Raw genomic sequence first — 121,896 nt, forward strand, 5'->3', positions numbered from 1 at the left:
GAGAGCGAGATCCCCACACAAGCCTTGTTGTTTAACGCACAGCACTCGAATGTTGGAGGTGCTTTACTGAGCAAATCAAGGCACGACGTGGTCCCTGCTCCCGTGAGCTGACCCCTGATTGCAGATGTGATGCAGTGGGGAGGCGGGTGAGCAAAGACAAAGGTTACAGTGAGCAGCTGGCAGAGAGTGACAGGAGAATGACTTTGTGCCCCATTGGGCGGCTGTGCCAGCCGTGGTGTCTCATAGGTGGGAGTGGGATGGGCCAGCATATGCCCCAGGCTGTCATCCAGGGTAGTAATGAGCTGCCTTCTCCATTGCTGCAGGTGCACTCGTTACGGGCCCAGCTGCCAGCGATCATGGACATGTTCTGTGACACGGATAGAGGGCGTGTCATGGGAGCCATGCATCAAGCTGCAGACATCATCTACCTCCTGGATGGGGAGGGCTTGGCTCCATCTCCCAGGACATTGCAGTCAGCCTTCGCCCCTTCATTGATGACGTAAGGCTGGGAAACACAGGAGAACCCCATTCCTCCCCGCCTGTCTCTGGTGCCCTTGTCTCTCTCTTCCCATCCCCTTCCCTCCCACCCTCAGCCCTGCCATGAAGCCTCCAAGGGGTGCCCCTGCCATGGGTGGGAATCTCCTGCTCAGCCACCTCCCTGTCAGAGCTCTTCTCCGCAAACCTCAGCATCAGCGCCATGCTCCCAGCCCCTGCTGCCGCCTGGCCTCGGGAGAGGGGTCCTGGCACTGGGCAGATGACCAGCTGTCTGGAGAACACCGGCCCCAAAAGAGGTGTAGATTCCCAGCAGGAAAGAGGTGGGTCGGGAATCTCCAGGCTCTCAGGGGCACCAAGGAGCAAAAGAACTGCTGTGTTTTGTAGCAGCACCTCCCTGTAAGGCTCCAGCAGCTGCTCCTCCCTTCCCCAGACCAGTCTCCAGCAGCCTTCCCTCCCTCTCCCCTAAGCTTCTAGGGGTCTAGGATTCTGTGCTCTCCAGACAGAAATTGTGTCTAGGACACCATGGGGCTGCACTGCCCTGCACAGTGTCTCAGGCCTTGTTCTACACAAGATGTCTATGGCGCTGGCCTGGTGGCCTCACTGCTCCCGCGACCCAAGTCAGTTAACACGGGGGAACCGGAGCAGCGTGCGGATTATGACTCTGTCACGTTATGCTCTGATCCTGCCTGGCTTTAACCGGGCTTCCCACTCCCTGTGTGTCATTGCCAGGAGAGGGACAGCGTGCGCTCCGCTGCCATTTTACTGCTTGGCAACGTGGTGAGCAGCGTGAAGGACCCGGACAAACCCATCGTGCAGCAGAAGATGATCCACTGCTTGCTCCCGCTCCTGCTGCACCTTGAAGACCGATGAGAGTGTGACACTGGTAAGTGCCACGGTCATTATTTCCTTAAGAGTAAAGAGCCAGAATCTCCTGGGGCCCCCACTCCATTAATGGCCAGAGCCCCTTGCCCAAGCAGAGTCTTCTCCTCCCTGCTTCACTCCATGCTGGAGCCCAGTGCCTCATCCATTCTCACAGCACACAGCACAATTGGGAAGAAAAGCCTTCTTCTGGGAAAGAGCCCTGACCCTCTCCTGCAAAGACGGGCCTCAGGCCTTTGGGCTGCTGCATCCAAAGGTTCATAACAAGAGGCAGCAAAAGAAAAGGGAGCACAGATCTGTAAGAGCCCCTTCAGTTCAGGGAGCTGATATCTGCCCACAGCCTTCTGGAAAGTGGGTGCAGCTGCCCTGACTTCTTCCCTGGAGCTCCTGAGAGAACTTCTCCAGGTCCCAGCTTCCCAGAATTCACCGGACGTTGCCCTCTGTTGTTGGGCCAACTGGGATGTGGAGGGAAGCCTGATCTGGGGCCCTTTGGTCCGACTCTTTGGGATCCCAAAGCTGACTCACGCTCTCATGCAGTCTCTTTGCACCTAAGGACTGAGCTGTGGAGATCTCTTATGAATCTTTCCAGGGCTGTCCATAGAGGGGCACAGGGCCTGGAACAACACCCCCTACTCTGCCCTAAGCCCCAGCCCCACTCCATCCCTTCCCCCAAGTGCCACCCCACCTCTTCCCACCCCTGCTCCGCCCCTGCCCCATCCCTATTCCTCCTCCCAAAGCCCCACCCCCTCATTTCCCAAACGACGCTGGGCGCTGGCGAGGTGGGGCATAGCATAGTGGGACCGGGAGTACTGCGCCTGGCCCCAGCATGGCCCACGTCCTGCGTCCCCCTGAAGTGCGGGGCCCCCCAAAGCGCAGGGCCCTGGTCAACCGCTCCAAACCATCCAAAGACAGGACGGCTCTGGCTCGCTCCAGCCAATTCCTCTCCTGAGCACACTCCTGTGTACAACAAATGACAGGAATCTCTCCACTAGCAGGAAAAGCAGGAGAACAAGTGACGGGAAGGCTCCATGTCCCCCAGACTGTCCCTCTCTCAGTGAGAACCCTCTTGGTCTCACCTTCTCTTGCAGAGATGCAAACTGACGCTCTTCCGCTGCGCAGTGTTTCTCAGGTGGGCTCATTTGAAGACGCTGTTCCGCAGCATGGCCTGGGATGGCTCCACACAGCTCCGGAAGTGTGCCTGGAAGTGCTTGGTAGGTGAATTCCTTGTGCCTTCAGAGTGGTGAATGGGGACTTGAGGGAGACCTAATAAACCCCACACCCTGAGTACCCATCCGCTTCCATCGGGTGGCAGGACTCTATTCCAGGCTCTCTGCTGGTTCATTTCTGCAGGAGTTACAATCCCTTCACATTTTTGAAATTTTTCTCCTGAACTGTTAGACCTGCAAACTTTCTGAAAACAAAAGCTGAGGTTCTGGAGAACACAACAGTAACTCCAGAGAGGTGCTGCTATGGCGTATGGGCTCATACTGGCTGTTGCCATGCCCTGGCTCTATGCTTTGGCTTCCCTGGACTAGTCCCTGTGGGAAGAACATGTCATTTGTATATTGTGCGTTTCTTCCTTCTTTCTTCCTAGATGCAGAACAACAAGAGCCACATCCCCAAATTCCTGTTCCACGCCTTAGAATACCTGGAAAGCTCACAGACAACAATCAGACATTCTGCAGCCCTGTTCATTGGTAAGCAGAGCGACTTCACTTGAGCTTTTTTGACCTGCTTCCTTCAAAGCCCTTTTCTAGACTGCTGCTCTGTTCCCTCTCACAGCACCAGAATCTTAAAACTGTGTGTGTGTGTGTGTGTGTGTGTGACAGAGAGAGAGAGAGAGAGAGAGAGATTAACATGACTTCCAAGATGAGTGGAGCAACTTAGCTGTATCGATCGCACCAACTTCCCCTGCCCACAACTCCTCTTTGGCTGCGCCTTGGGGAAACCAGCATGATGTGAATTCAATCTCCTTTGGAAATCAGTCTCTCAGTGACTTCTAGGCTTCTGATGCTTTATCTAATGTGCTTTGTGAACAGATGTAAGGAATGTATTTAATTTCCCAAGGGCTGTCTTGGGAGAATGGCTGCATCTTTCGCAGTTTTAAGCAAAGGATTTGAAAAGTCATGAGATTCATTGTCTGTCTAGGAAATACTATCCACCATTACTGTGACTTGTTGTCTGAAACAGTGACTGAAGATGGCATCTCCCGTCTGTATGAAGGTAAGGAAATACCTCTGTGTGTTTGTGCCTCTGTGGGAAGTACAGGGGTGCAGCACAGGGCCTGAAAACAGTTTGAATGTGTCCCTCTCTGTCTAAGGACAGTGTTTAAGGAAGAAGGATGATCACGTGAGCTTTGATCGAGGTGCCACAATATGTGTACGGGAGCAGGGAAATTCCATCCCTAGCTCCTAGAATAGACGTAGCCTTAGAACTGTGTGGGGAGACTGTCTTCATAGAGGTCAGAACATCTCTGAAGGAAGGCCTGACAGAATTGAAAAGGGCTGTTGTTATTATTAAGGGTGGTGGTGGTGATGATGACAATTACCCTCTGTAGGGAAAGATTCATCACTTGCCCTCCCTGTAATGGAGAGATTTCAGGCCAGGGAACCACTCATATCTTGGTTATCAGCTCATAGGAAATTCCCTGAGTGCACATTGGGAACATCTTTCCCTGTGACCTCTTAAGGAACGAAGGCCCAGGGCCACATAGGATTTCAGTAGATGTTGTTAGGAGTCTAAATTCCTATGCGGATCTGTGCGTAAATGTTGGATGATTTAACACCTCTGCTTTTCTGTTCCATCCCAAGCAGAGTTGCTCCCACCTGCCTGTGTTTTAGCGTGTGGACGTGCGTATGCTGGGGAGGAAGGTACGCACGGAATGGGGTCTCCTCTCTGTCCAGGGCTATTTTGGGAGTAGCTGAGTTGCTGTTTCTTGCCTGCAGACTCTTGGGTAGCTAATAGCATGTGGCAATGGCCATCTGAAGGGGAGGTTTCCTAGGCACCAGTCACATCAGCACCATGGGGCTTCCAACCAGTTTCCTCTTTGTTTCAGCTTTTCAGGAAGTGCCTTTGACATGTGACAGGACCACAGGGCACATCCTCAATAGACATTACAAATGGCTGCAGAAGCTTGGAAATCTCGTGTTGGGTTCCGCATTCGACTAGGGAACCGGGACTGACACAGAAGACCTCTTTGTCCTGCTATGGTACGCATAACAGCGTCTTTGGAACAGGGACTGAACAACGAGGTGGATATTGGCAGATGACAGACAATTGTGTAGGTCAGTGAGGCGTAGAGAAGACTTTGAAGAAGTTGAAAGGATCTAATAAAGCCATGTGACGGGGCAGCACAATGGCAGATGAAAACCAGAGCTGACAAAGTCAGGGCCATACGCATGGAAAGCCCGGAGGTGAACGACTTACATATCGCTGGTGTCTGACACCAGAGCATGGACGGTTGGGCCCAGTGGCTGGAGCCGGGGTGGTGGGGCCTAGTGGAGGTCGAGCCGAGGGCTGGAGCTGGAGTGAGGAGCAGCTAGGGCAGGGCCAGGTGGGATTAATGATTCGCAGCCAACAGGAGCTGTAGGGGGCGGAGCCTACAGGCAAGAGCAGCTCATAGAGTATCACTAGCAGGGTTGGAAGGGACCTCAGGAGGTCATCTAGTCCAACCCCCTCCTCAACGCAGGACCGATCCCCAACTAAATCCCCAAATGGCCGGGGGGGGGGGGGGGGGGGGAACGGCCGCGCGCGGAGCCCCCACCCCCCACCCCACCCCGGCAGAGCCGGCCCGGCTGGAACGCAGCACACAGGGGCTTTAGCGGCTGTACCACGGGGCCCCCCTTAGCCCTACTCCTTTCATGAGTGCATCACTGCCCCACTTCTGCCCCAGCCCCACACACGGTTACAGGGCAGAACCCTGTAGCTGAACTCTGAAATCTCTCTCACTGTAATGAAGTTACTGCAGAGTCAGGACAACCCCACCTTTGGGCTCCATGTCTGACATCTCTCCCCACTGCACAGAGCCCTACATTCACAGAGCTTCTCGCATGTGATTCCCTCAGTCATCAGAGCCAGGCGGAGAGAGGAGAAAGTCTCCCAGACTCCCTCTATCCATTGCCAGCCCACAGGGTAGCGGAGGTTGTGGGGGGTTGGGTGCTCTCTTTACGCAATGCCAGCTCTCAAGGAAGTTACAAAGGAGCATTAGCAAAGTGTGGTGGTTTTGTGCTGTGGAAAACTACCCTGCTGGAAGGTTTTGTTCTTCTGATTTGTGTTCCTGCCCTTTCTCCCTCTTACAGACATCTAGAGGCTAACAGGAGCCAACCGAGCCCACCACTGATCACATCTCTTGGGAGACGGCAAAGCAGCTGCTGCATGGGAAGGAGGAGAGAAAAGAGGCAGAGCAGGATGTGCCGGGGTGCACCAGTCACACATAACCTCACAGTCTAGGCGGCGGAAGCCAAGCCCCTCCCCAGCCCTGCCGGACATGCTACAACTGGAGCACCAGTGTGAAAGGGAGCAGCTCAGCTCGGTCTAGGCAGATGCCGAAAATGGAGGATGCACATTGTAGGCTCCAGTCCAGAAGCAGCTGACGCCCCTGACTGCAGAGCCCCGAGGTGCCGAGACCCAACCCCATCCCCGGGTGCCTGCAGACGTGCAAGGGAGCTCGGAGTCTCTGGGAGATTCCCACGCCGGGAGCCCAGAGACCCCCAGCCCATGGCCTAGAGACATCTCGTAGGAAGTAACCTGGGAGAACTAGCCATCGCCATGGTGACTGACGTCAGATGTTCTGGCTGGATCCCCACTGACTCAGTGCCGAACACATTGGCCATGGACAAGGCCCTGGGGTAGGACCCGGGGGGGGAGTAACAAGGGCCTGGGTCCCCCTACCCCGGCCACCATCCATCCTTGGGTGGCAGCCCACCTCCCCAATGTGCCACTAGACTGCACAGCCCCAAGAGGAGGGGCGGCCATCTTGTCTCTGAACTCTCAGCCAGACAGCCCTGTGCTGAAGGGCAGCGATATTGACTCTGCCCGTTGGGCCACACAGCACTGAGGGAGAGAGCAGCCATATTGTCTGGAGCCATCGGGCCACACAGGCGTGAGAGACAGGATAGCGGCACGGACACTGGTCTCTGGGCCACACAGCCCTGCCGGAGAGGGAGGGCGGCCGCACGGACTCTGGTCGTTGGGCCACACAGCCCCGACAGAGAGGGAGGGCGGCCGCACGGACTCTGGTCTCTGGCCCCACAGCCCCGACGGAGCGGGCGGCCGCACGGACTCTGGTCATTGGGCCACGCAGCCCCGACGGAGAGGGCGGCCGCACGGACTCTGGTCGTTGGGCCACGCAGCCCCGACGGAGAGGGCGGCCACACGGACTCTGGTCGTTGGGCCCCACAGCCCCGACGGAGAGGGCGGCCACACGGACTCTGGTCGTTGGGCCACACAGCCCCGACGGAGAGGGCGGCCGCACGGACTCTGGTCGTTGGGCCACACAGCCCCGACGGAGAGGGCGGCCCGACGGAGAGCGGCCACGGACTCTGGTCGCTGGGCCCACAGCCCCGACGGAGAGGGCGGCCGCACGGACTCTGGTCGTTGGGTCACAGCCCAGACGGAGAGTGCGGCCTCACGGACTCTGGTCGTTGGGCCACGCAGCCCCGACGGAGAGGGCGGCCTCACGGACTCTGGTCGTTGGGCCACACAGCCCCGACGGAGAGGGCGGCCACACGGACTCTGGTCGTTGGGTCACACGGCCCCGACGGAGAGGGCGGCCGCACGGACTCTGGTCGTTGGGCCACACAGCCCCGACGGAGAGGGCGGCCACACGGACTCTGGTCGTTGGGCCACACAGCCCCGACGGAGAGGGCGGCCACACGGACTCTGGTCGTTGGGTCACACGGCCCCGACGGAGAGGGCGGCCGCACGGACTCTGGTCGTTGGGCCACACAGCCCCGACGGAGAGGGCGGCCGCACGGACTCTGTTCTCTGGGCCACACAGCCCCGACGGAGAGGGCGGCCACACGGACTCTGGTCATTGGGCCCCACAGCCCCGACGGAGAGGGCGGCCACACGGACTCTGGTCGTTGGGCCACGCAGCCCCGACGGAGCGGGCGGCCACACGGACTCTGGTCATTGGGCCACACAGCCCCGACGGAGCGGGCGGCCACACGGACTCTGGTCTCTGGGCCACACAGCCCTGAGGGGGAGGGCGGCCGCACGGACTCTGGTCGTTGGGCCACACAGCCCTGAGGGGGAGGGCAGCCATTTTGACTGTGGCCATTAGGTCAAACCACACTGAGGCTAAGGGCAGTTATTTGGTTCCAGCCAAGGGACCTCGCCCCTTCACCCCTAAGGCATCACTCGTCTGTCACCAGGAGAATGACCCCATGACATAAGACTTTCGGGGTCAAGATGCAAACGTGAGCAGAAGCAAGGAGTGGCATGTGACCCCTCTAAGAGCTCCTCCCACTCCTCCCCCAATCTGGGGGTATTTTATCGCCATCGATCTACCTCAGGAATGGATCTGAGCAACGGGGGAAAGTTCTGGGGCAGAGTGACCCATCCGGAAGTGGGTCATGTAACCCCTCCAAGAACTCACCCCAGTTGGGGTGGGCCTCATCCTTAGGACCAACCAGAGAGGGGATTTCACCAGATAGGTGAAAGTGCCATGGTGGGGTGACCTGCCCATAAGAGGGGCCCATCACCCCTCCATGAAATCCCCCCACCGTCCTCTGCTAATCGATCAGGGTTTCACACTCATCCCTTAGGCCATCCCAGAAGGGAAACGTACCGATCAGAATAGGTAGTGCCCGAAGGCCTAGGCCAGCAGCCGCCGATCTCCGGAGCTCCATGTTTGCGTGACTGGCAGCATCGTCCTGGAAGTCGCAACCCAACACTGCGGGAAGAGGCCGTCTCGTTCCAAGGATGTGTTTTGCAGAAATCATGGCCTCGACCTTCGGGCTATATCTGTTCTGATTGGTACATGTTTCCTTCTGTGATGGCCCAAGGTGGGTTGAAACCGTCGCCAATTGGTAGAGGGTGGTGTGAGGGCTTTTTAGATGGCCCATGTGATCCTGTTGCGGGCAGGTCACTCCGCCACATTACTTCCGTGTTTGGTCAAATCCCCTCTCGGGGTGGTCCTACAGGGCTGACACCCACTTCAATTGGTAGAGGACAGGGGGAGGAGTTCTCAGAGGGGATACACAACCCCCTTCTGGATGGGTCACCCTGTCCCAGAACATCCCCTGATCGGTCAAATCCAGTCTCCAGGTTGTAAAATGCTAGTTGCCCCTGCCAAATTTTAGTAAAAGAAGGGAAGAAAGGCATGTACCTTTTGCGTTATCTATAAGGTGGCCATCTTGGACTTGGGAAAAGAATGTGGTGACCTTTTCCCATGTGCTCTATTATTTTGGGTGGGGAAGCACACTCCCACGCACGGATTGAATCCGCATAGATAGGGTCTAACATCCAGGCAGAGACGACGCAAAGAGGGATAGGAGGGGTTTTAGTTAGGTCTACTCACCCGTTCCTATGTCTCTCATCGAAGTCCGTCCCTGATGTCCAATGTCAAGAGAGCAGCAGCCATCCACCACTGTCCTTGCAAGAGAAGAGAGAGAACATCAACATTACCTCAGGGGTGTAACTGTTTGGGAGAGTGGAGCATTTCCAGAGTTAAAGTTTTGTTAATCTGCCCCTTCTCTGTCCTATCCTAGCCCTTTTCCCCATAGGAAATAAAGTCTTGTTTGTGTGGTTACCACTGCGTGTCCTTTTTTTCTTGTGCTAAGGGAAGCTACGATAGATGGGCTTTACAAAGGGGACTATGTGGGAAGAATTTACTGTAAGATTCCCCATGTCTTCTGAATGGGGTTTGGGTCCTGCCTCTTTAAAGGAAGGAAAATCCTTACAGGTGATCCCACGGGGGTGAAACCCACTGTGATTACTTAGTCATCTGTCCTATTCACCACGATGTTTGTGACCCTGTGTATCACAGGGAAGTAGCCCATGGGGCATTATAAATCCTCTGATTTCAAATGGACACTCGTGGATGAAGAAGGACAACTTTCAAATCCAGTGTGCACCGAGATTGTATGGACACTGAACGTATTGAGTACAATGCTCTTATCTTTCATCTGTTCATTAAACAAGGCCAAAGGAGCAGGGTTGGGAGGCTGGGCATTGACTTCCCAGGATCATTCCTCTCCTAGTGATTCCCATTACAAATCTCCAGTCAAGGATGGGTAAGAATGGTGTCCCTAGCCTCTGTTCGTCAGAGGATGGAGATGGATGGCAGGAGAGAGATCACTTGATCATTGCCTGTTAGGTTCACTCCTCAGGGGCACCTGGCATTGGCCACTGTCGGTAGACAGATACTGGGCTAGATGGACCTTTGGTCTGACCTGCACGGCCTTTCTTATGTTCTTATGTATGGACAAACCCTAATGTCCTCAGTGATTCTAAGGGACAAGATGCCAGGTTTGGAATAAAATTCTGCCTCCTTAAGATCATGTTTTCCATGAATTCAACTGTCACCAGATGGATCAGACTGAACAGTTTCAAACTTCGAGGAGGCTCTTACCTTCTAAACAGGGTCGGCTGTTTTCAAGTAAAATCACTAAAAGGGAAGGAGAAAACTCGAAAGAGGTTCCTCCTGGCGCTCAGGTACGTGAACCCCAATATTCCCCCAGTCCTCAAAGAGAGACCTGGAGAAGGAGACTTGCTGAAGCAAAGCCACAGGGTCTCTGAGGTTTCCCTGGCCCTCGCCCCTGTCCTGCCTGGCTGATGTCAGCATCTCTCTGTGAGGTCACCACCTCCCACCGCCTTTGACCAATAGTCTGAGGTCCTGCAAAAGGCCTTTGTGATGTCACTGCCACACCCCTCCCTTGCTGGGCTAATGTCCTGCCCCTGGCCAGGCACTTTGAAGGTTTGAGCTACTCCCTGTGGATCACCCCACTCAAGGAGCATTCGTTCTAGGAAGCAAGCCGGATAGACAGGAAAACATCAGACGCTGCTCCCAATGCTACACTCAGTTCTAAAGAAACTAGTCGACTTTATTGCCACAAGAGACCATTAGAGCATCTAATCTGACCCCTGCATATCACAGGCCTCCTGTATGACACACTAGCTACTTTTGGGGTAAACACATTCCAGAAAGGCATCCAGTCATCATGAAATGACGTCACGAGATGGAGAATGCACCACTTTCCTTGGTAGCTTGTTCCTGTGGTGAATCATCCTCGCTGTTGAATATTTGTGCCTTAATTGTAATATGAATTTGTCTCTTTTCACCTTCCAGCCATTGGCTTTTTTTATGCCTTTCTCTGCTACATTAAAGAGCCCTTTAATAGCCAATCTTTTCTCTCCAGTAAGGCACTTCAACATTTCAATGAAGTCACCTTTCAATCTTCTTTTGATAAGCTAAACAGGTTGAGCTCTTTCAATAGCTCACTAGAAGGCATTTTTCTCCAGCCCTCAGAACATTTGGTGGCTCTTTGCTGTCTCAGCTCCAATTTCACACCATCTTTTTCAAATGAGGACACCAAAACTGGAGGCAGTATTCCAGTATCAGTCTCGCTGATACCATGTCACCTCCTGTGACGTTCTTGACATAATCTGTAACTGTATAGATCACCGTTGCGACCACTGTTCTATATTTGCAGCCAATATTGTATAAAGGTGGTCACATAAAGGGTCTATGGAGAGGTTATGATTGGCTGATTATAATTATGCTATCTCTAGATATGTATCATTTTATAGTTGACATTATGAATATTGGCTCTATGCTGCCTGTATTTCCAACTTGTGCTATGCTTCTGGGGAACACCCCAGCCAGACAAATTGGTGTCAGCTCTGCCTAGCCTGCTTGATGGCCCATTAAGGACCATCAGCTACACAATTGACCCATTTAGCGAAGGCAGATATGCCTTGTGGCTCAGCAAGGTGTGCAGGGACCTGCCTATGGACAGAAATCTAAGGTTTTTCGATGTCACGTGCTGGATAGAGTGTCCTTGGGACAAAGAAAGCAAAGACCACATGGCAAGAGACTATAAAAGACTGACGCCTCATCTCCATCTTGTCTTCAGTCCTGCTTCCTACCTCTGGAGGGACTTTGCTACAAACTGAAGCTCTGTACAAAGGACTGAATGGCCCATCCCAGTTGTGGATGTACTCCAGAGACTTGATTTGAACCTGCAGTTTATTCCATCACTGCTACAAGCCTGAACCAAGAACTTTGCCAAAGTACAAGTTTTGCCCAGGCACCATTTCCTGACGCTGGTCCTTGGTAACATTTCTTGATGGGGGAGGCAGGGGGAGGGGCGAGAGATGAGGCGTTTTCTCTCTGTTTCTTTCCTCTCCGTTTTCTGCTCCTTCCTTCAATTCCAGAAACCTCCCTTGTGTTTCAGACTGTGCAGTGACACCCTCCCCACCCCAGGACTATGGAGCCTTTGGAGCAGAAAGATCTTAGGAGCTAAGCATGAATCCAGGGGTGAGTAGCTGGCAGGAAGGAGTCCTAGCAACTCTTCTGGGAGTGCAGGGGAGGAATGACTCCCCCTTCTCTACATTCTCCCCATGGGGCTCTGGGGAGCAGGGAGGGTTGTGTGATATATTCCATCCAACATTCACCTTTGATCCAAAACCGAGAGACATCTCAGCTATGCACGATCCCTTGGCAGCACCAAACAAGGGATGTTTTCCACTGCCCAGGAGACCCAGCCAGGGACTGATGTGCTGGAGATATGTTGGGAAAAGGACTGTCTGAATTACCAAGGCAGGAAGCAAACAATGTACAGCAACATCATTAACCACAAACCATGCTCCAGCCAGAAGGGAAATGGGCAGGAATTCTTGCTGTTCAGCCATGGCCACACATACAGAGCTGCACAGCAGTGAGGGTGCTGGGTAAGCTGGTCTGAGCGAACAATTGGAAATGATCCTTCAGTGAGAACAGAACCAGAGTGTAGAAAGGCCCCTATGTTAAGTGGTTGAGGCTGAGGCCTTAGGAAGCTGGCCTACGATACCATAGGGATCTTTCTGTGGAGGTGTGATACTTGCCAGCTAGGGGAAGCTGGTGTGTGGTGTCTTTGTGGCTGCAGTTTCAGTGATGCAGGTTTCTCTATCCCATTGTTCCAGGGTCATCCTACTACATTGCCAGCTGCTTTTCAGCTGCAGTGTGGAGACTGTTTGTGTGTGGGGAGAGACAGTGTGTGTGTGTTGGGGAAGAGTGAGTGTGTTGATGTAGGTAGGAGCGGATCATTATTACCCCTACTTGAAAGAGGGAGACGCTCAGGCTGAGAAAGGAGAACTGACTTGTCTTAGGTCACACAGCCAGTCAATGGCAGAATTGGGAATAGGACCCAGAGCCCTGATTGTCAAATTAACCATCGGATTTTGAATTACATACATTGAATGACCTCAAGAAAGTGCTCTCAGATAAGCTCCAGACCAACAAGTATGCACAGTAATTATTCAGCCAGTATTTTAGGAGAACTGCAAAGTTAGAGAGAATCATGAACTGCTCAGAGACAATTAATGCAGAGAAGCAGCAAAATCCATCAAACATATAAGTGGTTATGACTTATTTACTTGGTCTTAAAAGAGAACAAAAAGGCCTTGAGTCTCCTCCCTGTCATTAACCCCCTGATCAGACAATCAGGGTAGAGACTGAGGAGGGGAGGCTGAGAGGTCTCACCAGAGAGCTCAAAGGATGGCCCAGGTCACTGGCGGGGATCACTGCCCCAGCACTACTGCCGCTCCACAGTTTTGGGTGGACCTCCCTCAGTGAGAGCTGCCGAGCACTCCCCCGCAACACACACACACACACACACACACACACACACACACACACACACACCCCTCCTGGTGTTAGGAGGGGAACGGGAGAAAGGAGAAAAGAAGCAAGAGAGGAAGAGAAAGGAGGGATGGATGGAGGAAAAGGTGAAACAAAAAGGACAAACCCTAATGTCCTCAGTGATTCTAAGGGACAAGATCCCAGGTTTGGAATAAAATTCTGCCTCCTTAAGATCATGTTTTCCATGAATTCAACTGTCACCAGATGGATCAGACTGAACAGTTTCAAACCTCGAGGAGGCTCTTACCTTCTAAACAGGGTCGGCTGTTTTCAAGTAAAATCACTAAAAGGGAAGGAGAAAACTCGAAAGAGGTTCCTCCTGGCGCTCAGGTACGTGAACCCCAATATTCCCCCAGTCCTCAAAGAGAGACCTGGAGAAGGAGACTTGCTGAAGCAAAGCCACAGGGTCTCTGAGGTTTCCCTGGCCCCTCGCCCCTGTCCTGCCTGGCTGATGTCAGCATCTCTCTGTGAGGTCACCACCTCCCCACCACCTTTGGCCAATAGTCTGAGCCCTGCAAAAGGCCTTTGTGATGTCACTGCCACACCCTCCCTTGCTGGGCTAATGTCCTGCCCCTGGCCAGGCACTTTGGAGGTTTGAGCTACTCCCTGTGGATCACCCCACTCAAGGAGCGTTCGTTCTAGGAAGCAAGCCGGCTAGACAGGAAAACATCAGACGCTGCTGCTCCCAATGCTACACTCAGTTTTTTAGAAATTAGTCGACTTTATGGCTAGAAGAGACCATTAGAGCATCTAATCTGACCCCCTGCATATTACAGGCCTCCTGTATGACACAATAGCGGGTGGGAGGGGGCTGAGGAGGTGGGCAGTGGCGGGGGGACAGGTGAGCCAGTGGCTGACCCCAGCTCACCTCCGCTCCACCTACTCCCCTGAATGTCCCACCCCGCTTCTGTGAATCAGCTGTTCGCGCAGGAAGCCTTGGAGGGAAGAGAAGCGTGTGGCAGCTTCGCGCTCAGGCCCAGTAAGGTGGAGACAGAGACAAAGTGAGCTGGGTCAGGGGGGCCGCCCGCACCACAGCAGGTAACCCGGGGGGTGCACAGGGGAACCGCTCCCCACCCCAGCTCACCTACCTCCCCTCTGCCACCCTGGGCCTTAGTGTGAAGGTGCCATTTGCTTCTCAGTCCTCCCAGGCGTCCCACACGAACCATCAGGGGCAGGGGTTCCAGAGGTGGTCAGGGGACAGGGAGAAGGGGTGGTTGAATGGGGCAAGGGTCCCAGGGGGGCCATCAGGAATGAGGAGGGGTTGGATGGGGTGACAGGGGGCAGTCAGAGGACAGGGAAGGGCAGTGGATGGGGTGGGGTCCAGAGGGGGGGGCATAAAAGGAACGCAGGGGGTTGGATAGGCGCAGGAGGCCCGGGGGGACACAACCCCCTGGGGTGAGGAGGGAACTGGTTGTTAAGATTTTGGTAGCTCATCCCTGGCCAGGGGGGTGGGAGGCTGAGGAGGAGAGCAGGCGGGCAGTGGCAGGGGATGAGTATGCGAGCCGGGGAGGGGAGAGCTGAGGTGAGCTGGGGGACTGAGGAGGTGAGCGGGCAGGAATTGGTGGGTTGGCAGGTGAGCTGGCGGTGGGGAAGGGGGTTGAGAAGGTGAGCGGGGGGTGGGAGGCTGAGAAGGCGAGTAGTGAGTCAGTGGCTGACCTGTTCTACTGATCTGGTCTGGCTCCCATCCCCTCTCCGAGGGTTGCAGCTGTCTGGGGGTGTTGCCTTCCACATTCACACCTCATTCATTCAATAGCATAATTGACTACAAAGTGGGGGGAAGATCTTATTCTACTTCTAGCAAAAGAGAATTTTCTTTACCTTCATTATACTACCTTAGGGGCCTGCTATAACTTATTACCAACATTCAATACTGCTGTTTTGGCGGGGTGGTGCTGGGGAAGGAGGGTTTGTTTCCACAGGGCGGACAGTCCTTGAGGGGGGGGTGTTTTGTGGGGCTGGGTGGCACTGGGGGTTTCACTGGAGCCAGGGGGTTTTTGGCCCTCAGCTGTTTTCTTTGGAGTACTATTGCCCTTGCCGCTTTACGAGTTGTGCAGTCCTGACTAAACCACAGACTCTGACTCAGCATTCAAGTATCCTGCAGTCTGAACTTCGAATCTGATACATTCTCATTGGCTACCATTGTTTTCCCAGCATGGAAGTGCTTTTGTCCAACATGGCAGCCAGATTGGGATCCATAGGCATGGAATGGCTCTGAAGGAATCAGCTGTTTCTCTCTGCGCTTCATGAAACTTTGGATTGAAATGGTAAAGGACAGTTGTTCCCAATTTAATCATGGTGTCCTTTAGGAGTGTGACCAAGGCCACTTAACTAGGAGCGGGGGTCTAAAAAGAGTTTACCTGGGCCACAGGTCACCATAGCTTCCATCTCGGGGGTGAAAATCAACCACCAGTACCTGCAATTTCTACCCGAGTTCTTGTCAAATCTGTGACCTTACTTGGAGTAATTTTATACTTCTCTGGCGTAGAATTCTTCACCAACTGCACAACAGATCAGTAGTGATAGTGAGGTACAACTCCCCCAACTATGCCCTTTTATTTCTTTAATCTGGAGGCACAGATTTAAATTAGGGACTAAATTCAGGTGCAGCTTAGAATCCCTGTAAGACACCAAATGTCAGGTCTCTATTAAAAATAGGCATCTTTCTGCAGCTATATCACATTCAACACACATTCCATTTTCTGCACATTTGCAGCACCTCCAGGGGTGAGCTGAAGACAAATGTCATTTCCATTTTTCCCATCCCTACCTCAATATGGATTGTATTTCCCAAATAATAGGCAATAAGCAGCTGATTAGGAAGGAGATATCTTCAGGAGCGACTCTTGCAGGGCCTGGGCCACAACGACTTTGGTAGTGAAATCCATGGGTATTTTGCTTCGTTCCAGGTCATTTACTAGGGAATCCTCTTCTCAGCCCTTTAGAAAAAATAGTGACCTAACCAATTGAACAAATGGGGGATTGGAATGGTGATCGGGAATAAGGGAATCCCTCTGACTTACACTAACTTCTTCTGTTGTTACAAAGGGTGAAATGACATTTTCCCCTATCCCTGCCCTGTTCCTGCTCTTTGTTATAGTTCAATATATTTTAAGTGAGGAAAATGATAATAAAAATATCTGCTCTCCAGCACAACCTGAAGCAACATCAGAGCAACTGGGAATGAAACAATTGGTTTCCAAAGGGGGAACTCGATGACTAACACTTGGTTTGAAATGGGGGAACAGTATAACCGTGATGCTCAGGGTTTGTTTAGACTAGGAAAAGTGATGGAGTTTAGGTCAGGACAAGGGGAAAGCTAATGCCAACCACTGCACCTGGGCTGCATCTGCACTACAACAATAATTGTCTTTTTACACCAAGATCACTAACTTGAGCAGCCAATGCCATGTACAGCCCTAGTGGATGGAAGGCACAGGTAGTTTTTGCCTCAGTGTAGCTTGTTGGGATCAAACCTCTCTCTCACCTGGAGCTGATGAACATTCCTGGCTGGAGGGACACACACTCCTACGACTCAAAAGGAAAGGAGTTGATAGAAAAGATCACAGGACTGACCCCAATGAAGGGTGAGCTGCAAAATGCAGAAGCAGGTAACTCATGTGTGGGAGCTGAGAGACCACAGTGAAGATGGAGCAAAGACCACAATGCAGGAATGAGCAAATGCGATAAAAACAACAAAAACTCCCTCAACCTTTGGCCAGCCCTAATCAAGGCATTTATTACAGTTCTCTCCCATGTGGATTTTCTGATGTTTAATAAGGTTTGTGCTCTGACTGAAGCTTTTCCTACACTCAGATCATGTGTAGGGTCTCTCTCCACAGTGGATTCTCTGAGGTGCGATCAGGGTAGAGTTCTGAGTGAAGCTTTTCCTGCACGCAGAGCACGTGTAGGGCGTCTCTCCTGTGTGGATTCTCTGATATCTGATAAGGTGTGAGCTCTGATTGAAGCTTTTTCCACACTCAAAGCATGTGTAGGGCTTCTCCCCTGTGTGGATTCTCTGATGTGAAATGAGGGTTGAACTATGAGTGAAGCATTTCCCACACTCAGAGCATCCATAAGGTTTCTCTCCTGTGTGGATTCTACGATGTGTGATAAGGTGTGAGCTCCAATTGAAGCGTTCCCACACTCATGGCATGTGTAATGTGTGTCTTCCAAGTTGATTCTCTCACTTGTAATAAGGTCTGTGTGGCTACTGAAGTTTTCCTCTGGCCTCTGCTGAGTCTCACAGGCTTTTGCTTTTGCTTTTTCTGGGAGTGCACAACTCCAGGAAACATTCCCTTTCGATCTTCCTGATAATGTCCCATGTGGTTCTATTGGCTCAGCATCTTCCTGCTGGGGTTTCTCCTCCTTGTTATCACTCACCATCCCGTCACCTGATGGGAGACAGAGAGAATGAGACATAGGTCACTCTCTGTGCCTGAGAGAAAGGAAATCTCAGAGATAGGAATAGAAAAAGGGATGAACCAACCAAAATATATGTTGAGATTTTCCCAAACCTCTCCCCAGAGGAGAATGGAAGGGATCAGTTTTGGTCTGCATCTCACCAGAACTCTCAGGGAAAGCGAGATTGGGGGGGGACCTGCTGCCAGTTGTCAGTCAGGATAGGTGGGATGCTGTAAGTGACATCTATCTAATGATGCCACATCTGCAGGGAACAATCCTGAACTTGGAGAGCTCACAAGGTCTTTGTAGGGCATCCCAAATGTTTCTGGACAGTTTTTGAGTTGGTTTAACCACCCCCACCTGTGCAGGCAGCTCTCAGGGGCACTTCTTTCTCAGAGCCCTGGAGACCTGGGACCCACGGCTCTTCCTCATTCCAGCTGCGAGATCACATCAGGTTTGGAAACTGGAAACTCTACTCAAGGCAAAGAAATCAAGGGAGGTCAGTGGAATTTGTGGGATACTTTTCACAAATAATAGTCCATGGTTTTAAGCCAATCTCCTTTTAAGCAGTAACATCCCAGGGCCAGCTTCCTTGGCTCCATGTGGCAGGAGAGTTATTATTCTAAATCATATTCATTACCTCAGTGCCTAGGGACCAACTAACAGGGGTCCCCATTGTGCTAGGCACTGTACAAACACAGAATAGTAGATGGCCCATGCCCTGAAGAATTTACAATCTAAATAGAAAAGACAAACACAGAATGGGGGAAGGGGTAGAATCCTCTGTTAGAATAGAGATATTCAGGCCTGCCTGTAAAGCCTATACATTAAGAACTTACAAGTGTTTGTTATCACTTAACTAGTTACAGGAGTATGAACAAAGAATGAAAATCTCAGTCTGCCTGTGTATGGGTCTTCTCTCACTAGGTTAGTCTGAGGCCTTTTTCTTAGGCTAAGGACTTTGGCTAAGCAGCAGGGGCAGCCATTAGCTGGGAAGCGAAGGGTCACATCCTCTCATCCCAAACCAGTCACACTGAAATAAGGTGCTATTAGGCTGTTAGGAAGACGATCCTGTCTGTATGATGCCCATCACCACCAGATAAAGAAACAGATCTTAAGATGGATAAAAGAAACTTAGTTTGACAGCATCCTGTCTGGCAAGAAATCACTTATCAATGGCTCTGACTGCGAAACTCTCATTTCTGTATTGTTCTATCTTTATGGCCCTCACTTTTCTGTTGTTTATCTGTCTGGTTCTCTAATTGTTTCTCTCTTCTGTACAATCAGTCGTGCTAGGTGTAGCTGAGAATATGACTATATAAACTGGGGTCAAACAGGAGGCGGAAGGGAAATTGGAATCATGTTTATTAAGTGGGGGGAACAGGAACAGGGACACAGGCAAGGCTGGGAAGGAGGACGGGGGTAAATGCTCTGCAGCATCAGAGCTGGGAAGGGAACACTGGGGAACAGACTGTATGGGTGTATAGAGATAAGCCTGAGTGGTGTGAAGGGCTTGAATATGTAATCTTATAGGTGTAACAATTGTACGGGCTACACAACCACCCAGTGACATCATCAACAAAGTGCCCATTTGTGTCTGGGTAGCGGCCCTGCTATGGGAGGGAGTGTGACGTTATTGGTATAAACTGGGACCATATAGAACATGGTTTGCAACCAAGGTCCTGTAGTGGCACCAAATCTTAGGTAAAGAGGGTCATATAAGGTGTCTAAGACCAGGTTATGGGTGGCTGGTTATGATTATGCTGTCTGTGTGCATGTGTCATTTTTAGTTGAAGTTATGTATATTGGCTCTATACTGTCTGTATTTCAAGTTGGTGCTGTGCTTCTGGGAAACATCCCAGACAAGTTGGTGTTAGCTCTGCCCAGCTGGCTTGATGGCCCATTAAGGACCATCAGCTACACAATTGACCCATGGAGAGAAGGCAGACACGCCTTGTGACTCAGCAAAGTATGCAGGACTGGCCCATGTGACTCCAGACTCCATTTTGCTGTAATTTTACACAGTAAGGACAAAGAGGTTCTTACACCTGGAAAAACCTATCTAAGGCTGATGCCTCATCTCCATCTGGTCTACAATCCTGCTTCTTACCTCTGGAGGGACTTTGCTACAAACTGAAGCTCTGCACAAAGGACTGATGACCCATCCCAGCGGGGGATGTACTCCAGAGACTTGATTTGAACCTGCAGTTTATGCCATCACTGCTACAAGCCTGAACTAAGAACTTTGCCATTACTGTATGTAATTGATTCCATTTAACCAATTCTAGCTCTCATCTCTACCTTTTTTCCTTTATGAATAAACCTTTAGATTTTAGATTCTAAAGGATTGGCAACAGTGTGATTTGTTGGTAAGATCTGATGTGTATATTGACCTGGGTCTGGGGCTTGGTCCTTTGGGATCGAGAGAACTGTTTTCTTTATTGGGGTGTTGGTTTTCATAACCATTCATCCCCAGGACGAGTGGCACTGGTGGTGATACTGGGAGACTGGAGTGTCTAAGGGAATTGCTTGTGTGACTTGTGGTTAGCCAGTGGGGTGAAACCAAAGTCCTCTTTGTCTGGTTGGTTTGGTTTGCCTTAGAGGTGGAAAACCCCAGCCTAGGGCTGTGACTGCCCTGTTTGAGCAATTGGTCCTGATTTGGCACTCTCCGCTGGGTCCCGCCAGAACCGCATCGTCACAGGGAGGAATGCAGCAAGGACTCAGGATCAGTGGCCAGGGTCACTGAGCATAGACATGGGGAGGTTATATGGGGAGAGGGGTTATGAGTGGGAGAGGGAGGTCAAATGTTAAAATAATGATATTTGGGGGGAAAAATGTAAAAGAAGTGAAACTGAACAGAAATAAAACTGGAGTGTAGGCTCTAAAGCAACAAGGCTTCAGTAGGGATTGAGGGTTAAAGGTCTGGGATCCCCCACAGCTCTAGATTCCCAAACCTCTCCTCCCTCCCAATGACCCACCCAGCCCACGTCCCCGGTGCCCGTCCACCCCACTCCCTCCCCTTCTTCCCATTACTCTCAGCCGGCACCACTTCCCGGCACCTTGGGAGCTTCTTGTATTTTCTCCTCATCTCTCACTACCTCCTACCTCCCTGCTGCTTCTTAGCTCTAACCCTGCACACACCCTCCCCATGTCCTGGCACCCCAGAATTATCTACTCCCCACTCTTCTCCGCCCCTCCCACGACTCTCTTATCCCTTCACCCATGGGATCCTGAATGGCAACATTACACGCTCTCCTAAAAGAGCTCATCTCACTGTCACACAAACCATGCATGAGTCATATACATATTTACTCAATTTAGAATTCTACAGGAGGCATATTTTCCTCTTAAAATGAGGAAAAGGCATGAAAGCTACAGTGATTAATATAGCCAATAAGGATATATTAAATCCAATTTTAAAATGACTGACGGCACCAAAAAGGCACATGTCCAAAAATGATACTAGCGTGTGGGAGATAAGGCAAAAAGGGGAGCAAGAAAACCTGCAAAACTTGTATGATGAATAATGGTATACAGTTATTACTACTCAGGTTCTTTAGAGACCCCACAGCTTCTAATAACCCAGGCGACAGGACTCCTTACCCAGCAAGACCACTGTCTCATAGTTCTCCTGCATGACATCCCTGTAGAGGGCTCTCTGAGTGGGGTCCAGCAGAACCCACTCTTCCCTGGTGAAATACACAGCCACCTCCTCGAAGGTCACCGGCCCCTGAAAGAGCAAGAGTCCAACACTCAGTACCTGCTGCCCCACTCACAACCCCACTATTCACGGAACAGCAGCACCAGGTAAATGGGAGCTCCAGGAGGCACATGTTAACAGAGTCCCACCCCACCTTGCTTAGAGCAGCCAGGAGGCATTAGAGGGTGGAAAGAGAGAACCTTTGTGTCTCCCAGCTGACAGACAGAGGCAGAGTCATCACATTTATCACATAGCTACTAGCCAGGGCTTGATATAGGAGATGGGGCTGTCTCTGACCCTGCTGGTGGCTCCTGGTAGGAATCTCCAAAGAAAATATATGGAAGAAAGGGGAAGTCAACAGTAAAGAATATAAGTTAGAAAGTCAGAATTGTAGAAAATTGGTAAGGGAAGCTATCAGGAATCAATGACCACTTAATGAAAATAAGAAGGAAGTTTTAAAAAAGTATATTAAGTACAAAATTAATCCCTAACAATGGTAGTGGTAAATTACTAGATGGAAATGGCAGAATTATCAAAATAATACAGAAGAGGTAAAAGTGTTCAATAAATATTTCACTCCTGGAGTTGGAGAAAACAGATGATGTAATCGTATAAGACGTTGACAACGACAGTCTTTCCATCCCAACAATAACTCACGAGGATGTTAAGAGCAGCTCTTACAGTTAGACATGTTTAAATAAGCAGGTCCAGATAACGTGTATTAAGAGTTTTGAAAGAACGGTGGAGGACTGTTAATGTTGATTTTAATTAGGACTTGGACCAATGGGGAAATTCCAGAAGAATGGAATAAAGCTAATGCTGTGCCAATATTTAAAAAGTGTAAAAGAGATGACCCAGCTAATTACAAGAGTGTTAGTCCGATACTGGGCAAGATAATAGAGCAGCGAATATGGATTTAATTAATAAAGAGGTAAAGGAGGGTAATATAATTAGTACCAATTAACAAAGGTTCAGAGACAACAGATCCAATCAAACTAACTGGATATCCTTATTGGGTGAGATCAAAAGTTTGGTTGCAGCTAATAGTATTGATGAGCTGAGAGGTGAAAACATTACCTAGACTTCTGTAAGGCATATGACTTGGTTCAGCACAATATTTTGACTAGAAAACTAGAAAGATACAAAATAAACACAGCATACATTAAACAGATTAAAAACTATGATTGTAAATGGGGAACCATGCTTGAGTAGATTTCTTTCTAGGGGGTTCCCACAAGGATTGGTTCTTGGCCCTGTGCTATTTAACATTCTTATCAATGACCTGGAAGAGAATATAAAATCATCATTGATAAAGTTTGCAGTTGCCACAAAGATTGGGGTTCGTGGTAACTAATGAAGTGTCAGAAGATTCAGGCTCCAGCACTGGGAGTCCGGGAAGTTTTCCCAGCCCTGGCTGGAGGGTTATTTCCTGTTCCACAAAGAGTGGAAGTTCCATTCCCAACTCCTGTGCCTTGAAATTAGGCCCTGACACTACACCACACATTCAGCATAGTGGTATGATTATAAAATGATTAGAACATAATTATGTTGCATTTTGTGCAAGATGCGTCATGTTCAGTGTCATTGGAAAAGTTATGATTTGTTGAATATGACTGTCCTATTTGTGTGCATGTATCATGTCTGTAACTGAAGTAATGGATATTGACTCTGTATCTGTATTTCAAATGTGTTTACTCTGGGTAACACTCACAACAAGCCTTTCAGGTACAACAAAGAAGCCAGACAGTGTTCATGGCTCATCAAGAAAGACAATGGACCGTGGAAGAGCTTAGCCCTCTTGTGAATTTTTCAGCTGGCCTATGAGCCATGGCTACTATGACTCAGCAGGGCATGCTAGGGCATGTGAGCAGACCACATGACAATGAACTCCATTTTGGTACCTGTATTTTTCCACAAACTGGACTGGGAAACAAGTTTGGAACAAATGGTTCCTGCAATATGGAAAAGCTACATAAGGTGGAGTGTGACATCATTTCTTGGCCTCATTCCCACACAAGAGAACTCCTGGAAACACCTGAGGAAGAAAGACTGAACTGGGGGAACTGCTGGTCCCAGGGTAAAGGGATTTTTAGCTTGTGTATGGAAACTTGGTGGACTGCTTGTATCATCAGGGTGAGAAACTGCTAATTCAAATTCTATCCAGATAGTATGTTGCTTAGTTTGAGTTTTTGGTTATATGTTAAGTAATCTGCTTTGATCTGTTTGCTACCACTTATGGCTGGGAAATTGGCTTTGTCTTCTATCTGTCTTTGAGTGGCTTAGGTAAAGCACTCAGGTAGCTTAGTTGGATGCGTGGTGCCACCTGCTGTCCTGTTGGGTAATAACAGGGCCTGGAGAGGCTGGCAGTGTGAGAAGGGCCAACCCAGTTTGAGGGTTAGAGGGACAGTGTTTCCCAGAAGCCCCCCAGACTGCACCCCCGGGGTGACAGCCCATCACACCCTAGAGTACACAAGTCTCAGCAGGTTTGTCACATCCTTTCCCCTCCCATTCCACACCCTAGACAGTTCCTGCCTCCCACTACCTCTAGCAGCTCCCACCCTCCTATACATTTACTTCTCCTCTCCCTCCAAGCAGAACCCACCACCAGCGTCCTGATAATCCCTTACCTGAGCCAGCTCCATTGCAGACATTTCCTTCCAGCTGGGAGGAGGGGATGATTTAGGGTGAAAGGTGGACATTATTCTGTAGCCTGCCAGGGCAAGAAGGGCAATGTGAGAGAATTCAGACAGGGTTTCTGTCCTTTCCACATGTCAATTCCCCCCAGCATTCCTGTAGAATTCCTGGTAATGGACATTCTAGGTTCTGCCACACTGTGTAGCACAAAATGACCTTATTCCAGTACAGGCCTAGCCCCCTCCCACAAGGGTGTAACCCTCCTAGACATAGTGAAACCCTCCCAGTAGCAGAATCTCTGTTACACTTATACAGTTTGTAAATGATACCAAGCTGGGAGGGGCTGCAAGTGCTTTGGAGGCTAGAATTACAATTCAAATTGATCTGGACAAACTGGAGAATATAGGATGAAATTCAATGAGGACAAATCCAAAGTACTCCACTTAGGAAGGAACAATCAGTTGCACACATACAAGACAGGAAATGACTGCCTAGGAAGGAGCACAGCAGAAACGGATCTGGGAGTCACAGTGATCACAAGCTAAATATGAGTCAACAGTGTTACACTGTTGCAAAAAACCCAAGTATAATCCTGAGATGTATTAGCAGGAGTATTGTAAGCAAGACATGAGAAGTAATTCTTCCGCTCTACTCTGCACTGATTAGGCCTCAACTGGAGTAATGTGTCCAGTTCTGGGTGCCACATTTCAGGAAAGATGTGGAAAAATTGGAGAAAGTCCAGAGAAGAGCAATAAAAATGATTAAAGGTCTAGAAAACATCACCTATGAGGGAAGACTGAAAAAATTGTGTTTGTTTAGTCAGGAGAAGATATGATCAGCTTTCAAGTACATAAAAGTTCATTTCAAGGAGGAAGGAGAAACATTGTTCTTAACCTCTGAGGACAGGACAAGAAGCAATGGGCTTAAATTGCAGCAAGAAAGGTTTAGGTTGGACATTAGGAAAAACTCCTGTCAGGGTGGTTAAGCACTGGAATAAATTGCCTAGGAGGTTGTGGAATCTCCATCATTGGGGATTTTAAGAGCAGGCTGGACAAATACCTCTCAGGGATGGTCTAGATCAGGGTGGCCAACATGTGGCTCTTTAGAATTTAATACGCGGCTCCTTGTACAGGCACCAACTCCGGGGCTGGTGCTACAGGCACCAACTTTCCAATGTGCTGGGTGTGCTCACTACTCAGCTACAGGCCCTGCCCCACTCCACCCCTTCCCACCCCTTCCTGAGCCTGCAGTGCCCACTCTCCATCCCCATCCCCACCGAGTGTCTTGCATAGCATGAGCAGCTGATCGGGAGTGCGAGGAGGGGGGGGTGCTGATTAGTGTGGCTTCCCATGGGTGGGAGGCACTGGGAGCAGGAGGTGGGAGCTGATGATTCTTTAGCAATGTATATTGGTAAATTCTGGCTCTTTCTCAGGCTCAGGTTGGCCACCCTGGTCTAGATAATACTTCATCCTGCCTTGAGTGCAGGGGACTGGACTAGCTACCTCTCAAGGTCCCTTCCAGTTCTGTGATTCTATGAACCAAAGGCCAGAGATGAGCAGAATCAAAGAAGTCACTCTGGGGTTTCTCCCTGTCATTGTCATTGTCCCCAAGGCAGCTCTCTCAGATTAACTAAGTTATTTGATGCTCCAGCCTTTACACAGTCTCTCCTGGGAGTGCCCCTTTCATGGGCTGGGCCTAGTTTTAGCTTTTGGGAAGCGTGACCCTGGGGGCTCTGAGACTGGGCCTTCTTGCCTCAGCACACCTTGTTTCTTTCTGTGGCTCCCCAGTGAGTCCAAATGAGTAGATACTCCTCATACAGACTGTGAACATAAGAATGTGTTTTGTGTTTAGACTTTATTGAATGCTTGTAAGTTGCTGCCTGAGTTAACATCTGACTAGTTGCATTGTGAGCCTCTGTGGCTCTGTAAATCACCAGACAGGAGAGAGACTTTACCTATGTGAAGTGCTGATTGGCAACAGAATGCCTGGCAGGAAAGGTCCATCAACACCAGAGAGACTATTATGGGATGTTAACAAAGACACAAGACTGTTGTTGTGCTCTTCACTTCCCATTAGCTGAGTTTGCTGCTCAGAGCACATGGTAGGAAGGGGATGAAAAACCCATAGAGAAGGAACTGATTGTCTGTATGCTGCCTGGACTCTGGGGAAGTTTCTAGGCATAAGCAAGAGATCCCAGCTGCTTAGCCTGGGTTAGTCCTAAAGAATATGTAGAGCTTGCTTATTACAGAAGCTTCTATTACCTTTGAAATTTAAGACTGCAACTCATCTGCATCTATAGGATTACCTGCTTTTAAACTTTGTTAACAACTCTCGTTTCTTTAAATAAGTCTTAATACAGGTTATGACAGGACTGGCTACAAGTGTCTTTGTTGGAAGATCTAAGATTTAATTGACCTAAGGAAGTGACGGGTCCTTTGGGACTGGCAGTAACTTGAACATTGCTGTGATTCGTGCTGTAAGGCAGTGGTTCTCAACCAGGGCCCCCCTGGGGGGACGTGAGCAGCTTTCAGGGGGCTGCCAAGCAAAGCTGGCATTAGACTCACTGAGTCCCAGGGCAGAAAGCTGAAGTCCCAGCGCATGGGGCTGAAGTCCAGGGCCCTGAGCCCCATCACCAGGGCTGAAGCCAAAGCCTAAGCAATGTAGCTTTGCGGGGGCCCCTGTGGCATGGGGCCGCAGGCAGTTGCCCTGCTTGCTACCCCTAACGCCAGCCCTGGATTTTAAATGCAGAAAACCAGTTATTGTGGCCCACATGGGCAGTGGAGTTTTTATAGCGTGTGTGGGGGTGGGGGGTGGGGAGGCTCAGAAAGAAAAAGGTTGGGAACCCCTGGAGTAAGGGACCACCTGTCACAAAGGTGAGCTCACCTGCGTGGTGAGATATATGGGATCACCCAAGAGGACTGTCTGTGATTCCATGTTAATGCTGTTACAATGCCTGAAGCGTTTACACTGGATACTTGGTTGGTGAAATCTCCATACAGACCTCACACCCAATTTGGGGTTTGTGCCCTGCTTCTCACCAGTCTGCCTGAGGCTGGTGCGAGTGCTCGAGTCACTGAAGACAGTGTTACAGAGAGAGGAGCTGTGACTTCCCCAAGGTCACTAAACAGGTCCATGACAGAGCCAGGAACAGATCCTGTTAACTCCCGAGCCCCGTCACTCGCAGCTTGGAGATGTCCCCAGTGCACACTGTAGGAAGAGCTGTGCAGAGATTGCAAATGAGCTGCTCTGCCAAGACAGCCTGCACATCCATGGACAAACCACCTTGCTGGGGGTGTGTCCCCTGGGTCAGGAGAAGTCAGTGTCCAGTCCTGTGGGGCTGTGCTCCTGGCTCATACCTCCAGTACTCACTGCTGCCCCTCCGTTACCATCTGCACTGTTCAGTGAGCCTCAGGCCTCAGGGAGGTCACAGCCCCTCTCCCCACCCCAAACCTTCAAACTGGGACATGGTGCACCAGTGCCAGAGTGCACTAGTGTAAATTCTGTCTACACTAAGGGTTTGCACCAGTGCCTAAAACAGCAGTGTGGCAGAGACCTTCAGAAACAGCAGTACGGTGGCACTAGAACCTATTTCTAGCTCGGTCACAGACAGCCTGGGTGACCTTGGACACATCAATGTTTCTCCTCCCAACTTTAGTCTCTTTATCCAACTGCCCACTCACTGGGGTCTCCTCTCTCTCCAGAGCTGCTCGCCACTAAAATCTGTGTGGGTGTCCCCAGAGCTAAGGCAGTTCAGCTCTGGAACAGTCTTACAAGGGGGCTGGGGAGTCTCTTTCCCTGGAAGTTTTAAAGAACAAATAGGACAAAGCTCTGTCATAGATAATCTACATATACTTGGTCCTGCCTCAGCAGAGAAAGCTGGACTTGATGACATCTTGAGGTCCTATCTAGTCCTACATTTCTAGGATGCTATGCAATATATACATATAAAAACACAACATACAGAATAAAACTCACCACAACATAATGTCAGGCAAATTCAGGGGGAAAAAAAACACAACCTACACTCCACAGCATAAAATGACAATACAAAGGAAAAGAAAGCAACACGATGCGAACTATGACATCCTAGGACAAAAGTACACAATGGAAAACAAGCTGAGGCAAAACAATTCACCATAAAACTGCTACACAACATGGTGCGATCACAGTTCCAAAGGGCACCATGCAAAACAGCTCAGCGTAGAACATGACGCAGCAAAAGAGAATTATTTCAATGTAGGCCTGGAAGGGATCTTGAGAAGTCATCTACTCCAGCCCGCTGTGCTGAGGCAGGACCAAGTATCCCTAGACATTCGCAGACTGGCGTATCTCTAACCTGGTCTTAAAAACCTCCAATGAAGGAAATTCCACAGCCTCCTTGGAAGCCAATGCAAGGCAAACACAGACCAAAACAACGCTGTACACACACACGCTGGGCTTGCGGTTAAGGGGGGAGGCAAGAATTGAAACAATCTGGGTTCAGTTCCCAGTTTTGCCGCAAATTCTCCACGCAAACTTGTTACACACCGGTGGCTGGCCCGTACCACTGACTTGGGCCCACACGGCTCAGGCTGTGGGGCTGTTTAATTGTCATGTAGAAGTTCCGGCTTGGGCTGCAGCCCAAGGTCTGGCACACTCCCACCTCGCCGGGTCCTAAGGTGAAAAGAGACAAATTCATATTACAATTAAGGCACAAATATTCAACAGCGAGGATGATTCACCACAGGAACAAGCTACCAAGGAAAGTGGTGGATTCTCCGTCTCGTGACGTCATTTCATGATGACTGGATGCCTTTCTGGAATGTGTTTACCCCAAAAGTAGCTAGTGTGTCATACAGGAGGCCTGTGATATGCAGGGGTCAGATTAGATGCTCTAATGGTCTCTTCTGGCAATAATTTATTTAGAACTGAATGTAGCATTGGGAGCAGCAGCGTCTGACGTTTTACTGTCTAGCCGGCTTGCTTCCTAGAACGAATGCTCCTTGAGTGGGGTGATCCACAGGGAGTAGCTCAAACCTCCAAAGTGCCTGGCCAGGGGCAGGACATTAGCCCAGCAAGGGAGGGGTGTGGCAGTGACATCACAAAGGCCTTTTGCAGGGGCTCAGACTATTGGCCAAAGGTGGTGGGGAGGTGGTGACCTCACAGAGAGATGCTGACATCAGCCAGGCAGGACAGGGGCGAGGGGCCAGGGAAACCTCAGAGACCCTGTGGCTTTGCTTCAGCAAGTCTCCTTCTCCAGGTCTCTCTTTGAGGACTGGGGGAGAATTGGGGTTCCCGTACCTGAGCGCCAGGAGGAACCTCTTTCGAGTTTTCTCCTTCCCTTTTAGTGATTTTACTTGATAACTGCCGACCCTGTTTAGAGGGTAAGAGCCTCCTCGAGGTTTGAAACTGTTCAGTCTGATCCATCTGGTAACAGTTGAATTCATGGAAAACATGATCTTAAGGAGGCAGAATTTTATTCCAAACCTGGGATTTTGTCCCTTAGAATCACTGAGGACATTAGGGTTTGTCCTTTTTGTTTCACCTTTTCCTCCATCCATCCCTCCTTTATCTTCCTCTCTTGCTTTTTTTCTCCTTTCTCCTGTTCCCCTCCTAACACCAGGAGAGGGTGTGTGTGTGTGTGTGTGTTTTGTGGGGGAGTGCTCGGCAGCTCTCACTGTGGGAGGTCCACCCCAAACTGTGGAGCTGCAGTAGTGCTGGGGCAGTGATCCCCGCCAGTGACCTGGGCCATCCTTTGAGCTCTCTGGTGAGACCCTCAGCCTCCCATCCTCAGTCTATATCCTGATTCTCTGAGCAGGGGTTAATGACAGGGAGACTCAAGGCCTTTTTGTTCTCTTTTAAGTCCAAGTAAATAAGTCATATCCACTTATATGTTTGATGGATTTTGCTGCTTCTCTGCATTAATTGTCTCTGAGCAGTTCATGATTCTCTCTAACATTGCAGTTCTCCTAAAACACTAGCTGAATACTTACTGTGCATACTTGTTGGTCTGGAGCTCATCTGAGAGCACTTTATTGAGGTCATTCAATGTATGAAATTCAAGATCTGATGGTTAATATGAAAATCAGTGTTAGGGGAAATGGTGCCCTTGGAAATCTTGTACTTTGGCAAAGTTCTTGGTTCAGGCTTGTAGCAGTGATGGAATAAACTGCAGGTTCAAATCAAGTCTCTGCAGTACATCCACAACTGGGATGGGCCATTCAGTCTTTGTACAGTGCAGGGGGTTAATGACAGGAGGAGACTCAAGGCCTTTTGTTCTCTTTTAAGACCAAGTAAATAAGTCATAACCACTTATATGTTTGATGGATTTTGCTGCTTCTCTGCAGTAATGAGGCAAGTATGAAGCCTCATTCAAAGACCAGGGGTCACTATATTACTGCACAGTCAATCAATGCAGTCAATCAATGCAGTTGTAGATAAATCTCTGCATTATGCATTTTGTATAACTTGTATATGACTTTGTATTGAACCTTGGTAATATGTTATAGCGGCCCCTAAGGTAGTGTAATTACGGTAAAAGAAAAGTGTCTTTTGCTAGAAGTAGAATAAGATCTCCCCACTTGGTAATCAACTGCCCTGTTGCATGAATGAGGTGTGACTGAGCAAGGCGTGGAGGGCAGTACCTCCAGACAGCTGCAATCCTTGGAGGGGGCTGGCAGCCCAACCAAGGACAATCAAGCTTGGCAAGTGGGCTGACTAGAGAAGAGCAGACATACTGATGGCCTCGGGATAAGAAGCAAACACCTTCATGTGGAACAACCCCAGCCCAGAGAAAAGCAGCTAGAAGGACCAACAGACACAGTCACAGATTTTGAATCTGGGATTTGCCCCTCTCCATCCACTGACTCGCTGCTTGCCTCCTCACCCCCCCACCCCAAGTATAAAGCCTCATTCAAAGACCCAAGGAGTCACTATATTACTGCACAGAGCCCTCCCCCGACGAACTCTGCCCCTCACCTGCCTCAGGCTCTGCAAGGAGTTTGGGTCGGGCGAGGAGGTCTGGGGTGCAGGCCCTGGGTTGGGGCAGGGGTTTGGGGTGTGGGATGGTTGAGAGGTTGGGCTCTGGAATGGAGTTTGGGTGCTGGGTGCAGGCTCCAGGCTGGGGCACAGGGTGGGGTGCAGGATGGGTGGAGGCAGGGGCGACTCTAGGCACCAGCAAAGCAAGCAGGTGCTTGGAGCAGCCCATTTGCAGGCGGCAGCCAGCAGGGATCCAGCCTGGGAGCTGAGAACCAACAGGGGCCCTGGGAGCTGTAGTTCCTGGTTAGCTCCTGCCTATAGAGCCAGCTCTGGAGCAGGAAAAAACTACATTTCTCAGCATTCCCTTGGCCTATCAACAGGAAAGGGAGGAGGGAGTACGGTAGCTGAAACCTCAAGCTGCAGCTTGCTGTCAATGGAGAGCTCACTGCTAGAGCGGGTGGCACTGTGAATGGGGAACGAGTGTGCCCAAGTTGTAGAAGGCTTTGCCTAGATATCCCCTTCAGAAGACATCCCCAGACTGGATTAGAGATACTGGTGTGACCTCACCTTGCAGCCCCAAGGAAGGAATTGGGTGGACTAAATGGACAGTTCCCTCTTTATCTGAATCCTAGCAAGGGAGGTACGTGGATCCCACTAGAATTTAAGAGTAAGGAGGAGAGGCTCTACTGGACCTGGGCAGCTTTAGATACAGTACCAGGCACGTAGAGGATTTCCACTTCTGAGCCATCGAAGCAGAAATTGACTTTTCCTTTCCAGATTTAGCTAATATTCAGAAAGGGAATCTAGCACCTGCCTTCCAGATTTGAACACCCTCAAAATTCAGGAGTGCTGAAGCTCAATTTGGGCAGCTGTTACTTCATTTCTCCCAAATCAAATATACTGATTCACTGTAATTTGCTGTAGAAAAAGTTGGATAAACTAGAGCAAGAAATGCTTCCCAGTGGTTTTTAGGACTGGAATTGCTATTTTCAACAGCCATTCCCTTTGTTTGTTTGTTTTATAGTTTTATTTGTTTAAAAGGATAACAGTGATATTGCATTGGCAAATTGCCCATAGAAACAAAGAATGGAACATAAGAATAATAAAGGCACCTCAACGTTTCCTCATTTCTGTAGGACAGTCTTAAAATATGCATCCAGATATCCTTTAATCAGACAAGCTGGAAATTGTTCCATGTTACTGCAGTTCTGTAAGCATATGGGAACCAATCCTGTCTGTGTTCTGTGCACATCCAAAATTCCTGCTGAATGACCCACTCTGGGAGCAAGTTACCAGTGACCCAGGGCTGGGGTGGAAGGAGGGTGCAAGTGGGTGGGGGGAGCCCAGAGCTGGGGCAGCACGGGGTGCCTGTGTGGGGAAGATCCCAAGGCTGGGGTGGCAGAGGGTGCTGGTGTGTGTGGGGGAGAGCCCAGGGCTGGGATGGCATGGGGTGCGGGTGTGTGGGGGAGAGCCCAGGGCTGGCAGCAGGGGGTGTGGGTGGAGGGGGCAGAGCCCAGGGCTGGGGCAGCAGGGAGATTCAGGGAGGAGCCCAGGGCTGGGGTGGGGGCAGCCAATTTTTTTTTTTTTGCTTGGGACAGCAAAAAACCTAGAGTTGGCCCTATCTCCACCCACCGTGAGGTAGGTAGGAGCGGATCATTATTATCCCTACTTGAAAGAGGGAGAAGATAAGGCTGAGAAAGGATAATTGACTTGTCTTAGGTCGCATAATCAGTGGCAGAGTTGGGAATAAGACCCAAGAGCCCTGATTTTCAAACTAAGCATCGGATCTTAAATTTCCTACATTGAATGATCTGAGTAAAGTGCTCTCAGGTGAGCTCCAGACCAGCAACAGTGCACAGTAAGTATTCAGCTGGTATTTTAGGAGAACTGGAATGTTAGAGAGAATCATGAACTGCTCAGAGACAATTAGTGCAGAGAAGCAGCAAAATTCATCAAACATACAACTGCTTATGACTTATTTACTTGGTCTTAAAAAAGAACAACAAGACCTGAGTCTCCTCTCTGGCAATAACCCCCTACTCAGCCAATCAGGGTAGAAACTGATAATGGGAGGCTGAGAGTTCTCACCAGAGAGCCCAAAGGATGGCCCAGGTCACTGGTGGGGATCACTGCCCCGCAACACACACACACACACACAACCCTCTCCTGGTTTTGGGAGGGGAATAGAAGAAAGGATAAAAGAAGCAAGAGACGAAGAGAAAGGAGGGAGGGAGGGATGGATGAAAAGGTGAAACAAAGGACAAACCCCAATGTCCCCAGTGAATCTAAGGGACAAAATCCCAGGTACACAATAAAATTCTGCCTCCTTAAGCTTGTTTTTTCCATGCCTAGAATTCAACTCTCACCAGATGACTGAGACTGAACAGGTTTCAAACCTCGAGGGGGCTTCTGGCTGTGATTTGTCAGTCCTCAAAGGCCAGCCAGGTGACTGTAAATAACTTACAATCATTAGGAAAAATTAGTATCAAGATTCCAACTCTAGCAGTCAGACAACATTGGTTCAATTTACAAGAGATTACTTTTTATATTCCTTGGTTCCCCCGAAATTAGGAAGGGCCTGTGACCACAGGTCCTGCAGGGTACAAAGGGCAGGTCTACATCCCTTTTCTCTTTGTGCATAGTCCTGCCTGCTACCTTTTCAGTTTCAGTTCTGCTACCACAGTACTGATCAGCACATTCTTCAGTAGCATAGGGAAGGGCAGGCACCATCACACAAGGACTATTACACAGAGACCTGCCAAATGCACACAGCAAACAAATGAAAACAAGAGATGAAAATGTTATTTTTTCATTAATCCCTTTCAGTGACAGCAACCTCCGTGGCTAATTGTAACAATAGTAGATGCAGCATTTTCTGATTGAAATGATTTTCAAGTTGCGGGTGCCCCTTTATGAACAGTAATTGCCTACATCTGTGACACAAGTACTTTTCAATTCCATTAAACCTGGGGTTTTGCTCAATTACACACGATATCTTGGAATTTTTCTGGCATATTCATCATCACATACATCACCTACAAGACTCCTGCCATAACAAGGGGCTCTTTATAGGGGTTTGAAATTATTAAAGTGACCCAGCACTTTTCAATTGTAACAGCTCAGGACAAAGTAGATCTCCCTGATCCCACTTATGTAGCTATTTAAATGTAACCTAGTGTGACGGAGCGATTCTGGCGGGACCCAACTGAGAGTGCCAAATCAGGACCAATTGCTTAAACAGGGCAGTTACAGCCCTAGGCTGGGGTTTTTCCACCTCTAAGGCAAACCAAACCAGCCAGACAAAAAGGACTTTGGTCTCACCCCACTGGCTAACCACAAGTCACACAAGCAATTTCCTTAGACACTCCAGTCTCCCAGTATCACCACCAGTGCACTCGTCCTGGGGATGAATGGTTATGAAAACCAACACCCCAATAAAAGAAAAAGGTTCCCTCGATCCCAAAGGACCAAGCCCCAGACCCAGGTCAATATACACATCAGATCTTACCCACAAATCACGCTGTTGCCAATCCTTTAGAATCTAAAATCTAAAGGTTTATTTACAAAGGGAAAAAGGTAGAGATGAGAGGTAGAATTGGTTAAATGCAATCAGTTACATACAGTAATGGCAAAGTTCTTAGTTCAGGCTTGCAGCAGTGATGGCATAAACTGCAGGTTCAAAATTGAGTCTCTGGAAAACATCCCCCACTGGGATGGGTCCTTCAGTCCTTTGTGCAGAGCTTCAGTTTGTAGCAAAGTCCCTCCAGAGGTCAGAAGCAGGATTGAAGACAAGATGGAGATGAGGCCTTAGCCTTATATAGACTTTTCCAGGTGTAAGAATCCCTTTGTCTCCACTGTGGAAATTTACAGCAAAAATATGGAGTCTGGAGTCACATGGGCCAGTCCTGCATACTTTGCTGAGTCACAAGGCGTGTCTGCCTTCTCTCCATGGGTCAATTGTGTAGCTGATGGCTCTTTAATGGGCCATCAACCCAGCTATGCAGGGCTGACATCAGCTTGTCTGGGACACTTCCCAGAGGCAGAGCATAAAACAAAGTATAGACATTACAGAGCCAATACTTATAACTTCAACTACAAAATTATACACAGACATACAGACAGCATAATCATAACCAGCAACCCAGAACCTGGTCTTAGACACCTTATATGACCCCCTTTACTTAGGATTTGGTGCCACTACAGGACCTTGGTTGCAACCCATGTTCTATATGGTCCCCATTTATATCAATAACGTCACACCCCAACGCAAAATTGATGCAGGAAGGGATGACAAAACATCGCTGACTGCATCCCAAGAGCCCTTTCCTTGGGTCTGTCTCACTACAGCTAGTGTTGGGCTAGAGGCCGTACCAGCGTATAACCGAAATGGTTTATCAAAGTCATGTTCAATAACATGAATGGATCTCTTTACAAACTTAAGGTATAACTTGGTTAGCTTTTGCAGCATGGTTCCTGTATGTTTCATGTGATCTTGCCAAGAGCTAAAGAAAATAGCTACTTTATCCATACCAGTTCTGGCCAATATTTTGAACCCAAATAACATTAAACCAATGTAGATATAGAGGTTGTTCATAGTACAGGAATCTTGGCATTTAGCCATGAAAGCAATATGGTAGTGTGCCTCAGTTTCCCCTTTCATACAGCACATCAGGTTTGGAATGTATTTTTCCCTGTGAAAAGTTCCAACACTGTTTACATGCATTAACTGTGAAACATCAGTATAGCAAGGCCCTTTAACATAAAGTGTGTTTTCATGTATTCCTTTCAACATGTTTAAGGGATTTTCCAAAAGATTAGGCACATTGTACATTGTTACAGTTCTTGGCCATAGCAACACATTAGTTACAAAAATTAGCATTAGCAATAACAACAAATTCATTGCAAGTGTCCATTTACAATCATGTTTGTCATGCCACACCCTTGGCTCAATACCATTGGAATTTGGGCATTTTAGGGTTAACCTGTGGGTTCCCTTTGCAAAATTCAGTCTTCTCTTTCCTTCTTGTTCTTCTGGACTAAACCCTGATTTCTCTTGCTTAACAGAGATCACGGGCTGATGGGGTGGGCCCTCTGTGCTAACAGCTATTAGCAAGTCTTTCTTCTCCCTGCCAGCCAAGTAATTCGCATCAACACAGACACTCGCTTTTAACTTCTTAGCTGCTATGGATTCCACGGCTGGACTTTGTCTTACAGAGATACCACACAAATCCAAAGAGTCTGAGGGTGAGAGCTGGCTTGCTCTCCCCTGCCTCCTCAAGCATTCAGCCATAAAACTGTTCTGCCCTGAAACACCAGTAACTGAATCTGTCCTCAGATCCTGAAGCACAGACTGCTCACTTACAGATTCAGCATGGAGACATTCCTGTCCCAACAGCATTGTCTCCCCACCAACAAGCTGGCCACACACAGCCAGGTGGTTATAGGGCTGCTCAACTTCCTTAACAGCTTCTACTCCACCTGAGACCTTTTCAAAGCTGCCCACACTGGATCTCTCAAAAGGAAAGTCAGTGGATCCATTCACAACAGAAAATTTCTGGCTGTTAGGAACTGAAACTTTCTTGATTAAATCACTTTTACACCCTTCAGTTGCAGTAAACTGCTTGCACAGGCTACCATGAGGATTCCTTTCCCTAGGAGCTTCTCTAAGCAATTCACCCCTCTCAGAAATTCTGCCCTTCCCCTCTTCACCTAGGGCTTGCTCTAAAGGAACACTTCCCTGAGCAACCACAGATGCTACAGACTTTCTAGATAACAGGTCAGAAGTAGTCTCCTTCCCTTGGCCATGAACAAGTTCAGGAATCTTTTCCTTCTTGCTACAAGTTGTCAAACTGTCAGTCGGTAACACAATTAAATCACCTTTATGCTCTCCTTGTGCCCTGGCTGGGGTATCACCCTGATCAGACAGAGTTCCTGCACCCTTTTCCAACCACACATTAGCAACTGGCAAACTACAAGCACCATAATTGTCTGTTCTCTGGGATTTTGCTATGACACTAACTGGATGCAACCTAGTCACAGTGCCATTCCCCCCAGCAGACACAAACTCAGGACCATTCCCTTCCTGGGCTTTAGCTGTATTTACAACCAACTTCGAGACAACTGAATCACCCTCAACCATTACAGGCTGACAGGCACCTTCTGTCTGCTCCACAGACACAGAAGAGCCGGAGACACATTCTCCTTTACCAGACACACAGCTTGGGATTTTACTTCCCTTGTCCCAGCACACAGGGCTGTTCACAGACAACTGCTTGGAGACTGGAGTAGCTTCCTTTATAGGCAAGTCAATACTCCTGACAGACACAGGCACATTCCCTCCACTGTCACATTTCTCCACACAGGAAACAGGTAAGGGATATGGACACTCATCTTCCACTATCCCTCCTTCCCAAATTGCTGATTAGACAAAGCCATCAGCTCACAAGGCTGCCTAGTCTCCTGCAAACTTTCCCTACCAGGCACATTGCCTCTCCCAACAGATAAGCTGCTGCTCTTTTCACTACACTGAGCTACTTTTAGCAAATCACAGTTACCCATTTCAGGTTTACTTCTACAAGCTGCACTAGCCACCAATCCATTACCCATTACAAATTTACCCTCTCCTTCCTCAGTTAGGGATTTAACCTGACCATCTACTTTAATCTGCTCCTGAGAAACATTTTCCTCACCAATGAGATCTTTCTGCTCTTGATCTAACTCCAGATTCACTTCTGAGACATCAGACAGACATTCAGAAACTTCATTCCCAGAAATACTGCTTTTTTGCACAGACAAACCTTTGGAGCAACCCTCCTCAGGCAAATCATTGCCCACAATAGACACAGGTTTAAGATCATTCCTCTCCTGTAACTGGCTACCTGGACTGAACAAAGCTGTAACATTTTCCCAATTAAAAGATCTTTAGGCAATAACTTCCTGACGCCAGCTATCACTTCATGCTGAGCCCCATTCCACTCAAGGTGGATTCTGGCTAAAGGCACACGGACAGTAAACTCACAGAGGATCACAACATTCACACTCTGATTTGGTAAATAATCTTCCTCTTTGACCAGATCTGCTCTAACAAGAGTGATGTTAGAAGCCATAGTTTGCCCTAAACAGCTTTTACCATTGACTTTTACACTCTCATACATAGCACTGCCACAATTTATGGGGCCACCCCCTACTGAACCCACAGTAACAGCATTGAGGTGGCATTGTTGGGGTACATGTGGTTACCCCAGACAACTGCTCAGAGTTATACAACATACCAACATTGTTACAAACTGGACTTTCAAGAGGATACAGTCTCTGCTGTTCTTCCATTGCTTTTTTGACTTGGAGTTGGAGTCTAGCTGTCTCCTGTTGCATCTGTCGAGTTTTCTCCTCAGCAGCCAGTAACTCCAGACGCCTCTTATTTTCTTCTCTCTTAGCAACTTCTTTCTTTCTCTCATCAGCCTCTTTCTCCATTCGAATTTCTGCCAGTTCTTGCTCATAATCAAACTGCAGGCTGTCTCTCAAGGCTTGCAGTTTCCTTGCTTTTCCTGATGCTCTTTGTCTCATGGTCCCTGATCTTTAACCAACCAAACTCTCAATCCCAAAGTTAAAATTTGGATAGCGTGGGGTTCTGACCCAAAGCTTAATTGACCTGGTTCTGTGGATCCAAGCACGACTACGCCACTGTGACGGAGCGATTCTGGCGGGACCCAACTGAGAGTGCCAAATCAGGACCAATTGCTTAAACAGGGCAGTTACAGCCCTAGGCTGGGGTTTTTCCACCTCTAAGGCAAACCAAACCAGCCAGACAAAAGGACTTTGGTCTCACCCCACTGGCTAACCACAAGTCACACAAGCAATTTCCTTAGACACTCCAGTCTCCCAGTATCACCACCAGTGCACTCGTCCTGGGGATGAATGGTTATGAAAACCAACACCCCAATAAAAGAAAAAGGTTCCCTCGATCCCAAAGGACCAAGCCCCAGACCCAGGTCAATATACACATCAGATCTTACCCACAAATCACGCTGTTGCCAATCCTTTAGAATCTAAAATCTAAAGGTTTATTTACAAAGGGAAAAAGGTAGAGATGAGAGGTAGAATTGGTTAAATGCAATCAGTTACATACAGTAATGGCAAAGTTCTTAGTTCAGGCTTGCAGCAGTGATGGCATAAACTGCAGGTTCAAAATTGAGTCTCTGGAAAACATCCCCCACTGGGATGGGTCCTTCAGTCCTTTGTGCAGAGCTTCAGTTTGTAGCAAAGTCCCTCCAGAGGTCAGAAGCAGGATTGAAGACAAGATGGAGATGAGGCCTTAGCCTTATATAGACTTTTCCAGGTGTAAGAATCCCTTTGTCTTCACTGTGGAAATTTACAGCAAAAATATGGAGTCTGGAGTCACATGGGCCAGTCCCTGCATACTTTGCTGAGTCACAAGGCGTGTCTGCCTTCTCTCCATGGGTCAATTGTGTAGCTGATGGCTCTTTAATGGGCCATCAACCCAGCTATGCAGGGCTGACATCAGCTTGTCTGGGACACTTCCCAGAGGCAGAGCATAAAACAAAGTATAGACATTACAGAGCCAATACTTATAACTTCAACTACAAAATTATACACAGACATACAGACAGCATAATCATAACCAGCAACCCAGGACCTGGTCTTAGACACCTTATATGACCCCCTTTACTTAGGATTTGGTGCCACTACAGGACCTTGGTTGCAACCCATGTTCTATATGGTCCCCATTTATATCAATAACGTCACACCTAGTTATAAGGTGGCCTAACTTACTGATATTTTTTGACACGTTTTCAAAAAGTGGCCTCTATTTAAATCCATGCAAATATCTGTATGCACACTTTCTGAGCACTGCAAGTCTGAATCTATCACCTGTGCATGCACCTGCTGTTACCTGAAACATGCACATGCTGCTATTTGCATGAAAACTTCTACACGCCTGAATAGAGGAGGATCCTTTGAAAATGTGGCCTTTTAATTATATTTCATACTCCACAAGAGTAGCCTAAAAACAACAACGGGATATAATAAGGCCCTGGCATCAAATGAATAAGGAACAATATAAAAAAATCAGCAGCACTTTATAAAGAGGACAGGAACAAAATATACAGTAACCATAAAACCAACAGATAAAACAAAACCCAGATTTCCCCAGGTGCAATCTAACAGGACAATTTTGCCTTCATAACTCTAGCAATACTCATCTATTTCAGCATGTAATGATCCTGTTTAAAGTATCCAGGAAACAATAAACTCTGGCCCGGTGCTTGTACATGTTCACTTTGTTGAGTGTGGCTCACATATCTGGACCTCCCAGCTGTTAATAGCTTCACCAACCACCCCTCTGTCTTTGCTTCTGTGTATGTCACTTCATTCTGGCTCTGCAAGGTGTCTGAAGTCCCAAATGCCACTTGTGCTTCTGTAAACCTATCCCAGCGGTATCCCTCCCCCAACTGCCTCCTTTGTGGTTCAATTCTACACCATTGAAATCAATGGAATTTTTTCCATTGACTTCAATTAGAGCAAGATCGGGCCCTTCAGCAATTTCCACCCAGTTCTTTCTATTATGTTTTGTACCAATCAGGGTTCGGGGCCTCATTGTTCTAGGCACTGTCTAACAAAACAATGGTCCCGTGCCCCAAATATTCTGCAGCATCATCCAAAAGATGCCAGAAATGCAGTCCTGTGAATTACCTTGATAACCTCTGGTGTAATCTTTCTTAATATCTGTGGTTTCTAATTCTATCAATTACTAGACAATTAAATTAAGGGGGTTAAGTTACACAGTGGTTTCTGAGAGCAACTGTTTTGAAAATCCAGTTAAAAATGTATTTTAAAGGTAAATAAATGCCTAATCTTTGCCTGAAACACAAGCAATATGAATTTTTTTTAAAATGTGTGCTACCATCTCCAAGCCTCATCCTCTCTCCAGTGAAATCCCTCTTCAAATGCCTGCACTTTTTCATTTCCACCCATGCCCTTTCCCTTTTTGCCTTTACAGAGCTATTAAATTTGTTAGTCTCTAAGGTGCCACAAGTACTCCTAATTCTTTATGCTTAATGATGTACTTCTAATAAAGAATTTAATTCTAATTTTTGCCCAGAGTGACTCTGATTTTCAAATTATATTTAAACATAGGAACTTATGGAATGGTTTAGGAATACAAATAAATTAACATGTACAGAAATATGAAATAGAAAAACAAATAGGACAATTTCACTGCTCTACATGGGAAAAACCCACACAGAGCTTATTTCATCTTGTGAATTTTTCTGCAGACTAAGCTAAGGGGGGGAAAAGAAAGAGTTTATCTAATTGTTTTAAACCATGGATGAAAAGAACCTAACATGATCACCCTTGATTAACATGCTTATTATATAATATATAAACAGGGAAACCAGGGAGACAACCCTGGGCCACGAAAATAAATAAGGAAGCTTTCACAAGAATCAAAACAAAGCATCATTCAGAATCTGTAAACAACTGAGCCCGCTGATCCTAAAACTCATATTATAGGTAGACATGTACCTCTTTCTCTCTATTTGAAATAGTTAGATAACATCCTTAATGTTTTATTATTCTTCATGTCTCCACATTAATCCTTTTATATTGATAGTTCCCAATGTATCCTCTGCCAAGAAATGGACTTTGTGCAGAGAAAAATCCATTTTCTAGTGCCAAAGATATTGATAATTAACATTTATGTCATGAAACTTGTAATACCAGTTTGCTAAAATAAAGCTAAGCTTTTCATTATTATTTTAGAGTTTAATTTAGTCATCCAAGGTTACTCAGCTTCATGTTTATAAATTATACAGGGCAGGGACTTAACTCCTCTTGATCGACCTGTTTTGGAATTATGACTGTACAAGTAAGGAGGTTCATAACCTTGTTTGAATATCTGATCCGGCCTTGAAAGAAGGTGATTTATGGGATCGACAAACCCTCATCATTTCAAGAATCGGCATCTGAGAACAAGATTTTCCTCTATAACACAAAGAGCGGAGCAAATCAGTTAAGTCTCTACTAGAAGCTACAACTTTGTTTATGTAAGAGTCATACAAGGTTACAAGGTCTGAGAATAGTCTGCCAGTAAGAGTATGGATTTTAGAACAAATAAATAGCTACATACTGCATATAAAATTGGAAGTTTTGAAACTACTTCTCTGATAATTCAGCACTAGCCATGCTACAGCATGTTCTAATTTACCATTTGGTATATGCTTTTTGAAAATACTGAAAGTACATGCCAGTGGTCAACTAAATCATAGAAAATTCAAGCCCTATTTTACATGATGGGTGAGACATTGAAAACTGCATGACTTAGAAATGCCAGTCCCATTAAAAGTTAATGAGACTTATGTTCCTAAATCACTTACTCTCTTTTGAAAATCTCACCCATTTTCGTTTCCAGGGCTACTGCTGCCAATCACCAATATTTTTAAGATAGTACATTTTTTGTAATTATCTGGCATAATAAAAGCACCAAAATTGTTTCCTGGAGAAAAACAAATCCAGAAACCCTAAAATACTGCAGCACTTCTGTTTCACTTTCTGTACCAATGATGAGAGGATTCTGTGAAGACAGACTTTTTTTTACAGGATCTGAAAAATTTCTATAGTAATCAAACATATATGCCCATATTAAGCACCATAGACTGCCAAATTCCAGAGAAACAGAAAACACTCTAGACTTGTTCATGGAATCACTTTTATGTGTTATTTCAAATGCCCTTCCTGAAGTTCTTATGGTGATCTGCGGAGGGAGGGGGGAAGAATTCTGAAGATAAAAGTCAATTCCAGTGCCATTTCTATGATTGTGGAACCATGGGAAGCCAGGGGCACTGAATTTATCACAGTATTTACATTACTGTTACAAATCCAAATGTTTCACCTATTTTCTAGGAATACTTCACCTTGGTTAACAAGAACCAAGCAAAATCACGGTGCAACGGTAATACAATTAGGGCATTACCGATGCACCCAAACTTATAGATTGTGCAAGGAATATCAGGTTGCAACCTGTATAAGTGCAGGTAACTGTGCAAAAAGGGGCTAAAACTGTTTTTCTTTAATAATTGTATTCTCTGCCATGCATTGTCAGGGACTGAAGAAAGCACATGCCCAGCTTTCATTATCTGAAGATAACCTTCCAAATGTAAACCAGTGCAGACCTGTCTTCCTGAGTCTGCAAACTGGCAGTTCCAGAGCTTCTATTCCGCCTCACAATGCTGCCAAGCACTAGCAGCTTTGGTCAGTTTCACTGCTGTTATTCAGAACCCCAGGGGTGACGGTAAAACTGAGAAAATTGGTGCCTCTTTCAGGAAAAGTAAGTTCAAGCAGAATCAGGCTATGGAGATATTCATAGAGAAGCTCAATCCCGCTTCCCTCCTCCCATGGAGTAGGAGGAGGAGGGGATTTCTCCTTTGGGTCTTGAAAACAAGAGTGAAAAACAGGGTGCTGGGCTATGGGGGAGATCTGTGTGTGTCAGGGCACTGCGGGTCTGTGTGGGGCATTGTGCAGTTATGGTGTGGGGCTGTGGGGAAGGGCACTGGGAGGGAGGAAGGAAGGGAGGGGAAATCTGTGTGTATTGGGAAACTAGAGAGTGGGGGTTTCTGTGTGGGGTGCTGGGCAGCTGTGGTGGGGCTGTGGGCAGGGGTGTGCTGGGCGAGGTGTGTGTGCACAGCACTGTGCATTTGTGGTGGAAGAGTTGTAGGGGGGTGCTGGGCAGGGGAGCTCTGTGGCACAGCATGGGCGCACCCCAATAGGAAAGGGCACGCTGGTAGCACACGGCCAGGCGGACCAGTGTGCCTCTGGCTCCCAACGGAGCTGCGCACCTGTGTCTGTCTGTCTCCCCCCCAGCTCCACCACCGTGGCCTGATAGTTCACGCTTGCGATCTGGTCACCCTTCCCCTCCGTCTCCATCCTCCCTCCATCCTTCACTCCCTTGGCTGCGTCCCCGCAGCCCTTTCCTCTGTCCCGTCCCCTGTCTGCATCCGTCCCTGACCCCTCCATCCCCTCCGTCCCGTCCCTTCATCCCCCCAGCCCTGTCCTCTGTCCGGTCCCCTGTCTCCATCCGTCCCCTCAGTTCATTTGCAGCCCAGCTCAGCCCCGGTCTCTCTCGCCAGGTGGGGCCGGGCAGCTCCTGCGCTGCGATCCAGCACCGGGCTCCGCGGCGCACCGGGCAGGCTGTGCAGTGTGGGGTGGGATACTCGCAGTGCTGACACCTGCCTGCCTCAGGGCGTTCTCCCCTCCCGCCGCGCGGATCGCCCGGGAGGGCAGCAGCGTGCCGCTGAGAGCCGTGTCCAATTGGCCGGGTGGCTGCCTGCAGACAGCACGGGGAGAGAACCAGACAGCCCTGTAACGCCGCCGCTGCTCGGACCCGGATCCACGCTGCTGTGCCACCGAGACCCATCAAGTGCCACGGGAGCGGGGACACCCCACCCCATGGAAGTGTCAGGGGCTGCTCGGGCTGGGAGCCCGGCGGAGAGTCCAGCTGGGGAGAGGCTCAAAGGGGGTAAAACGTTGCACCAAAAATATGAAAAAGTTGCCAGACAAAAACCCTTTAATTACAGCTCGGACGGGCCCCTCGGAGCAGGGGCGGGGCCAGCCGCGGTCCCGCCGCCGGGCAGCAGCAGCAGCAGCAGGGGGCGGCGCGAGACGGCTCCGGGGATTCCTGCTCGCGCCGCTGCCGGGGGAGCCGCTGCTGCTGCGAGCTGGTGCGCGGGGGTGGAGGGGGTGTCCTCGCGGGCGGGCTCGCGCCCAGAGCGCTGACACTGTCCGTTGGGAACTGTCACGCCGCGCGGCCGGGCCGCCCCCTTGTGACGTCACCGCCCTCTGTCGCCGCGGCAACCAGCAAAACAAACGTTCTCGGCACACGTGGGGCAGGGAGGGGGGTAAGGCTGGGCCGTGACGCAAACAAAGCAGCTGGCTGGCAGCGCGCGGCAATGACGTCACCGAGGAGGAGTCCGCGACGCAGGGGCGGCTCCTCCCCCCGCGCCCCCGCTCGAGGGCAGCGACCCGGCGCCTCGCGCACCTGTGCTGGAGGGGAGGCGGCGGCGGATGCAGGGACGAGACGGAGGGGACGAAGGGGGCAGGGACGGATGGAGACGGGACGGGACGGAGGACAGGGCTGGGGGGATGCAGGGATGGGACGGAGGGGGCAGGACGGATGCAGGGACGGATGGAGGACGGGACGGAGGACGGAGGGGACTGGGGCAGGGACGGATGGAACGGACAGGACAGAGGACAGGGCTGGGGGATGCAGGGACGGAGGGGCGGAGGGGCAGGGACGGATGGAGACGGACGGACAGAGGACAGGGCTGGGGATGCAGGGACGGGACGGAGGGGCGGAGGGGCAGGGACGGATGGAGACGGACGGACAGAGGACAGGGCTGGGGATGCAGGGACGGGACGGAGGGACGGTGGGGGCAGGGACGGATGCAGACAGGGACGGGACGGAGGACAGGGCTGGGGGTGCAGGGACGGGACGGAGGGACGGAGGGGCAGGGACGGATGCAGACAGGACGGGACAGAGGACAGGGCTGGGGATGCAGGGACGGGACGGAGGGGACGGAGGGGCAGGGACGGATGCAGACAGGACGGACAGAGGACAGGGCTGGGGATGCAGGACGGGACGGAGGGGACGGAGGGGCAGGGACGGATGGAGACAGGACGACGGAGGACAGGGCTGGGGATGCAGGGGCGAGACGGAGGGGACGAAGGGGCAGGGACGGACGGAGACCAGGGCTGGGGGTGCAGGGACGGAGGGGACGAAGGGGCAGGGACGGATGGAGACGGACGGACGGAGGACAGGGCTGGGGATGCAGGGACGGGACGGAGGGGACGGAGGGGCAGGGACGGATGGAGACGGGACAGGGACAGGGCTGGGGGATGCAGGGACGGGACGGAGGGGACGAAGGGGTAGGGACGGATGGAGACGGACGGGACGGAGGACAGGGCTGGGGATGCAGGGACGGACCGAGGGGACGGAGGGGCAGGGACGGATGGAGACGGACGGGACAGGGACAGGGCTGGGGGATGCAGGACGGACGGAGGGGACGGGGTAGGGACGGATGGAGACGGACGGGACGGAGGACAGGGCTGGGGATGCAGGACGGACCGAGGGGACGGAGGGGCAGGGACGGATGGAGACGGACAGGACAGAGGACAGTGCTGGGGATGCAGGGACGGACCGAGGGGACGGAGGGGCAGGGACGGATGGAGACGGGACGGGACAGAGGACAGGGCTGGGGGATGCAGGGACGGGACGGAGGGGACGAAGGGGGCAGGGACGGATGCAGACGGGACGGGACGGAGGACAGGGCTGGGGGGATGCAGGGACGGGACGGAGGGGACGGAGGGGGCAGGGACGGATGGAGACGGGACGGGACGGAGGACAGGGCTGGGCGGATGCAGAGACGGGACGGAGGGGACGAAGGGGGCAGGGACGGATGCAGACAGGACGGGACAGAGGACAAGGATGGAGAGACGCAGGGAAGGGAGTGAAGGATGGACGGAGGGGGAGGGTGACCAGATCGCAAGCGTGAACTATCAGGCCACGTTGGTGGAGCTGGGGGGGAGACAGACAGACACAGGTGCGCAGCCCCGTTGGGAGCCAGAGGCACACTGGTCCGCCTGGCCGTGTGCTACCAGCGTGCCCTTTCCTATGTGCCCTAAGTCATTCCTATGTTATTCCATAACATTCCTATGTGCCATAACATTCTTATGTGCTGAATAAGAGCACATAACATTCCTATGTTCCCCTCCCAACACCAGGAAGGGTGTGTGTGTGCCCTTTCCTATTCTTATGTGCTGATCAGTGCTGTGGTAGCAGAACTGAAACTGAAAAGGTAGCAGGCAGGACTATGCACAAAGAGAAAAGGGATGTAGACCTGCCCTTTGTACCTGCAGGACCTGTGGTCACAGGCCCTTCCTAATTTGGGGGGAACCAAGGAATATAAAAAGTAATCTCTTGTAAATTGAACCAATGTTGTCTGACTGCTAGAGTTGGAATCTTGATACTAATTTTTCCTAGTGATTGTAAGTTATTTACAGTCACCTGGCTGGCCTTTGAGGACTGACAAATCACAGCCAGAAGCTCTTTGATTTTTGGGAAGGCCCCAGATCATTTTGCAGCTGGAGTGGGCAGCACCACTCAGGCTACCGTTGATACACTAGGACTATCACAAGTTCTTCTGCTGAGCATCCAGCATGACGTTTGACCACAAAAAGGGGCAGACAAATAGAAGAGGCAATATAGTATGTAGTGGGCTCAGGGATGAGAACAAAGGACTAATCCTAGCGTTGACACTGGCTCCCACTGTGGCCCTGGTCAAATCACATAGGCCAAAATTTCCATACTTGAGTGCCTATAGTTATGTACCTAAATCATTGACTTTAATAGGGTATTAGAGCAGTGGAAGCTACTCCAGCCATTGATCTTGTCCCATTTTGCATACTGAGGAGGGACAGTGCTTCCTTGTGTCCCCCCTTGCAGGATTCCCAGCACCCACGTGTTACTCATGTGGGTATTGAACATAAAATTTTCCCCATGCAAAAATACATTTTGTTTTCAAACAATCCAAGGACTTAGTTGACACGGAGAATTTTTTAGAAAAGGGCAAAATAGCTTGACATTTCAAAAGAAATCACTGTTTAATTTTCTTTATAGTTCAAACATTATTTTAAAGGAGTTGAACTCAGATGTTCCTGAGGTTTAACAATGACTTGTATACATAGCTCCCAGAATGGAACCTGTGCAAACAAAAAATAAACAATAATAGTGTCTTTTAAATTCACTGTATTTTTAAAGACACACAGAGGAGAATCAGCCAGGCTGATTCACTGTATTTTCCCTGTGCTGATGAAGGAATTAGAGACAATAACAGAGCTTGACAAAACCAGCTAAAGCCACCAAACCAACTGGAGGGTTAAATCTATCAATCAGCAGTAAATATGAAATATAGGGGGGTGGGATCAGGGCGATGCCCTGGGGAGAAGCCCAGAGAACTCCTCTTCCCCAATTGTCAGAAGAGGGAAGGTGCTGGGATTTTTATCCGAATGCCCTCCCTGAGTCCTATTTAGAGATTCAGGTTCTTTAACATTATAGCTGTCCCAAGTTCGCATAGTGCAATGCTTGAATTTACATGAAGAGAAAGTAGAGAGTAAGTAGGAAAGTTCTTCCAATTTTAAACTAGATGTATATTAAATTAAATCTGTGCTAATTAATCAGATGCATAAAGAGTATTTAAGACAACAGCTCAGCCCCTCTCACCCACCCTCTCTCCATCACCATTGTCAACTTTCTCTGGATGTGTTTTTATGAATAAACTGAACTGATCTGACTGGCTGAATCAAACAATAAGTTGTTCTAAACGAATCACGATGCTTCAGGGCAATAACTGTTTGGGAAACATCTGTTACTTTACTGCTTCAACATTCAGCTGAGAAAATTATTAGATATATATTCTGATAATTTGAACAGAAACAAAGTCATCGTAACAGAACATTGAGAGAGGATCAAAGCCTTAGGTTTTGAAAATAAATATCACACGTCAACATTTTTTCCATAAATGCTTCGCAGCGGAGACCATTATCCTAAGATAACATTCTCCAGCAGAGAGATGATCTCTTAATTAGAGCAATATGTAAACTACTTTAGGATGCTTGATATAAATCCTGCAAACTGATTCATTGATACTTTTACTAAGATGAATTTTGATATCATGGGATGAAATCCTGGCCCTATTGTAGTTTATAGAACGAGGAGTACTCGTGTCACCTTAGAGACTAACACATTTATTTGGGCATAACCTTTCATGGGCTAAAACCCACTTCATCAGATGCATGCAGTGGAAAATACAGTAAGAAGATATATATACAGAGAACATGAAAAAATGGGGGTTGCCATACCAACTCTAACAAGATTAATCAATTAAGGTGGGATATTATCAGCAGGAGAAAAAAACTTTTGTAGTGATAATCAGGATAGCAAACAGTTGACAAGAAGGTGTGAGTAACACTAGGGAAAAATTAGCATGGGGAAATTTTTTGGAAAAGTTATTTTGTTGAAGAATTGCGACTTTTAGGTCTGTAATCAAGCGTCCAGGAGGTTGAAGTGTTCTCCGACTGGTTTTTGAATGTTATAAATCTTGACGTCTGATTTGTGTCCTTTTATTCTTTTATGTAGAGACTGTCTGGGTTGGCCAATGTATATGGCAGAGGGGCATTGCTGGCACATGATGGCATATATCACATTGGTAGATGTGCAGGTGAAGGAGCCCCTGATGGTGGGGCTGATGTGATTAGGTCCTATGATGGTGTCCCCTGAATAGATATGTGGACTGAGTTGGCAACTGGCTTTGTTGCAAGGATAGGTTCCTTGGTTATTATTGTTGTTGTGTGGTGTGTGCTTGCTTCAGGTTGGGGGGCTGTCTGTAAGCGAGGACTGTCCTGTCTCCCAAGGTCTGTGAGAGTGAGGGATCATCCTTCAGGATAGGTTGTAGATCCTTGATGATGCGCTGGAGAGGTTTTAGTTGGGGGCTGAAGGTGACGGCTAGTGGCGTTCTGTTATTTTCTTTGTTGGGCCTGTCCTGTGGTAGGTCACTTCAGGGTACCCTTCTGGCTCTGGAGCACCTGGCATTGGCCACTGTCAGTAGACAGATACTGGGCTAGATGGACCTTTGGTCTGAGCCGGTACGGCCGTTCTTATGTTCTTATACTTGGGGAAAATGACTAGCAACCTGGCTACCATGGCATGAGCTACCTTTGACAACTGATTGCCTCCTTATTACCAGAACATCATTACAGAAAGGAAGCTTGTAATGAAACAGGGCCAGGGCCAGATGTGGATAGCCGGGATAGCCTCCTGCTGTGCTCATTTGGGTTTGTACTGTAGTACGGTGCAGTGTTTCTTTACAAAGGGCAATTGTTTGCTACTTTCCTTAGTAGGGACTAGGTGAAAATAAGATGAAAAATTCCAGCCTTTTGTTGGATATTGTTTATCTGCTCCTTGCACATTCAGGGTAATAGCTTAGAACTTTCACTGAAACTGAAGTTGCATAAAATGAGTTTTGTTTTAATACAGTTTAATTTAATTACTTTCAATTCTCTGATAAACACAGCATTGAGTGGTGAAAAAGGGACTGTCACAAAGATAAGAATGGCAATAAAATATATACTGAAAACAACAGATGAGTAAGAGCTTCATTGTTTAAACAGTACATAGAAAGAAAAACTATTATATATTAAGAAAAAAATAGGGAAATTAACAAACCAAAAAAACCTTCATTTAACGTTACTTACGTTTGCTTTCATCAATAAAATAAACCATAAAATAATTAGGAAATACAAAGTCAAAATTTTCAAAAACGATTAAAAGGTTACGAAATTTTACGTTCTCTTGTTAGCAAATGTCCAAATAAGTGTTGCCCTGGGCACCCTTAATTCAGTCCTCTTGTGCATTTCCATGATGATGCAGACTTTCATTACCTGATCCCAGGAAGAAGATCAGCAGGAAGAAATGGAATAAGAGGAAAGAGAAGATGAGAAAAGAGGAAAGGAGGAAGAGGGAAGCCCAAAAGGACAAATTTCAAACACCCGCAGCGAGTCACAGATTCATAAATTCCAAGGCCAAAAGGAACCACTCTGGTCTGACTTTCTATTTAACATCGGCCATTGAATTTCACTGAATATAATTCCCACAGAAATTAAAGCAGATTGTTTAGAAAATCACACAATCTTGATTTTTTTTAAAAAAGGCCAGTTGTGGAGGATCCAGCACAACCCTCGGTGAATGGCTCCAAACCCTGAGGTTAAAAATGCGCGCTTTCTCTCTAGTGTGAATTGGTCTAGGCTTCAACTTTCAGCCATTGTCTGCTCTTAACCTTTATCTGCTAAAGTGAAGAGCTCATTAGTAAATATTTCTTCCCTTATGCTCACCGCTTACCCTTCTCTTTGAATGAGCTCCTGTACTCTGTCAGCACAAGGAGGGTTTTCTAATCCTTTCATCATTCATGTGGCTCTTCTGTGAACCCTGTCCAATGTGAGAGCATCTGTCTCAAACTGTGGACACCAGAAGTGGACACAATTTTCCAGGAGTGGTTGCACCAGTGCTCAGTACACAAATATGGAACCTCTCTATTTCTACTTGAGATTCTGCTCTTTGTATGGCTCCAAGAGTCACATTTGCCCTTTGGCCACTGGGAACTCATGGGGAGCTGATTATCCCCATGACCCCAAGTCTTTTCAGAGCTGGTGGTTCCCAGGTTTGAATCCTCTATCTTGTACACAGAGCCTATATTTTGTCTTACTTTCTACACAGGTGATGACTTCTTTCAACAAAATCTAAACACAGAAATGAAAAAACTCACAAAGTATCTCCTCCCCACCAATCCCCTTGGTCCTCACAGAGAGACAGCAAAGATGGAGGCTTGCTGCAACCAGGCTACAGGGGTCTCCTGAGCTTCCCCCTGCCCCATCCCTGTCCTGCCTGGCTGTTGTCAAGGGAGCTGTGTGAGGTCACATCCGCCTCATCGTCTTTGCCCAATAGGCTGAATTCCTGCCAAAGGCCTTTGTGAAGTCACTGCCACACTCACCTTTCCCTTGCAGGCCTGATGTCTGCCCCTGGCCAGCCCGGTTCGATGTTTGAGTTGCACCCCAAGATCTCCCCACTTGGTCATTATTGATTCTGGGGAGCAAGCAGGCTACCCAGTAAAACAGCAGAGTCTGTTCCTCACCCCACAATGAGTTTTTCACAGAGGTGTCAGTTGAGAAACAATGTGATGGCCTAATCCGGCCTCTATTTCTCAGGCTATGAAATTTCACACACTTAGCACCATATTAAGCCCAATCGCTTGTAGGAATTCACTAAAAGGCACCTTCCAGAATGATAACAAGTTGTGATGTGAGGATAGCTGGAAACAGAGAATCCACCTTTCCCCTAGGTAATTTGTTCCAGTGGCTAGTGTCTCTCACTGTCAAAAATGTGTGCCTTACATTTCATTTGAATTTCTCAGGCTTCAGCTGACAGTCATTGGTTCTTGTTGTGCCTTTCTTGGCTAGATTGAATTAGCCCTGCCCCATGAAATCCGATCTCCTGTCCTGCTGGGAGCCTCAGGCAGGAGCACCCCAGTAGGTGCCTCCTAGCTGTTTGTCTTCTGGATTTGGGACAGGACTTCCTGTATGGATGCTCTCCGTAGGGATATCAGATGCACCTCCAGAGGCAGTGCAGAAGCAAGTGCACTGCATCAGCCTGTCATTGGGATCAGGGCTTTGGCCTTGGCAGCTTCTGCTTCAGCCACATCTCTGGGTGCCCAGGCTCAGGGCTTCTGACCCTGTGGCCACCTCCACATTTGGGAATGTCTTGTAGTTTCAGAACGGTTGGTGGCTCCTTCCCTCCAAGCCCAGGTCTGAAGGCAGGACGGCAGTGAGGGTGGCAAGGCTGTGACTCTCCTACAACAACCTTTGAACTCTTCCACTCTTCCATTTTGGTGGGGAAGCCCACCAAACAACATCTCATTGAGATGGACGTGTTCCCAGGAATGTCTCAATTACAAGGAATCAACATTTCCCAGCTGAAATAAATGTTGTGCTGGAAAACGTTCTTTTGGTGCTAAGTCCCAAGTTTGTTCTGCCTTACTGAGCTGCCTAGCATGCAATCACATACAGAAACACTGCCCAACATGTAACGTCACAGTATTCAATTTTAACACAACTGCAAATACATCAGAGCATCAACATTTTCTGTTTTATAAGGTCTCTCCTTTTTTGGAACCCTTGTTTCTAAAAAAGCCATGCGAGACTTGAATCAAATTTCAGTGACTAATTATCATGTGTGTGGCATCATCATTAATGCCTGTTCTATGTAGTTAGGTTATTGTCTTCTTTAGGAAATTTGGGGAAACAGGAGCCCTGGGAAACCCTCCTCCCCTCATACACACTGCACATTTGCTGCTACCTGGTGCTGGCTGAGCAGTAGCATTGTGACATCAGAGAGGATCCACCACTCAGCACCCCGTCCCTCCAGTTCATTTGCATACTGGAGAATGAATAGCAACCTGGCTACCATGGCAAGAGCTACCTTTGATGACTGATTGCCCCCTTATTACCAGAGCATCATTACACAAAGGAAGTTTGTAAAGAAACAGGGCCAGATGTGGATAGCCGCGATAGCCTCCTGCTGTGCTCATTTGAGTTCCTTGAAAAAGGGACCTTCACAAAAATAAGAATGGCAATAAAATATATATTGAAAAGAACAGATGAGTAAGAGCTTCATTGTTTAAACAGTACATATTAAGAAAAAAATAAGGAAAGTAACAAACCAAAACCCCTTCATTTAACGTTACTTAAGTTTGCTTTCATTAATAAAATAAACCACAAAATAATTAGGAAAAGAAAGTCAGGATTTTCAAAAATGATTAAAAGGTTACGAAATTTTTACGCTTCAGCTGACAGCCATTGGTTCTTGTTGTGCCATTTTTGGCTAGATCGAATTAGCCCTGCCCCGTGAAATCCGATCTCCTGTCCTGTTGGACCCCCCAGCCAGGAGAACCCAGTAGGGGCCTCCTAGCTGTTTCTCTGCCCGGCTGGGGACAGGACTTCCTCTCCGTGGGGATATCAGACGCACTTGCAGAGGCAATGCAGAAGTGAGTGTGCTGCATCAGCCCGGTGTTGGGCTCAGGGCTTTGGCCTTGGCAGCTTCTGCTCCAGTCACATCTCTGGGTGCCCGGACTCAGAGCTTCTGGCCCCCTGTGGCTGCAGCCAGGGCTGGGGCACTGGGCTCAGGACTTTCATGCCCTTCCCAACTCCTGACGGCACTCTGGGTACCTGGGCTCAGGGCTTCTGCCTGGCATCTGAAGTGAGAGCTCTGGGCTTCCCTTGCAGTTCCTTCTGGGGCTCAGGGTCCATTTCTCTGAATGCCCTGAAAATGGTAGGAGCCGAGCTGTTCCCAAGTAATAGGTAGGAGCTGAGGTGCTACAACATGAAACCTCTCTGAGGCTCTTATCTGCTCCACAGGGACATCTGTCTTCTCACCAATTAGCAGTGGAAAGGGGAAACCCCAAGGAGGCTCCTCCTCGCGCTCACAGGCTGTCGGGGGCAGAGAATTCACCCCAAGCCCACGCTTGTGAGTCTGTATCATAACACGCATGCACAACAGCACTGCACAAAGTTTATAAACGTCACCTTAACTCTGATGGTTCCTAACGTTTAAAGGCCCCCCGGGGTGCGACGTGGAGCTGGGGTACCGCTGAGCTCTCTGTCTCCCCAGCCTGGGCTCCTCTCACACTGCTGCTGGGAGAAGATGCAGCTCGCTCCCGTCCCTGCACTCACACAAACCTTTGCACAGGCAGGGACACACCCAGCTGCAGGGACCAGGAAGCTTCTCCCCAGCTCCCCAGCCTAGGTCCCCAGTGCTGCAGCGACTTGCCCTGGCCAAAAGCCTGACTGGATCACTTTATTACCCAGTCTGCTCCTCCCTCCAAGTGGAGAGGATCATGCACCAGTCTCTGGTCCTGAGCAGGTGCCCCAACCACATCTAGCAAAACGAAGAGTTTTAGGGGGAAATAGAACACACATTGATTAACTATGCAAAGATAGGCTTGAAGGGATTGTAAGCAATGAGCGCACAGCTCAATGCAGGTTAGCCAAGAACTGAACCCTCAAGAAAAGAACCCTCTGCTTTGGCCTCAGCGGCAGATCTGGGGCGGTGAGAGCTGAATTCCAGACTCACTTTCCTGCTCAGCTGCAGCTGTTTCCCCCAGGTCTCTCCCCTCGCCGCCAGGCTCCGGCTCAGGGGCTGGCTCCAGCCACCGCAGAGTCCGAACCCTCCCTGCCCCCCAGAGCTGGGCACAAAGGGGCCTAATGCAGATCTCTCCCCCATACAGACCCGGCTGGGGCAGCAGCAGCAGCAGCATCCCAGGCACCCACCGGCCCCCCAGCAGCTCCCACACTCCAAATGCCCTGCACCGCACACACCCGCCGGCCTCACAGCTCCTCCCCACCCTCCCATGGTCTCATGGGCTCATAGACTCATAGACTCGAAGGTCAGAAGGGACCATAATGATCATCTAGTCCCACCTCCTTCACAACGCAGGCCACACAATCTCACCCATCCACTTCTATAGCAAACCCCTAACCTATGTCTGACTTACTGAACTCCTCAAATTGTGCTTTGAAGACCTCAAGCTGCAGAGAATCCTCTAGCAAGTGACCAGTGCCCCATGCTGCAGAGGAAGGCAAGAAACCTCCAGGGCCTCTGCCAATCTGCCCTGGAGGAAAATTCCTTCCCGACCCCAAAGATGCTGATCACTTAAACCCTTAGCATGTGGGCAAGACTCACCAGCCAGCACCCACGAGAGAATTCTCTGCAGTAACTCACATCCCAACCCATCTAACATCCCATCCAGACCACTGGGCATACTTACCTGCTGAGAATCAAAGATCAATTGCCAAATTCATTGCCAAAATTAGGCTAGCCCATCATACCATCACCTCCCTAAACGTATTCAGCTTAGTCTTGAAGCCAGATATGTCTTTTGCCCCCAATACTCCCCTTGGAAGGCAAGTCTAAACTCCATAGTGTCCACTTGATAGCCACTGGTTCTTCTTCTTCTGCACAGCATCGCTCGTGGAGAACAAGGACCTGCAAATCTACAGTCGTACTCTATCTTTGTTTCAAGAATGAAAACAAACTACCGCCTCAGAGGACCAGAACGGATTTCAGCTGATGGACAGCTTTCCTCAGTGTTTGTACATTTTAATAGGAATATATTGAATGATTAAATTCATTTCACGTCCCCGTTCAGCGGAACTCCTGAACATACAGGAGATGGATATGAAAATATAGATCACTTAAAAAGAGGACATGTAAGAGAGCAGCTGGACTTGAACCAGAAACCTCTTGATCTGCCATCAAATGCACCACCACTGAGTTCCCTGAGGCAGCTGAGTGTTGGAGCCAGTGATCTTGAAGAGTATGAAGGGGACACTTATTTCAAAGAGCTTCTCTTCCATTCCCAGACATGAGTGGTTTTAAAAATGGAGTTTCATTACATTTTCTATGTGCATGTAAACACCACAGCTTGCACAATCCCCACAACTGCTCAGTCTCACCAGAGCACAATAACTTTGGAGGCCCCACACCCAGCTACCCAGCTCTGCGGCCTTTAACCTCTTCAGCAGTTCTCCAATGCCTTAAAGCCACAGGGCACAGCATGGAATTTGACCCCATTAATCCTAAATCAATTTGGATGAAAAATCTTTGCAAAAATATTTTGTTTTCCAAACCAAAAGCATCTCCCGTTTGTGGCGTCCCCTTAAACTGTCTCTTCGCACACAAAGAGGAGACACTTCAATTTGGAAACGAGATAACATGCTTCAGTCAGGGTAAGCAGTTGCTCCCCTTCATGATTGAAAGATCATAAAATGCCAGTAAAATTGACTTTCAGCCCTTACACAGCAGACCCCACTGACGGCATCTCCCCGGGGCCGGGTGGAGCCAGCTCACCTTATCAAACCTTCCCATACCCGGGGGAACGGGAAAGTGCGAGGCTGCAGCGCCACCTAGCGGCCACAGGACAAATCGCCGACTGCTGCACCTGTGGGCACTGGGAGTTCGCTTAACATGGAAAGCTGCCTAATGCAAGTTGGCAAAACGGGGGTCTGCTGCACTACATCATCATCTGCAATGACTCAACCCGATAGGACACCTCCTGTGCTACGCTGCTACTAGTGACCCTCTCAAACAGGTCCCCACAGCGTCCCAGCCTTCCCCCACCAGGAGGCAGCTAGGAGAGGCTTGTTACACTGCTCTACAGCCAAAATGCTTCTGAAATAAATGGAGTCCAACTTTACTAATTCTGGGTCACTGAGAACGAAAATGATGCTTAAAATTCTTGATTGGCTCTAGTTTTCAAGATATGCTATTGAGTCAGTATTTATGACCCTTGACTTGGGAATGGGGGAGGATAAGTGAGTTATAAAGGGACGGGATCTCAATTTAAACCAGTAATGGCTATAATACATCTTTGACTGGATCTATGAATAAATCTATGAATGGCTTTGGACAGTACTTGCTTTTTAGGCAAAACAATGAAGGATACAGTCTGAAGCTGGTATTGCCTCATACATGATATGAATTGCATCATGTTATTCCTAGAAGTCATGGATGATGCAATCATAATGAAGCTGTACCAATTGCCCTATATCAGCTCTAGAAATCATACAGTGTCTTGCTCTCTTATTTGTCATTGTTTGATTTTGCAAAGGGACCCATTTCTCTTTAGCCAAAGTGAGCAGAGATGCCTCGTACTTGTGTGAACAGTGCAGATAACTTGTGCTATGTTTGTGGTGAAGTGACTTTTGCATCACAAAAGTGCAGTATAAACACTATGGTAAAGAAAGCCTATCACTTTTCTTTTGGCTGCAAAATTGGAGATCAGGTGTGTGTTGGGAGCAATGAGTGTGGCAATCTCAGTGAACCGAGGGAGGGTGACGGTGGTCAGAGAGAGACAACGGAAGGTTAAAGGGGCAACAATGGGCATAACGATGATGATTGTGTTGTATTTCATTCCTTAGATCTGGTGCCACGGCCGGCCCTTTAGCCTTGTAGTTTACCAAGAGTAAAACTAAATATCTGTTGAGATACAAGGGAGAGTCTGTGTCCATTCCTGCTAGCTGCACAGGGGTTTGACATTGCTGCTTTCAATCCTCCGGCTCTGCCGAGACAAGGAACAATTCAGGCGGTCACTGAACTGAAGGAGGGAGATGATTTTCTGACAGGAGGGACGGCTCCTCTTAAAGGTGTTTGGCAGGCAGCCTCCTTCCCAGGTCTGTCCCGACAACACCCAGTTGAAAAGGGACCCTCCCCAGCCCTCCTCAGCCTGGTGAAAACGAGCGAGTGAGTGAGCGTGGGGGAGAGCGAGCGACGGAGGGAGATGGATTGAGCGGGCCGGGACCTCTGTGAAGGGGCAGGATGAGGGTGTTCAGTTTTGTGGGGTCAGAAAGTTGGCAACCCCAGATCCAGGGGAAACAACTCAAACACCCAACGAGTCTGGCCAGGGGCAGGACATCAGCTTTGAGGGGAGGGGTGGGTGTGGCAGTGACATCACAAAGGCATTTTGCAGGAACTCGTCCTATTGGGCAAAGGTGGTGGGGAGGGGGTGACCTCACAGAGAGACCCCGACATCAGCCGGGCAGGACAGAGGTGCAGGGCCAGGCCAGTCTCTGAGACCTCCCGGCTTTGCTGCCGCAAGTCACCTTCGCGAGGTCTCTCCTCGAGGGCTGAGAGAGTATTAGGATTCAGAGTTGTGAGCATGAGGAGGAACCTCTGTGGAGTTTTCTCCTTTCCTACCACTGATTGTGCCGAAAACAAACTTCCCTTTGAGAAGGTAAGAGGCTCAGAGAGGTTTGGAACCTGTTCCGTCTGATCCACCTGGCGCAGGCAGCATTCTAGGCCCAGACAGCACTGGCTTCAGGTGGCAGAATTTGATTTCCTACCTAGGGTTTGATGGTTGGAATCCCTGGGGACATTGGGGTGTATCCTTTTTGGTTTATCTTTTCCTCTTTCCTCCTTCCTTTCTCCTCTTCTCTTGCTTCTTTTTTCCCTTTTCCAGCTTCCCTCCCTCTACCTAGGAGGGACGGGTCTGGAGTGCGGGCAGGGGAGGGGTATTGGTCTCATTGCGGGAGGTCCTCACCAAGAGGTGGGTCTGGGTCTGAGAGTGGTCCCCTCTGATGGTGTCCTGGGCCGTCCTTTGGGACATCTGGTGAGACCCCTCAGCCTCCTGCCCCTCAGAGTCTCAGTGCTGATTGGCTGAGCAGGGGGCTATCGACACCAAGGAGACTCAGGTCAGTTTGGTCTCTTTTCAAATCAGGCAAATAAGTCACAACCAATCCAATGTATGGAATTAATCTGGCTGCTTCTCTCCATTAATTGTCTCTTGGCAGGTCACGATTTTCAATAATGTCCTAGGTCTTCTAAAATACTTGCTGAATAATTACTATGAACCACTGTTGGTCTCTAGCTCACTTGAGGGCACTTTATTCTGATCACTCAATGTGTGAAATTCAAGATGTGAGAGAGAGGCTGAAAGTCAGGAGCAGTCTTTCCTCTATTTTGTTATGTCCATGTGTGGAATGAATTTTGTTTTGGGCACAAATATGGAGGTGAGGTGTGACACATCACCTGCATATTGCGCTCCTTACAAATTCATTCTGCACATGGATGGTGTGTGGCAGGGGTGAGGCTGAAAGGTTTGGAGTGTGGGAGGCTCGGGGGTTGGGGCGCAGTGATGTGAGGGCTCCGGCTGGGGGTTCAGGCTCTGGAGTGGGGCTAGCGATGAGGGTCTCAGCATTGGAGCAGAGGGGGCGCAGGGGTGAGGGCTCTGGGGTGGGGCTGGGAATGAGGAGATTGGGGAGCAGGTTGGCCCAGGGAGAAAGAACTGCCCCCTCCAGCCCTCTCCCCACAGCAGCTCAGGGCCAGATGAGAGGGCACCTGTCTCCAAGCCGCAGCAGCGCCGGTGGGGCTGGGTTGGGACTGAGGGAGGCGACAGGATTTATTTTTCTGAAGTCAAAAGGAGGAAGGGATGGAGTTATGCTTCAGTTTTTACCTCATAACCTTATTCCTGTCTAACCTACAGGACACTATGGGAATAAGACACTATGTCATGTGGTGACATCACAAGAGCAGAGGATGTGAGAACTACAGCAACTGAGAGGGTGGGGGATTTAGAGTCGGATTGTTTCAAATGCTGCATTTGTCGGCTGACATTTAACAGCAACGCTTAGCTAACACAATGGAGAAAGGAATTCTCTGCTAAAGATTCAACTTGCCCCTTTGGCCAACTCTGCCCCTTCCCTGACCGGAGTGTGCTCAGAACAGCCCCACCTCCCCCCGCACACACACACACACACAAGCCCACAGCTAGGCACCCAGCACAAAGCCAGGGAAGTGGTTGCTTGGCTTGTTTTACTTTTTGCTTTGCAGAAGGTTTTTTCAAAAGCATTTTCTGCTCCTGTTCCCCATGGTGAGGAAGCAGATGGTTGTGGGGAAGGGAACCTGACAGCGGTGGAGCCGGGGCAGTGCGGGGGGAGTTGGGGGAGGCTGAGGAGGGCAACAGGAGGCTGGTGGTGACGGGGGCGATGGGGGAACGGGAACAGTGTGGAGGAGGCTGCCGCGGGAGATGGGGGAACGGGACATTTGGGGGCACTAACGGGGGCAATTGGGGCAGTTGTGGGAGGCTGAAGAGGCTGATGGGGGAAGTTGGGGGAGGCTGAAGAGGGCAACGGGAGGCTGGAGGTGACTGGGGCGATGGGGGGAAGGGAACAGTTTGGAGGAGGCTGAAGGGGGAGATGGGGGAACGGGACATTTGGGGGGGGCTAAAGGGGCAATTGGGGCAGTTGTGGGAGGCTGAAGAGGGTGATGGGGGAAGTTGGGGAGGCTAAAGGAGCAATGGGGAAGTTGGGGAGGCTGAAGGGGCAATGGGTTGAAGGAGGCCGGGGCAGAGAGGCTGTTGGGGGCTGCCTGTCCCCACGGGAGGGGAGGAGGAAGAGGAGCGGCCCTTCTTTCTGAAGCTGTTTCCTGTTAGATCTTGCAACTTCACTGTTCCTGAGCAGGGTCCTGTGATGAAAAGGAAACTAGAGAGATTTGTGGTCCTGCTTTCAGCAGGGGGTTAGGCTGGATGACCTCCTGGGGTCTCTTCCAACCCTAATTGTCTAGGATTCTGTGTTTCTGTGGAGGACAGGTCCATCAATGGCTGTTGGCCAGGGTGGGCAGGGATGGTGCCCCTAACCTCTGTCTGTCAGAAGCTGGGAATTGGGCGACAGGGAATGGCTCCTGGATGATTCCTGTCTGTTCATTCCTCTGGGGCACCTGGCACCGGCCGCTATCGGCCGACAGGACACTGGGCTAGATGGAGCTTTGGTGTGACCCAGTCTGGCCGGTCTTCCTTCTAAAGCTCTTCTCACATGCTCAGTAACAGCTGCAAGCTGCTGCCCTCACGCGCCATCAGAATCTGCTCCCTGCAATCAAAGGCCGGAAAATCCCCCTGAAGGGGGAAATCGGAGGGGTGGGATGGGCAGAGGGACAAAACTGGGACAGGATCAGGGGTTCAGACGGGGGCTGCCCTGCCAGGTAGGTGCAGAAGAGAAAACCCCAGCTAGAGGGAGGCAGAGGGGATAGAAGTTCCCACAGATGGGGTGAGCCGGCAGCAGCAGTTCCACACTAGGGTGTGGTGGATGGTAGAAGGACTCGTGTTCCTCGCAGGATGGTCCATCTCAGCCCCCCCTCCCCAGGGCTGTGGTGTTAAAGGCCCCGAGTGGCCCAGTGCCCAGGCTCCACCGCTCTGCTCTAGCTGAAATGGTGACTGAGCTGCCAAGGGAGATGTGATTCAGGAAATAGTTTAAACCTCCTCCCCCCATCCCCTCATCATAAAGCAAACTGATACTTTTAGACGTGTTTACGCCGTTCAAAGAATTCCTGGCCAGTTTCCGTCTCGGTAACATGTCTGCTTGGAGCCTCAGAGTAGCTCAAGATTTGTCTTATCTGCTGCTCTGATTGCCTGAGTTAGTCTCCTGTCCTGAGCTCCTGGAGTTCTGCACCTTTCATTGTTTATTTCTAGCAATGGTATTTGGATGACAGTGTCCAGTAGTTCAGGCACCCAGCTGAGAGGCAGGAATTAGGACACACCGGGAGCTGATCCCCTGCCCCACTCGCGCTCATTAGTTAGCCCCAATGAACCCCTTCAAAGGGAGAGCTGGACAGAGCCCCACCACGGCACACTGCTTCGTGCACTGACCTGAAACATGGGGACCCTGGTTCAAATCCTTTCTCCCTTGTGGACGGGGGGCGGGGGTGATGCTGGCAGCCCAAGCTCATGCCGGTGGCCTCAGGCCTCCCTGAGGCACAGATCTAGCCCAAAGGCAGACTTGCCTAGGTGGCAGGATAGCCCCGAGTGCCCAAGGGGACTGTCTGTGACTCCTGCTCAGGCTGTTCGTGTGCCTGGGGAGTTCGCTCTGGGGGGGTGGAAGCTCCCAGTCCCCATGGGGGGGTGCCCTGGTGTGTAACAGTCTGCCCTGAGCTTGGTACTCACGTCCCTGAGCTACTCTCTGCAGCTGGACAGAGGGAATTGAACCTGGCTCTCCCACATGGCAGGTGGGTGCTGGGAGCACAGGACCTATCTGTGAGAGAGGGGCAGGGCTAGGACACCTCCCGTTGTCAGTGTCTCCTGGGCGGGCTTGGCTGGCTCCCTGCCTGGGGAGCTGGTGGTTGTGAGTTGTGTTGTAAGGTGCCTGTGTCGCCCGTGCATCGTACAGGGAGTTCAGGCCCCTAACTCCGCTTAGTGGATCACTGGGTTGTTCCTGTAAAAGCAGCAAAGAATCCTGTGGCACCTTATAGACTAACAGACGTTTTTGCAGCATGAGCTTTCGTGGGTGAAACAACAATTCGGTTGTTCCTGGATTTTCTCGCTGCTGAAACCAGGTCCTGTGACGCTCAGCACTGCCCCCCCTCAGTCCCGTCACGGGGTGTAGCCAGTCCGGTCTCTGCAGAGCCCAGCTGAGCAATGCCTGATTGACATGGGTGTGCACAGGAGAAGAGACAGAGCACAGGCTGGAAAGTGACACATCACAGCAAAGCCCAAACGCTCCTCCTAAGGGCACGATATTCCCTGTGGGTGCTGGGGGACACGCTGTGATGGGATCCGCTGTGCCCCCGAACCCTCTCCAGCCTGTGCCCCCTGCTAGTGACCAGCAGCAACCCCTCCAGGCGCTGTTATCCCTCGGCACAACGGCATGTGGAGCGGCTTGATTGCATGGATGCTCCCGGAGCCACTCGTGAATCCCACAGTGAGGCGCCAGCCAGATCCCCCCAGCTCCCAGCACTGCGCCGCAGGAATATGCTGTGTGTGTTAGTAATTGGTTCCCCACTTCCCCACTGGAAGGTGGAGCTACACCAGGAACGTGGGGTCTGTGGTGTCGCGGTTTGGGTGGGTTATTGGAAGAGCGGGGAGGACTAGTCTATGGCAGAAGCCTGCGATTTGCCTTGCCTGCCCGGCTTGCGCTTTTGGCTTCACTTTTGGTTTTTGATTTTTTTCCTCCACTGTCATCAGTTCATCCCTTCCCACTGAACTGCCCAGTGCCTGGCTTGGAGGTGGAGGCAGGAGGAGAGAGACAAGAGTGAGATTTCAGCATCTCCAGTAGCCCCAACAAACACTGTTGGGTTTTAATTCATAGCTGTTGTCGGTCTGGGGGAGACCCTGGTGCACCAGCGGGGGAGGGTGTCTGATGGGGTTGGTGGTCTGGCTGGGGGCAGACATTGCATCCCCTTTCCCACTGCTAATTGAATGAGAAGACAGACGTCCCTGTGGAGCAGATAAGAGCCTCAGAGAGGTTTCATGTTGTTGTTTCATGTTGTCCTAGGTTTCCTTCCTATGGACTGCATCACCAAGTGGAATTCATGGCAAACCATTGCCATTATGCAGTAAAACATCTTTAAGACTTCGTCTTCGATGAATCAATGAACAGTCTCCACTCATGTGGATTGTGAACGATGTTGCAATGTGTCACGGAGTGTGGGGGAGTCCGGCCCTGCACCCCTCTTCCTGGTACCCACAGTGACTCTCAGCCAGCCAGTAAAACAGAAGGTTTATTGAACAACAGGAACGCAGGATACAGCCCAGCTTGTGTTCAGAGCCAGGACCCCTCAATCTGGCCTTTCTGGGGGTTCAGGGTACTTGGATCCCAGCCTAGGATCCCCTGAAACCCACCTCCCAGCTCCCAAAACCGAGGAATGCCTCCACTCCCCCGTTCCCTTTTGTCTACCTCCAGCCAGAGGTGAGACCTCCCCTCCCCCAGGCCAGGCTCATGTTACAGCTGCATACCTGTCTCTGCCTACCACACACACAGACAGTCCCTGCTTCTTCACACCTCTCCCCCCTCCGAGACTGAACTGAGCGGGGTCACTGCCCAGTGACCCGGGGAAGTTCGGGGCCCCCTCTCCGGGACAGCGCGTCCGCTATCAGGTTGGCACTTCCCTTCACGTGGACCACGTCCATGTCATAGTCCTGCAGGAGCAGGCTCCACCTCAGCAGTTTGGCGTTGGCCCCTTTCATCTGGTGCAGCCAGGTCAGGGGAGAGTGGTCGGTGTACACGGTGAAGTGGCGCCCAAAGAGATAGGGCTCCAGTTTCTTCAGGGCCCACACCATGGCCAGGCATTCCTTCTCGATGGCCGCGTAGTTCTGCTCCCGGGGTAGCAACTTCTTGCTCAGGTACACGATGGGGTGTCTGTCCCCCTTTTCATCCTCCTGCATCAACACCGCCCCCAGGCCCGTGTCTGAGGCGTCGGTAAACACCATAAAGGGCTTGTCAAAGTTTGGGTTTGCCAGAACTGGGCCTCTGAGCAGAGCCTCCTTCAGCGCCTGGAGAGCCTGCTGGCACTGCTCGGTCCAGACCACCTTGTCTGGCTTCCCCTTCTTGCACAGCTCAGTGATGGGGGCGGCTATGGCGCTAAAGTGGGGCACGAACCTTCGATAGTACCCCGCCATCCCGATAAAGGCCTGGACCTGCTTTTTGGTCTGGGGAGCTGGCCAGTCTCTGATCGCCTCTACCTTGGCCGGTTCCGGCTTCAGGCAGCCGCTCCCCACCCGATGGCCCAGGTAAGATACCTCAGCCATCCCCACCTTGCACTTCTCAGCCTTTACGGTCAGTCCAGCCTCCCGGAGTCGGTCCAGCACTTGTCTAACCTGGGACACGTGGTCCTCCCAGGTCTGGCTGAAGACGCAGATGTCATCAATATACGCCACAGCGAAACTCTCCATCCCCCTCAGTAGCTGATCCACCAGGCGCTGGAAGGTGGCCGGCGCTCCCTTGAGGCCGAAGGGCAGGGTCAGAAACTCATAGAGCCCCAGGGGAGTGATGAAGGCCGATTTCAGCCTGGCATCTGCGTCCAGCGGCACTTGCCAGTAGCCCTTTGTAAGATCCATGGTGGTGAGGTACCGAGCCCCTCCCAGCTTGTCTAGGAGCTCGTCAGGCCTTGGCATGGGGTAGGCATCAGATACAGTGATGGCATTGAGCTTTCGATAGTCCACACAGAACCGGATCGACCCGTCCTTCTTGGGGACCAGCACCACTGGGGAGGCCCAGGGGCTGGCGGACGGCTGGATCACCCCTAAAGCCAGCATGTCCCCGACCTCCCTTTCCAGGTCCTGGGCAGTCTTCCCGGTAACCCGAAAAGGGGAGCAGCGTATCGGGGGGTGTGCCCCAGTCTCCACCCGGTGGACGGTCAAGTTAGTGCGCCCAGGCTGGTTGGAAAACAACTGTCGGTGCAGATGCAGCACCCCTCTGATCTCAGCCTGCTGAGCCGGGGTCAGCTGATCTGAGAGGGGAATCGCCTCAAGGGGGGACCCAGCCTTTGTCCCTGGGAATAGGTCCACTAAAGGGTCATCCCCCGGCTCCTCCCAGTGGCCACACACGGCCAACACCATATTCCCTCGGTCATAATATGGCTTCATCATATTCACATGGTACACCCGGCGGTGGTGAGCCCGGTTCGACAGCTCCACCACATAGTTTACCTCATTTAGTTGCTTGACAACCTTGAAGGGCCCTTCCCAGGCAGCCTGGAGTTTGTTTTTCCTCACGGGGATGAGAACCATCACTTGATCCCCGGTGGCGAAGGCGCGGGCCCGCGCCGTGCGGTCGTACCAGACCTTCTGCTTCCTCTGGGCTCGGGCCAGATTCTCCCTGGCCAGGCCCATGAGCTCGGTAAGTCTTTCCCGGAAGGTCAGGACATACTCCACCACTGACTCGCCATCGGGAGCGGCCTTCCCCTCCCATTCGTCTCTCATCAGGTCCAGGGGCCCCCTTACCCGCCTTCCATATAACAGTTCGAAAGGCGAAAACCCAGTAGTCTCCTGGGGTACCTCCCTGTACGCAAACAGCAGGTGAGGTAAGTACTTGTCCCAGTCCTGTGGGTGCTGGTGCATGAATGTTTTTAGCATCATCTTTAGCGTCCCGTTGAACCTCTCCACCAGCCCGTTGGTCTGGGGGTGGTATGCTGAGGCCCAGCTGGGTCGGACCCCACATTTCTTCCACAGGGACTGGAGCAGTGTCGACATGAAGTTGGACCCCTGGTCCGTTAAGACTTCCTGGGGGAATCCCACCCGGCTGAAAATGGTCAGCAGCGCATCCGCCACGGTGTCTGCTTCGGTAGAGGACAAGGCCACCGCCTCGGGGTAGCGAGTGGCAAAATCTACCACCACCAGGATGTATTTTTTCCCTGACCGGGTCGCCTTGCTGAGAGGCCCCACCATGTCTATGGCCACCTTCTGGAAAGGCTCTTCTATGATGGGCAAAGGCCTCAGAGCTGCTTTCCCCTTGTCCCGGGCCTTCCCCACCCGCTGGCAGGGGTCACAGGATTGGCAGTACTGCCGGACATGGGTAAAGACCCCAGGCCAGTAAAAGTTCTGTAGCAGCCTCTGCCTGGTGCGCGGATTCCCTGGTGCCCTGCGAGGGGATGTCATGGGCCAGGTACAGCAGCTTGTGGCGAAACTTCTGGGGAACCACCAGCTGCCTCCTAATCCCCCATGACTCCACTTCCCCGGGGGGAGCCCATTCCCGGTACAGGAACCCCTTCTCCCATAGGAACCTCTCCTTGCAACCTCTCCTCATGGTCTGCGCTGCATTGAGGTCGGCCCGGTCCCTGGGCTTCTGCAAGGAGGGATCCTTCTGCACCTCGGCCTGGAACTCAGCAGCTGGGGCCGGGATGGGGATCTGCTCTCTCTCACCGGCTGGGTCTGAGGCCGCAGCCTCTCGGGGTCGTGTCTCTGGGCGTTCCCTCCCCGCTGGGCACTCGGGCAGAGTACTTTCCCCGTTGTCAGGGTGCAGAGCCCTGCGCCGACTCTGACTACGGGTCACAATCAGGGTACCCCGGGTATTGCCGGGCCAGGTCTCGAGGTCCCCCCCCATCAGCACCTCTGTGGGCAAATGGGGGTGCACTCCCACATTCTTGGGGCCCTCCTTGACCCCCCACTTCAGGTGCACCCTCGCCACAGGCACCTTGAATGGGGTCCCGCTCACGCCCATCAGGGACAGGTAGGTATCAGGCACCATCCGATTGCGGCCCACCACCTCGGGCCGGGCCAGCGTCACCTCTGCGCCGGTGTCCCAGTACCCAGTGACCTTCTTCCCATCCACCTCCAGGGGAACAAGGCACTTGCTCCGGAGGGGCAGCCCCGTGGCCACCCTGTAGCAGCCCCTTGGGACCGGAGCATCCAGCCCCCCAGAGGCGCTGACCGGGGGCCCTCCTCCCTCCTCCCCAGGTGGGACGCTGCCAGCCCCCCTCTCTTGGGCAGGTTGCCCCTCATCCAATTGGGTCTGTACCCAGTCAACCCTCTGCGGGTTGGGTCTGCTCGGTCTGTCTCTGAGCTTGGGGCACTGGGCCCGTATGTGGCCTTGCTGGCCACAGTGGAAGCAGCCCATGTCTCGTGGGTCCCCTCGCGGGGGTCGGGTGGACCTGACGCTGGACGTTCCCCTTTTGTGGGGGTTCTCCATAGGGCCCCGCTGGGAGGTCCCATGGTGACTCTCTCTCTGCGTGGAGGCAGATCTGCTCCCTCGAGACTCCTCCCTGCCATCCCCTGCCCGACTGTCCAGGTATTGGTCGGCCAGCCGGCCTGCATGCTGCGGGTTCTCCGGCTTCTGGTCCATCAGCCACTGCTTCAGGTCAGCTGGGCACTGATCATACAGGTGCTCCAGTACGACTAGGTCAAGCAGGTCCTCTCTGGTTTGGGCCCCAGCCGTCCACTTGCGGGCGTACCCCTGCGCCCGGTTGACCAGTTGCAGGTATGTGACCTCCCGGGTCTTACGTTGACTCCGGAACCTCTTCCGGTACATCTCCGGGGTCAGCCCAAACTCGCGGAGCAGGGCCTCTTTGAACAGGTTGTAGTCCCGCGCCTCCTCCCCTTTCATTCGGCTGTACACCTCCACGGCGGTGGAGTCCAGTAAGGGGGTGAGGCGCCGGATCCTGTCTGCAGGGTCAACCTGGTGCAGCGCGCAGGCATTCTCAAAGGCCGTCAGGAAGGTGTCTATGTCCTCCCCCTCCTTACGCGGGGCCAGGAAGTTCGTATCGAAGCTCTTTATAGGCTTGGGCCCCCCCTCACTCACCGCCGCCGGGGCCTCCCTGTTGTTCAGTTGGGCCATGGCCAGCTCATGTCTGCGCTGCTCCTCCTTATCTCTCGCCTCGAATTCACGCTGCTTCTCCTTCTCTCTCGCCTCGAATTCACGCTGCTGTTGCTTCTCCTTCTCTCTCGCCTCGTATTCCCGCTGGCTTTGTCTTTCCTCATATGCCCTCAGCTCCTTACGCTCCTCCATCTCCATCTCCATCCGTTTGATCTCTCTCTCCAACTCCAGCCGCCTGAGTTCCACGGAGGCCGAGCGTCGCCGGGACGATCCCCTGCTGGTCGGGGGGGTCACGGTGCCCTCCGTAGCTGGGCTCCTCCTCCCCCTCCCCCTAGGCCTAGGGGTGGGGGGTCTCGAGGAGCCCTCATCCGCCGACTGGCCACTCCCAGCGGGTACAGACACTGGGGCCTGCGCTGCATCTGCCCGGCTGCTTCCCTCAGAGACAGGGACCGGTTCATCCCTGCGATCTCTCTCCTCCAGCCGGGCAATCAGCTGGGCCTTGGTGAGCTTCCCATGGCGCAGCCCCCCCTGCTTGCACAGCTCCACCAGCTCACACTTACCCTTCTGGGAATACATCTTCCTGCTGGCCACTCGCAGGCCGGGGTGCTCGCCGCTGTGATCCCCCGGGGGGACCCTGTTACTGCAAAGTCCTGCTCTCTGGCCACACTCTCCCAGGGGTGAATCGCCCCTTCGTTTTACTGCTCCCCAGTCACTTACTGCAGGAAGCGCCGTCCACGGGGTGCTGCCAATCCCACCGCTGCCACCAGTTGTCACGGAGTGTGGGGGAGTCCGGCCCTGCACCCCTCTTCCTGGTACCCACAGTGACTCTCAGCCAGCCAGTAAAACAGAAGGTTTATTGAACAACAGGAACGCAGGATACAGCCCAGCTTGTGTTCAGAGCCAGGACCCCTCAATCTGGCCTTTCTGGGGGTTCAGGGTACTTGGATCCCAGCCTAGGATCCCCTGAAACCCACCTCCCAGCTCCCAAAACCGAGGAATGCCTCCACTCCCCCGTTCCCTTTTGTCTACCTCCAGCCAGAGGTGAGACCTCCCCTCCCCCAGGCCAGGCTCATGTTACAGCTGCATACCTGTCTCTGCCTACCACACACACAGACAGTCCCTGCTTCTTCACACAATGTCCTGGTGAAATCGCTCGCCCAAAACTGTGGAGCTGCAGTAGTGCTGGGGCAGTGATCCCCACCAGTGACCTGGGCCATCCTTTGAGCTCTCTGGTGAGACCCCTCAGCCTCCCATCCTCAGTCTCTACCCTGATTGTCTGAGCAGGGCGTTAATGACAGGGAGGAGACTCAAGGCCTTTTTGTTCTCTTTTAAGACCAAGTAAATAAGTCATAACCACTTATATGTTTCATGGATTGTGCTGCTTCTCTGCATTAATTGTCTCTGAGCAGTTCATGATTCTCTCTAACATTGCAGTTCTCCTCAAATACTGGCTGAAGAATTACTGTGCACACTTGTTGGACTGGAGCTCATCTAAGAGCACTTTATTGAGGTCATTCAATGTATGAATTTCAAGATCCGACTGTTAATTTGAAAATCAGGGCTCTGGGGGTCCTATTCCCAATTCAGCCATTGACTGGCTTTGTGACCTAAGACAAGTCAATTCTCCTTTCTCAGCCTGAGCGTCTCCCTCTTTCAAGTAGGGATAATAATGATCTGCTCCTACCTACCTCAACACACTCACTCTTCCCCAACACACACACACACACTGTCTCTCCACACACACAGTCTCCACACTGCAGCTGAAAAGCAGCTGGCAATCTAGTAGGATGACCCCGGAACAATGGGATAGAGAAACCTGCATCACTGAAAGTGCAGCCACAAAGACACCACACACCAGCTTCCCCTAGCTGGCAAGAATCAAACCTCCACAGAAAGATCCCTATGGTATCGTAGGCCAGCTTCCTAAGGCCTCAGCCTCAACCACTTAACACAGGGGCCTTTCTACACTCTGGTTCTGTTCTATCGGAAGGATCATTTCCAATTGTTCGCTCAGACCAGCTTGCCCAGCACCCTCACTGCTGTGCAGCTCTGTATGTGTGGCCATGGCTGAACAGCAAGAATTCCTGCCCATTTCCCTTCTGGCTGGAGCATGCTTAGAGTGAGTTTGTGGTTAATGATGTTGCTGTAGATTGTTGGCTTCCTGCCTTGGCAATTCAGACAGTTCCTTTTCCCAACATATCTCCAGCACATCAGTCCCTGGCTGGGTCTCCTGGGCAGTGGAAAACATAAGAACATAAGAAAGGCCGTACCGGGTCAGACCAAAGGTCCATCTAGCCCAGTATCTGTCTACCGACAGTGGCCAATGCCAGGTGCCCCAGAGGGAGTGAACCTAACAGGCAATGATCAAGTGATCTTCCTCCTGCCATCCATCTCCATCCTCTGACAAACAGAGGCTAGGGACACCATTCTTACCCATCCTCGCTAATAGCCATTTATGGACTTAGCCACCATGAATTTATCCAGTTCCCTTTTAAACATTGTTATAGTCCTAGCCTTCACAACCTCCTCAGGCAAGGAGTTCCACAAGTTGACTGTGCGCTGCATGAAGAAGAACTTCCTTTTATTTGTTTTAAACCTGCTGCCTATTAATTTCATTTGGTGACCTCTAGTTCTTGTATTATGGAAATAAGTAAATAACTTTTCCTTATCCACTTTTTCAATGTCACTCATGACTTTATGTACCTCTGTCATATCCCCCCTTAGTCTTCTCTTTTCCAAGCTGAAGAGTCCTAGCCTCTTTAATCTTTCCTCGTATGGGACCCTCTCCAAACCCCTAATCATATTAGTTGCCCTTTTTTGAACCTTTTCTAGTGCTAGAATATCTTTTTTGAGGTGAGGAGACCACATCTGTACACAGTATTCGAGATGTGGGCATACCATGGATTTATATAAGGGCAATACTATATTCTCCATCTTATTCTCTATCCCCTTTTTAACGATTCCTAACATCCTGTTTGCTTTTTTGATCGCCTCTGCACACTGCGTGGACATCGTCAGAGAACTATCCACAATGACTCCAAGATCTTTTTCCTGGCACGTTGTAGCTAAATTAGCCCCCATCATATTGTATGTATATTTGGGGTTATTTTTCCCAATGTGCATTACCTTACATTTATCCACATTAAATTTCATTTGCCATTTTGTTGCCCAATCACTTAGTTTTGTGAGAGCTTTTTGAAGTTCTTCACAATCTGCTTAACTATCTTGAGTAGTTTAGTATCATCTGTAATCTTTGCCACCTCACTGTTTACCCCTTTCTCCAGATCATTTATGAATAAATTGAATAGGATTGGTCCTAGGACTGACCCTTGGGGAACACCACTAGTTACCCCTCTCCATTCTGAGAATTTACCATTAATTCCTACCCTTTGTTCACTGTCTTTTAACCAGTTCTCAATGCATGAAAGGACCTTCCCTTTTATCCCATGACAACTTAATTTACGTAAGAGCCTTTGGTGAGGGACCTTGTCAAAGGCTTTCAGGAAATCCAAGTACACTATGTCCACCGGATCCCCCTTGTCCACATGTTTGTTGGCCCCTTCAAAGAACTCTAATAGATTAGTAAAACACGATTTCCCTTTACAGAAACCATGTTGACTACTGCTCAATAATTTATGTTTTTCTATGTGTCTGACAATTTTATTCTTAACTATTGTTTCAACTAATTTGCCCCGTACCGACGTTAGACTTACCGGTCTGTAATTGCCGGGATCACCTCTAGAGCCCTTTTTAAATATTGGCGTTACATTAGCTAACTTCCAATCATTGGGTACCGAAGCCGATTTAAAGGACAGGTTACAAACCTTAGTTAATAGTTCCGCAACTTCACATTTGAGTTCTTTCAGAACTCTTGGGTGAATGCCATCTGGTCCCGGTGACTTGTTAATGTTGAGTTTATCAATTAATTCCAAAACCTCCTCTAGTGACACTTCAATCTGTGACAGTTCCTCAGATTTGTCACCTACAAAAGCCAGCTCAGGTTTGGGAATCTCCCTAACATCCTCAGCCGTGAAGACTGAAGCAAAGAATTCATTTAGTTTCTCCACAATGACTTTATCGTCTTTAAGCGCTCCTTTTGTATTTTGATCGTCAAGGGGCCCCACTGGTTGTTTAGCAGGCTTCCTGCTTCTGATGTACTTAAAAAACATTTTGTTATTACCTTTGGAGTTTTTGGCTAGCCGTTCTTCAAACTCCTCTTTGGCTTTTCTTATTACACTCTTGCACTTAAGTTGGCAGTGTTTGTGCTCCTTTCTATTTGCCTCACTAGGATTTGACTTCCACTTTTTAAAGGAAGTCTTTTTATCTCTCACTGCTTCTTTTACATGGTTGTTAAGCCACGATGGCTCTTTTTTAGTTCTTTTACTGTGTTTCTTAATTTGGGGTATACATTGAAGTTGGGCCTCTATTATGGTGTCTTTAAAAAGGGCCCATGCAACTTGCAGGGATTTCATTTTAGTCACTCTACCTTTTAACTTTTGTTTAACTTTTGTTTAACTAACCATCTGCTTCCTCACCATGGGGAACAGGGGCAGAAAATGCTTTTTAAAAAGCCTTTTAAAAAGTAAAAAGTAAAACAAGCCAAGCAACCCCCTCCCTTGCTTTGTGCTGGGTGCCCAGCTGTGGGCTTGTGTGTGTGGGGGTGGGAGGCTGGCGGGAGAGGTGTTCTGAGCACACTCCGGTCAGGGAAGGGGTGGAGTTGGCCAAAGGGGCAGGTTGAATCTTTAGCAGAGAATTCCTTTCTCCATTGTGTTAGCTAAGCGTTGCTGTTAAATGTCAGCCGACAAATGCAGCATTTGAAACAATCCGACTCTAAATCCCCTGCCCTCTCAGTTGCTGTAGTTCTCACATCCTCTGCTCTTGTGATGTCACCACATGACATAGTGTCTTATTCCCATAGTGTCCTGTAGGTTAGACAGGAATAAGTTTATGAGGTAAAAACTGAAGCATAACTCCATCCCTTCCTCCTTTTGACTTCAGAAAAATAAATCCTGTCACCTCCCTCAGTCCCAACCCAGCCCCACCAGCGCTGCTGCGGCTTGGAGACAGGTGCCCTCTCATCTGGCCCTGAGCTGCTGTGGGGAGAGAGGGCTGGAGGGGGCAGTTCTTTCTCCCTGGGGCAACCTGCTCCCCAATCTCCTCATTCCCAGCCCCACCCCAGAGCCCTCACCCCCTGCGCCCCTACCCTCTGCTCCAATGCTGAGACCCTCATCGCTAGCCCCACTCCAGAGCCTGCACCCCCAGCCGGAGCCCTCACATCACTGCGCCCCACCCCCCCCCCCCCGAGCCTCTCCCACACTCCAAACCTTTCAGCCTCACCCCTGCCACACACCATCCATGTGCAGAATGAATTTTGTAAGGAGCGCAATATGCAGGTGATGTGTCACACCTCACCTCCATATTTGTGCCCAAAACAAAATTCATTCCACACATGGACATAACAAATTAGAGGAAACACTGCTCCTGACTTTCAGCCTCTCTCTCACATCTTGAATTTCACACATTGAGTGATCAGAATAAAGTGCCCTCAAGTGAGCTACAGACCAACAGTGGTTCATAGTAATTATTCAGCAAGTATTTTAGAAGACCTAGAACATTATTGAAAATCAAGACCTGCCAAGAGACAATTAATGGAGAGAAGCAGCAAGATTAATTCCATACATTGGATTGGTTGTGACTTATTTGCCTGATTTGAAAAGAGACCACAGTGACCTGAGTCTCCTTGGTGTCGATAGCCCCCTGCTCAGCCAATCAGCACTGAGACTCTGAGGGGCGGGAGGCTGAGGGGGGTCTCACCAGATGTCCCAAAGGACGGCTCAGGACACCATCACAGGGGATCACTCTCAGACCCAGACCCACCTCTTGGTGAGGACCTCCCGCAATGAGAGCAACCCCCTTCACTGCCCACACTCCACACACATCCCTCCTAGGTAGAGGGAGGGAAGCTGGAAAAGGGAAAAAAGAAGCAAGAGAAGAGGGGAAAGGAGGGAGGAAAGAGGAAAAGATAAACCAAAAAGGACAAACCCCAATGTCCCCAGGGATTCCAATCATCAAAACCTAGGGAGGAAATCAAATTCTGCCACCTGAAGCCAGTGCTGTCTGGGCCTAGAATGCTGCCTGCGCCAGGTGGATCAGACTGAACAGGTTCCAAACCTCTCTGAGCCTCTTACCTTGTCAAAGGGAAGTTTGTTTTCAGCACAATCAGTGGTAGGAAAGGAGAAAACTCCACAGAGGTTCCTCCTCATGCTCACAACTCTGAATCCTAATTCTCTCTCAGCCCTCGAGGAGAGACCTCGCGAAGGTGACTTGCGGCAGCAAAGCCGGGAGGTCTCAGAGACTGGCCTGGCCCTGCACCTCTGTCCTGCCCGGCTGATGTCGGGGTCTCTCTGTGAGGTCACCCCCTCCCCACCACATTTGCCCAATAGGCCGAGTTCCTGCAAAAGGCCTTTGTGATGTCACTGCCACACCCATCCCTCCCCTCAAAGCTGATGTCCTGCCCACTGCCAGCTCCCCATCAGTGTCACAATTCTCCCCTTCCCTGTTCCCCAGCCCTCTGCCCCGGGACCCCCTGTCTTCTGCGTCCCGCTCCGGCCCCACTGATGCTTCCTCCCATGTCTGGCTCCCTCGCCCCAGGGCTGGGCACGGGGTCCCACTCACCGCAATGCTATCCACGAGGGCCGCTTTGGAGACCGGAGGCTCCAGGGTGTCCCGCCCCTGCTTCTGTGCCGAGAAGCAGAGACACAGCACAGCCTGGAGGAAGCGGAGCTGTTTGGCCCTGTCCGCCACCAGCTAGGAGTGGGGTGGGGAGAGAGAGAGCCTGTAACATAGGGACCTCCCCGCCCATCCCAAACCAGCTCCAGGGCTCAGGACCTCCATGGGGCTGGACAGGGAAAGCCGCCCCCTTCCCGAAACCAGTGTCGCCCTGCACAGACATGGGGTTGGGACTGGGATAGTGTCTGCGGGGAGCGGAAACCTTGGCCTGTGTGAGACAAATGTCCCCACTTTGGGGTGCCAGATAACAGAGGAGCTGTGTCCCCCCATTGGGGGTGAGGGATTCTCTGGGACAAGACCCCCTGCCTGGGTGGGGATGGAACAAGGAGCAGGACAGACTGGGGGGCAGCGCAGCTGGGGGATTTTTGTACCTCAGCTCTGCCCTGGAGATGCTGCTGGATCACCGTGATGGGGGACGAACCCTCCTCCTCCTCTTCTTCCTCCTCCTTCTCCTCCTGCTCCTCCTCCTCCTCAGGCCACGACACCTGGGCACTGGGGGTGTCTGCACCAGGGAGGGAAGGAGAAAATTCAATCCCTTCTGCTGCTGGGGGGATGCAGTGGACAGAGAAGGCTCCATGTTTCCCCTTTCTCTGTAAGGAGCCCCATGGCAGCGAGGGCCCCACCCTGCCCCTCCCAGAGACGCCCTCAGCCCCATCAGCCTCAGGGCCCCATGGCAGTCAGCCCCCCCCCCAACATGATCAGGGGAGGCTGGAGCTCCCCGACTCCGCCCAGCATCCCCTGCCATGGGGCGTGGCTGTGCCACCCCCACTGGTGTCAGTGGGGCTCACGTGGGTCAGTCCCGGCGCCTTGGCGAGCCGATGGGCACAGCGTGTTACTAGTCCCCCACCGCCCCAGTCCTCCTCCCTTTCCCCTGGGTCTCCCCTCACCTCCAAAGAGGAGCCTAGAAACTCTGGGCTGCCAGACCCCACGGAGGAGCTGCTGGCCCGTCAGGAGTACGCGGAGCTGCTGGTGTTTGTTGCACAGTCGCTCAACTCCTCTTCTGGGCTGGCGGGAGGCTCCTCCGTGGCCAGGGTGGGGCTGGCGGGAGGCTCCTCCGCAGAAAGAAGATATACTCTGCCACCCCAGGTAGGTGGCAAAGAGAAGGTAGTTTGGGCCTTCCCTCTGTACCTAGTGGAATAGTGACAGTGTTCATTCACAAATTAACTATCCAACCTACTTTCCTTTTCTAGGGTGTGAGATAAAAATACTTCTTGTTGGAGGGAAAAGTACCTCCCTGTGATTAATTTTACCATGTGTTCTGTTTTTCTGATTACTCATGGAATTTCTTTTATGTTCCTCAGTTTACCTGATTGATGAGCAAAAAGGAATCTCTAACCAAGTCACTAATAACAGCTGTGACAACCGAGAGTTCTTAATGAGTTAAAAACATCTTTCAGTGGTTCATTAGCTCATCCATTACAGAATCCACCTGCAATAAGAATGACCTCTTCTCAATCACAGAACATAACTGGATCATAAGCACCTTTTATCAGCTTCCCACTCTTGTTTATTATAACATCCTTCTGTAGACACCTTTCATTCGTTTTGAGGGGTCCCTTCCCTGGGTGTCCGGGCTATATTAGTAAGGTCAGGGTAAAAGATTGCCCACATTCCATCTGTGACCAGGGGTCCAGTGGGGGCCAGCTGAGGTTACCCAGTTAGGGTGAACTGCAAAGAATGGGGCAGATAATCCCCAAAGCTAGTGGATATTTTCAATACTTGGATTTACCAAGACAGCATAAACCAGCTTCTTTATTACCTCACTGATTGTCCAGAAACCAGCAACACAGTCCCCTTAAAGTAACCCAGCCTCAGGCCTCCATCCAGGTACCCAAGTCAAATATGATGAAAATCTTATTTCATTATATAAAAGAAAGGATCAGACACATTTCCTCCTAGGTTAATGAATATTCCAGATCTTATCCAAATACACGCTACAGCCAGTTCTTGTTAACTAAACTAAAATTTATTGAAAAGAGAGTGTGGTTAAAAGAGCAATACATACAGACATGAGTTCAGTTCTTGAGGTTCAGGTACATAGCCGAGATGGTGAGTTTTGTAGTTGCGAAGAGTTCTTTTAGAAATAGTTCATAGGTTATTGTCCAATATCATTGCAGGGAGTTCCACTTTAGGACTGGGATCTCAGTCCTCCTGGCTTAAGCTTCCCCTCAAGCAGATCTGAGATAAACAGGATCAGTATTCAAGGATCTTTTATACAGTTTCAGGTCGTCTTTGACAAGTTGGAGTCCCTCGGGGAATAACAGGCCCCCATTTCCTGGGCATCGCTGTTAATTATTCACACAGATTAACACAAGGCCATTTATCCATCAGGCAGTCATATGTAAATGCACAAAAACACAAACGTTCTCTCCCCACGTCTTTAAAGCTTGGCTTTGGGGTCGTTAGCCTGCAAGTTGTTTAAACCTTTCTGGCCATAAGTTATATTTGTATAAGATTTGTTGCAATCATATAACAGTGGTAGCAATAATGTTTTGCATGATTATATTTTAATTAGACAAGGTCACACCATCATTTTTCCTTCACCCATTAGATTCAATTGAAGGACAAAGAAGATTTTAGTTTCAGTGCGTATAGGGCAATAAATATAGAGGTGCACAAAAAAAAGGCTTTTGATTAGTATATAAAAGAATTATGAGAGTTTAACATACAAAACTCACACAAATTACATACATAAATACATACATTAACATATATAAATGAGGATATTTGCTAAGGTATGGATGGAAGGGTGAATTGGATGGGATGGATGGGTTGACTGGATGGATGGGGTGATTGGATAGGTTAGATCAGAAAGATGGCTGGGTAGGAATGGAAGTGATTCCCAGGCTTGGTGTACAGCCAGTATCCCCTCCCATGTTCACAGCAGGGTCAGGGCAGGTCTCCAAGGAGAGACAGGAGCTGTTGCTTGCCTGTTTCTTCTCAGTGCTGAGAAGAACAAGGAGCAATGGTCTCAAGTTGCAGAGGGGGAGGTTTAGGCTGAATATTAGAAAAAAAACTTTTTCACTAGGAGGGTGGTGAAGCACTGGAATGGGTTCCCTAGGGAGGTGGTAGAATCTCCTTCCTTAGAGGTTTTTAAGGTCAGGCTTGACAAAGCCCTGGCTGGGATGATTTAGTTGGGTTTGGTCCTGCTTTGAGCAGGGGGTTGGACTAGATACCTCCTGAGGTCCCTTCCAACCCGGAGAGTCTATGATTCTATGATCCATGTGGGTGACTCAGTGGGAAGCAGCAGGGGAAGTCTAGTCTTGCCCTGATGCCCTGTCAGTGTGCCTCAGCCCCACCCTGGATGGACCCTCTAGGGGCAAGAGGGGTGTTCTGCCTCTGTGCTGACTTGAGAGGAGTCCATCAGTGTCAGTTGTGATCATGGTTCTTGTGTGATGAGCTCTTGCCCACTCCAGACTGGACTGAGCCCATAATGCATTTGGGGGTGTCTGGATCTGGGGTTTTGGTTTGATCCGTTACAGAGAAAAGGGAGAACCATGAAACTTGGAGCCAGATCCCAGTTTGGATCCCAAACGTCTCCAGCATTCAGGTGCTCGGGTCAGGGGCACTGGCTCAAGCCCATCTGTAATTATTCCCCCTTGTGATACGCAGAGAAACTCTCTGAACTCACCACTTGCCAGTGCTACTGACCAAGTATCTATTTGTACCGAGTGTGGAGTGGAGGAGGACGAATGGCTGTGTCACGGAGTGTGGGGGAGTCCGGCCCTGCACCCCTCTTCCTGAACTCACAGTGACTCTCAGCCAGCCAGTAAAACAGAAGGTTTATTGAACAACAGGAACACAGGATACGGCCCAGCTTGTGTTCAGAGCCAGGACCCCTCAATCTGGCCTTTCTGGGGGGTTCAGGGTGCTTGGATCCCCGCCTAGGATCCCCTGGAAACCCACCTCCCAGCTCCCAACCGAAGACTGACTTCACTCCACCCTGCCCTTTGTCTAGCCCCAGCCAGAGGTGAGACCTCCCCTCCCCCAGGCCTAGCTCATGTTACAGTCTGAATACCTGCATCTCACCTAAAATCGTCCCTGATCTCCCATCCCCCACACCGACAGCCCCTGCTCCACCACACCTCTCCCCCCTCCGAGACTGAACTGAGCGGGGTCACTGCCCAGTGACCCGGGGAAGTTCGGGGCCCCCTCTCTGGGACAGCGCATCCGCTATCAGGTTAGCACTTCCCTTCACGTGGACCACGTCCATGTCATAGTCCTGCAGGAGCAGGCTCCACCTCAGGAGCTTGGCGTTGGCTCCTTTCATCTGGTGCAGCCAGGTCAGGGGAGAGTGGTCGGTGTACACGGTGAAGTGTCGCCCAAAGAGATATGGCTCCAGTTTCTTCAGGGCCCACACCATGGCCAGGCATTCCTTCTCGATGGCCGCATAGTTCTGCTCCCGGGGTAGCAACTTCTTGCTCAGGTACACAATGGGGTGTCTCTCCCCCTTTTCATCCTCCTGCATCAACACCGCCCCCAGGCCCGTGTCTGAGGCGTCAGTGAATACCATAAAGGGCTTGTCAAAATCTGGGTTTGCCAGAACTGCGCCACTGACCAGAGCCTCCTTCAGCGCCTGGAGAGCCTCCTGGCACCGCTCGGTCCAGACCACCTTGTCTGGCTTCCCCTTCTTGCACAGCTCAGTGATGGGGGCGGCTATGGCACTAAAGTGGGGCACAAACCTCCGATAGTACCCCGCCATCCCGATAAAGGCCTGGACCTGCTTTTTGGTCTGGGGAGCGGGCCAGTCTCTGATCACCTCCACCTTGGCTGGTTCCGGCTTTAGGCAGCCGCTCCCCACCCGACGGCCCAGGTAAGATACTTCAGCCATCCCCACCTTGCACTTCTCAGCCTTTACGGTTAGCCCAGCCTCCCGGAGTCGGTCCAGCACTTGTCTAACCTGGGACACGTGGTCCTCCCAGGTCTGGCTGAAGACGCAGATGTCATCAATATACGCCACAGCAAAACTCTCCAGCCCCCTCAGTAGCTGATCCACCAGGTGCTGGTAGGTGGCCGGCGCTCCCTTGAGGCCGAAAGGCAGGGTCAGAAACTCGTAGAGCCCCAGGGGGGTGATGAAGGCCGATTTCAGCCTGGCATCTGCGTCCAGCGGCACTTGCCAGTAGCCCTTTGTAAGATCCATGGTGGTGAGGTACCGAGCGCCTCCCAGCTTGTCTAGGAGCTCATCAGGCCTTGGCATGGGGTAGGCATCAGATACGGTGATGGCATTGAGCTTTCGATAGTCCACACAGAACCGGATCGACCCGTCCTTCTTGGGGACCAGCACCACTGGGGAGGCCCAGGGGCTGGCGGACGGCTGGATCACCCCTAAAGCCAGCATGTCCCTGACCTCCCTTTCCAGGTCCTGGGCAGTCTTCCCAGTAACCCGAAAAGGGGAGCATCGTATCGGGGTGTGTGACCCAGTCTCCACCCGGTGGACAGTCAAATTAGTGCGCCCAGGCTGGTTGGAAAACAGCTGTCGGTATAGGAGCAGTACCCCTCTGATCTCAGCATGCTGGGCCGGGGTCAGCTGATCAGAGAGGGGAATCGCCTCCAGGGGGGAACCAGCCTTTGTCCCTGGGAATAGATCCACTAGAGGGTCATCCCCCGGCTCCTCCCAGTGCCCACACACGGCCAACACCATATTCCCCCGGTCATAATAGGGCTTCATCATATTCACATGGTACACCCGGCGGTGATGAGCCCGGTTTGACAGCTCCACCACATAGTTTACCTCATTTAGTTGCTTGACAACCTTGAAGGGCCCTTCCCAGGCAGCCTGGAGTTTGTTTTTCCTCACGGGGATGAGAACCATCACTTGGTCCCCGGTGGCGAAGGCGCCGTGCGGTCATACCAGACCTTCTGCTTCCTCTGGGCTTGGGCCAGATTCTCCCTGGCCAGGCCCATGAGCTTGGTAAGTCTTTCCCGGAAGGTCAGGACATACTCCACCACCGACTCTCCATCGGGAGCGGCCTTCCCCTCCCATTCGTCTCTCATCAGGTCCAGGGGCCCCCTTACCCGCCTTCCATACAACAGTTTGAAAGGAGAGAACCCAGTAGATTCCTGGGGTACCTCCCTGTATGCAAACAGCAGGTGAGGTAAGTACTTGTCCCAGTCCTGTGGGTGCTGGTGCATGAATGTTTTTAGCATCATCTTTAGCGTCCCGTTGAACCTCTCCACCAGCCCGTTGGTCTGGGGGTGATACGCTGAGGCCCAGCTGGGTCAGACCCCACATTTCTCCCACAGGGACTGGAGCAGGGTCGACATGAAGTTGGACCCCTGGTCCGTTAAGACTTCCTGGGGGAACCCCACCCGGCTGAAAATGGTCAGCAGCGCATCCGCCACGGTGTCTGCTTCGGTAGAGGACAAGGCCACCGCCTCGGGGTATCGAGTGGCGAAATCTACCACCACCAGGATGTATTTTTTCCCTGACCGGGTCGCCTTGCTGAGAGGCCCCACCATGTCCATGGCCACCTTCTGGAAAGGCTCTTCTATGATGGGTAAAGGCCTCAGAGCTGCTTTCCCCTTGTCCCGGGCCTTCCCCACCCGCTGGCAGGGGTCACAGGATTGGCAGTACTGTCGGACATGAGTAAAGACCCCAGGCCAGTAAAAGTTCTGAAGCAGCCTCTGCCTGGTGCGCCGGATTCCCTGGTGCCCTGCGAGGGGGATGTCATGGGCCAGGTACAGGAGCTTGTGGCGAAACTTCTGGGGAACCACCAGCTGCCTCCTAATCCCTCATGACTCCACTTCCCCGGGGGGAGCCCATTCTCGGTACAGGAACCCCTTCTCCCACAGGAACCTCTCCTTGCAACCTCTCCTCATGGTCTGTGCTGCATTGAGGTTAGCCCGGTCCCTGGGCTTCTGCAAGGAGGGATCTTTCTGCACCTCGGCCTGGAACTCAGCAGCTGGGACAGGGATGGGGATCTGCTCTCTCTCACCGGCTGGGTCTGAGGCCGCAGCCTCTCCGGGCCGTGTCTCTGGGCGTTCCCTCCCCACCAGGCACTCGGGCAGAGTACTTTCCCCGTTGTCAGGGTGCAGTGCCCTGCGCCGACTCTGACTACGGGTCACGACCAGGGCACCCCGGGCATTGCCTGGCCAGGCCTCGAGATCCCCCCCCATTAGCACTTCTGTGGGCAAATGGGGGTGTACCCCTACATCCTTGGGGCCCTCCTTGACCCCCCACTTCAGGAGCACCCTCGCCACGGGCACCTTGAATGGGGTCCCGCTCACGCCCATCAGGGACAGGTAGGTATCAGGCACCATCCGATTTGGGGCCACCACCTCGGGCCGGGCCAGCATCACCTCTGCGCCTGTGTCCCAGTACCCAGTGACCTTCTTCCCATCCACCTCCAGGGGAACCAGGCACTGTTTCCGGAGGGGCAGCCCCGTGGCCACCCTGTAGCAGAACCTTGTGTCCGGAGCATCCAGCCCCCCAGAGGCGCTGGCCTGGGGCCCTCCTCCCTCCTTCCCAGGTGGGATGCTGCCAGCCCCCCTCTCTTGGGCATGTTGCCCCTCCTCCGATTGGGTCCTTACCCAGTCAACCCTCTGCGGGTTGGGTCTGCTCGGTCTGTCTCTGAGCTTGGGGCACTGGGCCCTTATGTGGCCTTGCTGGCCACAGTGGAAGCAGCCCATGTCTCGTGGGTCCCCTCGAGTGGGTCGGGTGGACCTGACGCTGGACGTTCCCCTTTTGTGGGGGTTCTCCATAGGGCCCCGCTGGGAGGTCCCATGGTGACTCTCTCTCTGCGTTGAGGCAGGCCTGTTCCCTCGAGACTCCTCCCTGCCATCCCCTGCCCGACTGTCCATGTATTGGTCGGCCAGCTGGCCTGCTTGCTGCGGGTTCTCCGACTTCTGGTCCATCAACCACAGCCTCAGGTCCGACGGGCACTGCGCATACAGGTGCTCCAGTACGAATAGGTCAAGCAGGTCCTCTCTAGTTTGGGCCCCAGCCGTCCACTTGCGGGCATACCCCTGCGCCCGGTTGACCAGTTGCAGGTATGTGACCTCCCGGGTCTTATGTTGACTCCAGAACTTCTTCCGGTACATCTCCGGGGTCAGCCCAAACTCGTGGAGCAGGGCCTCTTTGAACAGGCTGTAGTCCCCCGCCTCCGCCCCCTTCATTCGGCTGTACACCTCCATGGCGGTGGAGTCCAGTAAGGGGGTGAGGCACTGGATCCTGTCTGCAGGGGCAACCTTGTGCAGCTCGCAGGCATTCTCAAAGGCCGTCAGGAAGGTGTCTATGTCCTCCCCCTCCTTACGCCGGGCCAGGAAGCTCTTATCAAAGCTCTTTGTAGGCTTGGGCCCCCCCTCACTCACCGCAGCCGGGGCCTCCCTGCTTTTCAGCTGGGCCAGGTCCAGCTCATGTTTGCGTTGTTTCTCCTTCTCCCTCTCCTCATATTCGCGGTGCTTCTCCTTCTCCCTTTCCTCGTATTCGCGTTGCTTCTCCCATTCCTCGAATTCACGCTGCTTCTGCCGGTCCTCCATCTCCATCAGTTTGATCTCTCTCTCCAAGTCCAGCCGCCTGAGTTCCACGGAGGCCGAGCGTCGCCGGGATGATTTCCGGCTGGCCGGGGGGGTCAGGGTGCCCTCCGTAGCTGGGCTCCTCCTCCCCCTCCCCCTATGCCTAGGGGTGGGAGGTCTCGGGGAGCCCTCATCGGCCGACTGACCACTCCCAGCGGGTCCAGACACTAGTGCCTGCGCTGCATCTGCCCGGCTGCTTCCCTCAGAGACAGGGACCGGTTCATCCCTGCGATCTCTCTCCTCCAGCCGGGCAATCAGCTGGGCCTTGGTGAGCTTCCCATAGTGCAGCCCCCTCTGCTTGCACAGCCCCTTCGTTTTACTGCTCCCCAGTCACTTACTGCAGGAAGCGCCGTCCACGGGGTGCCGCCGATCCCACCGCTGCCACCAGTTGTCACGGAGTGTGGGGGAGTCTGGCCCTGCACCCCTCTTCCTGAACTCTCAGTGACTCTCAGCCAGCCAGTAAAACAGAAGGTTTATTGAACAACAGGAACACAGGATACAGCCCAGTTTGTGTTCAGAGCCAGAACCCCTCAATCTGGCCTTTCTGGGGGGTTCAGGGTGCTTGGATCCCCGCCTAGGATCCCCTGGAAACCCACCTCCCAGCTCCCAACCGAAGACTGACTTCACTCCACCCTGCCCTTTGTCTAGCCCCAGCCAGAGGTGAGACCTCCCCTCCCCCAGGCCTAGCTCATGTTACCGTCTGAATACCTGCATCTCACCTAAAATCGTCCCTGCTCTCCCATCCCCCACACCGACAGCCCCTGCTCCACCACAGGCTGATGCAGTGGGACAGCCCCGTGGAGGTAAGAGGAACCACTCCAAGAAGTGACATCAGGAGGGATTGGGGCAGGAGGCAGGGTCTCTCCTGCTTTGCTCCCCAGCTGGTTTAGGGATACCCTCTGGATCCCATCTCAGAGGCAGGGCCCTGCGTGTGCCAGGAATTGGGGCCCCTACTTTGCAATCGTTGCCCCGAGTCTTGACTTTTGCTTGGCTAGAAACTTGGTTTCTAGCACTTATGGGTGCAAAGGAATCTTGGAACCATCTGTCCTCTCTTGCCCTTGCCGAGGGCATCGTGTGCACTGCAGGCCCTGGTCCCCAACCCCACGGAGTGGCCTCTGCCCAGCCCAGGGACACCCAGCGACCAGGGCAGGAGAATTTCCAACTGCCCAAAGCAGTGGGATCTGGCCCTGGGTGTCCGGTTGGGATGAGGAGTGAGGGAGGAATCGGGTCAGACTCACCCCTGGGCTTTAGCTGTTTGGGGGGAATCGAGCCCATTCCGAGTGCAGGGTCAGTTGGATTGAGGTTCCATTTCACCCAGAGCTGGGCGTGTCTGAGGGCAGGTCACTGTCCAGGCCTATCTCTAGCTGAGAGCCTGAGTGATGCTGAGCTGAGATCTCACTCAGGTCCTGCCCGTTAGATACCAGGGGAATGCTGGCCCCTTCCCAGCCCCAGGCAGCTCCGGGGGGTAATAACCAGCTGCTTGCTCTGCAGGTGTGCCCCATCAGATCTCCAACCTCCTGCGGCTGGCAGATGAGGGAGGCCACAAGGACATCGTGGCAGGCATCATGCAGGCAGCCAGGGTCCAGCCAGCTGCTGTGGCCTCCCGCCTAGTCCAGATCCTCCAGCAGGATGAGGTAAGGCAGCTCCTTTAGTCACACACCGGCCTGTCTGTCTCCAGGTGGCCGGCCAGCTGACCTACAGCAAAGGATAATGCCCCCAAGCACTGTGTCTTGCCAGGACACTTCCTGTTCTGCCTTGTGTTGTTGTGAGCAGTTAAACAGTGCTTGTCCTCCCCAGAGGTGGCCACACTTCAGTGGCGGGTGAAGTGACCCCTACAGAGGAGGACCAAACACTGCGCCCCGCCCTGCTGCCAGCCGTGCAGTTGGAGCCAGTGGGCTGCTGGTGTCAGAAGAGTCGGGATTGTCCCTGTGATTGTAAATCACTTCGAGTCTCCCCCACGGAAGGAGCTTTAGAAACAAAAGGCCACATCCTGCTCCGGGTTCCAGCCGCTCAATCTGGAGTGACTCCATGCACTCCAGTGGGGCTACTCCGGATTCACACCAGCGGCACAGGCAGCAGGCAGTGGCCAAAGGGGTTGATTTGAATGTGGGTGCATTATCCCCCGAGCTCCTCATGGCCCAGAGCCAGGTGTTGAGCAGTCAGGGCCCGACCCTGATCCCCGTAATTCAGGGGGAGTCCGCAGGGAGTCCCCAGAGGTCCCTGAAGTAAGTGGGAGCTGAATCCAGCCCAGCTTCACACATGCCACCATTTCCTGGCCTGACTGGAGCCCTGCGGGCGTCCCTGGGAGCTGGCTCCGTGTCCCAAGCCACAGGCCACTTTCCACTGACCTCCCCCCGCCCCTCGGCTCTCCGCCCCAGGTGTCTGTCGGGCAGAAGGTGGCGGCATACGAGGGCCTCAGGACCGTGCCGCTGGAGCAGGGGATGGAGGCAGGACTTATCGGCAGCCTCATTGCTGTGGCCTCCCAGCAGATGAGGGCGGCTCCAGAGGTGAGTGACTCTCCCAGGGCAGCTACAGGGGACGCCTGCGGTGAAACCTTCCCTCCGTGGGTCTGGGGGAGCTGAGCCCCAGGCTCCACGTGGGATACAGGCCTCTGGAGAGGGCTCCCAGCTCCCTCAGTGAGAGCCACCCCTGGGCCCGTATGGATCCTACCAGGAGATGCACCATCCTAGGCACAGAAGCCAGAAGAGGGGGCGGCCCACAGCTCCCCCGAGAACCTCCCCCGAGCCAGAGGCTCCTTCAGGAGACAGAGTGAGCGGGTGCAGCGCCAGTAGGGTCGTGCCAGTCTCCCATCTGGGTGCATAGGTACAGTGCCAGTGGGGTCAGTGGGGTTGTGCCAGGCTCCCATCTGGGGTGATCAGGTGCAGTGCCAGTGGGGTCAGTGGGGTTGTGCCAGGCTCCCATCTGGGGTGCGTGGGTGCAGTGCCAGTGAGGTCAGGGGTTGTGCCAGGCTCCCATCTGGGGTGCGCGGGTGCAGTGCCAGTGGGGTCAGTGGGGTCGTGCCAGGCTCCCATCTGGGGTGAGCGGGTGCAGTGCCAGTGGGGTTGTGCCAGGCTCCCATCTGGGGTGAGCGGGTGCAGTGCCAGTGGGGTTGTGCCAGGCTCCCATCTGGGGTGAATGGGTACAGCACCATTGGGGTCAGTGGGGTTATGCCAGGCTCCCATCTGGGGTGCGCGGGTGCAGTGCCAGTGGGGTTGTGCCAGGCTCCCATCTGGAGTACGCGGGTGCCGTGCCAGTGGGGTCAGTGGGGTCGTGTTCCGTTACACCAGCTCTGCTCACCCACAGGATCAGGCTCAGGGTAAAGTGCCTCTGCCCAGAGGAAAAGCCCAGGAGTTTGCTTAGAAGAGCCACATCCCCTGCTCCAAAGAGACGTCTGACCAGGACCTCCTGTCTGGGGTGGGGCCTCTCCAGGGCACTCTCTGGCCTGGAGCTGAGATTTTCAAAGCCCCCTAGGGGTTTTAGACACAGAAGTCCCACTGGGTTCAGAGGAGCTGTATGTAAATCCCCTTGGTGGCTCTGAGAGTCTTGGCCTGAGACGGTGCGCAGATCCCAAGGGTGGCTTCAGTCAGGCTGGAAGAGGGGCACTTACAGGGCTGCATGTCGGGGTGCTCTGGCCTGGTGGGCCAGCTTCACTGAAGGGAGAAGGCAAGGTGGGAGGTCACCCAGGAAGAGAAGGAGACCCATCCTAGGCAGGGGCCAGGCCAAATATTCTCTGCCTTGCGGGGTCAGTGTTCGGTGAGTGCCCCCTCTAGTACCTGAATCCCTGCCACCTCAGCCGGGCATGTTACCCCCCTTGGGGCTGGTGCCCTTATGCCCCCCCCGGCTCTGGATCACTAATGGGCTCTGCCGTTCCTTCTGCAGGAGGCCTCGAGCGAGCTCCAGGCGGCTGCCAGTGATACCTTGGCCGCCCTCGCTGGCAGCTACTTCGGGCCGGTGATGCGGGAGCTCCAGAAACACCTGAGGCCCTTTGTGCTGCCAGCGGAGTTCACCCTCCTCACCCTGGGCAAGGCCATGGCGGCCAGCGGTACGGTACCACCCCATCCCCCGTGTGGGCCCATTGCTTCAGGGATGCTTGCACCCTGTAGTGTCCCTGGGCCTGCAGTTGCCTGAGAGCCGGTCCCGTCCATCTCTCTGTGCAGTGTACAGGTGCGTCCCTTTCCTGGGCATCACCCTGACCACCATGCAGACCGTGATGCGAGGGATAGATGACAGCAGGAGACGAGGGGCCTTCTGCACCGGTGAGGGGACCACTTGGGCCAAGCCTTTGTTCTAGATGGTGGGTCGAGATGGAGCTGGATCGGCCCCAGATCCCGGCACCCCATGACCCTGGGATCTGAACAGCCCTGGACTCTGAGTGTGTAACCCTGATCCAGACCCCAGCGTTGCCTCTTGGCCCCGTCTCTAGTCTGTGGAGGTGGAGGAAGGGGAGGGACAGTATGGTCTGGACCCCTGGGTTCTTCTCCCTGCCAGGGGAAGGTGGGGCTGGCAGGTTAATTCATTGGGCAGGGATGCGCTCCAGTTACTCTGATGGTGGGAGCCGTAGAAACACCTGTACACGGAAGGCACTTTTTAGCGGAGGTCTTGGTTCCCTCCATGTCTTGGGGAAAGGGTGGGTAGGTGCTGGATCTCGGCACACTGACAGGTGTGTCATCATTGGCTCCATGGCATCAGGGCCCGGCCTTGTCTCTGTCACGCCTGCTGACTGCAGGGACTCATGTCATGCCCCGAGGACCCTCACTTAGGGTTGCCAGTTTGGTTGAATGTATTCCTGGAGGTTTCATCACATGACATAATCTTTAATGAAAGATTCAGCTTTGATTCCTGGAGATCCGGGGCAATCCTGGAGGGTTGGCAATCCTACGTCACTGTCTGCCCGCTGGAGGCTGCGGCATGAACCCTGGGAAGGAGGGGCCGGAGAGTGCAGCATGAACCCCAGGGGGCAGAGTCTGCAGCATGAACCCCAGAGGGCAGGGGGCAGAGTCTGCAGCATGAACCCTGGCGCACAGGGGGCTAGGAGGGAGTAGACCCCTGCAGAGACTGAAGTTCCTGAGAGTGGCAGAGTTTGAGCTGCTCTGTAATGAACCATGTCTCAACCCTGGACTCAGCTGCCCTTTGCCCCCTGCCCCCCAACAGCCCTGGAGTGCATGTGTGGGGCAATCAGCACTTACGTGAGGAGCTGGGAGAGGAGCACCTATCCACAAATCACGCTCCAGCGCTTCTCTGCACACCTGCTCCCCACGTACCGGTACCTCCTCAGCGCCTGGCTGCCCAGCGAGGACACAGAGGTGAGGGGCTCACACAGGCACTGTGGCCACGGGGCGCTCGCTCTGCATCTCCCCACAAGCCCTTTCGCCCCTGGCCCCTTTGTAAGGAGCAGACCCGGGTGGAAATCTCTCCTGTCTTGGGGTGGATAATGTCACCGGATGCTGGGGGCTGTGGAGGTGGAGGGCTAAGAGCCAGGATTCCTTGGCCAATGTCCTCCTGCAGCATAGAGGCCAAACTGGTCTCCCTGCATCTCAGGCTGGTCCCTACTGCTCTGGGTGCCTGAGCCAGTGCTGGAAGGAGAAGTCCTGGATCCAGTGACTGAGCCGCAGGGGACCAAGCCAGCAGTGACCCCGTACCCATCTCTCGACAGGTCAAACGCTGTCCTCAAGGCCCTGGGGCCAGTGCTGAACATCCTGCTGCCCAGGAAGGATCTGCAAACCCAGATCGATGGGGACATCCCCCTGCTCCTGGCTCTGTACGGGAAGAACATCGAGGCCTTTTACATCACCAAGGTGAGGAGGTGGGGGGCGTTCCCTGCAGGCTCCATGGGCCAGCAAGTGAGCTGTCCGATCAGCTGCAGGATGTTGGATGGGGGTTCCCAGGGCTGGGAAGGGGTCCCAACACCAACCCCCCTCCTAGGGGGTCAGAGTTAACTCCTGGAACAACCATCACACATAACAACAGCACAACACTGTTCTGTGACCCCGGCAAAGGCCGGAGCAGACCCAGGCCAGGATCCCCAGTAGGGGTTACACAGCACAGCTTATAGCAAAACAGCTGTGTCCCCCCCCCCCGCCTGCACGCCTGGCTCGACACACACAGACTCTCTGCCCCGTGCCCTGGGGTCAGTCCAGCCGGACCGTGCTCTGGGTGGTGCTGGCGGGCTGGGTGAGCTCAGCATGGTGGGCTGGTTAGTGGTCTCAGCTCCTGTCTGCTGAAGGCTGAGAGTTTACACAAATCCCCTTTTGCCAGCAGCCGGCTCTCCTGCCAGCAGCGCCCACCCTGCCCCAGCTCAGGGCTCCTGTCCGGCAGCGTCTTTGTTTTCTTTCCAAATTTCCCAGGCTGCCCCACACCATTCGTTCAACCCCCCCACCCCCAGGGTCCGAGTTAAGGCTGTGTGTTTGAGTGGCACTCCCCCCAGCCAGTCAGGTTTGTGCAGAGTAGCTGGGGAGGGAGGGAGGAAGGGAAGGAGATCTCTCACCAGCTCCACAAGGGTGCATAGCATACACCCAGCCAGCACCCAGGCTGCAGAGCGCTCATGGCTCTCACTGTGTGGAGGAGGGCTGCCTGAGAGGCCGACTCTGGACCAGGATCCAGAACTCCAACAGTCCACGTGTCAGGGTTGCTCAGATCTGGGGCTCCAATTCCCAATCCCACCCATGTCAGGCAGGAGTGACTCCATCATGGCCAGTGAGCTGCTGCCCCAGGGTCAGAGCAGAATCTGGACCTCTGCACTAAGCAGAATTCCCCCCTTCACCACCCTTCCAGGGTGACGAGAACCTCTTTCTCCCCAGAGCCTTCAGCCAGGGGTGAAGCAGACACCTCTGTGGCTGATGAGTTGATGTCAGTGCAGCTGGGACCTGCTGCTCCCCTGTGCCGGCTCTGCCCGACATCTCTCCCTGTCTGTTGCAGGTTCTGGGACAGATCTTGCAGGCCTCTTCCTCCAAGAACCCGATCCCAGAGGTGTATGTGGCGGCCATCTCCCATACGCTGAGCTACCAGGTATGGGGAAGTGGGGCTGGCATGGGTGTTCTGGGGCCAGTAGATCTCGGGGACGCCAGCAGGCATCCGTAGCGTGCACAGTGCTCCCCACCCCCTGTACTGGAGATCTCCCTGTGCCTTCAGCATCCCATACAGCGGGAGTCGCCAGTGCTCAGCACCGCGCAGTGTCTGTGGGCCCAATTCTCCTCTCTTGTGTGGAGTCCAGGGGCGTTTCTCCTGATTTACTCTGGTATAAGTGAGAGCAGGATCAGGCCCTTTAGTCCCTTCTCAGGGTTCTGGCTATGTCATACACAGTACGTACCGCAGGGTCTGTGATGGTCACATGGCCCAATCCGGTTCTGAATCCTGCTCCTAGCCCCATCAGTGTGAATCTGCACTGGAGTCTGAGGAGTTGCAGAATCGGGCCCTGGTCCCTTTGGGAGGTTCCTGTTTGAGCGAGCAGGCTCCTCTGACCTGTTCCCATCTCCCTGCAGGTCACTTCCAAAGCTCAGCGGCCCTATCAGCTCTGCAGGGAGAACCACACAGAGATTTCCCACGTCTTCCTGCAACTCGGTAAGGGGGTGGTGGTGAGAGGCTGCAGCCCAGACGAGCGGTGCATGGGGTGCCTCGAAGCTCCCGCTGCTGGGCCCAGATCCCTGATTCAGCACAGGAGAGGAGAGCTCACTCCTCACTGCCCATCATTCTGTTTCCTATTCCCCGTAGCCCGTTCCCATCCATCGCAGCTGTTGGGGATTTTCCATCGAAAACTGTTGATGGGCTGGGAAGATACCCGTGTGGGGATCCTGGCCCTGATGTCATATGTTATTGGTGCTGAAGGTAGGAGCAGGGGAGCAAGAGCTCAGAGACTTCCCCGTATATCATGTCAGTGCGAGCGCCTGGTGCAGCACAGGGCCCGCTTTGCAGCTTCAGGGCCCGTGGGTCTGGCTGCAGGGCCCTGGGTGTGACCTGCTCCCTGTAGCAATGGACAGTCCCCCCCGTGCTCCCATGCTGTGCTGGGCAGACACACCCCAAAGCTCTGCACACTCGGACACTGAGGGTGATCCTGCCTGCACCAGCCATGGCTGGGGACAGGTGTGGGCAGGGGTGAGCTGGAGCCGGTTCGCACCGGTTCACACGAACCGGTTGTTAAATTGAGAAGCGGTTTTAGAACCGCTTGTTAACTGGCTTCCCTGCGAGGGAAGCTTTGAAGGGCTCTGGCTGAGAAGGGTGTAATTCCTCCTCCCGGCCGCCGGGGGGCGCTGCGCTGCGCTGCGGGAGCCATGTGAGCTGCCTCCTGGCCCTGCTGCTGCTGCTGCTCCTCGGAGCTCTGGCCCTGGGGCTCCTCCTGCTGCGGCCAGGTGAGTCCCCGGCTGCGTCCGGCTGCTCCCAGCCCCCCCCCCGTGTGAGTGTCTGCGCCCCTCCCCCGCCTTCCCTCCCCCAGCCCCTCCCCCTGCCCCCAGCCCCTCCCCAGCCCCTCCCACGCCTTCCCTGCCCCCAGCCAGCCCTCCCCAGCCACCCCTGCCAGCCCCCTCCCAGCCCCTCCCTCTGCCCCCAGCCAGCCCCTGCCACCCCAGCCACCCCTGCCCGCAGCCAGCCCCTGCCCACAGCCAGCCCCTGCCAGCCCCTGCCCCACCCCTGCCCGCAGCCAGCCCCTGCCCCACCCCTGCCCGCAGCCACCTCTGCCCGCAGCCAGCCCTGCCACAGCCACCCCCTGCCTGCAGCCACCCCCTGCCCACAGCCGCCCGCCGCCAACCCCTGCCCCCAACCACCCGCAGCCCGCCCGTCTGCATCACCTGCCCACAGCCAGCCCGTGTCACTCCCTGCCTCCAGCTAGCCCTGCCCCATGCCCCTATCTGCAGCCAGCCCCACATCCACTGGTGCCCTGCAGTTCCCAGGGCAGTAACCCTGCACACCTGCTTCAATGAGGGGGCAGGAGCAGCTGGGACCCACACATGTGCACACCCTAGAGTGACCAGACAGCAAGTGTGAAAAATCAGGACGGGGGTGAGGGGTAATAGGAGCCTCTATAAGAAAAAGACCCAAAAATTGAGACTGTCCCTGATCACCACCCACACATGTGAAACGGAGCTCATTTCTAGTTCAGCCCCATCTTTTTTAAAAAGAACTTTAGGTAGGGTTAAAATACATCTGTATTTTCCTGGACATGTCAGGCTTTTCGGTTCTTAATCACCTCCTGGGAAAATATGGACATATGGTAACCCTATTGGTACAAAAAATACATGCTGTCGCACATCCCTTAAATCAGAACTTTTTATAGGGAACCCGTTGTTAAGATTTTGGCAGCTCATCACTGGGTGTGGGTGTGGTGCCCCTGCCTGGGCCCAGCCTGCAAGGGGCACTCAGAGATGGGGAGGAGGGGAGTGAGGATGAGCATGGGAGCCCTCACCAGGTGGCCTTGTTGGTGACACACGGGTACATTGTTACAATGAGGTGGGGGGACTTTGTGATCCTGCCCCAGGCCATGCGGAGCTAGTCTGTGGCTCTGGCTTAGTGACGCTGTGTGCCCATCTCTTCCAGTTCCGGAGCTGGCCAGCCGGAAACACCTGTGCATCAAATCAGTGAAATCAGTTCTTAGTGACGGGAGTCCCAAGGTGAGAGAACAACAGTGCCGGGTGTGGGTGAGGCGGGCAGTGCCGGGTGTGGGTGAGGCGGGCAGGGTGAGGCGGGGGGCGAGGGTGGCTGAGGGGACTCTGGGGAGCGGAGCTGAATCCCCAGCTGGGCTGGGAGGTAGACCAGCTCTCAGGGGGACTGAGAGAAGCGGGGGCAGGAGTTCATTCACAATGGTGGGAGAGGGGATGGAAGTCACCAGAGAAGAGAGAAGATTTCGTCTCGGGGGTTGGGCGGGGGAATCCGTCCCTCAGACGTGGGGAGGAAATGTTGCTGGCTCCCGGTGCCGTTAATACCCTTCGTTCTCGTGGGCGTCGGAGTCTCTGATTGATCCTTGTTCCCTTGCAACAGGGGGACATTACAGCCTACATCATGATCCAACTATTTAACATCAGGGTCTTGGGCCAGGTGCCCGATGCCCTGCAGGGGCTGTGCTCCATGGGGCAGCCTTGAAGACCCCCCCCCTGTTCGCATGACCAGCTCCCACCCTCTGCCGCAGGTACTGCTCTGTCTCCCTGTGCCTGGGGGGAAGGGCTGGGGGGAGCGGCCATAGAGCCCGCAGCACTGAGAGAAACCAAGGCCGAGCACCTCGCTCTGGGCACCCTGCCCCACCCCGACCCCTGGGGCTGGGGCCAGGCCAGATACTGGTTGGGAAGAATCAGGCTGTGGGGCTGGCCCAGAAGTGAGAGCATCCGCAGAGCCAGGGGTTGTGCTCAATAGCCATTGCAGTCTGGGAGGGGTGGCCTGACGTGGAGCCCCTCCCCCGTCATCACTGCTCAGACCTTCCCATGGCCCCTGTCGCCCCTGACACAGCGAATGTCCGACCATCCCCCAGCCGGGGCCCAATCCACCCACCTGGTATCTGAACCCTTCCCAGCCAGGAATGAAACTCCCCCCAGACACCCTGGGGCAGCGGAGGAGCCTCCCCGTCTGGCAGGTGGGAACTGAGACGCAGAGGAAGGGCTGTGGCCTGGTCACACAATCCTGGGTCTAGATCTGGGAAGTGGACTGGGTCCCGGCCTAGAGCCTTTCCCCCAGGGGCACCTTCGCTTCTGCCCTTTAGTCTCCCCTCTGGCCAGGAGCTCTGTGTGTGTGAAATGAACAGGGAGGGTGATGGGGTCCTGGCACACAGGCTGGATGGGAGCTCCCCTTGGCTTGGTCCCCAGGCTCAGAGACATCTTTGTCATCCCACTGTCCTTCTGTTATTGCTAGGAAGGGAGTCCCCTGATGAGGGGTCTCCAGGGCTCCAGTAAGCAATCCTCATTCCCGCCCGCATGTACCACCCTGCCCTGCCCTGCCCTACCCTACCCTGCCCTGCCCTGCCCTCTGGTTTCTTCGCTGTTGACTCTGGCTGGACTCTTGACTCCGGGCTCTCGCTATGAATTTGGCGTGACCCTTCTTGGCTCCGGATTTGGGCTATGAACCCCGGCTCAGTATTCTCCTTGCCTTTCTCTAGCCTCGCTGCAGGCCCTCCACCCACCCACTCCACAGCATTGCCTCCTTCTCCTCCTGATCTTCCCCAACCTCTCCGATTTCGACTACATGGCTTCGACCTTTGCATGGATATGGACTTTGGCTCGTACTTCCGACCACCCGGCTTCGACCTCTGGCCTGGACATGAACCCTGGCTCCGGTTCTGCCTGGTATGTCTCTCAACACCCGTGTCAAAGTTAGATTCAGGTCTCACAGTTTGTCAGACCACTCTGTTTTATTAGCACAGTGCTCTGCTAATAACACCCAGATCATGTGAGCCGCATGCAAGACACAAACGATCTTATTTATACAGATAAAAGGGTGAGAACTTAACAAGATAACAAAGGAAGCAGAATCAGATAAGTTTACCTGGGCTACAGGGGCAGCTCTACGAATTCCACCGCCCCAAGCAGGGCGGCGCGCCGCGCGGGTCGCTCTGGCGGTCTCCGGTCCCACGGCTCCGGGGGACCTCCTGCAGACGTGCCTCACAAGCCGCGGGACCAGCGGACCCTCCGCAGTCATGCCTGCGGGAGGTCCACTGCTCCCGGGGCTCCGGTGGACCTCCCGCAGGCATGACTGCGGAAGGTCCGCCGGAGCCGCCTGCCGCCCTCCTGGTAAAATGCCGCCCAAGCGCGTGCTTGGCGCACTGGGCTCTGGAGCCAGCCCTGCTGGGCTAGGCATGCAGATCTTATTTCCTCACTAACTATTACCGATCTTCTGTTAATGTTTTGCCATTAGCACCATTGTTTATGCCTCATGTTTCTTTTCCTGGCACCTGTATTTCAACATTTCTTATTTCTGCTTAAAAGTACATACAACATTTTTTTAATCCATTCTTATGTTTACAATATAATTCATTCTACTTTCACACTAACATACAGGATTTGTTCATCTTTGTTTATGTTCTTGTTACTAAGGAAAATGAAATTAAACATGAAGTTAATTATTAATTAAAGAATAGGAGATTAATTATGTGATAACCTGAAGGATATTGTAATACTGAATGTCACCTTGTTTTTCTTTCTGTTAGCAATACGGGGAATGATGGCTACTCTGGGACAAGTTTATTTGGTGTAATTTACCCCCTTTGGACTAAAGAATTCTGCAGTAACACCTCGCTCCAAAGGTTGGGGTGAGGGACTAGGTGAGACTGAGACTGCAGACCTGCTCTAGACGTCAGTTAATTCTATTGCAGATGGGATTTATTCTGACAACTTTAAAGTCAATTTTCTGTTAAGAGAGAAACGACTTGAAGAAACACGTTGTGTAATCTTTTACCCGACTAGCCTGTAACAGCCACTGACTGCTAGGGTGCTCCCATTCAACAGGAACCTACGGGCATCAGAGCCTCCGCCACTAAAAGCGTTGCCTGACAGCCCCAAACACTGCGCCAGAAGGAGGCCCAGAGTCTGGCTGGGTCCCTGGGGGGCGGAGGGAGGAGACCCCCATGGACGCCGGAGAGGAGTGGTAAATCCTGAACCCTGATGGAACTGAACTGACACCCCACAGCTGCCTGCCGCTCCGGGGGCGTTTCCTAGGGTCCTAGGCCCTGATCCTCGCCACTGGCTGACAGACACTCAGGGCAGAAACGGAAGGGGCTGGGGGCAAAGGTGAGTCTGTGCCACCTTGATGCCCCCTGACCCTGGGCCCAGTGGGCTCCCCGAGGGTGAGAGAGCAGCCACACGGCTGCTGTAACCTGGGGCCCAGCCATGGCCCCCCCAGGATGGTTGTGGCAGCTGGCACTGGTGGGGCATGGCTGACCCGTGCTCCCTGGATCCCTCCCTGGCCAGAGACTGCGGGGTGGCCTGGGCCTAGCTATAAACAGCTCAGACGAGTCCCTCTGGCCTGGGGGGTCCCCAGCTGGCCACACCGCCTGGAATCTACTTTGTGCCACCTGAGCAGCACAGAGAAGGGGTGGAGGGGCCAAGCCTCTGCCCCCGGCGCTGTCAGGGCTTCTGCTCTGGCCCCAGGCCGCAGCCCTGCTCTGGGCACGACTGGAGAGGGAACCAGGCATGGGCCAATCCCTGCGCTGAGTTACACGGTGTAAAGCAGGAGTTGCTCCATGGAGCCGGGCTGGCTTTACACGGGTGTCGCTGCAGCGGGATCCGGCCCGTTGACCACTGCCTCCCCCTCGGGGAGCAGATCCAGAGAACAGGCTCCTCTGGGGGGGCCAGGAGCTCTCAGCTGGTGGGCAGGGATGGCAACAGCAACCAAACAGACCCCTGTGAACTCAGAAAAGGAGGAAAGGTCACTGACGCCGCCTGCCAATGGGAGCAGGGCTCCAGGGGCCGACCCTTATGGCCCAGATTCTGCCGGAGCTGTGCCGGTGAGCTCCACCAAGGCACCCCTATCCCAGCCTGCTCTCTCGGCAGGTTTGCAAAGAGGGAACCAGTTTAGTCACACGCCTGCTGTGTGGGGAAAGGTGGCTTTGGGGGTGAGAGACTAGCCTAAGACTAGGCCTCAGGAGACCTGTCTTCAGCTACTGCCTCTCTGACACTGACTCCCTGGATGCCCTTAGGCACGTTCTTTAACCTCCCTGTCCCTCAGCCATAAAACTGGGAGAAGAACCCTTCCTTTCTTCTCCCCCCAACCTTTGTCTGCCTTCTCTGTCTCCAGTGTAAACTCCCTGGGGCAGAGTCTGTGACTTAGGGCTTGTCTGTACGGGAAAGTTAGATCAGTTAGACCAGTGTCCTTAAACCACTGGGGTTATCCCAGTACAACGCCCTCCCCCCCGGCACCCCCAGGTGGATATTCTTATTCCAATATAGGAGCAGCTTTTGGGGTTTATCTTAACCCCCTTCCAAAGCAACATACAATACACTGGAAAAAGGCCACGTGGACCAGAATAAGTGTCCACACGGGCAGGTTACTCCAGGTTAACTTTAGCTGTTTAAATTCCTACTTCGCTTGTAGCAGTTCAACTCTCCTCTGTAGACAAGTTCTAACTCTGTGTCCATGCAGCATCTGGCGGTCACCAGCTGCACCCCGTCTTCCTTCTTCAGGGGGCCATCAAGGGGGGCCACTGTCCCCTGCACTCTGATGAGGTGCCGCTACCCTCGGGGAAAGGACCTTCCCTACCTGCTTGGCCAGCACCACCAGCTCCCACCCGTCACCAGCTGAGCTCTGGCTCCAGCCTTCTGATGGCAGAGTGGGGAAAGCCCCATCCCCAGCTGGTGGGGATTCCCTCTTGGGGAAGATACAAATGGGGGTGGGGGAGGGGGAAATCCCTGACACTGAGAAAAGGCCTGACTGAGGGTTCCCTATGGGGCAGTAGCAGGGCACAGCAGTGACTTTTTCACACTGGTTAGAAATGCCACACCTCAAACTGCACACACTGCTCGGGCAAGAACCAGGCAGTGGGATCTGAAGGCACCTGGTCCAGAACTGCATAAAGGCTGGAGTTCTGTGCATTACCATGAGAGATCCTACAGCCAGGGACAAAATCATATGTGCACCAAGTACCCAAGCGTGATTCAATTTCACATTGGTACCTTCTTTGCGTTTTGTCAAATCTGCAGGGAAAGTGTTCTTAAAACAAACATGCTGGGTCATCATCTGAGACGGCTCTAACATGAAATATATGGCAGAATGCAGGCAAAACACAGAGCAGGAGACGTACAGTTCTCCCTCAAGGAGTTTAGTCACAAATTTAATTAACACATTTTTTTTTAACGATTATCATCAGCATGGAAGCATGTCCTCTGGAATGGTGGCCAAAGCATGAAGGGGAAATACGAATGTTTAGCATATCTGGCACGTAAATACCTTGCAATGCTGGCTACAAAAGTGGCATGCGAACATCTGTTCTTACTTTCAGGTGACATTGTAAACAAGAAGCGGGCAGCATCATCTCCCGTAAATGTAAATAACTTGTTTGTCTGAGCGACTGGCTGAACAAGAAGTAGGACTGAGTGGACTTTCTAGGCTCTCAAGTTTTACATTGTTTTATGTTTGTGTCCAGTTACGTAGCAAAAAAAAAAAATCTACATTTGTAAGTTGCACTTTCACAGTAAAGAGATTGCACTATGGTACTTGAATGAGGTGAATTGAAAAATATTATTTCTTTTATCATTTTTACAGTGCAAAGATTTGTAATAAAAATAATATCAAGTGAGTACTTTACACTTTGTATCCTGTGTTGTAATTGAAATCAATATATTGAAAATGTAGAAAAACATCCAAAATATTGAATACATTTCAATTGGTTTCTATTGTTTAACAGTCTGATTAAAACTGATTAAGCATGATTAATTTTTTTAATCACAATTAATTGTTTTGAGTTAATCGTGTGAGTTCACTGCAATTAATTGACAGCCCCAGTGATTAGTTTTCAAATGATACCTCTTGAGGCGTGTTTTGTACAAAGATGATCACAGTAGCGGGGCAGGTGTGAATACAAGGCTGCATTCGGGCACAAAGAGCCTCCCATGGGAAGCCCCATATCCAATGCAGAGGGCAAAATGTAACCGCTGCCAATCGCGCCAGCAGCAACAAGGGCCGGGTCCTTATTTTAGGGGACTCTCTACAATTTCTTCCTTTTTTGGCTCAAGACCCCACCCCATAATGCGGGAACCTATAAGCCGGGTGCCTTTGCTAGGCAACTCCGTCCCCTCTTGCAAGCACAGAGGTTTAAACAAACAAACTTTATGGAGGGGACCGGAGAAAAGGGACAGGCCAGGCTGACCTGAGACAAATAGTTACACTTTAACGCCTCGCACCCCCAGATACCTCACGGTGCACAAGTCACAGAACCAAACAATTGGACCAAGAGTGGCTGGTGCCGTTTTTGGCCTCCCCCTCTCAGTTCAGGGCCCCCCCCGATTTCCTCACTCACAGTCTGGGCTCCCAAGAGTCCAGGACAACCAGGGGCCGGTTTGGTAGACATCTGGGGCTCCACCGCCTGCCCTGCTATAATGATGTTGGCGGCTAGGGCAGGGAGGCCTCACCAGAGTCACTAGGCTGATGTAGCCGGTCGCTGTGAATTCCTCTGCTCCCGCTGGCCTGCACCCACCTGCCCTCACTCTGACGCGCCGTCTGCCGGAGGCGGTGGCCTGAGGCTGAATCCAGCTGCGATTTGTGCTGCCTTCTGGGGGCTGTGGCTGGGCCTAGGGCTGCCTGGCTCTGCCTGCTGCTCACGGGAGCAGAACTGCCAGACACCTGGCCCCTCTGGTGAGCTCTGCCCGCATGCAGCAGGGACAGCTCATGGCTCAGATCTCTCAGATAACGGGATCAGTGGCCTGGGGAACCCATCAGGGTCCCTGTCCCCCCAGAGAGGTGTTCCCAGCAACAAGCCTCTCTCCCCCTCCCTATACTTCTCGCCCTGTTATTTTAGCCCTTCCTTTCCCTTTCCCTCTTCTCCCATCTCTTCCACTCACTCCACTCTCCTTGTCTGAGCGTCTGTGTGCGACAGTTATGGGTGCTCCCGAGATCCCTCAGATCCCCTCCCTTCAGCCAGGGCGTAGGGGCTTCTGGCCAAGGTGCTCAGCTGGACTCGAGGAATCTATTTAGCTCACCGAAGAGAGGGGTTAAGTGGCCACTTGATCTCGGTCTATAAGTACCTACACAGGGAGGAGGTACTTGACCCTACGGGGAGGCTTTTTAGTCTAGCAGACCAAGGCAGAATGAGATCCGATGGCTGAAGGAAGCTAATGTGGGGCCAATATTTTAAGAGAGTTAACAGACTGACCCGGGTAATTATAGGCCTGTCAGTCTGACATTGATCCCAGGCAAGATAACGGAGCAGCTGATACGGGACTCGTTTGATAAAGAATTCAAGCAGGGCAGTATAATTAATGCCAATCAACATGGGTTTATGGAAAATAGATCCTGTCAAACTACCTGGATATTTTTTTCTTGATGAGATGACAAGTTTGGTTGCTAAAGGTAATATTGTTGATGTAATATCCTTAGACTTCTCTAAGGAGGTAGGCTTGGCAGCATGTGAAATGTTGATTAAAAACACTGGCTCACGGATAGGTCTCAAAATGAAATGGTAAATGGGGGATCATCATTGTACAGGTGTGTTTCCAGTCGGGGTCCACAGAAATTGGTGCTTGGCCCTGTGCTATTTAACATTTTTATTAATAACCTGGAAGAAAACATGAAATCATCACTGATAAAGTCTACAGAGGACGCAAAAACTGAGGAAGTGTCCATGAGGACAGGTCACTGACTCGAGCGAGCTGGATCATTTGGGAAACTGGGCACAAGCAAACAATATGTTATAAAGTGTAAACGGGAGGGATAGCTAAGTGGGTTGTGCATTGGTCTGCTAAATCCTACAGGTGTGAGCTCCATTCTTGAGGGGACCACTTAGGGGTCTGTGGCAAAATCAGTACTTGGTCCTGCTAGTAAAGGCAGGGGGCTGGACTCAATGACCTTTTGGGGGTCCCTTCCGGATCTATGAGATAGGTCTATCGCCATATATTATATTATATGAGTTTTAATATGACTAGATGTAAACGTGTCTATCTAGGAAGAATGAATGTCAGCCACCCTTACAGGATGGGGGACTCTATCCTGGGAAGCAGTGACTCTGAAATAGACCAGGGAGGGGGATGAATAATCAGATGAACATGAGCTCCAAGACAGACATTTCAACTTCCAGCCATTTACCTTTCTCCGCTAAACTGAAGAACCCATTAGTAAATATTTTTTCCCCATGATTAAGTCACTCCTTGAGTCTCTCATGATACGGCATGTTTTTTAGTCCTTTCATCGTTCTTGTGGCTCTCATCCGAACTCTCTGCAATTTATCAGCGTCCTTCTTGAATTGTGGATGCCAGAACTGGACACAGGATTCCAACAGCAGTCGCACTAGTGCCAAATAAAGACATGAAATAACCGCTCTGATCCTATTCAAGATTCCACTGTTTAGGCCTCCAAGGATTGTATTTGCCCTTTGGCCGCAGCCACAGTTAGAGTTTACCAAGAATTGTGGTGGATTCTCCATCCCCGACAATTTTTCAATCAAGATGGGAGGTTTTTTTTCTAAAAGATCTGCTCTAGGGATTCTATGGGGGCAGTTCTCCGGCCTGGGTTATGCGGCTGGTCAGACTAGACAATAGAATGGTCTCTCCTGGCCTGAAAATCAATGAACAGGACCCACATCTTGGATGAGGCCTCAAATGATAAAATAGAGAGATCGCCTTTCCCCCCTTCCCACCATTGTTCTCTTTTCCTCAGTGTGAAAACCTTCACCCAGCCAGCTGTGAGAGGTTTCACGTCTGTGGTAGAAACTACAAGTGTGAAACTCGAGCGGGTTGCTCATGTCACTGGAGCTGGGAGAGGCCAGGGCAGCTGTTAGACGCATGCAGAGCAGGAGGGCCTGTGGGGTAGCAATGAGAGTGCTGCAGAACCCAGATCGCTAGAAATGGAAGCAAACTCCCCACATCTGTCTTTCCACCACTGTCATTCCCTGCCTGAAAATCCTCGAGCTTCCCTGATCAAACAGCACGCTGGGTGCTCTCTGGGGACGGCTGCCAATCCATGTCCAGCCTGAGACATGTGGGGCATCCTGGGAGTCAGATGACTGCAGTGCATCCAGGGAGATGTAGTCCAGCCAGGGAGCTGAGCCCATGGGGAAGAATAAGGGAATGAGGCACCCAAATTACGAGTCCTAGGAGGCCTGGTGGCAACTGGGGCAGATGCAGTTTTGTGTCAGCCTGCCCCAAGAGGAATGCTTCGGGACTTTTTGTTCCATGAATAATTTCCATATTTTGACTTTTCGTCCTGATCTGGGACAGGAACAAAGGTCGAATATTGGGATTGCCCATGGGACAGAAATTCAGATTTCTCTCAGCTCTAGTCCCTCCCTCAAGAATTCCATTACAACGTCTTCAGCCCTGTTTAAAGGCACATTCCGGGCCACACAGGAGCTCGTCTGGGCCTTGTTTTTCACCACGATGCTCGTGGCTGATCGGCACTGGCCAGGCAGACTATACCGCAACACCTTGCCAGCAGGAACTGCCCTGAAAGCCAGCTCAGTTCACGTGTTTAACTTCTGGTGCGATGGGCCCCGGCATGCCTGGCCTCCTGGGTCTGGGGCCGGCAGAGAGAAGAAGCACAAAGATCTCAGTGGTTCTGCATGGCACAGAAATGGGGTGGGAGAAGGGGGAGCCGGGGGGTGGGGAAGAGCCCCCAGATGAATACATGACAGCCCTGGGCTCCTGTGTGCATCTCCGGGGCCTTGGGGGAGGAGGGCAACACAGGCAGGAGTGGTATGTTTCTGATCGCTCAGAGGAACTGCAAGAGAGGAGCCGAGAGCAGAATCGCTCCTTTGATCTTGGAAACCCACAAACAGAAAAGACACCAGAGTGAGACTCCCCCACCCCAACCCCTCAGGGTGAGAGAAGGGGGGAAGGAAAGGTGCTGGTTGATTCACTCGTTCTACCACAGGTGACCTTCGGCAAGTCACACAGGATATGACGACTCTGCACACAAAGCAACAAAGAATCCTGTGGCACCTTATAGACTAACAGACGTTTTGCAGCATGAGCTTTCGTGGGTGAATACCCACTTCTTCGGATGCAAGAAAAAAGCTCATGCTGCAAAACGTCTGTTAGTCTATAAGGTGCCACAGGATTCTTTGTTGCTTTTACAGATCCAGACTAACACGGTTACCCCTCTGATTCTCTGCACACAAACACTCACAGCTGGCCCCTGCCAGCTGACTTGGGCTCGTGGGGCTTGGGTGTAATTGTGGGGTCCTAGACCCCCATGTCTACAGTGCAGTTAAACAGCCCCTTAGCCCGAGCCCAAGTCAGTTGTCAGGGGCCGGCCGCAGGTGTCTACCTGCACAGTAGAGATACCCTCAGCTGCTCCATGCCTCAGTTTCCCATCTGTAAAGTGGAGATAATGGCACAGCCATGCTTCAGGAAGGGGGAAATTCATTAATGGCAGAGAATCGCTATGGCGATGGGGCCCACAGATGGAGCTAGGAGGTTGCACGGCTAGTCTATAAGGATACAGGAATGGGGGCTGCTGCTCCGTCCGGAGCTCAGTATCCCAGCACATATGGCCGGTCCCTGCTCCTGCTCAGCGACCCGGCAGTACGGCTAGCTAAGGACGGGGAGTATTGTTACACGTGTGCACACAGTGCTGTAAATGCGCACAGCCCTCTGCCAGACACAGCCCCTGCCCCAGAGAGCTCAGATTATAAAGCCCCAGGCCAGTTCCCAGGGACGTCAGTGGGCGTCTTGCCATTGACTTGACTGGGGTTATGGGCTCTTCCAGACTATCCAGCCTCGCAGTGTCGGGTTCCCTAATTCCTAGGAGGGCAGGTTTGCCGGATCAGCACAGATCTGCTCTGCGGCTGGTCTGGCATCCCAGCTCCTGCTGTACACAACACTCCACTGGCCATCACCGCCTTCTCCGACAGCACCGCAGGCTCCTGGTCTCACAAGCCCACTATCATCCCTCCTCAGAGCCCAGGGACAGCTGCAGGCCCCAGGAGAGATCAGGGCCCTGTGTGCCTGGTGCTGCACGTACAGAGGAGAGGCAGCCCCTGCTCTGAAGAGCTTCACTCTAAGCGATCAGGCAAGGAGTGAGGGAAAAGGACGTGTCGTTAATGCCATTTCACAGCGGGGACCTGAGGCCAGAGAGACTAAGGGACTGGCCCAAGGTCATGCAGGGAGTCACTGGCAGAGCAGGGAATTCACCCACAGCGCAGGGCTCCCCCTCCAGAACTGCCATCTCCAGCTCCTGCTGTACCCAGATAGGCCCATATCCCCCTGCTACCGACCCAGCTGATACTAGCCCAGATTGATCCTGCTCGTCCGGCATCCACTGATCCAGAACCGCACAGGGGCCGACAGCCCCAGGAGTGTTCCTTGGGCTGGTGTGTCTGCGATGCTGTTCTCAGCTCGACACGCAGGGGGCTGGGCGAAGAGATGCAGCACAGAGCTCACAGCCCAGGGGATGGGGAGGAGGGGGCTTTACGCCACCTTTGCACCCTCCCCAGCCTCAGCTGCTCCACAGGCTGGGGCAGCCCTTGCTTTACCAGCCAGCCCTGGGAGCCTGGCTAAGTGACAGCAGCCTCCTGGGTGCCCTAAGGGTCACAGAATTGCTCAGAATCTGCCCCATGACAGGCCCGTCCCACCCCAACCTTCCCCCAGCACACCCCCTACAAGCGTGCAGCGAGCGTCGGCTGCCCCATGGCTGTGTAGGAGGAATCGGCTCCGGCTGGATGTGGGGCTTCACACCGCTCCAGCCCTCTTGTGCAATGGGAAGGGGCTCCGGGGGGGGGGGAGCAGGGGAGAATCTCCCTTTGATCCTTTTTTGAGACCTCTCAGGCCCTTTGCCTCAATAATTGCTAGTGGCAGTGAGTTCCACGGTTTGTTCTGTGTTATGTACCAAGGTGCTTCCTCTTGCCTGCTTTAAATAAGTTGCCTTTTAATGTCCTTGGGGCATCTCTTGTTCTCAAACTGTGGGAAAGGGGAAATTGGCCACCACTGCACCTACCCTTCAGAAATTGTACCCAGCCATCACCTGACACTTCTCCTTTCCAGACAAAACAGTCCCAGATCTTAACTCTCTTCTCTCAGGGGAGTTCCCCACCCTGACTGTCTGGGGCCATGATTCATTTCCCTCCCTCTTCTCTGACCCACTGAAATCCCGGCAGCAGATGCACTTCTCTCCCTTCCAGCCGCTGCCATGACTCAGAACTCCTTCGCTTGTGGTGGTGGTCAGAGCGGGCGGCGAGATCAGGACGGCCAGCCCCCAGCGGTCCAAACTCAGGAGCCAGCCCCAACATCATGAGATTGCCCTATAAACCCGGAGATCTTTTTAATGTATAAACGTTGATGTGAGGGGGTGTAGAGACGCCACTCTGAGCAGGAAGGGGTTAATGGAAGCCTGTGCCCCTATCAGCCCCCCCCCCATTACACCTGTATAAGGTGTCAAGTCTGTAGGGAAGGTTTAAAAGAGGGGAAACCCAGTTCTGCTTCCTACAGAGCCTCTGGGCAGTGTCCCCTTACGAGCCCACCTACGATGGAGGCCTGAGAACCCCAGAGCCAAGGACTGGAAGCAGGGGCGGCTCTAGCACCAGCAAAGCAAGCACCTGCTTGGGGCAGCCCATTTGCAGGGGCGGCCGGGATCCAGCCTGGGAGCTGTAGTTCCTTGGTTAGCTCCCTGCCTCTAGAGCCAGCCCTGGAGCAGGGAAAGAACTACATTTCCCAGCGTTCCCTTGGCCACTACCAACTGGAAAGGAAGGAGGGGGCCTCATGCGGCAGCCTGCTGCGAGTGCTGTGGATGGCAGGGAGACCAGATTGGAACATTCCCAGAACAGGACACTCCAGGGGGAGGGACGCCCCCCTCTGCACCATCCACTCCCTCGGACTGGGTGGGGTTGGGTGCAGGTGGCAGTGACACGGCACTGGCTGGGGTGTGTCCCTTTGAACAGACAGCACCGAACCTTGGCATGAGTTCAGCCTTGAGAGGCCTTGGTTGATTTGGGGTCTCCTTGGGGGGCAGCTAGATCCTGGTGGGGGTCTGAGAGGCCTCCAGGGGGAGGAAGAAAAGCAACCAGGAGCCACCATTGGACACTCCTGAGCAGGGGACACGTGCCCCCATCTCCCCCTCCCCACCTGGAGCCTGCAGCGCTAGTTGTGGGGTCAGGGTGGGGTGAACGGCAGCACAGCGAGCAGGCCTGCCTGGGGCCCGTGGGCAGAGGGGAGTGGTGGTTTGGGGAATTCAAAGGGGCGGGGGGAGGCATCTCAGAGCAGCTCTGTGCTGGGGCCGCTGCCGACAGTGTCTGTTTCTGTTTGTCCATTTAGACTGGCAGCTCATCGGGAGAGGGACCGTCTCTCACTCTGGCGTGGGCAGCACCCGGCAATGGCCCTGGTCCTGACTGGGCCTCTCAGCCCCACCGTAACCCAAATCAACACTAATATGAATGGTCCTGCTCTTCGGTCTGTGCCAGTGCAAAGCCAGAGGCTGATATGGCTCCACCCTCCCTGATCGGAGCCCGGAAGGGCCCTCCCGGGGCTTGTGCAGCATAGACCCAGCTGAGTGGTTTGGCTGGGACGTCATGAACTCGGCCCTCCCTGGATGGGACTCGAGGAGGCTCTGCCGGACCCAAGAGCAGGTGGCCCGGAACTCGGCGTTGTCATCCCAGCTGGCAATGACCTCACCCAGCTCAGAACTTCTGAGCCATTCGGACCCAAACAGCCGGACGCCGTTTGGAGCAGAACATTCCAGGGCTATTCAGACCACAACATTCTGGTGCCCCTTGGATCAAACCGTTGGCTCAGGTCAGTCGTGCTCCTGTCGCTGCTGCCTGCACTGTGAGAGTTGGAGATTTAGCTGGAGAACTGGACCAGAACCGCCATCCCTTCCCCCGCAGAGACCCGGACTTTCTGGCTAGTGCTGGGACAGGGACCCCAGCAGGTTTCGAGGACTGTGACAAGCACCAGCCTTGGCCTGAGTCCCCAGAGCCAGGACCATGGTGCACAACCAAGGGCTTCCTGCCGAGGCCCCAGAGACGAATCCTGGAGCTGCCCAGGAGGGGTCAGGTGAGCAGGACATTCCCTGGGCCCACAGGACACTCGGGATCCCCGGTCAAGGAGGAACTCGAACTCTCTCTGCCTCCCCAGGGAGGTAAGGGTGGGGGGGGGGAAGAAACAGAGACCCCCCCCACCAGGGCACAGTGGGGGAAACAGACTCCCCACGTGAGGAGAGACAGAGCCCTCGAAATGGTTCAATGGAAAAGAGGAAGAGGGACACACACACACACACACACACACACACACACACACACGAGATCATATCTGGGGGCACAAAATGGCTCTTCCATGTAGAAACGCCAGTGCAAAGAGTCCTGTGCCCTTGGGGTAGGAGCCTAAGCCAGGGGCCCTGGAGATGGGCACAGCCCGGTCGCAGGCTGCCAGGGTGACAGATGTCAGGGCTGAGGCAGCCCAGTGGGGCAGAGTGTCCATCCCCCCAGGCCAGGGCAGTATGGGCACCGACAGGACGTTCTCTAGGGCTCTGTCCAGCCTAGTTTCCAGTGTGCCCAGCGAGGGGGCTCTGGCCCTTCCCCGGGGGCAGCGTGTCGGACCCCTGACCGGGCGCTCCCCTGATAGTCGCACTCAGTGAGTCCCCTTCCCCACCCTCCCCTGCCTGCGGGGCCCTGGGCCTGGGACACAGGGCTGGGAGCGGGTGGGGCACTCACCGCAGGGGGCGATGGCCGCAGGACCTGGGCTTTCATTCTGCTTTCAGAGTCGCAGAGATCAAGGGAGTCGCCCCCTCATCAGGGCGTCTCTGCCGGGAGCCCTGGTCCTGAGGACACAGCGGAGCAGGGGGTCTCTGCCGCAAGCCCAGTTCATGAGGAAACAGCAGTGGAGGGGGGCTCTGCCCCTGCTGGCCCCAGGAACCCAACCCAGCACCCCTCTGTGGTCACATCTGTTACCAGCCACTCCTCCACCCGCGGCGTGGAACCCGTGGCCTCCAACCTCCCGTGTGCGCAGCCGCCATGTGAGCCCTCCGGCTCAGGCGAGAAGAGAAAGCGCTCGGCAGGTGGCAGAGAGGCCGAGGAGGAGGCAGAAGAAAAGGCCCTTTATTATATGAAGGTCCAGGCCGTGAACGGCGTCTCGGTGGCCTGGGAGACCGGGGCCGGCTTTGAAGCCATTCGGAAGCGGCCTCGGATCTTTAAGACCAAGTACATCGGAGGGGAAAGCTTTGCCGGCTCGGACCTGAGCAGCTCCCACACCAAGTCCGAGCTGGGGGACGTGGACTCGGAGGCAGAGTGCGGCGTTGAGGGGCCGGCAGAGGAGGCGCCGCAGCAGCAGACGGGAGCGCCCCCGGAGTGGCTCCTCACCATTGAGCAGGGCCTGCGGTGCCTGGCCTGCTGCCGAGTCTTTCCCAGCCTGGAGGCCCTGACCCACCATGTTAAGCAGGGGCTGCGCGAAGGCTTCAGCTGCCGCGTGTACTACCGGGTGCTGGGGCAGCTGAGGGCGAGAGACAGGTCCCAGGGGAGACGGCAGCGCGGGGGCCGGGGACGCCAGCCACGCGTCCGGGAGTGCAGCAAGTGTGGGGGACAGATACGGCGCCCACGCAAGGCTGCCCAATAGGCCTGGCTAGGCCGCGCCAGGGGGGAGCCCAGCTGCTGGCTGAGACCGGAAACGACTCTGCCAGAGGACCCCTGAAGCCACAGGGTGGCGAGTGCCGCCAGCAGCGGGTCCGGGGCACACACGCCAGTCGCTGCCCCCGGCTAGGAAGCCCTGCCCGCTCCCGGCTTGCCAGCCAGACCCGATCTCCACCTGAGGCCAGGACAACGAGCTCTGGGACTCGCCGTGATACGCCCGGGTCCCTGCTTGGGAAAGACCAGCGCTATGAGCATCAGGGCTGAGAACTGGCAGCTCCAGCAGCACCAGGCCAACTGCATCCCAGCCCAGCACTCCAGACCCGCCCCGGGCTCCCCCGCCCCGGGGCCAACAGGCCGAACCGGAGCTGCCGGACTCCCTCCCCTCCCCCAGCCTGGCCGGAAGAGCAACCCGCAGCTCCCGCAGCAAGGCCCTGCGAATGGCAGCAGAGCCCCAGACAGCAACGCCGGGCCCCACCCCTCCATAGGGCTCTGGCCGACCCGGACCAGCCACCAGCGACGGGGAAAGAACTGACGGCATCAGCCAGCCCTCCCCCTGCCAGGACCCAGCCTAAAGCCTGGGCCGCCGGCCGCCCAGAGGGATGGAGGGTCGGTAGCAGATCCGCGTCCTTAGAGACGCACACGGACTCCAGCCCATCGACGGGAGGAAGGTGATGGGAAGACGTCTCTCTGCAGCATCCCCAGAGATGGACGCACAGGGCGGCTACAACACACAGCCCCTGAAGGCTGAGCCCTGGCCTCTGCCCCACAGAGCAGCGAGCTGGGAGGCGCCCGCTGGCACAGACATCAGCTAAGTGACTTACTTTGGGGGTTCTCGTATGTGGGGGGGGATGCCCTGGGGTCACGGAGCATCTCAGGGGCTTGTGAGCTAGGGCAGGGAGCTACATGGTCTGGGCAAGGGGCTGGAGCTCAGGAAGGCGAATGTGGGCAAGGGCTGGGTGAGAGAAAGGGGGGTGTGGGCAGAGGGCTGGAAGGGGGGTGTGGGTGGGGCTCAGGGGCTGGATGGGAGGGGGTGGGTGGGAGTCAGGGGCTGGATGGGAGGAAGGGGTGTGGGTTGGGCTCAGGGGCTGGATGAGAGGAAGGGGATGGGTGGAGTTCAGGGGCTGGATGGGAGGAAGGGGGTGGGTGGGAGTCAGGGGCTGGATGGGAGGAAGGGGGTGTGGGTTGGGCTCAGGGGCTGGATGACAGGAAGGGGATGGGTGGAGTTCAGGGGCTGGATGGGAGGGAGGGGTGGGGTGTGGTTCAGAGGGCTGGATGGGTGGAAGGGGATGGGTGGGGTTCAGGGGCTGGATGGGTGAAGGGGTGGGGGGTGGGGTTCAGGGTGCTGGATGGGAGGAAGGGGGTGTGGGTGGAGTTCAGGGGCTGGATGGGTGGAAGGGGTGGGGTGGGGTTCAGGCGGCTGGATGGAAGGGACGGGGTGGGGTGGAGTTCAGGGGATGGGTGGGTGGAAGGGGGTGTGGGTGGGGTTCAGGGGCGGGATGGGTGGAAGGGGATGGGTGGGGTTCAGGGGCTAGATGGGAGGAAGTGGGCTGTGGGTGGGGTCAGGGGCTGGATGGGAGGAAGGGGATGGATGGGGTTCAGGGGCTGGATGGGAGGAAGGGGGTGTGGGTGGGGTTCAGGGGCTGGATGGGTGGAAGGGGATGGGTGGGGTTCAGGGGCTGGATGGGAGGAAGGGGGCTGTGCGTGGGGTCAGGGGCTGGATGGGAGGAAGGGGATGGGTGGGGTCAGGGGCTGGATGGGAGGAAGGGGTGTGGGTGGGGTCAGGGGCTGGATGGGTGGAAGGGGATGGGTGGGGTTCAGGGGCTAGATGGGTGGAAGGGGATGGGTGGGGTTCAGGGGCTGGATGGGTGGAAGGGGATGTGGGTGGGGTCAGGGGCTGGATGGGTGGAAGGGGGTGTGGGTGGGGTCAGGGGCTGGAAGGCAGGAAGGGGATGGATGGGGTTCAGGGGCTGGATGGGAGGAAGGGGCTGTGGGTGGGGTCAGGGGCTGGATGGGAGGAAGGGGGATGGGTGGGGTCAGGGGCTGGATGGGTGGAAGGGGTGTGGGTGGGGGTCAGGGGCTGGATGGGAGGAAGGGGGATGGGTGGGGTTCAGGGGCTGGATGGGAGGAAGGGGTGGAGGTGGGGTTCAGGGGCTGGATGGGAGGAAGAGGGGTGTGGGTGGGGTTCAGGGGGCTGGATGGGAGGAAGGGGATTGGTGGGTTCAGGGGCTGAATGGGAGGACGTGGGGTGTGGGTGGGGTTCAGGGGGCTGGATGGGAGGAAGGGGACAGGTGGGGTCAGGGGCTGGATGGGAGGAAGGGGATGGGTGGGGTCAGGGGCTGGATGGGAGGAAGGGGTGGGGGTGGGGTACAGGGGCTGGATGGGAGGAAGGGGTGGGGTGGGGTTCAGGGGCTGGATGGAAGGGAGGGGGTGGGGTGGGGTTCAGGGGCTAGATGGGAGGAAGTGGGGTGTGGGTGGGGTCATGGGGCTGGATGGGTGGAAGGGGATGGGTGGGGTCAGGGGCTGGATGGGAGGAAGGGGTGTGGGTTGGGCTCAGGGGCTGGATGGGTGGAAGGGGATGGGTGGGGTCAGGGGCTGGATGGGTGGAAGGGGTGAGGTTGGGCTCAGGGGCTGGATGAGAGGAAGGGGATGGGTGGATTTCAGGGGCTGGATGGGAGGAAGGGGATGGGTGGGATTCAGGGGCTGCATGGGAGGAAGGGGGTGGGTGGGGTCAGGGGCTGGATGGGAGGAAGGGGATGGGTGGGGTTCAGGGGCTGGATGGGTGAAAGGGGTGTGGGGTGGGGTTCAGGGTGCTGGATGGGAGGAAGGGGTGGGGTGGGGTTCAGGGGCTGGATGGAGGAAGGGGTGGGGGTGGGGTTCAGGGGCTGGATGGGTGGAAGGGGATGGGTGGGGTTCAGGGGCTGGATAGGTGGAAGGGGTGTGGGTGGGGTTCAGGGGCTGGATGGGTGGAAGGGGATGGGTGGGGTCAGGGGCTGGATGGGTGAAAGGGGTGGGGTGGGGTTCAGGGTGCTGGATGGGAGGAAGGGGTGGGGTGGGGTTCAGGGGCTGGATGGAAGGGACGGGGTGGGGTGGGGTTCAGGGGCTGGATGGGAGGAAGGGGGATGGGTGGGGTCAGGGGCTGGATGAGTGGAAGGGGATGGGTGGAGGTCAGGGGCTGGATGGGAGGAAGGGGATGGGTGGGGTCAGGGGCTGGATGGGAGGAAGGGGATGGGTGGGGTCAGGGGCTGGATGGGAGGAAGGGGATGGGTGGGTACAGGGGCTGGATGGGAGGAAGGGGTGGGGTGGGGTTCAGGGGCTGGATGGGAGGAAGGGGATGGGTGGGGTTCAGGGGCTAGATGGGTGGAAGGGGATGGGTGGGGTTCAGGGGCTGGATGGGTGGAAGGGGATAGGTGGGTTCAGGGGCTGGATGGGAGGAAGGGGTGTGGGTGGGGTTCAGGGGCTGGATGGGAGGAAGGGGATGTGGGTGGGGTTCAGGGGCTGGATGGGAGGAAGGGGATGGGTGGGTTCAGGGGCTGGATGGGTAGAAGGGGATGGGTGGGAGTCAGGGGCTGGATGGGTGGAAGGGGGTGGGTGGGGTTCAGGGGCTGGATGGGAGGAAGGGGTGTGGGTGGGGTTCAGGGGCTGGATGCGAGGAAGGGGATGGGTGGGTGTCAGTGGGCTGGATGGAAGGAAGGGGGTGTGGGTGGGGTCAGGGGCTGAATGGGAGGAAGGGGGTGGGGTGGGGTTCAGAGGCTGGATGGGAGGAAGGGGGTGGGGTGGGGTACAGGGGCTGGATGGGAGGAAGGGGGTGGGGTGGGGTTCAGGGGCTGGATGAGAGGAAGGGGATGGGTGGGGTTCAGGGGCTGGATGGGAGGAAGGGGGTGTGGGTGGGGTCAGGGGCTGGATGGGAGGAAGAGGGGGTGGCTTCAGGGGCTGGATGGGAGGAAGGGGATGGGTGGGGTCAGGGGCTGGATGGGAGGAAGTGGGGTGTGGGTGGGGTCAGGGGCTGGATGGGAGGAAGAGGATTGGTGGGTTCAGGGGCTGGATGGGAGGAAGGGGATGGGTGGGGTTCAGGGGCTGGATGGGAGGAAGGGGTGGGGTGGGGTTCAGGGGCTGGATGGGTGAAAGGGGATGGGTGGGGTTCAGGGGCTGGATGGGAGGAAGGGGATGGGTGGAGTTCAGGGGCTGGATGGGAGGAAGGGGGTGGGTGGGGTACAGGGGCTGGATGGGTGAAAGGGGGTGGGTGGGGTTCAGGGGCAGGATGGGTGGAAGGGGATGGGTGGGGTTCAGGGGCTCGATGGGAGGAGGGGTGGGGTACAGGGGCTGGATGGGAGGAAGGGGTGGGGTGGGGTTCAGGGGCTGGATGGGAGGAAGGGGTGGGTGGGGTACAGGGGCTGGATGGGAGGAAGAGGGGATGGGTGGGGTTCAGGGGCTGGATGTAAGAGGGGGTGGGGTGGGGTTCAGGGAGCAGGATGGGTGGAAGGGGGTGGGGCGGATCAGGGGCTGGATGGAAGGAAGGGGATGGGTGGGGTTCAGGGTGCTGGATGGGAGGAAGGGGATGGGTGGGGTTCAGGGGCTGGATGGGAGGAAGGGGGTGTGGGTGGGGTTCAGGGGCTGGATGGGAGGAAGGGGATGGGTGGGGTTCAGGGGCTGGATGAGAGGAAGGGGGTGGGGTGGGGTTCAGGGGCTGGATGGGAGGAAGGGGATGGGTGGGGTTCAGGGGCTGGATGGGAGGAAGGGGTGGGGTGGGGTTCAGAGGGCTGGATGGAAGGAAGTGGGTGGAGGTGGGGTTCAGGGGCTGGATGGGAGAAAGGTGGGTGTGGGTGGGGTTCAGGGGCTGGATGGGAGGAAGTGGGGTGTGGGTGGGGTTCAGGGGCTGGATGGGAGGAAGGGAATGGGTGGGGTCAGGGGCTGGATGGGAGGAAGGAGTGTGGGTGGGGTCAGGGGCTGGATTGGAGGAAGGGGATGGGTGGGGTTCAGGGGCTGGATGGGTGGAAGGGGTGTGGGTGGGGTTCAGGGGCAGGATGGGTGGAAGGGGATGGGTGGGGTTCAGGGGCTGGATGGGTGGAAGGGGATGGGTGGGGTTCAGGGGCTGGATGGGAGGAAGGGGATGGGTGGGGTTCAGGGGCGGGATGGGTGGAAGGGGATGGGTGGGGTTCAGGGGCTGGATGGGAGGAAGGGGATGGGTGGGGTCAGGGGCTGGATGTGTGGAATGGGGATGGGTGGGAGTCAGGGGCTGGATGGGAGGAAGAGGGGATTGGTGGGTTCAGGGGGCTCGATGGGAGGGAGGGGGGATGGGTGGAGTTCAGGGGGCTGGATGGGAGGAAGGGTGTGGGTGGGGTCAGGGGCTGGATGGGAGGAAGAGGGGATTGGTGGGTTCAAGGGGCTGGATAGGAGGAAGGGGATGGGTGGGGTCAGGGGCTGGATGGGTGGAAGGGGTGGGGTGGGGTTCAGGGGCTGGATGGGTGAAAGGGGATGGGTGGGGTTCAGGGGCTGGATGGGAGGAAGGGGTGGGGTGGGGTTCAGGGGCTGGATGGGTGAAAGGGGATGGGTGGGGTTCAGGGGCTGGATGGGAGGAAGGGGTGGGGGTGGGGTTCAGGGGCTGGATGGGTGAAAGGGGATGGGTGGGGTTCAGGGGCTGGATGGGAGGAAGGGGATGGGTGGAGTTCAGGGGCTGGATGGGAGGAGGGGGTGGGGTACAGGGGCTGGATGGGTGAAAGGGGGTGGGGTGGGGTTCAGGGGCAGGATGGGTGGAAGGGGGATGGGTGGGGTTCAGGGGCTGGATGGGAGGAGGGGTGGGGGGTACAGGGGCTGGATGGGAGGAAGGGGGTGGGGTGGGGTTCAGGCGGCTGGATGGGAGGAAGGGGTGGGTGGGGTACAGGGGCTGGATGGGAGGAAGAGGGAGGGGCTGGATGGGAGGAAGGGGTGGGGTGGGGATCAGGGGCTGGATGGAAGGAAGGGGATGGGTGGGGTTCAGGGTGCTGGATGGGAGGAAGGGGGATGGTTGGGGTTCAGGGGCTGGATGGGAGGAAGGGGTGTGGGTGGGGTTCAGGGGCTGGATGGGAGGAAGGGGATGGGTGGGGTTCAGGGGCTGGATGGGAGGAAGGGGTGGGGTGGGGTTCAGGGGCTGGATGGGAGGAAGGGGATGGGTGGGGTTCAGGGGCTGGATGGGAGAAAGGGGTGTGGGTGGGGTTCAGGGGCTGGATGGGAGGAAGTGGTGGGTGGGGTTCAGGGGCTGGATGGGAGAAGGGGGTGTGGGTGGGGTTCAGGGGCTGGATGGGAGGAAGGGGTGTGGGTGGGGTTCAGGGGCTGGATGGGAGGAAGGGGATGGGTGGGGTTCAGGGGCTGGATGGGAGGAAGGGGTGGGTGGGGTTCAGGGGCTGGATGGGTGGAAGGGGATGGGTGGGGTTCAGGGGCTGGATGGGTGGAAGGGTGGGGTTCAGGGGCTGGATGGGTGGAAGGGGGATGGGTGGGGTTCAGGGCTGGATGGGAGGAAGGGGATGGGTGGGGTTCAGGGGCTGGATGGGTGGAAGGGGATGGGTGGGGTTCAGGGGCTGGATGGGAGGAAGGGGATGGGTGGGGTTCAGGGGCTGGATGGGTGGAAGGGGGATGGGTGGGGTTCAGGGGCTGGATGGGAGGAAGGGGATGGGTGGGTTCAGGGGCTGGATGGGAGGAAGGGGATGGGTGGGGTTCAGGGGCTGGATGGGAGGAAGAGGGGATGGGTGGGGTTCAGGGGCTGGATGGGAGGAAGGGGATGGGTGGGGTTCAGGGGCTGGATGTTCAGGGGCTGGATGGGAGGAAGGGGATGGGTGGGGTTCAGGGGCTGGATGGGAGGAAGGGGGATGGGTGGGGTGGGGTTCAGGGGCTGGATGGGAGGAAGGGGATGGGTGGAGTTCAGGGGCTGGATGGGAGGAAGGGGGTGGGGTGGGGTTCAGGGGCTGGATGGGAGGAAGGGGATGGGTGGGGTTCAGGGGCTGGATGGGAGGAAGGGGGATGGGTGGGGTTCAGGGGCTGGATGGGTGGAAGGGGTGTGGGTGGGGTTCAGGGGCTGGATGGGTGGAAGGGGATGGGTGGGGTTCAGGGGCTGGATGGGTGGAAGGGGATGGGTGGGGTTCAGGGGCTGGATGGGAGGAAGGGGGATGGGTGGGGTTCAGGGGCTGGATGGGAGGAAGGGGGATGGGTGGGGTTCAGGGGCTGGATGGGAGGAAGGGGATGGGTGGGGGTCAGGGGCTGGATGGGTGGAAGGGTGGGTGGGGTTCAGGGGCTGGATGGGAGGAAGGGGATGGGTGGGGTCAGGGGCTGGATGGGTGGAAGGGGTGTGGGTGGGGTTCAGGGGCTGGATGGGAGGAAGGGGATGGGTGGGTGTCAGTGGGCTGCATGGGAGGAAGGGGTGTGTGGGTGGGATACAGGGGGCTAGATGGGAGGAAGGGGGTGTGGTGGGATTCAGGGGCTGGATGGGAGGAAGGGGTGGGTGGGGTTCAGGGGCTGGATGGGAGGAAGGGGGTGGGGTTCAGGGGCTGGATGGGAGGAAGGGGGTGGGGTGGGGTTCAGGGGCTGGATGGGAGGAAGGGCAGGGGCTGGATGGAGGAAGGGGGATGGGTGGGGTTCAGGGGCTGGATGGGTGGAAGGGGATGGGGTGGGGTTCAGGGGCTGGATGGGTGGAAGGGGATGGGTGGGGTTCAGGGGCTGGATGGGAGGAAGGGGGTGGGTGGGGTTCAGGGGCTGGATGGGAGGAAGTGGGGTGGGGTTCAGGGGCTGGATGGGTGGAAGGGGATGGGTGGGGTTCAGGGGCTGGATGGGTGGAAGGGGATGGGTGGGGTTCAGGGGCTGGATGGGTGGAAGGGTGGGTGGGGTTCAGGGGCTGGATGGGAGGAAGGGGTGGGGTGGGGTTCAGGGGCTGGATGGGTGGAAGGGGATGGGTGGGGCTGGATGGGTGGAAGGGGGATGGGTGGGGTTCAGGGGCTGGATGGGTGGAAGGGGATGGGTGGGGTTCAGGGGCTGGATGGGAGGAAGGGGGTGGGTGGGGTTCAGGGGCTGGATGGAAGGAAGGGGGATGGGTGGGGTTCAGGGGCTGGATGGGTGGAAGGGGATGGGTGGGGTTCAGGGGCTGGATGGGTGGAAGGGGGTGGGTGGGTTCAGGGGCTGGATGGGTGGAAGGGGTGGGTGGGGTTCAGGGGCTGGATGGGAGGAAGGGGTGGGTGGGGTTCAGGGGCTGATGGGTGGAAGGGTGGGGTTCAGGGGCTGGATGGGAGGAAGGGGATGGGTGGGGTTCATGGGCCTGGATGGAAGGAAGGGGGATGGGTGGGGTCAGGGGCTGGATGGGTGGAAGGGGATGGGTGGGGGTCAGGGGATGGATGGGAGGAAGGGGGTGGGTGGGGTCAGGGGCTGGATGGGAGGAAGGGGGTGGTGGGGTGTCAGGGGCTGGATGGGAGGAAGGGGGTGGGTGGGTTCAGGGGCTGGATGGGAGGAAGGGGATGGGTGGGGTTCAGGAGCTGGATGGGAGGATGGGGATGGGTGGGGTCAGGGGCTGGATGGGTGGAAGGGGTGGGGTGGGGATCAGGGGATGGATGGGAGGAAGGGGTGTGGTGGGGTCAGGGGCTGGATGGGAGGAAGGGGATGGGTGGGGTCAGGGGCTGGATGGGAGGAAGGGGATGGGTGGGGTTCAGGGGCTGGATGGGAGGAAGCGGGTGGGGTTGGGGTTCAGGGGGCTGGTTGGGAGGAAGGGGGGATGGGTGGGGTTCAGGGGCTGGATGGGAGGAAGGGGGTGTGGGTGGGGTCCGGGGGCTGGATGGGCGGAAGCGGGGATGGGTGGAGTTCAGGGGCTGGATGGGAGGGGTGGGGTGGGGTTCAGGGGCTGGATGGGTGAAAGGGGGATGGGTGGGGTTCAGGGGCTGGATGGGAGGAAGGGGTGGGGTACAGGGGCTGGATGGGAGGAAGGGGTGGGGTTCAGGGGCTGGATGGAAGGAAGGGGGTGGGTGGGGTTCAGGGGCTGGATTGGAGGAAGGGGATGGGTGGGGTTCAGGGGCTGGATGTAAGGGGGTGGGTGGGGTGGGGTTCAGGGGCTGGATGGGTGGAAGGGGGATGGGTGGGGTTCAGTGGGCTGGATGGGAGGAAGTGGGGTGTGGGTGGGGTTCAGGGGCTGGATGGGAGGAAGGGGGATGGGTGGGGTCAGGGGCTGGATGGGTGGAAGGGGATGGGTGGGATTCAGGGGCTGGATGGGAGGAAGGGGGATGCGTGGGATTCAGGGGCTGGATGGGAGGAAGGGGTGTGGTGGGATTCAGGGGCTGCATGGGAGGAAGGGTGTGGGTGGGGTTCAGGGGCTGGATGGGAGGAAGGGGTGTGGGTGGGGTTCAGGGGCTGGATGGGAGGAAGGGGGATGGGTGGGGTTCAGGGGCTGGATGGAAGGAAGGGGGTGGGGTGGGGTTCAGGGGCTGGATGGGTGGAAGGGGGATGGGTGGGGTTCAGGGATGGGTGGAAGGGGATGGGTGGGATTCAGGGGCTGGATGGGAGGAAGGGGGTGGGTGGGGTTCAGGGGCTGGATGGAGGAAGGGGGATGGGTGGGGTCAGGGGCTGGATGGGAGGAAGGGGATGGGTGGGGTCAGGGGCTGGATGGGTGGAAGGGGATGGGTGGGGTTCAGGGGCTGGATGGGAGGAAGGGGATGGGTGGGGTTCAGGGGCTGGATGGGAGGAAGGGGTGTGGGTGGGGTTCAGGGGCTGGATGGGAGGAAGGGGGATGGGTGGGGTTCAGGGGCTGGATGGCTGGATGGGTGGAAGGGGATGGGTGGGGTTCAGGGGCTGGATGGGTGGAAGGCTGGATGGGAGGAAGGTGGGGTCAGGGGCTGGATGGGTGGAAGGGGGTGTGGGTGGGGTTCAGGGGCTGGATGGGAGGAAGCTGGATGGGAGGAAGGGGGTGGGTGGGGTTCAGGGGCTGGATGGGAGGAAGGGTGGGGTTCAGGGGCTGGATGTGGGGTTCAGGGGCTGGATGGGAGGAAGGGGATGGGTGGGGTTCAGGGGCTGGATGGCAGGGGCTGGATGGGAGGAAGGGGGATGGGTGGGGTTCAGGGGCTGGATGGGAGGAAGGGGTGGGTGGGGTTCAGGGGCTGGATGGGTGGAAGGGGATGGGTGGGGTCAGGGGCTGGATGGGAGGAAGGGGTGTGGGTGGGGTTCAGGGGCTGGATGGGAGGAAGGGGGTGGGTGGGGTTCAGGGGCTGGATGGGAGGAAGGGGATGGGTGGGGTTCAGGGGCTGGATGGGAGGACGGGGGATGGGGGTGGGGTTCAGGGGGCCGGACGGGCGGAAGGGGGGTGGGGGTGGGGTTCAGGGGGCCGGACGGGGGGAAGGGGGGTGGGGGTCGGGTTCAGGGGGCCGGAGGGGAGGAACGGGGGATGGGTGGGGTTCAGGGGCTGGATGGGAGGAAGGGGTGGGGTGGGGTTCAGGGGCTGGATGGGAGGAAGGGGTGGGGTGGGGTTCAGGGGCTGGATGGGTGGAAGGGGGATGGGTGGGGTCAGGGGCTGGATGGGAGGAAGGGGGTGTGGGTGGGGTTCAGGGGCTGGATGGGAGGAAGGGGATGGGTGGGGTCAGGGGCTGGATGGGAGGAAGGGGTGGGGTGGGGTTCAGGGGCTGGATGGGAGGAAGGGGATGGGGTGGGGTTCAGGGGCTGGATGGGAGGAAGGGGGATGGGTGGGGTTCAGGGGCTGGATGGGAGGAAGGGGTGGGGTGGGGTTCAGGGGCTGGATGGGAGGAAGGGGATGGGTGGGGTTCAGGGGCTGGATGGGAGGAAGGGGGATGGGTGGGGTTCAGGGGCTGGATGGGAGGAAGGGGTGGGGTGGGGTTCAGGGGCTGGATGGGAGGAAGGGGGGGGTGGGGTTCAGGGGCTGGATGGGAGGAAGGGGATGGGTGGGGTTCAGGGGCTGGATGGGAGGAAGGGGGATGGGTGGGGTTCAGGGGCTGGATGGGAGGAAGGGGTGGGGTGGGGTTCAGGGGCTGGATGGGAGGAAGGGGTGTGGGTGGGGTTCAGGGGCTGGATGGGAGGAAGGGGTGGGGTGGGGTTCAGGGGCTGGATGGGAGGAAGGGGATGGGTGGGGTTCAGGGGCTGGATGGGAGGAAGGGGGTGGGTGGGGTTCAGGGGCTGGATGGGAGGAAGGGGGTGGGTGGGGTTCAGGGGCTGGATGGGAGGAAGGGGGATGGGTGGGGTCAGGGGCTGGATGGGAGGAAGGGTGGGGCAGGGGCTGGATGGGAGGAAGGGGGATGGGTGGGGTTCAGGGGCTGGATGGGAGGAAGGGGGTGGGTGGGGTTCAGGGGCTGGATGGGAGGAAGGGGGTGGGGTGGGGTTCAGGGGCTGGATGGGAGGAAGGGGGTGGGGTGGGGTTCAGGGGCTGGATGGGAGGAAGGGGATGGGTGGGGTCAGGGGCTGGATGGGAGGAAGGGGTGTGGGTGGGGTCAGGGGCTGGATGGGAGGAAGGGGGTGGTGGGGTTCAGGGGCTGGATGGGAGGAAGGGGATGGGTGGGGTTCAGGGGCTGGATGGGAGGAAGGGGGTGGGTGGGGTTCAGGGGCTGGATGGGAGGAAGGGGATGGGTGGGGTCAGGGGCTGGATGGGAGGAAGGGGATGGGGTGGGGTTCAGGGGCTGGATGGGAGGAAGGGGTGGGGTGGGGTTCAGGGGGCTGGATGGGAGGAAGGGGATGGGTGGGGTTCAGGGGCTGGATGGGAGGAAGGGGGTGTGGGTGGGGTTCAGGGGCTGGATGGGAGGAAGGGGTGGGGGTGGGGTTCAGGGGCTGGATGGGAGGAAGGGGATGGGTGGGTGGGGTTCAGGGGCTGGATGGGAGGAAGGGGTGTGGGTGGGGTTCAGGGGCTGGATGGGAGGAAGGGGGATGGGTGGGGTTCAGGGGCTGGATGGGAGGAAGGGGGTGTGGGTGGGGGGCTGGATGGGAGGAAGGGGTGGGTGGGGTTCAGGGGCTGGATGGGAGGAAGGGGGATGGGTGGGGTTCAGGGGCTGGATGGGAGGAAGGGGGTGGGTGGGGTTCAGGGGCTGGATGGGAGGAAGGGGATGGGTGGGGTTCAGGGGCTGGATGGGAGGAAGGGGTGTGGGTGGGGTCAGGGGCTGGATGGGAGGAAGGGGGTGTGGGTGGGGTTCAGGGGCTGGATGGGAGGAAGGGGATGGGTGGGGTTCAGGGGCTGCTGGATGGGAGGAAGGGGTGTGGGTGGGGTTCAGGGGCTGGATGGGAGGAAGGGGGTGTGGGTGGGGTTCAGGGGCTGGATGGGAGGAAGGGGATGGGTGGGGTTCAGGGGCTGGATGGGAGGAAGAGGGGTGTGGGTGGGGTTCAGGGGGCTGGATGGGAGGAAGGGGATGGGTGGGGTTCAGGGGGCTGGATGGGTGGAAGGGGATGGGTGGGGTTCAGGGGCTGGATGGGAGGAAGGGGTGGGTGGGGTTCAGGGGCTGGATGGGAGGAAGGGGATGGGTGGGGTTCAGGGGCTGGATGGGAGGAAGGGGGTGTGGGTGGGGTTCAGGGGCTGGATGGGAGGAAGGGGATGGGTGGGGTTCAGGGGCTGGATGGGAGGAAGGGGGTGGGTGGGGTTCAGGGGCTGGATGGGAGGAAGGGGGTGGGTGGGGTTCAGGGGCTGGATGGGAGGAAGGGGTGGGGTTCAGGGGCTGGATGGGAGGAAGGGTGGGGTTCAGGGGCTGGATGGGAGAAAGGGGATGGGTGTGGTTCAGGGGCTGCATGGGAGGAAGGGGGATGGGGGGGGTTCAGGGGGCTGGATGGGAGGAAGGGGGTGTGGGTGGGGTTCAGGGGCTGGATGGAGGAAGGGGATGGGTGGGGTTCAGGGGCTGGATGGGAGGAAGGGGGTGGGTGGGGTTCAGGGGCTGGATGGGAGGAAGGGGGTGGGTGGGGTTCAGGGGCTGCATGGGTGGAAGGGGGTGGGTGGGGTTCAGGGGCTTGATGGGAGGAAGGGGATGGGTGGGGTCAGGGGCTGGATGGGAGGAAGGGGGATGGGTGGGGTCAGGGGCTGGATGGGTGGAAGGGGTGTGGGTGGGGCTCAGGGGCTGGATGGGAGGAAGGGGATGGGTGGGGGTCAGGGGCTGGATGGGTGGAAGGGGTTGTGGGTGGGGTTCAGGGGCTTGATGGGAGGAAGGGGTGGGGTGGGGTTCAGGGGCTGGATGGGAGGAAGGGGGATGGGTGGGGTTCAGGGGCTGGATGGGAGGAAGGGGGTGGGGTGGGGTTCAGGGGCTGGATGGGAGGAAGGGGATGGGTGGGGTCAGGGGCTGGATGGGAGGAAGGGGGTGTGGGTGGGGTTCAGGGGCTGGATGGGAGGAAGGGGTGGGGTGGGGTTCAGGG

The 121,896-nt window shown here is 54.0% G+C and overlaps 2 protein-coding genes and 3 long non-coding RNA genes across 5 annotated transcripts; all 5 read left to right on the forward strand.

The window, feature by feature from the left end:
- Window positions 1-1,360: 1,360 nt before the first annotated feature.
- Window positions 1,361-3,123, forward strand: LOC120387788. Its single transcript, XR_005590339.1, has 3 exons — window positions 1,361-1,378; window positions 2,463-2,585; window positions 2,969-3,123. It is a non-coding gene; the product is annotated as an uncharacterized LOC120387788 (long non-coding RNA).
- A 412-nt stretch (window positions 3,124-3,535) lies between these two features.
- LOC120387791 lies at window positions 3,536-6,631 on the forward strand. The gene is made up of 3 exons (XR_005590342.1): window positions 3,536-3,597; window positions 4,430-4,583; window positions 5,673-6,631. It is a non-coding gene; the product is annotated as an uncharacterized LOC120387791 (long non-coding RNA).
- Window positions 6,632-78,341: 71,710 nt separating this feature from the next.
- LOC120388041 (maestro heat-like repeat-containing protein family member 2A) lies at window positions 78,342-91,365 on the forward strand. The gene is made up of 11 exons (XM_039509580.1): window positions 78,342-78,583; window positions 84,178-84,205; window positions 84,894-85,036; window positions 85,781-85,909; window positions 87,282-87,444; window positions 87,560-87,658; window positions 88,554-88,705; window positions 89,075-89,197; window positions 90,318-90,407; window positions 90,881-91,008; window positions 91,338-91,365. Exons 1-11 carry the CDS (start codon window positions 78,581-78,583, stop codon window positions 91,363-91,365), a joined length of 1,086 nt encoding a protein of 361 aa, XP_039365514.1. The 5' UTR covers window positions 78,342-78,580.
- Window positions 91,366-92,943: 1,578 nt separating this feature from the next.
- Window positions 92,944-94,603, forward strand: LOC120387640. Its single transcript, XR_005590267.1, has 3 exons — window positions 92,944-92,998; window positions 93,366-93,513; window positions 94,471-94,603. It is a non-coding gene; the product is annotated as an uncharacterized LOC120387640 (long non-coding RNA).
- A 12,236-nt stretch (window positions 94,604-106,839) lies between these two features.
- On the forward strand, window positions 106,840-108,553 carry LOC120388042 (protein FAM170B-like). The gene is made up of 2 exons (XM_039509581.1): window positions 106,840-106,999; window positions 107,703-108,553. Exons 1-2 carry the CDS (start codon window positions 106,930-106,932, stop codon window positions 108,551-108,553), a joined length of 921 nt encoding a protein of 306 aa, XP_039365515.1. The 5' UTR covers window positions 106,840-106,929.
- Window positions 108,554-121,896: the final 13,343 nt, after the last annotated feature.

Source organism: Mauremys reevesii, linkage group 21, assembly GCF_016161935.1.
Source record: "Mauremys reevesii isolate NIE-2019 linkage group 21, ASM1616193v1, whole genome shotgun sequence".
NCBI lineage: Eukaryota > Metazoa > Chordata > Testudines > Geoemydidae > Mauremys > Mauremys reevesii.

What these genes read in the sequence shown, in the direction of transcription:
- LOC120388042 (XM_039509581.1), top strand. Translation starts at nt 106,930, where the DNA reads ATGGTGCACAACCAAGGGCTTCCTGCCGAGGCCCCAGAGACGAATCCT. An exon ending in AGCTGCCCAGGAGGGGTCAG is followed by an intron (nt 107,000 to 107,702) that starts GTGAGCAGGACA and finishes TTCTGCTTTCAG; the next exon opens with AGTCGCAGAGATCAAGGGAG.
- LOC120388041 (XM_039509580.1), top strand. An exon ending in AGATCCTCCAGCAGGATGAG is followed by an intron (nt 85,037 to 85,780) that starts GTAAGGCAGCTC and finishes TCTCCGCCCCAG; the next exon opens with GTGTCTGTCGGGCAGAAGGT. An exon ending in TGCCCAGCGAGGACACAGAG is followed by an intron (nt 88,706 to 89,074) that starts GTGAGGGGCTCA and finishes GCTGTCCTCAAG; the next exon opens with GCCCTGGGGCCAGTGCTGAA.